This window comes from Phacochoerus africanus, chromosome 15, assembly GCF_016906955.1.
Source record: "Phacochoerus africanus isolate WHEZ1 chromosome 15, ROS_Pafr_v1, whole genome shotgun sequence".
NCBI classification, from domain to species: Eukaryota; Metazoa; Chordata; class Mammalia; order Artiodactyla; family Suidae; genus Phacochoerus; species Phacochoerus africanus.
In genome coordinates, this window is record NC_062558.1 from 99,520,438 (window position 1) to 99,664,311 (window position 143,874).

General features: G+C 38.1%; 1 protein-coding gene across 2 annotated transcripts; it reads left to right on the forward strand.

Annotated features, from left to right (window-relative positions):
- The first annotated feature begins 23,882 nt into the window (after positions 1-23,882).
- Positions 23,883-99,044, forward strand: A1CF (APOBEC1 complementation factor). Of its 2 annotated transcripts, XM_047761086.1 has the most exons (12): positions 23,883-23,974; positions 49,583-49,726; positions 66,653-66,787; positions 68,844-68,974; positions 74,546-74,784; positions 81,425-81,589; positions 84,979-85,076; positions 89,088-89,361; positions 91,345-91,550; positions 94,261-94,397; positions 95,365-95,516; positions 98,842-99,044. In XM_047761086.1, the coding sequence occupies exons 2-12, from the start codon at positions 49,628-49,630 to the stop codon at positions 98,991-98,993; spliced, it is 1,788 nt and encodes a 595-aa protein (XP_047617042.1). In that variant the 5' UTR covers positions 23,883-23,974; positions 49,583-49,627; the 3' UTR covers positions 98,994-99,044. The 2 variants fall into 2 exon arrangements, with proteins under 2 accessions (XP_047617042.1, XP_047617043.1); XM_047761087.1 differs by lacking the exon at positions 23,883-23,974 and having other exon boundaries at positions 49,624-49,726; positions 91,369-91,550.
- The last annotated feature ends 44,830 nt before the right edge of the window (positions 99,045-143,874 follow it).

The following is a 143,874-nucleotide window of genomic DNA, read 5'->3' on the forward strand; positions in this document are numbered from 1 at the left end:
CATTATTTTCAATAAGGGGTCCAATACCTTGCCAAAGAGGCAAATTCCATTTGCTAGTTGGTTCTTTTAAAAATGGCACCAGCTATGAAATAACTTTTAAATTTGTCTTCAGTGTTTGCCCATAATTTCAGAGGTGCTCAAGTTAAACCAGAATATGCAGGCATTAAATTGGATGGGATATATAATTTCTCATTTTAAGCAGTATGAAGTTTAGCAATGTTGAAATCAGTGCCAAAGGTATCATTTTTTAAAATATAATAAAAACTTACATTAGATGATCCCAGTACTCCATTTAAGCATCATCATACATTAATCCTAGCCTCTTTGTCACTAAATATTCACTTGATTCCAACTCAGCTGTCCCTCCTTGCCTTCTAAAGTCTCTTTTCCTCTTTTATTAAGCCCAGTAGTTTTCCAACTTTGATATGCATCATAATCACCCAGGGAGTTTATTAAAAACACAGTTGCCTAGTTGTATTCCTACAAGGTCTGACTCAATACTTTTTTTAGACCCTGCTATACAATCATGGTCCCAGCAATATTGCCTTGACATCACCTGGGAGCTTGTTAGAAATTCAGAATCTCAAGTCTCATCCTAGCCCTACTGAATTAGAATCTGAACTTTTACTAAGATCCCTTGGAGATTTGTAATGCACTTTAAAGTTAGAAAAGCAATGAGCTGTCTGCCTCTTCGTTCCAGTATTTTACATTTGTCTCCTTGACTCCACCCCCTCTTGTCTATTCAAAGACATTATTCCTTAAGTCACTTCCCTATTTTCTTATATTGTCACTGTGCCAGGTACTTGAAATTCAATAGTGAATGAGTCAAACAAATGCCTATCACCATGGAGTTTATCTTCAGGAGGAAAGATAATAAATAAAACCAAAAATTGAAATGAAATAGGTAATGACCAGGATAAGTTAAGAAAGAAATACAGTAGAAGGAGAATGAGGCGGGTATCATTATTATTCTTATTTTACAAAGACATTGATTTTGGAGGTTACACAATTAGTTGAGAGTCACACAACTAGTAAGTGGCTGAGCTGAATTTAACCTAAACCAGGCTACCATCTTAACTACTTGGCTAACATTGCTTCATTGAAATCCCAGGTGGGATTCATTCACACCCGTTTTTTTGGTCAACAAGGAAAACTTTGCTCTTACTTTCCCAGCATTTCTGCCCCTTCTGTTCCCAGTTCCAGGCTTTCTTGCCTCGACAAGTTTGAATCGCAAACTCTGATCCCGGTTCCACTTCCAATGTATTTACCCATTTTCTGCTTCTCCTACCACAGCAGGGAGAACAACCATCTAACCTTTTACCTCCAACCTAGAAGGTCTAACTGCCCCTCTGATGGACAATTGCCCATTGTGCCCATAATTTAAGAATTCCTTCATGTTATTTTTAAAAAAGAAAGGAAGGAAGGGAGAAAGAGGGAGGAAGGAAAGCAGAAAGAAAAACAGAGAGAAACAACCTTGCTTCTCTGTATCTACAAATCACCAACAGTGTCTCCATGAATCCTTTCCTAGAGGTAAAACAGATAATATATTAAAACATACCCCTAGGGTATATAGAAGCGATTCCTGCTCTTCTCTCAAATCCTGGAAATGAAAACTGTTCTCTCACCCAGGTTGTATGATTCTAGTCAACTTTAGGCAAACACCCTCCCAAAGACCAGCATTCAGTTTTCGTAACCCTAGGCTAAAATATCCTCAATCCACTTTTTTTTTTTTAATGGCTACCCCTGTGGCATATGGAAGTTCCTGGGCCAGGAATCAAATTGGAGTTGCAGCTGTGACCTACACCACAGCTGCAACAATGCTAGATCCTTAACCACTGAGTGAGGCCACATCCTCATAGAGACATCAGATCCTTAACCTACTGAGCCACAGTGGAAACTCCTATCCTCTTCCAACTTTGATTCTCTGAAATGTTGAAAACATTTGCGATGTAAGAAAAAATATTCAAGTACTAGAATATTCTGACAGGTAAGTCTGAAATACTGTACATGTTTGTTCCAAGAAAGTCTTTTACAACTTTGTACAAATACTTACCAGAAAATCTGATGCTTGTTCAATCAGGTAATGAGAAGAGATTTCGGTTTGAAAGTAGTATTAAACTTTTAAAATATGCCTTGCAAAAATGTATTTTTCTTGTTTGTTGTTTAAATCAAAGAGGAAGAGAAGCATTATTGTGGGCCCTATATGGCTGCCTCTCAACATTCTTTCCACCTTTCCCTTAGTGTACCAGCTCATGTGGTTTTCAAATTTGATTCTGATTAATCTTAATCATGAGAATGTAATTCCCCTTTGCCAGTAATTGGCTTAAAAAAACAGACTTAAACCACGCAAGGGATAGCTTTTCCCCACAGAGGTTAATTGAAGAATGAACCCATGCAAATCTTTCTTTTCCTCTAGATTTTGTTGTGTGAGGATATAAGGACTGAACCTAACTAACTATGAGGATCTGACACATTAAACCCCTCATAGTTAGCTGAAAAGTGGAGTCAGAAGTTCTATAACACACCTAAAGCCTCTGCTGCCTGACAGTTTTCAGCTGCCATATTTTATCAAATCTAATATGCCATGCACTGTAAGACATGCCATTATTACATACACCACTAAGGAAAAAACCCTGTTTCATTGACACAATACTTTCTTACAGTTATGGTTGTCTTTTTTTTTTTTTAATTTTGAAAAATATTTTAGACTTACTTGGGCATAGATTTGTATTATACCTCCTTTTATAATAATAAAAGATGCATGCAAAACAAATTTAAGGTCATCTCAAAACTTCTTCACACCCAGTCTGGATCTCCTTAAATCAAGGTTTTCCCACGTATATACTACCCTCCTCTATTCCATTACAGACACTGACAGTGGTCCAACTACTACCTTCAGGACTTCTTTCCAACTCAATAACACCCATTCTGTAAATATTGACATGAAATGACAACATTACACCCACTGACTAGTCAACGGTGACTATAAGACACACAGAGATTTAAAATAGGGAAAATGTGCATCATAGAATCGCTTAATACAGTATATGTGCCAGTAAATGTCCTTATTGCTTCAGTGGACTCTAAGCATTGACAAGAGATCATGCCCACTGGGAGGCCACCCAACCTCTCACTATCACTGACTAACTCCTTGAGAATCAGGTCCAAGCACTAACTGGAGGGATGGGACTGAAAACAGGGTCTGTTTGAAGGATTCTATAAGGCAGCAGTGATTTATTGCTTGAGTGGTAAGCCACTCATGCAACTTGACACAGTATTAGAAAGCAATCCTTAAATGGCATGGAAACCAGCTGGCAATAGGTATTACATTCACATTATAATTCATTATCTAGCACAACCAATCATACTGAGTGGAATTAAACATTATTTATCATAATACAAAGGGGGATTTACTACCATTGGTTTAGAGGATAACAATGTTCTAAGTAAGTGCAGTAGGTAACGGTCTGTGCTCGTGGTCGTCAAAAATAGTGTAGTATCAAAGAATGTGAGGGGTGGCAGCTGAACAGAGCCATAGAGCCATCTTTATAAGTTAGAATATAATTTAAAAGCAAATATATTCAAGTTAATAATATTTTTGCCAGGAAAATAGAATCCTATCTTGAAGTTAAACATCCTCCAAAATCTGTCAAGTGTAGTTAATAAGTTCTCAGCTTGAGTCTCCCTCTATTCTGTATCAGTTTTATCATAAAACAACAACTTGAAAAAAAAACATCCCGGGTATGTTTTAATCTCCAGAGAAGAAAACAATGATAATAAAAATAAAAGCAAGAGCTATCATGTTGTGAGTTCTTTGTATGTTACAGGCACTATATTAATGCATTTAATACCCAATGCCTGGAGTTCCCATCTTGGCGCAGCGGAAACTAATCCCACTAGAAACCATGAGAATGCGGGTTTGATCCCTGGCCTCGCTCGTGGGTTGAGGATCCAGCGTTGCCGTGACCTGTGGCTTAAGTCGCAGATGTGGCTTGGATCTGGCGTTGCTGTGGCTCTGAAGTAGGCCGGCAGCAACAGCTCCAATTAGACCCCTAGCCTTAGAACCTCCATATGCCATGAGTGCGGCCCTGAAAAGACAAAAGACAAAAAAAAATACCCAATTTAATCTTCACTTAGGAAGTGGGCACTTAGAATACCATCATTTTGCAGAGAAGAAAACAGGCTTGAAGTTTCAGGGAACTTGCCTGTGGTCTTTCACTTGGAAATGGCAGAGTCAAATCTGGTCTTTCCATGCCCTAAGTCTGTTTGCTTTCCACACACTGCCTATTGTTATTAATTTATAAGATGATAAAATAAAACCCAGGGTCCTTTCTGAGCCTTTCTATGAGGATCAGAAGAATAGTTTATTCAACTCTCACCAGAATATTGGAGTAACCTATATTGATTTAAATGTACAGCTTACTCAAATTTGGAATTCCTCCTGCAAACCACGATACATGACGAATGGTTGGGAGATGCATAATTGATGCACTGAGTGAAGCACTAGCAAAATTTAAATTTTTTTAAAACTTATACTCATTTTTTGTTTCCACTTACAAAAGTAGAAAATATATGGTTATATATAAATATAGATAAAGAATAAGAAACAAGGAGAGAAATAGTGATAGCAGAGAATACAGACATATATAACCATATAACTAGATTTTGGAAAATCTTTAACATATTTCACAAGAGCAATGTTCAAGGCTGCCCACATGCATGAAGTCAGGCAATCTTGGGTTCATATTCTTACTTACCAACTGTGTGACATTGATGAAGTTACTCAATTTTTCTGAGTTTATTTCCTCCATCCATAAATAGGGAATAATAAAGCCTCCTTTTAAGAATTATTTTGAAGTTTAAGAAGGATACGTGTGATGTGTCTCATACATTCATTTACTCATTAATTCATATATTTACCCATTCAGTATTCATTGAGCACTTAATACATTCCAGTCACACTTTAATTTTTTATGATTTTCTTTTATTATTATAGTTGATTTACAGTGTTCTGTCAATTTCTGCTGTACAAAGTGACCCAGTCATACATATAATTTTCTCACATTACCCTTCATCATGTTCAATCACAAGTGACTAGATACAGTTCCCTGTGCTATATAGCAGGATCTCATTGTTCATCTACTCCAAATGCAATAGTTTGCATCCACTAACCCCAAACTTCAAGTCCATCTCACTCCCTCCCCCTCCCCCTTGGCAACCACAAGTCTATTCTCCATGTCTATGAGTTTGTTTTGTTCTGCAAATAGGTTCATTTGTGCCATATATTAGACTCCAGATATAAGTGATATCATACGGTATTTGTCTTTCTCTTTCTGACATTCTTCACTCAGTATGAGACTCTCTAGTTCCATCCATGTTGCTGCAAATGGCATTATTTTGTTCTTTTTATGGCTGAGTAGTATTCCATTGTGTATATATACCAAATCTTCTTAATCCATTCATCTGCCAATGGACATTTAGGTTTTTTCCACGTCTTGGATATTGTGAATAGTGCTGCAATGAACATAGGGGTACATGTATATTTTTCAATGACATTTTGTCCAGATATATGCCCAGGAGTGGGATGGCTGGGTCATATGGTAGTTCTACATTTAGTTTTCTGAGATACCTCCATATGGTTGTACTAATTTACATTCCCACCAACAACGTAGGAGGGTTCCCTTTTCTCCACACCCTCTCCAGCATTTGCTATTTGTTGACTTGTTAATCATGGCCATTCTGACCAGTGTGAGGTGGTACCTCATTGTACTTTTGATTTGCATTTCTCTAATAATTAATGATGTCAAGCATTTTTTCATGTGCCTGTTGGCCATCTATACGTCTTCTTTGGAGAAATGTCTATTCAGTCTTCTGCCCATTTTTTAATTGGATTATTGGTTGTTGGTTTTTTTTTCCTTGCTGTTGAGTTATATAAGTTGTTTGTGTATTTTAGAGATTACGCCATTGTCAGTTACGTCATTTGAAACTATTTTCTCCCATTCTGTAGGTTGTCTTTTTTTTTTTTATGGTTTCCTTTGTTGTGCAAAAACTTGTAAGTTTTATTAGGTCCCATTAGTTTATTTTTGTTTTTATTTATGTTGCTTTGGGAGACTGACCTAAAAAAAAAAAATTGTACAATTAATGTCAGGGAATGTTTTGTCTATGTTCTCTTCTAGGAGTTTGATGGTATCTTGTCTTATGTTTAAGTCTTTAAGCCATTTTGAGTTTATTTTTGTGCATGGTGTGAGGGTGTGTTCTAGTTTCATTGATTTACATGCTGCTGTCCAGATTTTTCCCAGCACCTCTTGCTGAAGAGACTGTCTTTTTCCCATCTTATATTCTTGCCTCCTTTGTGGAAGATTAATTGACCATTAGGTGTCTGGGTTTATTTCTGGTTCCTCTATTCAGTTCCATTGATCCGTACGTCTGTTTTTGTACCAGTAGCAGACTGTCTTAATTACTGTAGTTTTGTAATATTATCTGAAGTCTGGGAGTTTTATGCCTCCTGCTTTTTTTTTTTCCCCCCCTCAGGATTGCTTTGGAAATTCTAGTTTTTTTATGGTGCCATGTAAATTTTTGGCTTGTTTGTTCTAGTTCTGTGAAAAATTTCATGGGTAATTTAATAGGGATTGCATTGAATCTGCAGATTGCTTTGGGTAATATGGCCATTTTAACAGTATTAATTCCAATCCAGGAGTATGGACTATCTTTCCATTTCTTTGAATCCTCTTTGATTTCTTTTATTAATGTTTTATTAATTCTCAGCATATAAGTCTTTCACTTCTTGGTCAGCTTTATTCCTAGGTATTTAATTTTGGGGGGTGAGATTTTCTCTTCTAAATAATGATACAGCAGTAAACAACCCAACTCAATAAGACACATGCCCTGCCTTTATAAAGTTTATAATTTTGTGAGGAAACCACATGAATACAATGAATCATTAAAAATATGTAGAAAGTTACAACTGTAAAAGGTGCACCTGGGCACAGCAGCTTACTGAAAAGAGCTCCCCATGGCCAGAGTTGGAACAATTTGAGCAAGACAAGAAAGCTGTACTAGATTATAACACAAAGTATAAAGTAAATATCCATCAAGTCCTCCTATACTGCTGGAGGGAATGTAGCCATAATGGTGTAGCCATTATGGAAAACAGTGTGGAGATTCCTTAAAAAGCTAAAAATAGACTTGCCATATGATCCAGAAATCCCATTCCTACGCATATATCTGGACAAAAGATACATGCATGCCTAAAATCATAACATTACTACTTACAATAGACAGGACATGGAAGCAACCTAAATGTCCATTGCAGATGAACAGATAAAGAAGATGTGTGTGTGTGTGTGTGTGTGTGTGTGTGTGTGTGTGTGTGTGTGTAATGGTATACTATTCAGCCATAAAAAAGAATGAAATAATGCTATTTGCAGCAATATGCATGGGCCTAGAAATTATCATACTAAGTGAGGTAAGTCAGAAAAAGAAAGACAAATATCATATGATATCATTTATGCATGTAATCTTTAAAAATGATAAGAATGAAATTATTTACAAAACAGAAACAGACTCACAGACACAGAAAACAAACCTATGTTTACCAAAGAGGAAAGGAATGGGGGAAAAGTCGGGAGTTTGGGATTAGCAGATACAAACTACTGTATATAAAATAGATAAATGGAGTTTCTGCTTGATGCAATGGGATCAGTGGCATCTTGGGAACACTGGATTCAAGTTTGATCTCTAGCTTGGCATAGTGGGTTAAGGATCCAGCCTTGCTGCAGCTGTGGCTTGACTGTGCCTCTGATCTGATCCCTGGCCTGGGAACTTCATATGCCACAGGATGGCCAAAAAAAAAAAAAAAAAGATAAACAACAAAGTCCTATTGTATTGCACAGGGAACTATATTCTAAGAATATACATATACATATATACACACATGTCCAAATCACTTTTCTCTATACCTGAAACAATTACAAATCAACTATACTTCAATAAAAAATAAATATCCATGATTCCATATAGATTTAAATAAATAAATAAAAAATAAATGAGTGGGGAAAAGAGCCAAATCTCCCATGCAGAAGAATTTCAAATAGATTATATAGGTGCTATACTACAAAGGAGGAGGATAATAGGGAAGGTGGCTCCGCATTCCTTCAGTGTGGGGGAGCATAGTGCATAGTGACTCCCTACCAAAGAGTACAGAATGGGAAGGGGGAAATAAACAATAACTTGGCATCAGAGAAACCTGACAAACACTACTTCAGCCAGGGGGTCAAGGTCAATATCAATAGTCATAAATCATGTTGATAGTATGTATCTTTGATATGATATGATTAAAATAGCACTTACCTCTGTGATCTTCCCTCAAATCTATAACTCCTGACTAATCACAACAAAAACATTAGATAAATCCCAATTAATGGACATCCTACAAATTATTTGATCATTAATCTTCAAGACTCTCAAGGTCATCAAAAATAAGGTAAGTCTGAGAAACAGTCACCACCAAGAAGAACTTCAGAGGACATGATGGTTAAACGCAAAGTAATATCTTAGATAAGACCTGTGAAAGGAGGGGGATATTAGGTAAAATTTAAGCAAATCTGAATGAGGAATGTATTTTAGTTAGGAATAACATATCAATATTGGTTTATTAATTGCAATACATGTACTGTACTAATGTACGATGTTAATAGGGACAACAGGTGCTGGGTATGGGAACTAAGCACTGTCTTCATCGTTTTTAAAAACTTCTAAAGCTTATTCTTAAAAACCTAGCTTGTACTATTCTAAACTTTAATAAACATGTTTCAAATTTTTTAAAAAAGTAAACAACGCTTTAAAAAGTGCTGCTAGGAGTTCCTGTCATGGCTCAGCAGGTTAAGAACCCCACTAGTATCCATGAGGATGTGGGTTCAATTCCTGGTCTTGCTTAGTGGGTTAAGTATCCGGCATTCTCGCCAGCTGTGGTGTGGTTTGCAGATACGTCTCAGATCTGGTATTGCTGTGGCTGTGGCATAGGCCTGCAGCTGCAGCTCCCATTCAACCCTAGCCTGGAAACTTCCATATGTCACAGGTAAGAACCTAAAAAGAAAAAAAGATGAAGAAAAAGAAAAAAATGTTCCTAAAGATAAACATATGGAACTAGTGGAGTAGGCAGTTACTAGATTTGACTTCCAACTTCTGGATTTATACAGGTGTACATAACAGTTTTCTTGAGGTAGTATTGAAAGAGTAGAGTTTGAACTCATTAAAGAGTAACTAATTTTTTATTCTGATAAACTTTGCTGGTTTAATTAAAAAAAAAAAAAAAAGGAACGTTGACTCCTAAGCAGAAATATGTTGGAATCACTGAATTGAGTTAGGCAACCCCAAGGCCATTGTCTGGCAGAGGGGATAAAATCCCTAAGACAGATGGCCAACCAGCACATGAAAAAATGCTCAACATCACTGATTATTAGAGAAATGCAAATCAAAACGACCATGAGATACCACCTCACACCAGTCAGAATGGCCATCATTAAGAAGTCCACAAATAACAAATGCTGGAGAGGGTATGGAGAAAAAAGAACCCTCCTGCGCTGTTGGTGGGAATGTAAGCTGGTACAACCACTGTGGAGAACAGTATGGCAGTACCTTAGAAATCTATACATAGATCTACCATATGACCCAGCAATCCCACTCCTGGGCATATATCCAGACAAAAGTTTCCTCTGAAAAGACACATGCCCCCACATATTCACTGCAGCACTATTCCCAATATCCAAGACATGGAAACAACTCAAATGTCCATCAACAGATGATTGGATTAGGAAGATGTGGTATGGAATACTACTCAGCCATCAAAAGAACAAAATAATGCCATTTGCAGCAACATGGATGGAACTAGAGATTCTCATACTGAGTGAAGTCAGAAAGAGAAAGACAAATACCGTATGAGATCACTTATATCTGGAATCTAATATATGGCACAAATGAAGCTTTCCACGGAAAAGAAAATCATGGACTTGGAGAAAAGACTTGTGGTTGTGAAAGGGGAGGGGGAGGGAGTGGGATGGATTGGAAGCTTGGGGTTAATAGATGCAGTCTATTGCCTTTGGATTGGATTAGCAATGAGATCCTGCTGTGCAGCACTGGAAACTATGTCTGGTCACTTATGATGGAGCATGATAATGTGAGAGAAAAGAATGTATACATGTATGTGAAACTGGGTCACCATGCTGTACAGTAGAAAACAGAGAACACTGTAAACCAGCTATAATGGAAAAGATAAACATCATAAAAAATTAAAAAATAATAAAATTTATGACATTAAAAAAAAAATCCCTAAGTGTGAGTGTTTCATCCAAGAATCCAAGATGCTACCATTATTCCATCAGTCCAAGAAGAGAACTAACATATATCAGGTGCCTGTACCTGAGCTCTTAAAACATGGAAATAATCTCAATTCTTCTTCACAGCACTTTTGAAGTAGGAAAACACCTATTTTATAGATGAGGAAACTAAAGCTCAGAGGGTATGTGGCCAGACCTGCGAAAGCTCAGACTCATTAAAATGAAATCTTTCTGGGTCCCTGTTTTAACCGCATGACCTGAAATAATTGCTTATTTCATATGAGCCTTGCCCTAATGAAATAAAATCATTTTAAAAAGGCTTGTCCTGGAGTTCCCATCGTGGCGCAGTGGTTAACGAATCCGACTAGGAACCATGAGGTTGTGGGTTCGATCCCTGCCCTTGCTCAGTGGGTCAAGGTTCTGGCGTTGCCGTGAGCTGTGGTGTAGGTTGCAGACGCGGCTTGGATCCTGCGTTGCTGTGGCTCTGGCATAGGCTGGCAGCCTCAGCTCCGATTCGACTCCTTAGCCTGGGAACCTCCATATGCCACAGTGCGGCCCTAGAAAAAGGCAAAAAGACAAAAAAAAAAGTAAAAAGGCTTGTCCTAGCCACAGTTACAAGAAATGTATAAAGTTCACAGAATGGTAAAAATGTCAATCTACTTCCACACTAAAAATTAAAAAAAAACAAAAAAAAACTCCTCTGGCATAAAATCGTTAGTCAGATGTTTGAACTCAAAGGACCTCAGCAAAGTAGGTCTTGCTGAATTAAATGTACCTTTAATTGGTGTTTTTGGTTGCATGTCCCTTTTGCAGCAAGAGGGATCCATAATAACCGGCCATGAACATGGAGCTCATTTTCCAACTGAGTGGACAGAATGGGGTGAGGTTGTAAAATTCGGTTGTTCTATTTTCAGTGGTGCTCCGTTGTGTGAAGTTAATGGGGTAGAAGTAATTTGTGTGGACAGGTCAAAGTATTTCCAGAAACAAAATCCAGAAATATTTGAATCGGCCAAAGCAAACACACCCTGGCATGCATTTTAAACCTTCCTCTCCAATTCTCTTACCCCAGAATTCAGGCATAAGAACCTGAACACCAAGCACACATTTTAATTCTTGTTTCGACACAAACTGAGTATACCGTGATCGCTTCCTCTTATATCTCTGTCAAATAACAGTAGAAAGGAACTTTTCCCTTCCTCCTTTGTTAGTAAATCATTCTGGAGAGTGAACACGTCATATCATTGGAATTCATGATTTAATAATCTATAACAAATATCCACTGAATTTTTAGAGTATACCAGACAATGGGTAAAGCACTTTGTATACACACACACACACACATTTTTTTTCTTTTCTTTTTAAGGCTGCACCTGTGGCTTATGGAAGTTTCCAGGCTAGGGGTCGAATCAGAGCTGCAGCTGCCAGCCTGCCTGACAGCCACAGCAACTAAGGATATGAGCCATGTCTTCAACCTACACCACAGCTCACAGCAATGCCGATCCTTAACCCCCTGAGCGAAGCTAGGGATGGAACCCACATCCTCATGGATACTAGTCAGGTTCTTAATGTGCAGAGCCACAATGGAAATTCCTATAATTATACTAATTAATTCTCAAAATACCTCATTTTAGAGGGAAGGAAATTAAGCATCAAGAATTTAAATAATTTTACTGAACTTTCACAAGTTGTGAGTGGGAGAGCTATAGCTTAAAATAAGCAGGAGATCAAGCTGGAGAGCCTGACTGCACCATCTCACCAGGCATCACCACTCAGCCGTGTCGTCCCATGAGTGGCAGTACCGACCTCCCAGCTCAAACCTAGACCCAAGTTCTCAAGTCGGAATTCAAGCTTGGGAGTTGCTTATCCTAGGACTTGATGTTCTCCTCTAACCTAAACCTTCTGCCAGTTTTTCCCAAGTCACTTTTTCCAGGACTCAATTTCCTCAATTATAAAAAGAGAGCATCAGACTAAAGACTTGTGAAATCTCCTATTTTCTCTTATTGATTCTTTCCTGTGGAGAGCTTCTGATTTGGTTTGTCCCATGAAAGTCTACTCTGAGCTTCTTTCTTAACCAGAACTCTAATCCCATCAGGGTACTCACCCCTCAGGAACTCATATTACAAAAGAATCACAAAGTTTTGTTCCTGGAGGGAAAGTCACTGCTTAAAGGGTGTGGATGGATGATAAGCCAGGTGGTAAAGGCAACACCCCTCTTCAAAGCCTTCTTTACAGCCCTTCCTATCACAGGAACAAAATTTAAAGTGAGCCCTCCTAGCCTTCTCTTTTCTTGACCCAACTTCATTCCAACATGTCAAACTCAGTTAAATTAAGCATCTCTTTACCAATCAATTTATTTAGCACCCTCTTTACAATAGTAGTGTACAGATTTCACTTTCAAAATATATTCACTTCCTAAATATATTCTTATTGTCAAAATTCAAATAATACTAAAGTGAGTACTTTCAGCTGCCCAAGATTTCTTTTTTATAGGAGTTCAGTCCTATTTATAAATGCTAACTCCTATCAAATACCTCTGAGGATGATAACTCTTAGACATTCTATGTTCTAAATTTGTTGCTTAAGTTTCACAGATTTGCCTTTCCTCAAATGCTTATTGACTTTGATTGTCTGTTCATTTCTTCATCATCCCTTTTTGATTATTACCAAATTTCTAATGTAGGTTTTAACTAGCCTGCCTCTGGCAAGTGTGTGCATGTGAGAGAGAGAGAGAGAGCAATAGAGAGAGAGAGAGAAATCTGAAGGACATGCTAGAAGGCTGGAAACCCAGGGCATAGTTGTATTTCAAACCCCAAAGCAGTCTGTTGACAGAATTCCACCTACCTTGGAGAAGGTCTTTTTCTCTAAAGCATCAACTGACTGAATTAGGGCCACCCGTAATCAGGGACGGTAATCTGCTTTACTCAAAGTCTACTGATTTAAATGTTAATCTCATCTAAATACCTTCACAGAAACATCTAAAATAGCATTTCACAAAATATCTGGGTACTAAAGCCTAGTCTTTTTGACACATAAAATTAACCACCACAAAAGCTCCAAATTGGACATAAATTTTCAGACAAGAAAACAGATTCAGAGACATGAAATTTTCTCCATAACTGTTATTATGTATATGATAACATATCCCTCTAGACAAAAACCCCATGAGAGCAGAGAGCACGCCTGCTAGCTCCAATCACCCCTGTATCAAGCATGATCCAAATACTCCATGGACATTGTTCCTTTAGGTGCAATCCTGTAAAGTAGGCATTCTGCAAAGCATCTCGTGATGGGAAAGACTAGTTGTTCACCGCACTTGTATCTGTATAGTAGAAGAAACGTATTGGGTTATTGTCCCTTATTTGGGACAGCCTTGAAAGAATGATTCCTCCAACTAGGAGCAAAGTGGGGCCATATGACCAAATTTTGGCCAATGAGATGTAAGCAGAAGTGTTGAGTATGATTTGGAGGAGAGTTCCCACAAAGAGAGGCATAAAACTTCCAAACCTCCGTCTGTATTCTGCCATCTTGATTTCAGAAGTGAAGACCAGCTTAATCAGGATCCAGGTGTATGAAGACGATGGTCACAGCAGAGCAGAGGGCAGGAAGGAGCCCAGGTCCTTGATAAAATCTTATATAGCCATCTTGGAAGCTTTCGCTGCCTCCTTTTGACTAATTGTAATTAAGAAATAAACTTCTATCTTGTTTAAATCACTCTATTTTGGGTTTCCTATTATAGGAATCCAAACCTAATTCAACTATATATACATTCCACTAAAAGACCTAGAAATGTGAATGGAATAGAATATATTTGTATAAAGGTGTAGATGATCTCACAAGAAGGAATAGAAATAGAAAGGGGGTAAAAACAATAAGAAATACAAAGATGGGCAGAAGCTGATTATTAGTAACCAAATGAGGTGAGTCTTTGTAACCAGGTGGGGACCTGGGATCTGAAAGAAGCATAGTATTGGCAATGGCATTAAGTCCCTATATAAAGCCAGAACTCTTGAATGTAACTGCACTATTCAAATGATGTCATGAGAGTGGATGGGAAAATACTTGCCCACTGGCAAATGAAAATGAAATGGAATTTGTCTTTTTGTTGTTGTTGTTGTTGTTGTTGCTATTTCTTTGGGCCGCTCCCGCGGCATATGGAGGTTTCCAGGCTAGGGGTCGAATTGGAGCTGTAGCCACCGGCCTACGCCAGAGCCACAGCAACGCGGGATCCAAGCCACGTCTGCAACCTACACCACATCTCACGGCAATGCCAGATCCTTAACTCACTGAGCAAGGGCAGAGACCGAACCCGTAACCTCATGGTTCCTAGTCAGATTCGTTAACCACTGCGCCACGACGGGAACTCCTGGAATTTGTCTTGATCTTAGATTTAAATGAGATACAATTTCTTATGATATTTATAACCACTGATATTTCCTTATGCAAGTTTTAAGGTACATACATGATGTGTATCTGTACATGTGTGCATGTGTGAGTGTATGTATATTGCACAGTATCATAAATACCAATCTAAACAATATAGAAAAGTGTCCCCCAGGGGAAGCAAATGCATAACTCAGTTGGCAAACTGTAGGGACATAACTCAGCTGGCAAACTCAAGCAGTCCAGGATTCCTACATATAAAAGCATATATGAAATATAACTTCTATATTAAATAACCTATATATTAAATATAACAATATAAAAATGCCAAAGCTACAAGGACATGAGACATCTTAAAAAGAGAGTTGGCAAAAACAACAAAAAGAAGATTTGGACATGAATCACATTATAATACTATAATTTCATACAGATTATAAACTAATATATTTATCATGATTCACAAAATAAAAGATGAAACTGAAAACAAAGAAAATTAAACAATAATGCACAGCTCTGTTAAAAAAAAAAAAAACAAATAGGAGAGTTCTCTGATGGCCTAGTGGGTTTAAGCTCCTGCATTTTCACCACTGTGGCTTGGGCCGCTGCTGTGGCGCAGGTTTGATCCCTGGCCCAGGAACTTCCATATGCTGTGGGTGTGTCAAAAAGAAAAAAGAAAAAAAAGAGAACCTGAAATAAATGTTCCAACTCTTATTGAATAAATAAACAAATAGAACTTCTAAGATATATATACATACATACGTATGTGTATGTGTGTTTCACAAAGTTTAAAAACTCTATGGGTTAAGATAAGCATCAGATTATACCGTGTTGAGAAGGAAATTAATGAACTGAAAAGTATATATGAAGAAATCACTGAAGTGCAACTAATCATAAAGAGAAAGGTTAGAGAGAAGGTGTTTGGAACAACATCTGAAGAAACGATGATCAAGAATGTTACAGAAATGATAAAAAGACTTCCATCCTTAGAATCGGGAAGCAGAAGGCTTCTCAAGGAGTCTAAATAAAAATACTGCTTTGTTAGTGGAAGAACCAGGACAAGAACACTGATATGGATGGATCATGGTGTGAAAGAGACCCAAAGATGAACTTACTGTGTTCCAAGCCTGGAACAAACACAAAACTCATTTAATCCTAACAACATATTCAGATTAGAGATTAGCAGTCCCATTTTACAGGTGAGAAAAAAATAGATGTTCGAAGACATTAGGGAACTCTCTAAGGCCACTCAGTGAATAAATGGCAAAAGCCTAAACTCTTTGCTCCACCTTGGCACTGTTTCCTAGCATAAGATCACTTTGCATGAAACATGTAACCTATTATCTCCTTTTCTGCAAAACAGAGGAAATTGCCCTCCTGCCTTGATTGCTTCCCAGAGCTGCTATAAGGATAAAAGTCATAAACATATGACATCTTAATTCCTAGAGCAATCTATGATACTCAAAGCACTGTTCACTTCACATTGTAAATTCACTGTGTTCACCAAACCATTCAGATGATCTCAGACCATCTGACAGGAAACACCAGTTTTCAGAGCAGTACATTTGAGACCACATAGAGTCACAGTTTTCTCTTTGCTGGGATAATAGAAGAAGTACACAAACTTCAAGGCTCCTTTTAAAATAATATAAAATTAATAGGTAAATACTTGCTAAGAACCTGGCCTTGGACTAAGCACTTTCCATGCCTTCTCTCCTTTGAGTCTCATTGGAACTCCAAGGTAGGTGTTAGTATCATCACTATTTCCAGATGTGAAAATAGAGGGGATGAGAAGTTAGAAGACTTGCCTGAGGGGAGATTGCTACTGAGTGGCTAGTAGATATTATAACCCAAGCAACTAGACTGGAAGCTCATGTTATTAAACACTATACTCCACCAAGTCCTAATCTGATATGGTTGTTGTGAAGACCCATTAGAAGTGCTTTGGAAACTACAAAGTGCATTTGAAATGCAAGTTTCCATTTTGTATAAACCACAATGAACACAAATTAGGAATCAGATCCATTAAGCTGTAGCTTCAGTTATGTTTGAAAAGTTAATGTTCTCTTCCTATAACAATCTCACCATTAAGTTCAGCTTTCTTTTACCATTGGAAATGTACAAAATACTAGCATTTTATTATTCTGTCTCTATTATTCTTAACCCCAAAGTTATTCGAGTATTTAGAAAAAAATCAGAAAAAAAGTCTCCCTTTTAGTTTGTTGATAAATATTTTTCTACTTGAATGTGGAAAACCTAGATCTGCTAAATTAGCAAGTTCTAGTTTTATTGGGGAAAAAAATTCAAGACACTACCCAAATTGCTATATATTTCTTTTCAGATGCTTTGAGAACTTGAAGAATTCAGCATATCAATTGGTTATAAGTAGGGGTACATTTGATGAAAGGGGGAAAAAGATTGTGATTACTCCATAATCATCTTGTTTGTGGTGTTTGTGTGCAAATACACATGTGTGTAACGCACTTCAATTTTGTTTTCCCCAGAACATCTCCTTCCTTTTGAAAAGATTTTTGTGGTCAAAATTTAGTAAAGTTAACTCAAAGAAACAGGTAGTGTCATGATTGTTAAAGGAGAGATTATACAATAATCTTCTCTCAAGAAGTTAAGAGTTTAGTAGAAATTTTTCTGCAGAAATTATTTTCTTTACAGCACATTAAGCAGATTAAAGACCCAAAGATCAGTATTTTCTAATATCAGTAAAGGAAAGCACAAGATTGACAACTGGATTTATCTTTTTCTTTTATTTTCAGTCTGTTTTTTTGCCTTTTCTAGGGCCGTTCCTGCGGCATATGGAGGTTCCCAGGCTAGAGGTCTAATGGGAGCTTTAGCCGCAGGCCTACACCAGAGCCACAGCAATGCGGGATCCGAGCCGCATCTGCGACCTACACCACAGCTCACGGCAATGCCGGATCCTTAACCCACTGAGCAAGGCCAGGGATCAAACCCGCAACCTCATGGTTCCTAGTCAGATTCGTTAACCACTAGCGCCACGACAGGAACTCCTGGATTTCTTTTTCTAAAATTGCTTTTTAACCAAAAAAAAAAAAAATTGATATTTGCTTTTGCTTTGAACTAAATAATATTGCTTCATAAAAAAGCAATATGACCTTTGAAAAGCATAACTCCAAGAACAATAATTTCCACACAAGAATGAACATGGTTTAAAAGACAGGGCCAGGATAGCAGCCCACTTGTTGCTATGATTTTTTGGTTTAGCCTGTGCTTTAGATAAATTCTCAAGTACTCATTCAATGTAACAATTACATGATATTGAAAAAAATACCATTCAAATGTGTCAGGAGAATCAAATGCAATTTCTTAAAGCACAAAGCAATGAGTGAGTGCGTGTGTATGTTGCATGGTGTTTGTATGTGTGTTTTAATCGATTCAACACTAGATGGCTCTAGTTACAAAACCAATACCTTGTCAAAAGTCTAAAATCCTGGGGTGTGACATTAAAGCACAGATGGATTCTAGCCCACAGAAGCGAATCTTGATGTCTTCCAAAGTCTTGCAGGCATTAAGAATAGCATCAGGCTTTTAGGTGTGAAATGTTATGAATCTCTAAAAGAGCAGGCTTAAAATCCTAGAAGACCTTATTTCACAAATTAAAACAACAAGTTGCAGTGACATCGCCTCAAGGGTGTAGATTTAAATTTGCTCTGAAATCATTCTACTCTGTACTCTTCCAGTACTCTACCATGTTCAAATCCTTTTCACATATTCTTTGACCCTCTCAATAATCAGGGAGGTAGATAAGGGAGGTAGATGTTTGCCCCATTAAAGGCAGGGACACAAACTTAGACTAGAGGCAGAAATTTGTTCAAGGTTAGGTAGCTTGTGAGGGATAGCATTAGCCCTGGATTTCTCAGGTATCAGCTCCAGGCTCAAAGCTTTTTCACCATAATAGATTAGCAAAGAGAATTAGGCTTTTGCCCTAGGGACTGTGGCCAAGACAGCCCTTATGTTATCTAGAATGCTCCCTCCAGGGAATTAAATATCCCTGGTTTACCCGCCCATCAAACTTCCCAAAAGAATTTTGAATTCCTAAGAAATTAAAAACATGAAGGAATCTTATTAAGGGAGGAGGAGGATATACCGGAGAAAGAAGCCTCTTCCACTCAGTAACCTTTGGCTTTGAACTCTAACTTTTTTAAAGTTTTGTTTTACCTAGGCCAGCAATGATCAATGACTTTTGCCCAAGCATGCCAGCTCTGCTAGGTGGCAAAGTCAGTCTGACATTAAAGGCAAATGAAACTAAAATCCACATGCTGAAGAGAAAACAATTGATGACGGCTGCCATTTAATGAGCAGTCACTATGGACCTGACTACTACAGCTCCTTGTGCAAACCTCTTTTTTCATACACTCTCTCTTGCTCCAAGGCCATCACACTAATCTTAACCACTGTCTAATCTCTTAACCACTAACTCTTACTTGAACACATACATGAAAAAAATAATTCTAGAATAAACACATTGATTTTCAAAAAGGATAAATATATATGTCGTACCTCAATTTTTTTTAAAAAAGGAGATGATGTCATCTCGTAACAATTGTTCTCAACTCTGCATCCAAAATACAACAAATCGATCACGTGACTCATCTACTTAGAACATGTTAGTGACCTCCCATAGCCTCAGGATAATGTTGGACATCTGCATCACTACCTGCAAGGCGCTCTAGGGGCCAGTTTCCCCCACTTTCCCACTTTAGCCCCTCACAATTGGCTTTCTACCAGTTACTTGTTTTTTCTTTTTTTTTTTCATTTTTAAAAATTTTATTGAATAGTTGATTTATAAGATTGTGCTAATTTCTGCTGTACAACAAAGGGATTCAGTTATATATATATACACATGTCCATTCTCTTTCAGATTCTTTTCCCACAAGATAAAACAGAATATTGGGTAGAGTTTTCTGTGCTATATAGCAGGTCCCCGTTGGCCAATCATTCCATATACAATTAGTGTGCAGATGCCAACCCCAAACCCCCACCCAGTCCATCTCTCCCACATCCTTGTCCCCTTTTTTCTACCAGTTATTTCAATGTGCCAAACTCATTCAAACTAAGGCCATCCTTGTGTGATATTTCCACTTATCAGAATGCCCACACTTCCACCCACACATCTTCAAGTCTTAGTTTAAATAGGTGGTATTCCAGGGAATTCCCATTGTGGCTCAGCAGAAATGAGCCCAACTAGTATCCATGAGGATGTGAGTTTGATCCCTTGCCTTGCTCAGTGGGTTAAGGATCTGGCATTGCGGTGAGCTGTGGTGTAGGTTGCAGATGCAGCTTGGATCTGGCATTGCTGTGGCTGTGGCATAAGCTGGCAGTTGCAGCTCCAATTCATCCCTGGCCTGGGAACTTCCATAATTGATGGGTGCAGCCCTAAAAAGCAAATAGATAAGTAAGTGGTGTTCCGGAAGATTTTCCTCACTCCTGTCCAGTCCCCATACTAGGTGAATTCCCTGTGTTGTTACTTTTCTGTTTGTTCCATTTTTTAAATGATTATCACAATAAGCTAAGTGGACATCTATCATCTCATATAGATAAAAAATTAAAGAAATAGAAAAAAATTTTCTCCTTTCATATGTAACATAGAGCAGTGCTAATTGTATGCATCATGTTGTAATTCCAGTCCCTGGTACTTATTTATAACTGGAAGTTTGTACCTTTTGACTGCCTCCATCCAATTTCCCCACCCCTGCCTCTGGTAATGACAAATCTAAACTCTTTTTCTCTGAGTTGTTTTTGAAGTAGAATTGTAGGTGTCTGTGTTTTATGCTCTGTTTAGCATCCTGTACTTCTTTATAAAACTTGTAACTAAGTTAATCATTGGGGGAGAATTTGCTTAATGCATATACCCTGTATCTGGTTTGTTAACTACAGAACACTTAAAGACTAACACAGTATCTTGCAAGCTTTTGAAACTGTGCTTCACAATAAAAAATAAAATTTACATCATAACCAGAACACAAACACACATAAATGTAACCGAAACAAAAGTTACATGAACACTACATACCCTTTCTAGAAGCAATTCACTTAATATTTTCTAATCTATTCTGGTTTTAATATGTTGGATACCACCCAATTTACAGATTTTATAGCCTAGTAATATATTCAGCTGTCTATGCTTAGCAAAGAGTAGGTTTCTCAGGTATTTGAAGAATAAATGACTGTGAGTTCCCATTGTGGCTCAGTGGGTTAAGAACCTGCCATAGTGTCCGTGAGGATGTGGTTTCAATTTCTGGTCTTACTCAGTGGCTTAAGGATCTGGCATTGCCACAAGCTGAGGCACAGGTCACAGATGCAGCTTAGATCCGGTGTAGCGTTGGCTGTGGTTTAGACTGCAGCTGCAGCTCTGATTCTACCTCTAGTCTGGGAAACTACCATATGTCACAAGTATGGCCATAAAAAGACAAAAATAAAAATAAGCAAACTTGTGTATTTGTTTATACTGTATAATAGTTTATTTGATTATTGCTTTGTTTTTCCCAGGATAATGAGGCCCCAGGTGTATTTTTACAAAGTAAAAGCAAGACCTGCCATTCTAGATACAATTATTTCCCTTGATTAGACTGATGATATCAAGGTCATGAATTTGATCTCATTCTGAATTGGTTTCTCTTTGGTTTCGGATGGTTCCTCTTTGTCCCAAGGCCACAAATTACCCACTAAGTAGCCTTAGGAAAGAGAGGCTGCTCCTCTATTTCTCTTTGTATTGCTGACCAACAGATCCCTATCGTCGCAACAATGTAGATTAGAAAATAAAAAGGAAAAAATTTCCAGTAATATCTCAATTGTACCACCAAATTCATTACTGCCTTTGGCTCTTAGGAGTCATATATAAATTGTTTTACCTGAATTGGCAGATTTCAGGGCTATTTTAACTTATTCCCAAGTATTTTGTGTTAACATAATTATAGTTCTACCCTGCTGAATGTCAAGACACGTCAAAGCGAAAAACAGGGAGTTTCCCATTATGGCTCAGTGGAAACGAATCTGACTAGCATCCATTAAGATGCAGGTTCAATCCCTAGCCTCGATCAGTGGGTTGAGGATCCGGCATTGCCGTGAGGTGTGGTGTAGGCCAGCAGCTACAGCTCCAATTTGACCCCTAGCCTGGGAACCTTCACATGCCTCAGCTGCAGCCCTGATAAAAAAAAAAAAAAAAAAAAAAAAAAGGCAAAAAAAGGGGGGGCGAATAATTTTTTTTATAATAACTAGTTAATATAATGCTTTCTTTAACCATCATGTTTTGCTGTTCCACTAGATACCTAAAAACCTGGACTTTCTTTTCTTTGTCTCTACTTCTCACCATCCAGGCACCTACCATACATAACAACCAATAAAATCCTCCCAGGACCTGACAGTCTTATAATATGCAACAGCTCTCTGCAGGACCAAGTGAACTCAAGCTAAGAATTCCCCACACACTTGTGAACTATGTTAGCACAGACTGAGTTTTCACTAAGAAAACCAAGAATACTGCCTGGAGAGGGGGAACCACTCAAGGCCATTGTAGGGGGATGCGTATTTCATACAGCTGTCCAGCTGGCAGGGGCACGGATGCTTCCCTTTAGGTCTCGCTCCAGAGGCAAAACTCCAGTGCAAAACAATTGTTCTGGGAGTGTCTTTGTGAAAACTGGTCAGGCACTGCTTTGGGAAGAGTTTAGGTAAATCAAGGCTTCCTTTTATTTGAGAACTGCAAACTGTGGGCAGAACTAGCATTCAGACAACATGTTTGATATTCCCAGATGTGCTCAACTGACTTATCTCCCTCTATGTCCATATTATGGAACAATTTTTTGTTTTTAAAAAAAAAAAAAGCACAGAAGAGTTCCCTGGTGGCTCAGTGGGCTAAGGATCCAGCATTGCAACCGCTGTGGAGCAGGTTTGATCTCTGGCCTAGGAACTTCTGCATACTGTGGGTGTGGCCAAAAAAAAAAAAAAAAAAAAGCACAGAATGAACAAGTACTTCTCTTAAGAGTTGGTTCCTACAAAATTAGATTCCTTTAATAGAATTGAAGCTATGTAAGTGTCCTCAAATTTCAGTGTGGGGGCCTGTAGTATATAAACCCTTACAATTTACAATTAGGAGGATTTTAAGTTTTTTATTTATTTATTTTTTTTTTTTTTTGTCTTTTTAGGGCCACACCCGTAGCAGATGGAGGTTCCCAGGCTAGGGGTCTAATCCGAGCTATAGCCACTGGCCTACACCACAGCCACAGCAATGCCAAATCCACGCCATGTCTATGACCTACACCACAGCTTACAGCAATGTCGGATCCTTAAACCACGGAGCGAGGTGAGGGATTGAACCTGCATCCTCCTGGATACCAGTCAGATTCACTTCTGCTGAATCACAATGGGAACTCACTTTTTTTTTTTTTTTTGAAGTGAGCTTTTTTGACCCTTAGATATTTCCTTTGTAGACTGGACAATTGTCTGACTATATCAGACAATTTAGAACATAAGTTCCTATCATGGATAATAACATTTCTCTATTCTTCAAGAAACACAGTTGCCACAGAAACTTCAAGTAATGAACAATAGCCTCAGCTCTCATACAACCTCAGTACATAGCTGATGATGATGTTTTCACAGTGATGACTCCCTCTTAAAATCTGAAAGAGCAGCTGGTAATTCAAAAAAAGGCTGCTTTCCCCAAGCTGATCTGACCCTATTTACTTGGTTATATAAATGCTTTGTGTGTTTTATTTTTGTATGCCAGCTTTTATCTACATACTTGACCTGAAACTCCACACTTTATTCCATGTAATACAGAGATAAAAGAAGTGTGAAAAAGGGAGAAAACACTCATAAATACCCTTAGGCTTAATATCATTTTGGCCTAGCAGAAAACAAGGGAGCATAAAGAAAAGCTTAGTTACTCAAGTAACAGTGGGTTCTACTTTTTAAATATATGCCATTTAAGACAGCATCAAAATGCTCTTCACATCAATGATTTTTAATGCGAAACAATATTGTAAACCAATGACAACAGTAGTTTTGTAGATTCTGCTTGGGCTTTAGTGACCCAACTGTCTGGTCAAAGGGCTGCATGGATGCAAGAGACAGGGTGAGTTAAAGTTTAACTCCCAGGAATTGTAAACCAAACCTAAAGCCGCTGAACCTTTGGAGTTTGATATGATGATTAGAGCATAACCAGAGTGACACGTTGAATTCGCCATAATCAAGGAAACCTTTTCCGGGTGGGGATCCCTGAAATCACTCAGGTATGGTCTGCGTGTTTCCTTTTTCTATTTCAACTCTGTGCAGTGTGGATCAGTGGGAATGCAAAGAAAAAAGCTTTTACCTTCTCCCACTCTAGAGCTGAACTCAGGGACTTTTCTAGTTTGTTTTTATACAAACAGAGAAACCTGAAAACAAAAGAAAATATTAGAATGATGATATAATCTGAAAACGAGAGGGCAGCCATATTTTGCTTTTTGATTTCATCAATTTCTGAGGCCAAAAAAAAAAAAATGTACATTTACCACTTCAGGTTCAAAAGCAAGGTTAATGTTTCTAAGAAATGTATTTAGCAATAGCCAGGCAGCAGGGAGAGTTGTGGTTGACTGCCGGACCTGGTCCTAGGATCCCAGGAAACGTTAAAAAAAAAAAAAAAACTGTAATTAACAAGAGACATAGCATTAACATCACTGACAGATTCTGAATTCTCTGTGTGGGTCATAATTTCTATCATACTTTAGAGTTTTTATATTTAATTATCCCCTTCCCTCTCCTCCTTTATCCTATACTACCACCAAAAACACAAAAAAAGAAAACAAAAAAATACCTTGGTGAATTCTTGCTAAGCTCCTCTGCCATTATTATACTAACAAAAGGAATGCCCTGGTTCACTCACTTATCATTCTAGCAAAAAACAAAACAAAAAAAGTCATGAAAAATGATTGGCTTTGAGTACATTAAATCTCAACCTGGCTAATTATTAGAACTTTTCCTATCAGGATGATTTGGGAGAATGTGGTGCAGTGGCTATATTTCACGAAATCACTTTGTTTACTCCAAAAAGATGATCAGAATATGATAGTATTTTATGTTAAAAAAAAAAAAAGAAATCTATTACGGCCCTTATCAGGAATATTCCCTGCCTCTCAGAAATCTCTTAAATACTGATTGAAATACTTTTGTTCTATGATTACCAAAGTTAAGTTCCAAGGGGAATGGGTTCCAAGTCCAAGAAGTTTCTTTCCTATAGGACTTTTCAAATCTTTATTTTGTATCTTTAAGACGATGATGAACAGCCTTATTTGTGCATTGTGCAGGATGGATGTTTTGCAAAATGTGCATTGGCAAATTTAACTCTAGTTATAATTTAGGAGCATCAAAGATGTGCTCATCTGGTCTGCAACATTCTTTAATAATATGTACTGAGATGCATGTAATAGGAGCATAGTTCTGGAGATAAAAGTGAAATCACTTGCCAAAGTGCTGAAGCTTTTCTCTGCTAAATACAGGTAATAAATGAATAACTTACAGGGTAATTTTTAAGGGTCATATTTTCTGGAAGAGTGTGGATATTGCCCATTTGAGACAATTCTCACATTTTACTGCTGTGTTTTATTACTGTTTACTGATTTATTATTTATCAAGTATAAGAGAAGGGGAAAGATCATTGTCAAGAAAAGAAATTAGTTGTTATGGGCAAATATAAAATTACATAATGGATATGAAAACAATGAGTATTTAGTTATTATTTGCAGCTGGACTAACACCAAGTTGGTCTGGTCATTTCAAATACAAAGTTTCCTACACTGTGGATGTGAATATATGTGGCTCAGAAAAAAAAGGGGTGGGGAGGACTCTGTTGTCAAGTAAGTTGAGGAAATGGTGTTTGGACAAGTTAAAAGCAAGTCTTACTATGTAAGTGTTTTGAGTAATAATAACAATAACAGACATTTCTTAAACATATTGCCACGTGTACTTCTAAGTATTTTTCATGCATGTATCTCGTGCTATTCTTAGAACAGCTCTATAAGACAGGTACTCTTATAACATTTTATAAAATGAGAAAAAAACTGAGGCATAAATAAGTTACCTAACAAGCTCATGGTTACCCAGTTAGGAAGTGGCAGAGCCAAGGTCTCAAACCAGGTGTTCTGACTCCAAAGCCCGGGCACAGAACCATGAGATCTGTCCTCACAATGACTGGATTTACTCTGCGTGTAAATATGTTCATTCATTGTGAATATCTGGTTGAACTGTCAATGTTTTATTTCCTAAGCTTAATTTACAACAGAACTCCTTTCCATAACCTCCACTGACATCTCTAAGAAATGATATTCCTCACAACACAGATTAAGGCAGAACAAATCATTTTTATAGCCCAGGTCCAGCATTCAGAACAACCAGAATTGATTGAAAACATCACTACTGAAATCATCATGATTGAAAACCTCTAAGGGCCCGTGGAGTCTTAGAGACTCTCCAAATTAATTATAGACAGAACACTGGACTTTTCTCCTGCAGAGCTGGATCAGAATGTTTGCTCCCAGATTCCCTAAGTTTGTGACCTTGGATTCAACTCCCCTGAATCTAAGATTCCTCAAAAGTAAAACAAGGGTAAAATTTGTCCTGCAGAATTTCATAAAGATTAAATGAGATTATAAAGCAAAATAGGGAAGCGCAGTCCCGGGCACACAGCAGGAATTCAGCAAATTCCTATTCCTTTTCCATTTCTCTATTCGTAAAAACCGCCAGAAAATTTCCTAAAACTTTCCAAACTTACCCATTAGCTCCTCTTTGTCAAAACAATGCTAATATCATTCAAATCAAAAACTGTACATAAATAATGAAGTTTGATTAGTCACAAATAGAAACCCTATTTCCATTTATTCCAAAAAAAGGAATTTATGGTTTTCCCTTATTCTAAAAAAAAGCATAATATACTTTTTATTTAGAGACTGTTGCTCAAGAAAGCTCTTCATTAAAAACCCCATGCTCTTTTCACTGAAAGCCAGAGGACACCCTGTCAACAGTGTGTGTTCATTTCATCACACAGCCAGTTGATATTAAAAATCTGTTTCAATAACTCTCTTTCAAAAATATTGTCATCCCTCAGAATGCTGGGTAGGACACTGGGTACTCTTGCACAATGGTTTTCATTACCTTATGTGTCTCTAAATGACTCAATAAGTTCAAACAAGATGGTATTGATCCATGGAGGATAAACACCATTTTATCTCATTCATGGAAACAGTAACCAGGTTCCTCTAAAGTGCAGTCCCAACAATCCAAACTCCCCCCAGGAAAGCATCTGGAAAAGGAGCAGCACTGCAGCAGTGACATTTTACATTAGAAATCTAAATCCCATCTGCTCCTTGGCCTGATAATACAAAATCCAGGCAGTAACTAACAAATATTTACTGCTGATTAGATCAGAAAAGCTGGTTTATCATTTTATTCCATCAAACGAAATCAAACTAGGTTATCAGCTTTAAAAACTATTTAAAATAACTTTGTGACAAATATTTTTTATCAGTCCAAACCAAAAAATGAAAATATTGCCCTTTATTAAAATGGTTATCTTGACTAAAATATACTGGTATCTTAAGCTCTCTAATTTGATTTTCTTTTAAAGATATATAACCTATGCTTGTTTTTTCCTTATTCAGATACATATGTGGAATTTTATATATGTAGAGATTAATGATTATATGGAAAATATTCTCCAGATTTGCTCATCCAATAGGACCTGTGGTCTACCAATATTAAGTAAGAGAAAGTCATAATAAAGATTAAAATAACTCTCTAGTTGGCAAGGTTATGTACAGTGTTCTGCCCCAGTCAGTAATGTGGCAAAAGAGAATTAGCACATGACAATTAGGCTAGGTAGAATGACGAAGTGGGCAAATTGGTTTGCAATGCTATTATATCCCACCTCCAATGACACAGTAATGTCTTTTCTTCCTCTAGTATTTTTAAAGAAAAAGACCATTGTTTTGGGATGCCCAATTGACTTAAAGAACACTAGAGTAAGAGAGCAGTAATTAATAACTGTGATACCATATTTTGATAGGCTATGCTAGTTTACAAAGCATTTTATATGTAAGAATTTAGATGTTTTAACACCAAAATTCTTCATCAACTTAGTAAGCATAGGTTCTTCAAGGTAATTGTAGTTATTTATCACTCCAATCATACAAAGCTGGTTAGTTGAAAGAGGCATTCACCTAGCTCTGTGTATGTAGCAATAGTGCAGACTAGGTAAGTCTCCTTCAACTTCTGTACTGGATAGTAACTGATGTGTTGATGAATTAGTTAAGAGGTTTGATGAAACTGTGAAGAGAGGGTATAAAGGTCCACAGGAAAGGTGAGAAGAGAACCTGTCCCATGCAGGTCCCAGAAGAAAACCATCCTAAAAAGATTTAAACACATGCAGGTGCTATAACAAACATAGTGAAGGAAGTGAAGACAGGAAGATTCTAGAACATCTCCAAAAAGATTGGCAGAGCACTGGCAGGGTATTCAGTATAAACGAAATTGATTTTCATTTCTATTAACTTATCTTTGGTATCCTTCTGCCCAGCTCTTCTATTAGGTATGTGTTTAGTTGCTCAGCTGGGGCTTCCTGTGTGGAGTGAATTGGCTGAGTAGCCTAAGACTTCATATTATTTGCAGTTGCAGTCAGAAAGCAGAATCTGATACTGTGGAAGGGCAGACTGTGTTGGTACCTAGAAATGCCCACCCTCAGGAACCCTCTTTCTAATCCTCTTTCCTGAAGAGCCCCAGCAGTGCTCACAATTCAGGCATTTACCACCAACCAGTTGACACCCAATGACAGTGCTAACAATGATATTAATAATAGCTCTTGCATCCCTGTATAGCTCCTGCCATATGCCAGGCACATAGATTAACTCATTCAACCCTCTGGAATCCTGTGGAATACCACTAGTGCAATACCACTTTTCCAATAGAGAGGTGAAGTCTCATTGACATGGAAAAATTTGCCCAAGATCATACAGCTGGTAAGTGGTAGAAATGAGAGTGAACTCCTGTAGTCTGGCAGATAGACACTGAAAATCAAGAGTAAATGCGACACTGAGAACCACTGAGTCTTGGAGTTAGAAGGAAACCTGGAGGCCCTTTATTTGACAAAGGCAAACTAAATCAGTTTCCCAAGGATAAAAGACACTTTTATTAGTGGAGGAACCCAAGTGTCAGACTCCGACCCTCTGGCAGGCCCTTTCTTTTATATCTCCTCCCACTGAACGGTATTTCTAATTCAGCCTGATTCTCTACACACATTCTGGGGGACAGATGAACAGGACCTCCATGGTTATAAGGAATATTCCTCTCACGCTGGGTCCCACTCTTCTTGCTACACTCAGACTCACAGACTGACACAGCCAGAGACTCAGTTAAAGGCAACTCATCTTGTGAATGAAGAGACTACCAGGCCCAGAACGCAGAGGAAATACAGCCACCTCTGAAAATACAAAGTAATTGTCCTGAATGACTTGGCTGCATTACACTTGGATTTTGTCAGTGTCTGAGGAGGACACAGCACCTCCCACCTGGAGGACACACCCTTCTCCCCAGGGAAGAGAAATTGGGTTGCTAGGTCCATGAATGCTAAGGGAATCCCATATTTAAACTGACCTAATTTGGAGCTTGCAATGGAGACCCAGATGTACCCAAATAGCTGCTCCACCAGCCTCGATAGAGTTCTTCATTTAGGATAAAAAGAATGTTTCCAGAAGTTCCTTTTTTAAAAATACAAATGAGTTGGAATACAGAATGGGTGTGATATGAAAATTTTGAGGTGTTAACATTTAGGAACAGTATAGCCTAAAATCACCTGGCAGGTTATCTGGCCTGGTAAAGCCTTGTGGAAATGAAACTTAGGATAAGTTTTGATGGTGAATAAGAAAAGATACAGAGGAGAGATGGCCTAGGGTGGAAGTGTCATGGCTGACCCGAGGACAATATAAAGTATTTGAATGGCTGGTAGCTGTCTGATCTTTGAGGAATTCACTTATTGAATATTTCTTGATTTTTTATTAATCATTTGAGCATCATATTTACTAGATAATTCCTCCAAGTCTCTCCCTTATTTAAAAAAGTTACTTGATACAGATGCATTTACTTAAATTGATATTAATTAGGGAATACCAGTATATGGTCCCACAGAATATTAAAGAGAAAATCTTATGTCTAGAAACTCTTATTTGCCTTTCAAAATAAGCCATAAACCAAATATTTCCTATAATAATAATAATTCAGTTTATTACTTCTGATAATAATGATTCAAGATTTCAAACGCTTCCCAAAATCCCAATGAAACAAAGCTGATTCATAGTACTGGCATGGCCAAGCGGAAACAGGTCACAATGTTAAGGCAGAAGGCTCTGGACCCATGATGCCTGCGCTCAAATCCAGGCTCTACCATTTACTAGCTGTGTGGCCTTCCGCAAATTAACTTCCCTGTACCTGTTTCTTCTGCCATAAAATCAAGGTTGTTTTGAGGATTAGATCAGAAATTACACATGAAGTTCTTAGAAAAAGTTAAGTGTGCATAAACCTTAGCTATTGCAGCTATAATCCTCTTCTCATTTCTGTGTTGATTACATGATACTTTACTAGAAGAAAACAGAAGAGAGAGCGGCTATGAGGTTAACATGCAGAAAGTGTATTTTAGCCTGTAAGTCAGTGGCTTAGAAATTAACTGTCCCCATGACTGGCCCTACAATGTAAGTTAGGAACAATTTCTCCCTGACTCTGGAAGTTTTTCCAAGGCAGAGACATTCTCTCTCACATACAGAGCCTCCTAATTAGGTCCCTACAGAGTGATTTAAAAGAACCTGGGTAATTAGCAAAGGAAGCAGACTAGAAATCTGGTCTGAAACCACCCCAGAGTACAAATATCTCAGGCTCTGTTACTTTCACAGTCACAACAAAGAAACCCATCCAAGTATTCAAAGTATTCAAACCCACTTATAAAAATGCAGATTGCTGAAGGAGAGTATGGTTATTAGCACAAGAAAAAAAGCAAGCCTGAGCTTATGTAAACTGCCCCCAAATTAGTGCCCTGCACAGGCATGGCAACAGACAACCCCCCCAAGATAAAATTACTTGCAGAGGAGAGATGGGCTTCAGGGGTGCCACAGAAGAAGGGAGTGTGGAAATGGCTAGATGAAAGGATATCAAGAAGATTATTATGTTAAGGGATTGATATATTGTATCTTTGTTTGCATTATTCTAGATGCCGTGTTGGATATACAAGGCATTGTATATTTCTCTGTAAAATCAAGGAACCCATGAAGGATTCTCCAGAGCTCACATAGCAATCCCAAATAATTAATCACTGCCTTCTTCAAGGTCTCTTATATTGCTGGAAATGGATATTATTTGTTAAATGAGGAGTTCCTGAAAGGCAAGAAAATGATCCTATTTATTTTTCAATTCCCCCACCCAACAGTGTTTTGCACTTACCAGGTACATGATACTGTTTACTGAATAAAATACCCAGCTAATTGGAGAGAGAAGGGGAAGAGGTAGAAAAAGGTAAAGAAAAACATCCAGAGGTGCTGTGTACCAAGCTCTGTGCTGTGCACTCATCCAATCACTTTAAATGATTGTAACACCCCTGTGAGATAGGTGCCATTATCCCCAATTTTGGTTTGTCTTCCTTTTATTTTAGGGGGTGGTTTTGGCCTCACCCATGGCATACAGAAGTTCCCAACCCAGGGATCAAACCTGAGCCAAAGCGGTGACAACACCAGATTCTTCACCCTCTGAGCCAACAGGGAACTCCATGTATTCTCCATTTTGAAATGAAGAAACCAGCACCTGATTAAATAACTTGACCCAAATTTAGAAAGTTCTTAAGGGATGGAATTTGATATTCAAACCTAAGTCGGTATGAATTCATGATCCTATGGGGTTTTGTTCATTATTGACTATGAAACCCTTAAACTTGTGAAGCAATAATAAACAACAGTGCAAAGTTTTGTGTATTCTAATATCATGTGGTAGAATTAGAAAATCAGGAAAAATAGGATAAAGTCTGGAGCAGTCACAGGGCCACACAGCATTCCCATTCTGTTCAGCAAATACACATGACACAAAAACTCAGCACCAGGCTAAATGTGAAGGGCTGGAAATAAGATGAGTGCATATCTTTGGGAAATTTATGGCCCAACCTCTCTTCATCCTACATTCATTGCTCAGTTATAGCTCTGCCCTTCTTTCTTTCCATTTGTCTCTAAACTAGTCTTTCTGCCTTTAAGCTATGCTCAGCAAAACTCATGGAGTCATCTCTCTTAAGTACACAGAGTCTGGTTAAAATTCTTCCATACTGATCCCACTGACATCATAATACAATGAGAACATCTATCATGCCAATATTGATTTAATTCTGGCCTACCTTATCAGCTTTATCTGCTGTCACTCTCCCTCCCTCCCTGAAGAGACCCCCTCCCAGTTTGCATTCAATATCCCAACCATATTCAACTTCTCAACCACCCATATTATTTTCACTTACACCTCTGTCCCCTAGAGTCCCTTTCTTCTCCTTTATTCTTCTAACTCCTAGCCATCCTTCAAACTGGCCTGAGTAGAGGAAAAGCATACAATGGAAATTAACATGGAGTACAACATTGGGGAAGTGTGATAGGTAATAATATAGAAAAGTTGACATTAATTGGCAAAGTTATGTGAGGCCATTGAAATTATTTTAATAGAAGAGTAAAATAAAGTGGATATTTAAGAAAATCAACCAGTGTTATGCAGATGGTATTAAGAGTTAGAAAAGACCAGAGGCTGAGTTACAAAAATGATCTAGGTATTAAATGATGGTTGCAAAGATGGTAATTAATGGCAGTGGGAATTCAAAAGAAAGTATCAGACCTCTGTAGCTGACTAAAAAAAAATATAAGGAGGCAAAGAATTTAATAAGGGCAGTTTATACTGATGCATGTGAGTTAGCATAAAATCAGAATTTACATAATCAGGGTTTTTTAAGGAAAATATAAGGCTGTCTTTTATCACAAGTATCGGATTGCCTTAGGGCCATTGTTAATACAGAGCTTTAGATAGCTGGATTTTTGTGAACTACACTCCAGGATTGAATGTATTCTATTAGTCAGTGACTAACGGCCTTAATGAGAACTGAGTTCTCAACCTAATGTTTCCAAATTGGTCTGAGGAAACTAGATGTAGCAACTAAGTTCAAAAGGACAATCTCAAGAGGACTAAAAAGAGACATAACACCAGACCTCACCAGCTCATCGGGTCTCTCTAATCCATCATACGAAAAACCTGTCCCAGGACTACAGAATAAACATCTACTCTTAGGCTGAAGGATACCTACATTTCATGCTGTGATTACCACTTTACTAGTTTGTAAGTCAACTTAGAAATTAAACATATAAGAAAAGGAATTGGCTTGTTTGATTACAAAGGCTGTGAAGTACCAAGATCTGTAGCTGGCAAGACGGAGACCCAAGAGAGCCAACATGTAGTTCTTGGCTGAAAGAATAGGCCAAGGAGCTAAACATTTTCTTTCTAGTTAATGATGAGGCCAACTAAGGTTTATGAGTAGAAGAATATTACAAGGGAAATTTTAGGGAGATTGATCTATCAGTGGTATGCAGAGCAGAGAAGTCATGCTTGGAGGTAGTAGAAGTGAAGCTCCTTTCTATGCATTGACTTAGCTCAGGTTAAGTCTAGTAACAGAGGAGGGGGTGGACGATGTAGGTAGAAGTAAGACAAGTAAGAAGTAAGGTCACATATGTACAGACAGCAGGAAAAAGTCAAGATCTAGACTTCATGAAGAGACTATACTAGAGGTGGTTCTGAATGAAGAAGCTATAAGGACTCCAGCAGTAGGGATACATAGATTTACGAAGGTGCTTCATTGTTAACTGGACTCAACTGCTTCCTACCTCTGCTCCTCCCTCTTCTAAAAGCCATCCTTAGTTTCTACTTCCTATCCTTTCTCTGCCTCACAGCTTTTACTTCCCCTCCATACACAGAGCCACAGTAATAGTTTTAGGCGTACGACAGTAATATGAAAACCTTATTGATTGGTCTTCATGGAAAGAGAGTTGAATACAAATCATTTATGCCAGAATCTAGAAAGAATATGTTTTGGGGTGATATTTCAAGGATAGTATTTCTAAATGCTGGCAATTAAAAGCATGTACTGATTAGAAGTGATAAAAATATAGACAGGACAATTATTAGAGAAAATTTGGATTATTCCCTTTTTCCTATAATATAGACTGCCTTTTTTTATAGGCTTTTTCTTTTTTTCAGTCATTTTTTTAACGTAACTAGCCCAACTACTGGCAAGTGGGATAAATTACTCTCCATGTTTCGTTTTGTTTGACATTTAACATGTACAATAGAGCTTAACGCAGCAGTTCTAAACTCAGCTGCATATGTTCACCTGAGGAGGCTTTAAAGCATACCATTACCTGGGTCTCTCTCCAGATTACTTGAATCAAAACCCCTGTGGGGGTGGGGAAGGTGATACCCAAGTACAGGTGATTATCATGGAGGCCAGGTAAGGAGTGTGTTCTTTCCCCACAATTCCTGCTAAAATTTCAGAACACTTGCAGTTAAATATCAAGGTCCTATTTTGGCAATACATGCATAGGTTAATGCTTCCTCTCCTGCTTTTCTGTGTGTAATTTATAGTTTCAAACTAAATTCCAGGGATTTAAAGGCTCTTTGTTGATATTTAAAGGGCATTTTAAACAAATAAATGGTGAAATGTTTTTTGAAATAGATAAAATGTACCTCTATAATATTCACTTAATGAGAATATGCTAAAAAAAATAGGTGTTTCTATTGGACCATAAATTATGCATTTTTAAACAGACTTTTTAAAATGAAAATAAAAATTTCATGGAGTTCCCGTCGTAGCTCAGCGGAAGCAAATCTGACTAGTATTCATGAGGACGCAGGTTCAATCCCCGGCCTCACTCAGTGAGTTAAGGATCCGACGTTGCCATGAGCTGTGGTGTAGGTCACAGAGGCGGCCCAGATCTGACATTGCTGTGGTTGTTGTCAGTGGCTACAGCTCCAATTCAACCCCTCGCCTGGGAACTTCCGTATGCCATGGGAGCAGCCCTAAAAATAGGAAAAAAAAAATATTTCTGACTATTTGAAATTACTTTTTTCCTCAAACAAAACAAGAAAGATTTCCAGACCTCAGCATCATTTTACAATAATGATGATCTGAATGTGCTCAACTTTCCTGAGAGTCTGAGAACCCTTTTCTTTTCAAAATAGATTGCATGTGATTCCTGATTTTGAATTATCCAAAAAAAGAAAAAAAAAATCAGGGAAGACATGCCTTCTCATCCCCTGGATGTTCATAATGCCCTGATTTAGTCCAGGCATGTTTATATATATGCACATATGTATATACACAAACATATACAAAAATTGCAATATAATCATTTGTGTATTATACATCTCCTTGTTCTTTTTCTGTGATAAATTCTAAGTCGGTAGCCTCAAGAGTATTTTTCCTCTGGTATAATTTTATTTTTCTCTAGAGATATTTTTCCTATGGTGCAATTTCCCCCAGTATCTTAGGTTTTGCTATTTTAAGTCATTCTATTTAGGACTAGGAATGACTCCAAGTACGATGCTATATGTATCTAAACATCAACAAACAGTAATCAAAGTATCAGCTGGTCCCATACATCTTTGCAAAAATAGCCATTTCTTTAAAGTGTGTCGTTAGTATTGCTTCTCCACAACTGTTAACAACTTGTCTTAAAAGGATGACATACTTTACAGATGGAATCAGTAACTTCTTCAGCCAGGGGTGTCACCAAAGGAGCAGGAGAGAGAATAACGTACAGAAGAAGGGAAGAGAGTAAGAGACAGAAGAAGGAAAAAGTAACTGCATGAACATTTGAAGGTGGAGATAGAGGGAGAAAGAGAGAAGACCCTGATCCCCAAATAGTTGTGTTTGGTACCTGTGAGAAGTTGAGGCTTTGGTTACCCACCATTGCCCTATTCTACCAGGTATCTCATAGCTGATGTCCTCCTCTCTGGCTATCTACAATTCAGAAGAGCTAAAGATCAGTAGGGAGGAGGAACTAATACTTTAATTTACATGGAATAATAGAAATTAACATGAAATTCAAGTCAGATCCTGTCAAAAGATATATCACTTGGTCACCTGTGAAGACTCTGAGGTATGGCCAAGTACATAACAGAGGGCTGGCAAAGACCATGTGTCCATTTTGGACTAGGTCCAAAGGGGGTCAGATCCTGAATGTATCCAGGTGAACCATCAGGCAATCCACCCACAGCACACTCAAGAGTTATTACAATAGCTTGTTTTCATTCAAGCAAAGTGACTAAATTAACCATCGTGCTTTTTTTAGCCATTTTTTAAAAATTGAGGTATTGTTACTTTACAATGTTGGGTTAGTTTCAGGTATACAGCAGAGTGACCTAGTTATACAGATATTGACTGTAGTTCCCTGTGCTATACAGTAGTCCTTAAATTAGCATATTGCTTTCAATGACCAAGAACATCTGTCCCTGTGGAAGAGAACATAGACTTACAGTACCAGCTCCATCAATTTCATCATGGTTTCACATGTTCCTCACACTTTAATGGAAGCTGTGTAGCTAATCTGATCTCTCTCCTCCCTCCCTGTCACCGCTTGTCTATTATTTTTAAGGTGAGAAGTCAAATTTAGTAATTAAGAGCACAGACTGGCCCCAGGCCACCTAGATTCAAATCATGGTTCTGCCACTTATCACTGGGGTAACCTTGGGCATGTTAACCTAACTTGGCTTATTACCTATATGATAGAAATGATAATACCTACCACACTGAGTTTTTATAAGGATTAAATGAATTATATTTTAAGTTTTTAGAACATAGCTGATACTAAGTGTTTAGTTAATGTTAGCTACGTTTATGATACTATTTGAAATCTATTCTAACTTTGCCAAATAGGTATCGATTTTGTTTTGTATTTTCGAATCATTAAAGATGACATATTTAAATAAGTTTATAAACTACTTTTTTTCTGTGAATTGACTGCTCATGTCCTTTGCTCTTTGTCCACTGATTTATGAGTCTCTTTACTATTGATTTTAAAGCACTCTTTGTATAATTCTCTGTATACTATTTATGTAGCAATCATTTTCTTTTGGTCTGCAGCTTCTTTTTAACTTTATTTTGCCATTACAGATGTTAAGTATATTTTATGTCGTCCTTTCCGTTAGTCTTTTCATTTATGGATTTTGATGTGCTTGGTTAGGAAGACTTTCTACATTATAAGATTACAAAAAATAATGTTCTCCCATATTTTTTCTAGCAGTTATACAATACTTTTAAAGATTTATTTCTTTAATCTGCCTAGAATATTATTATATGTTGTGAGATAGTATGGCAATTGTTTTTCTCAATTTTGATCTCCCTATTATTGCCCCATTGTCAATGCCAATATAAATGCAAATATTGGTCTAATCTTTTTTCCATTCCATTGATCTGTTTGTCTATTCTTATACCTATTTATTTTTATTGAAATATAATTGATCTACAACACTATGTTAATTCCAGGTACACAGCATAGTAATTAGATATTTCTATATATTACAAAATGATTATCATTGCCTGTTTCAATTTTAAGTTTTGATCAGGCTAGTTCCAAATTTTATATTTTCAATACATGTGATATTTACTGATATTTTTCCTGCCAGATGAACTTAAGAATCAAGTTTGTCAAATTTCAAAATAATTTAATTGGAGTTTTTAAATTGGTATTGCCTTAGCTTAATAATTTTGGGAGAACTGATCTTTATCAGTTTATTTATCCAGGCTTTTTATTTTTATTTGTCTTTTGTCCTTTTATTAGGGCCAAACCCATGGCACATGGAGCTTCTCAGGCTAGGGGTCCAATCGGAGCTGTTGCTGCCAGCCTATGCCACAGCCACAGCAACACCAGATCTGAGCTGTGTCTGCGACCTACACCACAGCTCAGAGATCCCCAACCCACTGAGCAAGGCCAGGGATAGAACCCGCAACCTCGTGGTTCCCAGTCAGATGTTTCCACTGTGCCACAGTGGGAACTCCCCTACCCAGGCTTTTATTTATTTTTTTTTAATATATTTTTTTATTTTCCCACTGTACAGCAAGGGGGTCAGGTTATCCTTACATGTATACATTACAATTACATTTTTTCCCCCACCCTTTCTTCTGCTGCAACATGAGTATCTAGACAAAGTTCTCAATGCTATTCAGCAGGATTTCCTTGTAAATCTATTCTAAGTTGTGTCTGATAAGCCCAAGCTCCCGATCCCTCCCACTCCCTCCCCCTCCCATCAGGCAGCCACAAGTCTCTTTTCCAAGTCCATGATTTTCTTTTCTGAGGAGATGTTCATTTGTGCTGGATATTAGATTCCAGTTATAAGTGATATCATATGGTATTTGTCTTTGTCTTTCTGGCTCGTTTCACTCAGTATGAGAGTCTCTAGTTCCATCCATGTTGCTGCAAATGGCATTATGTCATTCTTTTTTATGGCTGAGTAGTATTCCATTGGGTATATATACCACCTCTTCCGAATCCAATCCTCTGTCGATGGACATTTGGGTTGTTTCCATGTCCTGGCTATTGTGAATAGTGCTGCAATGAACATGCGGGTGCATGTGCCTCTTTTAAGTAGAGTTTTGTCCGGATATGTGCCCAAGAGTGGGATTGCGGGGTCATATGGAAGTTCTATGTATAGGTTTCTAAGGTATCTCCAAACTGTTCTCCATAGTGGCTGTACCAGCTTACATTCCCAACAACAGTGTAGGAGGGCTCCCTTTTCTCCACAGATCCTCCAGCACTTGTTATTTGTGGATTTATTAATGATGGTCATTCTGACTGGTGTGAGGTGATATCTCATGGTAGTTTTGATTTGCATTTCTCTTATAACCAGCGATGTTGAGCATTTTTTCATGTGTTTGTTGGCCATCTGTATATCTTCTTTGGAGAAATGTCTATTCAGGTCTTTTGCCCATTTTTCCATTGATTGGTTGGTTTTTTTGCTGTTGGGTTGTATAAGTTGTTTATATATTTTAGAGATTAAGCACTTGTCAGTTGCATCATTTGAAACTATTTTCTCCCATTCTGAAAGTTGTCTTTTTGTTTTCTTTTGGGTTTCCTTTGCTGTGCAAAAGCTTTTCAGTTTGATGAAGTCCCATGGGTTTATTTTTGCTCTAATTTCTATTGCTTTGGGAGACTGACCTGAGAAAATATTCATAATGTTGATGTCAGAGAGTGTTTTGCCTATGTTTTCTTCTAGGAGTTTGATGGTGTCCTGTCTTATATTTAAGTCTTTCAACCATTTGGAGTTTATTTTTGTGCATGGTGTGAGGGTGTGTTCTAGTTTCATTGATTTACATGCTGCTGTCCAGATTTTTCCCAGCACCTCTTGCTGAAGAGACTGTCTTTTTCCCATCTTATATTCTTGCCTCCCTTGTCAAAGATGAATTGACCATAGGTGTCAGGGTTTATTTCCGGATTCTCTGTTCTGTTCCATTGGTCTGTCTGTCTGTTTTGGTACCAGTACCACACTATTTTGATGACTGTGGCTTTCCCTACCCAGGCGTTTAGAACCTTCAGTAGAATTTTAACATTTTCCTCATACAGATTTTGTATATTTCACATTGTTTACTCTTATTTTATAAATCTTGATATTTTTCAGATTCTCCTTCATTTCATATTTTTTCTGTTTAACTAGGGACTATTTTTATAACTGTCCTTGTAGTAGTCTTTTACTAGTTCAATAGTGTATGGTTGATTTATTTATTTTCAATGAGAATGAATGATTACAAAATTTCACTATTTAGTATGATGTTTTCTGTGTGTTTCTAACGAAAATCTCATAGGTTTAAGGATTTTTATTCTATTTCTAACTTGCTAAAACTAATCTCTGTATTCTTATAATAAATGCATCATGTTTATTGTATATTAGACTTTTGATATTTTGCATATACAGTTCACACCTATGCTTGTGATATTGGTTCACAGTTTTCTGTTTTGTCACATATTTGTCTGGCTTTGTATCAGAGTTATGCTAAACTTGTCAAAATTTCATAAGTTGTCTGTTATTCTCTGCTTCAAAAGGTTTCTATAATAAAAAAAATTGAGTATATAAAACTCATTTAAGAAAACTTAAAGTTTATAAAACTCACCCAATAAAAACATCTGGACCCTGTGTTATTTGGGAGGAAAACAATGAATTTTTTCAACATAGTTTACAGTTATTATTTTATTCAAATTTTTAATTTACCCTTGAGGCAATTTTGAAAATTCAGAGTTTTCTAGGCAATTGGCTACTGAATCTAATTTGCCAATTTATTGATATAATTTTTTTCTTTAAAAGTCTTTTGATCTCTGGTTGATTCATTGTTTCCTTTGTTTTTAAAATAGTTTTCTCCTTTTTACCTCGTCAAGATTGACGGAGATTTACCCATCTCTTTGATTAGTTCTCACATGTGTTTATCAGGACTACAGAGTTTTCTGCTTTATTAATTTACTTTTTAAAATTATTTTTAAAACTCTTTCAAGATTTCTTTTAGCCTCTTTTGACTAATCAATTGACTATCACTTATTAGGAAATATTGAAAACAACAAGTTTCCTCAGGACAGAACCTTCACCACATCTCAGTTTTTGATGACTCGTTTACACTGACATTCATTTATTAACATAATTTAACTTATTTCTTAGATTAGAGTAAGAGCTGTATATGTATATTACGGAAAACTAAGTCAAATAAGCAAGAATGATAAAAATAATTTGCTAATGCATGACCCAGATACAACCAGTTATCCTTTTATAATCAGTCTTATGAATATAAAATCATAAGTCTTAATGAAATCATGCTATACATTGTTTTGTAACCTGTCTTTTCTTACTTAGTTATATTTCACAAATATATGCCTAAATATGTTCTATTAGAACATCAGGTTTATTCTCTGAACTGTACCACTGCTTAGTCATATATTTCTTTATCATTGTATATTTAGATTGTGTTTAATCTTCATTACAATATTAACATGCTTTGTGAGACACCACACACACACACACACACAGAGAAGACCTTACATTTTTCCTACTGAGAAAAGAAAACAAATGAAATAATTATATTACTAAAGCAGTATGAAATTCAAGATAATACATTAAAAACTGCACATCTTTTCACTTCAGACAGTTTCTAGAAAGGAGAATAACAATTCAGAGAACCACAGATGATGGCTAAAAATCAACCAAAGCAGCAGATAAGGAACAAACACTGTTTACCAAGTATCTTCTATTTGCCAAGCACTTTGTTAGATGCCTTCATATCCATTATCTGATTTATTTAATCATTTGTTAAAAAAAAAAGGAAAAAACATTTAGTATCATTGCTCCTAGTCTTATATAGGAAGCAGTGTCTTGGGATACTGAAAATCATGGTGGCACAACTAAAATTTAAATGCAAGATTGTCCTTCTCTAAAAATGTGAAACCTACTATAGAAGAACTTTGTCAATAATTACAAGTAAAATTAATATATCTACTACAAACAGCTTTTCTTTATTGTAAGCCTTGTCTAAGCCCAAACTGACAGTCCAGTTAAATGCATGACTCATTATTAATGTCTGAATAACATAAAAGAAATTCCGATTAATTTGATTTTTTTTTTTTTTTTGCTGATAAATATTGCTTTTTAAAAATAAGATGGCATGGAGTTCCCGTCATGGCTCAGTAGTTAACGAATCCAACTAGGAACCATGGGGTTGCGGATTCGATCCCTGGCCTTGCTTGGTGGGTTAAGGATCCTGCATTGCTGTGACCTGTGGTGTAGGTCACAGATGCAGCTCGGATCCTGCGTTGCTGTGGCTCTGGCGTAGGCTGGTGGCTACATCTCCAATTAGACCCCTAGCCTGGGAACCTCCATATGTGTCAGGAGCGGCCCTAGAAAAGTCAGAAAGACAAAAAAAGTTTAAAAAATTTAAAAAATAAAAAATAAAAATAAGATGCCACATATTATGACTTTGGGTGATGTTTTTACGGCTAAATTTTGGAATTTTATGTATGTATATTTTCTATTAATTTTGCTACAGCTCATGAAGCATGGTCAAATAAAGAGCTATCACATTAATTCACTTCCAAAATGAGCTTAGGATTGATTGTAAGCATTTTTCCAAAAAGGACATTAGAGCTAGTTTATATTTTTTTTATCAATACAAAGTAATTTTTACTTCGCCTCATTAGGTAAATATGTAAACTTTGGTCATAAATCCTTCACAAACCATTTCAATACAATTCAGAACTTCTGTGTAAAATTCTCAGGCGATATTAGAAGGCTGAAATTCATGATAAAACCACTTGCTCAACTTGCATGTTGCATAAGAGTTATGTTCAGCCTACATCATGCGACTTCAGTGCACAGTAAGACATTGGGGAAAGACTGGATTTGGTTTGGAGAGGTCCCAATGGCAAGTGAAGCTACAACCATCCATTTGAAATGCACGTGGGTACATTGCTAGTGTAGACCCCCATGTCTCCGCATTCACAAAGAACACGTCTCCTCTGCTTCCCAAGTCAGAAATAGCCTTACTTCCCATTCAGTATTCCTATCTGTCCACTTTGGAAAAAACAAAATAAAATTGAAATAATAATATTAATAACACTACTCCACTTCCTAACTCTAAATTGTCTAGAACAGCGCCTGCCATTGTGACCTGTGACAGATATTAAATATTTGTTGAGCTTTTTATTAAAGTTGAGGATAATTACTTCATTTAGTTTTCCAACAAGAAATCTAGCTTAGTTCTGTTTCTTTATCCTTCATCTCCTTCTGGTTCTTCTCTGCCGATCAATCACCATCAACCAGCTTTTGCTTTTCCAAGCTACTCTTTCTTCACTATTTAAGTGTGATTTTTCCACTGTGTACTTCTCTTACCTTTGTCTCATGTCTTGCCTAATTTACTATTTTGAGAGACTTTAAAAGCAAACAAATAAAAAAATTGTTTTGCCACTCTCTCTGTTTCCTAGCTGCCAACTCATGTTCCACTAGGGCATTAAGATCTTCCCACATTGCCATAACTTCAGGCACATCTAGATAATAAATATCACCTAAAATGCACTCAGAGTCTCAGATTTTTCCTTCCACAGCCTGGTTCTGTATTTGAGCCTTTGGCCGCACCCACAGCATATAGAAATTCCCAGGCCAGAGATCAAGTCTGAGCGGCAGCTTCAACCTATCTCACAGCTGAAGTAATCCACTGTGCCATAGTGGGAAATCTAAGCTCAATTTTTATATACAATTTTTATGTATAGTTTTCTTCTTTATAGATTAGGATTATAATTTAAGAGCAGCAGACGGTATCTTCCTGATAGCTCTACATTTGGAAAAGTCATCATCTACCCCCTACCTGCTTCTCTCTTCCCTCTTCCTCATCTTTGTTCCCTGCTACCTTCTCTGAGCCAGGACCCACTGGCACTGGCGCCATCAGGGTCAAGGGTCAGGAACAGCAACTCTGATCTTGCCCAATAGTGAACTCTGGAAATTTCTATTGATTAGTCTCAGCCAAGTCATGAGGTGAGCTGTTCGCTCCAATCCACCAGTGACTTTCAGGAAGACAGAAATCTTAAACCCCCAATTTTTTTTTTCCCCCATCAAAAAGGCACTTTTTTTCTTCATCGAATGGGCACTAACCTTGCAAATATAAAAACAGAAAGGCACTGAGAAAAAAAAAATTCCAAAGGTTAACTCTATTTTTCAATCACTTGGCATTTAAAATTTTACTCTTATGAAATTTTTCCTCTCCCAAATATGATGGCACATTCAAAAATGCAGAGAAATCACTCAAATCAATTTCTTATGTAAAGCAAATTCATTCTAGGACAGAACTTGGCAGGAAGTGAGTGGAACAAGAATAATGATAAGTGTTAGGAAATTTGATGCAGAATCATTTTACTTCCGATCCAGTCACTATAATTTGTAAAAAGCTGATCCAAGGTCTCCTGTTTGTTCCACAGGTATTTATTGAGCACTTAGCGTACTGTCAGAATAAGCCTTTTGGGCAAAGATGAGTACAGCATAGTCCCTACAATCAGGAAGTTCACAATTTAGTTAGGTAAGCAAATAATTATAGTGCTCCCTGCAAAAACCAAAGGATATACAAGCGTTCTTGAGAGCATTAAGGACGTGGCATCTAACATTACCCACAGGGAGTATCAAAAGAAGCATTACGGAGCAGACAGCATTTCCATCAAGTCAGGAAGTATTAACGGGGCCAACTGCTAATTGTGATGATGTGAGATGAGAGAAGGGAAAGGAAGGAAAGTGAAGGGAAGAGAAGAGAAGAAAAGAGAGGGAAAGGGCCTTTGAAGCAGAGATCCCAGATGTATAAGAAAACATGGGAATTCCTAGTGGTAGGTAGGGTATGTGAACGACACTAGAAGGGGAGTCTGGGAGCTAGTCCGGAAGAGATGATGTAGCATGCTAAGAACTTGGGATTTCATCCTCCCCATAAGAGGTTTTGCAATTCTACACCCTTGGAATTAGAGGTTAATTAAATGCTAATTAAATAATCAAATAACTAACACTTCCTGGGCAGTTATTAAATGTCAGGAGTCACTTTAAATATGAATACATTTAAAATAGTTAATCCTTAAAAACAACCCTATGACGTGGGAAATAATGTTTTCCTAAATTTTATGTTAGGAAACTGAGACTCAGTTTCCCCTGAATGGAGGCAGATGGACAAAAGAGGGGAACATTTCTACACAGCAGGTTTGGTGGCGAGTACACATTTGAACAAAGTACTTCTTTGCTAGGAAAAAAGGGGATGAGGAGACATTAAGGGAAGACTAATGAAAGGTGGCAGAGCTGGAAGAGACCTCTGGTTTTTCATATTATCGGCCCCTCCCTCAGCCCATTTTTAAAATGATAAAGAAAGGAGAAGAAGGGAAGGAAACTACACAGTGTCCAGCAGGACCCTTCTGACATCTTTTTGCTATTTCTCTTCTCCACTTCTCTTCTCCAGCATGAGTGATTAGTACCAGCAGGAAATCAGGTGGGAGGACCTTCCATATACTGGGCAGAACTAAACACTTCACGGTGTTTTATTATTTTATTCTCACATATAGCAATGTCACAGCTTGCCTGTTACCCCAATTCACAAATGAGCAAACAGAGAGAGGAGAGCCCATGATTCTTTAAATTCTCCATCCACCTTCCATTTCCTTGCCCCTTTCTTCTCTCAGCCTTCATTATCTTGATAATCGTGCTGTTTCACTAACCTCTGGAATTTGTTATGGCACAGTCTCTGAGAAGTTGCAGTCCTTGGTGGTTGCCTCTCTTTTTTTCATTTTATTTACCTATGCCTGACATTAGTCCAGCATTTACTATATTCCAGGAACGTTTCCAAAGCCCTCTCAACACATTTACCCATATAATATTACAACCCTAAGAGAAATCCTATTGCTTCCTCAGTGGAAGATACTGAGTTACCGAGAAGTTAAGGAACTTTTGCAGGGCACACAGTTGAACAAGGTCTAGTTTCAGGAGCTGCATCTCTGTTCAGGCTTCATCCTACTTGACTTAGCAGGACTTGGCACACCTGACCACTTACTTTTTTACATATAATGATTTTTATTTTTTTACATTATAGTTGGTTTACAGTGTTCTGTCACTTACTCGATCTCCAAATCCTTTTCCTACTTGGCTTCCAATCCACCTCACTCACTGGGTTTACCTCCTATCTTTCTGCTCACTTCATCTCATTCCCCTTTGCTGATTCCTCCTTGTCTCCTCAACTTCCAGAAGTTGGAGTACACCAGAGATTGGTTCTTGGACCTTTTTTTCTCACACTCAGTACCTAAGTGATATCCAATTTCACAGCTTAACCATCACCTCTCTGCAGGTAGCTGCCAAATCAACATCTGCTGGCTGTAAATATCCCATAAAATTCTGACTCATATCGAACTGTGCACTGGACCTCCTCATCTGATTAGCTAATGCAAATCTCAAAAATCAACTTGCTTCCAACCAAGCTCCTGCTCTTCTTCCAGGAACCTGCTATTCCTGGTCTCAGTTGTGGCAACTCTATTCCTCTATCTGCCCAGGTCAAAAAACTGGATGTCATTCTCGATTCATCTTTCTCTCACAATGCATCCAACTCATCTGTACAATATATTCCAAGACTTGATCATTCTGCCTCCACTATCACCACTCCAGTCCAAGCTACTATTACCCCTTACCTCTAGATGTCGCTGTGTCTTCTAACTGGTCTCACTGCTTCTCCCCTTGGCCCCTCCAACCGACTAGAGTTGAGGTACCACCTCCAATGCAAAATGTAAGAGACATCAAAAAAACTCAGGAATAAAGGCAAATGATATTTTAATGCCATATTTTTTAAATCAAAATTAATGCAAAGAATCCATGATGAACAGAAGGCAAAAAATAAATAAAAACAGGACTAGCACGTTTGCCTTACTTCCCTTGCCTCCCTTGAAGTCCCAGTCCTGCACCACCCACTTCAATGTGTTCTCAGTGGTTAGAGTGATCCTGTTAAACATAAGTAAATTCTTCACATCTCAGGGCAAAAGCCTAGGCCCTTACCACGTCCTACAAGACCCTTCATGACCTGGTCCGCCATTATCTCTCTGACCCCAGCTGCCACTTCTCTGCTCCATCCTCTCCACACAGTGTTTCATCAACAAGCTCCCACCTCAGGGCCTTCACACTTGCCAGACTGTCCTCCTGGAATGTTCTCCCCCAAAGACATTCCTCAGTTCACCCAGAGCCTTTCCAAAGTTCACTGTATCAGGACCATACTATCTAAAATTCCATCCGCCTCCCAACACATATACGTCATTCTTCCTCCATTCTTTACTTTTTTCTCCTCAGAAATTAATGTAAACACAGTGTGCATTTTGCTTATTTGTTTATTCTCTCTCAGACCCACTATAAAACTCCATGAGATTTTGAGGAGAAAGGGGTTCATCTTGCTCTCTGCTTTATCCCTAGTGTCTCAAGTAGTCTTGGATAATAGTAAATACTCAGTAAACAACTTTTGAGTAAGTGATAAATATTAATGAGCACTTTCCTTTAGCACCAATGGCCTTAATGCCTGCTATGTATAAGTTCTGAACTCTATTGTCTCAATGAATTACACTGGGAGCTACTCTTTCAAAATGCTGGGTCTCTATGCTCTCAAGCAGAAATGGACATAATACTGTAAATTAACTACACTCGAAAAATAAAAACATAAAGTAAAATAATTTGACCGTTAAAAAAACCTAAAATGCAGTAGTCTCAGATCTTAGGAATTTACAAGGTGTTAAATGTGCAAAACTTTTTTTTCAAATTCACCACATTTTTTTGATAAAAGTTTGACTTGCTTAAGAAAATATTTATCCTGGATTCAAGTTCACCCCCTTAGATTAGGTCAGTGTTGAAAGCGAGGGTTATTTTTGAGAAATCAACATTGAAGATCAAGTGTCTATTGTGGCAAAAATCTAAATTTTGTGTCTATGTCCTGATTCCAAGTGACTTGATACCATGTTGAGCTGTGGTACAGATTTTCTCAATAATGTCAAAGTGAACCTATATGTGATCAAAAGTCCTTTCTGATGTCAAAATATCTTTAATCATCTTTACTAATAATTAACCCAAACTAAAGGTAGGTTTTGCAAATAAAGCCTGTCATTTCACCATAAATTGCTATCTCCTGATGGAGAAGATGAAGTTCAGCAAAAAATAAATCTACAACTTGGTTGGAAGATAATAGACTTTGCCTTCAAACATCTGTAAGACACGCAAGACTAACCTCATCAAACCCCAGTCCGTCCGTGGGCCTATCTGCTCTTTGAGGTTAAGTCCAGCACTGAGGGAGCATTTGAGAGTATCCTGATGAAAAGACAATTTTAATAACATTTGGGAAAAGTGAAAGTGTTAGAATTAGTCTTAAAGGCTAATATTCTTCACAAATCTTCAAAATGTCTTTTGTGGTTTTATTCTTAAAGAGGATTTATATTATTTTTATAGACGTGTCTATGGCTGTATTTACCAGAGGTTTAGGATTATAAATTGACTACAAGTTTCATCTTGCCTCTATCTTGTCATATCCATAGAAAGAGGATTAATACTAGAAATGTGTCTGGAAAGCTATATGTCCAACCTGAATTGCTACCTATATATTAAACCACCACAATTAGAAAATACTTTTCAATTTGTCTTAGTCAAGATACAACATTAGGATGAAAACAAACAAAACAATGCCTCTTGCAAAGTAACAGACACAGAAATTGGTGTTACCTGAGTTAGCCAAATGTTCATAAAACACAGTGCCCTAAAACTAGGCAAAGAGTGAAGCGGGCATACAGACAGCACTAACTAAATACTTCTTGGGAGAATGAGTGAAACAGAATTGATCTGGGTCAGAAGCCAGAATTATGAGAAATGTCCAGGGCAAGAACGGCCATGCTTAAATATGCAGAACATGAAACTGTCCTATTCTAATAAGAGCTAGTGAATATTCTCACTGGAATCTCATTTTTTCCCTTTGGTATTCTAAATTATATTGAAGATATTACTTTCTAAATGATGCTTGTCTATTAGTTTGGGAAGCGTTTTATTTTATAACTTCAATAATAGGATACTTTGAAGCTGCATTGTACTGAAATGATTATCTCAGTTCCACTTTTGCCACCGTTTTTTACCCATTTGCTACATTGTTAATGGTCTATTTATTCTGAATCTTTGAATGAAAATAAAGCAGTATAGGAAATCCCATTGTATAGGACAGAAAAGTTTTTAAAGGGCCTATAGTGAAATACACTAAATTTGCATGATTCAAATCATTGTCAAAACAGGCTTCCTTTGTCTTGGCTGGCAGCATACATCAAGCAGAGTGAAAACCCAGCACGGAAACTTCACTGAGTCATTCCTACCCTAACCCAGCAGGTCATTGCCCTCCCCTCTGTACACAGGAGCCCCCATGGCCTTGCAACACCATGGCCTGGGACCTTCCCCATGGACATGTCCTTCCCCTGGAATCTGTTAATTTGAGCAACCATCATATTTGGAATAGGGGTTTGAATCATATTCCTAAGTAGAAAACACAGGTAATAAAATGCTGAAGTTACGTGTGTGTGTATGTGTATAAATTTGGAATTCCTTAGATTTTACAAAAGACTTCATGTCCTCTCCTGAGTGGTCTATGTGGTATATGACCCAGGTGCCAGTAGACCCTTCCAACACCACTCAAGAGGGTCCACTGTTCTTGTTTTATGAGAACCCATGTGTGACATTTTCATTTCAGAGTAGTTTGCATGATGACTTTAGTATAACTGATACCAGCACACTCTGATTTAGAAATTTACCTTTGGAGAATGAGCAGATAAATGTCTTGGGTAACACAGAGAATAGATAAATGAAGCAAAACCCTTTGGAATCTTTTCACAGTATCCTCACTGATTTGATTTAGTGACTATGCTGTTTTTCCACATCTACAAGAACCACTCTGTATATTCTTTTAATTGACAAGAATGAATTTGTTTTTGATCATTTAATGACAATCTAAAATAACTGGATTGAGAATTATGGACTTCATTCTAAGTGGGAAAAGGATATTATTCATTTTTGACTTTAAAATTTCAACTAAAACTGAAAAAAAATTAAGCTCTTTTTAATGAGGGCATATAACTGGGCTTGTTAGCGGGTGACTGTTAGTTACTCTAAACTTAATGACTCATTTATAGAGAATGTTTCCTAAAGATGTCCTTCATAAAAAGGACAAGTTTGGACTTGGCAATAGTAATTTACTTAATTTATCTTAAATTTGGTTTCAGTGAGCAACCCTAATTAACCTGATTTTTTGCTGATAATCACTCTCAATGGAATCAAATCACAAATCCGGGGATGGATTGAGCGGCACCCAGAAGGAAGCAGCCCTCCGCGCACTGGTCCAGCGCACAGGATATAGCTTGGTCCAGGTAGGAACTTCTTGTGACATCTGCTGAGACTCACCACTGCATTCACAGAGTGATGGGAACAACTAGTGGCCCAAAGGTGCAAAATGCGATGGGTCAGTTGTATACCTCTTGAGATGGATGTTCCTTTTCAGGAGGGGGGAAGAAAGCTGGATCCTTTCAGTTTTGTAGGTGACTTGCAGGTGATGTTCTTTCTCCTCTGGGTTATCAACTCAATCTTGCCTTGTCAGTCGGAAGCAGAAATAGCATTCACAGTCATGAAGACGTTCAGTTTTGAAAGGCCAGTGTTGTCTAAGAAAAGGCAGCTGGAATTTACTACCCAGGACTTTCAATGAAATAGAACCAAGATGGTGTTCCAAAATTCTGCAGAAAACAAACTATGCAGGAAGTTTCCAGAGATTTCTGAATGTATATGTAATATGACTTCTAGATAAGGAATCCACGGACTGACCATTTGGTGAGCCTAGCTAGCTATTCTAGGATGCTTGTTTGTTTTGGTTTTGGGTTTTTTTTTTGTTTTTTTTGTTTTTGCTTTTAGGGCTGCACCTGTGGCATATAGAGGTTCCCAGGCTTGGGGCCGAATTGGAGCTGCAGCTGCCAGCCTACGCCACAGCCACAGCAATTCCAGATCAAAGCCACATCTGCGACCTACATCACAGCTCACAGCAATGCTGGATCCTTAACCCACTGAGCAAGGCCAGGGATCAAACCTGAATCCTCATGGATACTAATCAGTTTCGTTTCCACTGAGCCACAATGGGAGCTCCCCAGGCTGTTTTTTCACAACACCTACCTAATCAGGTTAGGATATATAAAAATTTGTCTCCATGTTCAGGATTTTTGAAAAGGAAACAATGAAAAAATATCCTAAAACTGTTTACTCATAGTCATTGGTTTTTTTAAGAGTTATCTGTAATTTATTATTGTCTTTATGATAACCTCTTTGAGAGAGCTTATGATACATTGAAAAGCAAACTAGAATGACATATAAACTGATTATTTGAAGCAATAATGTTGCCTTCTTAATGTTGTTCTTTTTTACATAGTAAAACTAAGTATTTTAATTCTTAGCTATTGTCTCTCACCCACATACTTTCCAAACTTAACACAAATCTCTGTGCTAAAAGAATATGAAAGTCATATATGGATAACAAAATATACAACAGTGCCTTTTATGACGTGTTCCTTTGTCAGATCAGTTGAAAATTAAATGTATACTTTCCAGCAGTCTTAAAAGGCATAGCATGCTATGTTAGAGATAATATGATGCTCAAAGATATTTATAATTTTTCACCCTAATTAAGAATATTTATTTAAGCTTTTTAAGATTTCAGAAAGTATTGTTTCATGGAAGACTTCTAAACATTTCATTTAAGTCGAGGGAGATAATAATGTATTATCAATTTTTAATACTTAATAAAGTCTATTTTGGTATCGTTAATAAACTTTTAAATGCCTTGATCTGCAAATTTAACGTACTTCAAAATGAATGCCAGATTGTAAGTTTGTATGCACTCTTCTCTCATATAAAAGGGTATTTCATAATCCATAGAGAAAATTCTTTGAAGTTTGCACTCTATAAAAATATACACTTAGAGTAGTAATTTTTTCATATTTGCTCAGGTACAGTTAGTTGCAAAGGTTTTTCCTTTTGCAATCAGCAATTTCATAAATGTTATAACTCAAAAATATTTTAAATCAGTTTATCTTTTTAACTTTTTTGTATCTGAAACATTCATGAAAAGACAATAGTAGTGGAAAGCATTTAAATCCTTTTGAAAAGGCATTTGTCAATATTCATACACAAGGATATTCCCCCTCCAGAAACAAATCTCTAAAGATCTGAAATACAGGAGTTCCCATCGTGGCGCAGTGGTTAACGAATCCGACTAGGAGCCATCAGGTTGTGGGTTCGGTCCCTGCCCTTGCTCAGTGGGTTGACGATCCGGCGTTGCCGTGAGCTGTGGTATAGGTTGCAGACACGGCTCAGATTCTGCGTTGCTGTGGCTCTGGCATAGGCTGGTGGCTACAGCTCCGATTCAATCCCTAGCCTGGGAACCTCCATATGCCACGGGAGCGGCCCAAGAAATAGCAAAAAGACAAAAAAAAAAAAAAAAGATCTGAAATACAATGACAAAAACATATATAAATCTGTTTAGTGGGACACTATTTCTAATATCTCAATATCATAAACCTAAATATATAAAAGGAAATTATAAACTGAATATCTAAGTATGTTCAACAAGAAGAACTTTATGAGAAATAATCTTAAAATAATGTAAATTGCCTATTTAATTTTATTCCAGGCACTGGTTCTTTTTTTTTCCCCCAGACGAAAATCAGGGCAAGTCTCATGATTTTTCTGGTAACTTTCAGCTAATAAAAGATCCTCCACTAAATAATTAATATGTCTAGTCCAGTATAATAAAAACTTGACTTCAAAGTTAAAGCAATTTCCCTTCCCAAATATGTCAGGGCAGAGGGCAACTTTTATTTGTTTCTCCTCTGTAATTTCAGAAGTTCAGCTTCCTACCCCCATTTACTCACTAGAATTCCTGCCTCAGTTGAAGCAGAAGGGAGAGATAAAAGCAAAGAAGAGGGGACAGGAAACTTTTTACTTGGCTTATCTTGGTCCTGGGCTCTGGGCCTGGCAGGTGTAAAAGCTCCTGAGATCCTTGGAGGGTCATTAGACAAGTCCTTAATTCCACTGCCAGTGGTCCCTCACCTAGCTACAGTTTGTGCTGGCTAGAGGCCACTTTCCTAGGCTTCAATCTCTTTCTGCAGAGCTTTTTTTTTCTTTTTTTGTCTTTTATCCTCTTAGGGCTGCACTAGCAGCATACGGAGGTTACCAGGCTAGGTGTCTAATCAGAGCCGTTGCTGCTGGCCTACGTGAGAGCCACAGCAACACCAGATCCGAGCCGTGTCTGCAACCTACACCACATCTCAGGGCAATGCCGGATCCTTAACGCACTGAGCAAGGTCAGGGATCGAACCGGAAACCTCATGGCATAGGGAAGTTCCCAGGCTAGGGTTCAAAACAGAGATGTAGCTGCCGGTCACAGTCACGCAGGATCCAAGCCGAGTCTTTGACCTATACCACAGCTCATGACAATGCTGTATCCTTAACCCACTGAGCAAGTCCAGGGATTGAACCTGCATCCTCATGGATACTAGCTGGGTTCATTACCGGTGAGCCAGGATGGGAACTCCCTGCAGAGCTTTTTTCAACACTCCAAACATCCCTCTTGGAAGAAATGGAAGATCACCCCCAATTCCTACATGTGGCCAAATTCTCATCCCCTGGAAACACACATTCTGACCCAGTAAAATCTTCAAGTGCAGGTGACACAAAGCAAGCACCTCTCCTTCAAACGGACACCAAAGTATTAGGCCAACAATGGCTCACCTTTACATATTTTAGGAGGGAGTTATCCCACCAGCCTCCTGTGTTCCCAGCTGTAAGGAGAACATATCAAGCTCTCTGAGTGGTTTCCTTACTCCTCTCCCCTGCTCTAGGGGAGCTGAAAACACCTTAAAAATACCTCCCACTTAGGAGACACTACGATTCACAACACACCATCAGTGGACTTCAAATATCTCTGAATCAACTCCAAAAATCCCTCTAAAATTCTTTGATATATATATTTTTTTTAACTTAGGGATGGGGAAGGGTAGAAGGTGTTCAGTTAAGAATGTCAAACAGTTACATAATTTCCCGCTACCTCCTTGTCCTGTTTGGTGGTCCAGTGACAGTTTCACATCCAAACCAGAGGCCAAAAGAATTCCATTCCATCTTAAAATCCTGTTATAAATGAAATAGCATTCAGTCACTAAGTGATCATTTAGACAAATCTGCAGGACATAAAATTTTAACATATTAAAGCTAAGTGAAAAGTTTGCAAATAATAAATTTTAAAAAGAGACTCCAGGAGCAATGGGGATCATTTCATAAACCTAATAATTGAAGAAGATTTGCACTAGAAAAAAACAATAGGGCTATTTTACCTTTATAATTTAAAATGTTTTTAACTAAAATATATAGTCAATGTGCATATTAATTTGATCTTATATATTCAACTACATTCAGAAAACATTAATAATGAGGATTTAGGTCACAGGTTAAAAATAATTACAAAATAGTAAACATTTGTTGGACACATACCTTCTAACTGCTTTGTGTCTATTAATGCATTTAATTCTAATAACAACACTATGAAGTAGTTAATAGGATCATCTCCACTTTCCAGATAAGGAAAACAAGGCCCAATGAGGGTAGGTAGCTTGCCCAAGATTCATAGGCCATAATTCTACTGTGATTGGCCAAAACTTCTGGCAAAATTTATAGAACTAAGAACTGTTAGAATGTTATCTTTAAGAATGCAATTTTAGAGACTAACACGCCAGAGCATACTAAAAATTTTTTGTTGAGCTTAAACTTTGCAACATGATTCACCTTAAGTAATTCTTATCTGTTAAGAGAATAACTATTGAATCATAAATTTTCTGGTAACACAGAAACCTAAAATTCTGAAACCTAGCTATTAAGATCTAAATCCTCTAATCAAGACGGAAATATATACAGGACTTGGTTCAATCATTTTGAGTGAATTGGAAAATCCCTTCTGATTTTGGCTGAAAAGTACAAAGTCACCCAAGACTTCAAATCAGAGACCTATAGTTTAACCTAGTCTCTATCACACACAAGTATAATTTCTTTTTAATTCTTTTTAAAATTGATGTATAGTTAATTTGCATTGCTGTGTTAGTTTCAGGTGCACTGCAAATTGATTCAGTTGTATACATATTCTTATGTATACATATTTTTTTCAGATTCTGCTCCATTATAGGTTATTATAATATATTGAATATAGTTGTCTGTGCTATACAGTAGGTCCTTATTGTTTACCTATTTTAAATATAGTTGTAATTATATGTTAATCCCAAATTCAAGTCCCTTAACTGCTCCTGACCTTAGTTTCCCAGAAGGTTGGCTAGAACCTATTCTACTCTTACTCAAGATTTTGTGACTCGGTCTGCTCAACCTAGCTAGAAATCTAGGCTAACTGGAAGAGGAAACCAATGCGTATTGAGACACAGGTTCAAATTCTTTACAATTTAGGGAAAATCCTTCAGCCTTCTTAGTATTTCAGTTTTCCTATTCTGGATTAGAGAAAACATGAGTCTCATCATTAAAAAAAGAATATCAGGTTTATGTTTAAAAAAATATCTGCACAAAAATAAAGATAATTATATAATTCAGGGAACCTGCCCATAAATGATATTTGTAAAAGTTATGGCAAGTTATAGGGTTGAAGGATTTGCTTATGCTGTATCTTTGCTTTCTCTGATATTGAATGCTGAATACTTGCAAAACAAGAATTCAAAATAGAGGGTGACTAATTTGTGCTTTCTTATCACTAGCAGGACAAATACAGCTGTCAAAAATAGAATTTTGCAAGTTACTTAATAACATGGGCCAGCCTTTTATATCCAAACTGATGCAATAAAACATGCTTGTGAGAATTTGAAAGTATGCTTTGTGACATCCTTTTTAATAATAACTGGATATCTTTAGGTATTGACAGCCAAAATTTTTACCAAAGTTCTTTAAAGGACAAAAGAACCTTAATGCTATACTCTGCATATAGAAGGTCAATAAATGTTATTGATAAAAATTGTGTAATGTTGACAAGTTAAACTTTCAACTTAGTTGCATTATGCCACATAGATTTGGGAAGTGTGCCACAATGTTAGCTTGTAAACAGATTTTGTCTCCAGGCAATAGAATTGTGTGGGGGGCCTTGTTTTATCCCCCTACACTCTCACTCTTAACTGTACTTCCTAGATTTTCTACTACCATATATTTGAGAGTCAAAAGGAAAAAAAAAAAATCCCATTAGATGATCCTTTTCTCCACAATGCATTACTAATGTAGGGTATAACATCTGTGACACATGATGCTCCTTCCATATGGAATTTTCTCCTTAACACTAGGAAAATACATTTTCATAGATGAACATTTTTGGAAAACTTTCCACCAATGTTGAGTCAGTCTACATCATTTTTAATTCTACTACAACTAAAGCTAAATATATATTTAATAAAGATCACCCTCAAAACTTTTAAAAGTAGACTCAGGACACTTATATATTAAGTGATTTGAAATATGGTGTGTATTAACACTGTCTAATTTCCCTATGGATATAACTTATTTTCTAAAAGTCATTACAAGACAATGTGGTATGATAGTCCTATTGCTTGCTTATCCCAGTGGTTGTCCTCAACAAACAGCTTTCTTGTTTTTGTTTTTCTGTTTTGTTTCCTTAGTTCCTATTTTTAAGTTAGTGTTAGGCCTTGGGATTATAGAAATATATAGTGTAGCAGCTGGCCTAAAATGCATATATAGCTGCAATAAAATTAATTTATCAAGAATTTAAAAGGACAACTTAAGACTGCATTAAATGAGCAATATAGCTGTGTGTTACCTTTCTGTTTAGAGCCTTAAAACTGCCCACAGTCCCTAACCTAAGGAATGAAGACAAATATTTAGAAATAAGGATGTTCCTCATAGTGGAGCTTAAAAATATTTGGACATATCCTAAATGTCCAATAAAATATTACTGGTAATATAAAATATGTCACCTGTATATTTCCAAATTATATAGTCACTTAAAACTGATTTCAGAGCATGGAGAAATGTGCAAATTTTAATATTTAATTAAAAATCAGAATGCAAAACTATACATATCAGTTTACAAATCATAGTTTAAGAAATATTCGCACATGGAGTTCCCATCATGGCGCAGTGGAAGCGAATCTGACTAGGAACCATGAGGTTGCAGGTTTGATCCCTGGCCTCGCTCAGTGGGTTAAGGATCTGGCGTTGCTGTAAGCTGTGGTGTAGGTCACAGATGTGGCTCAGATCCGACATTGCTGTGGCTGTGTCGTAGGCCAGCAGCAACAGCTCTGATTAGACCCCTAGCCTGGGAACCTCCATATGCCACAAGGGCAGCCCCCAAAAGGACAAAAGATAAAAAAGAAAAAGAAATATTCACACAAAAATATCGGAAGGTAATAAAATATAATTTCTGAGGGTAGTTTGTTCTTTCTTGGGCTCATCTTATTTTCCAAACTTTATAAAGTTAATAATAGAGATTATTTTAAGTTTTTACTTATTTTTAGGGAAAAAAAATCTCATGAAATAGAAAAAAAATTTCTAAGAAGCATTCAATTAGGAATAGGAAAGTTGGAAAAATTTCACTAAGAAAACTTCATTATTGAAGCTGGATGACAGGTGTTTGGGTTCATTGGGCTAGTCTTTCTAATTCTTTATATATTTGTTTTGTTATGTTTAATATTGATATAATCCAACTCTTTCATTTTGCAGTTGGAAAACAAGCTCCAGAATTATACAATTCAGTAGAGATATAAGCCAGAGATCAGCAAAATGACCCATGACTCAAATGTGGCCACAGCCTGTTTTTGTTATGTTTGCAGGCTATGAGTGGCTCCCACAATTTTAAAGAATTTTCTTTTTTAATCCTAAATTATCAACTATCTGGCCTTTTACAGAAAAAGTTTGCTGACTTCCAACTCCTATCCTTCTGTTGCTCTGTTAGAAGTTAATTCATAGTTTCTAAAGAAAACTTCCTATAACATGGATGAGTGTTTAAGATTCCTTATAGGTAGGGGGAGCACCCCACCTTGTCTGACCCACTCAAGACTGAACCCTTATTCATTCACTTATGCATTCATTTATTGATCCCATAAAGAGAGACATAGCACTTGCCTTCATGAAAATTACTCATGGGAAGACAGAAAATAAATGAGAGATAAAATAATGACAGATCATAGTAACTGCTATGAACGTCATAAACCAGGTGGAGAGACAAAATGATGAGTGGTCTTCTAAGATGACATTGAAGATGAGACTTAGATGATGCGGGCAAGAAACATTGCAAAGAGCCAAGGACAAAACAGCATCCTTAGCAGAGAGCACCACTTGGATTGACCAAATTATTTATAAAATGTCTTCCCTTTCAGCAGGGAAGACATTTTTGGGTCTTAATTTCAAAAATCCAGTAAGAGTGAAACTGATAAATAAGAAATCACTGCGCTTCATCCTTATCTTCCTTTTTCTTAATCAGCCATCAGACTGGGAACCATTCCCTCAAACCAGGAACAAAATACAGACTTTAATTCCTGTTTCTAACTTTGCTTTCAAGGCATGTTCTCTGATGTGGAGTTTCACCTCAATCATATATTTTAATTCTAACTTATTCAATTCCTCAATAAATCAGTACAAGCCAAAGGATGGCACTAGATCAGCATAAATCTGATTAGGATACCATGTCTCTGCTCACTGTGCCTCAGATTAAGTTAACTCCCCTATTTCTCTGATTTAGTATAATGTGCTTTAGTAACTTTCCTTGGGTATTTTTCAAATTGCAATTTTTTTTCTGTAAATAATACAACAACAACAAAAAAATAAGTAACTTAGCATCCCCGAGTTTATAATGGACTTCAACTAGACTTGCTCAGCAAGAAGCAAATGGAAGAACACTGTGACATTGACATTTTTTCAAACCACCACACAGAAAATCCTAGGGACAGAAATATGAATTTGACTTCATAGTAAAATATAGCTCGTGAGTTCAACTTTTTCTTCTATTGCCTGTCTTTGCCACCTGCTCACGTCCCTGCTATCCAAGGACTTAAGTCATCCATCAAGTGCATGGACACCAATTCTTTAAATAGACAGCACTAAGCATGAAAACAGGATGGGACCAGTAGCTCATCACATGCATATGTTTCCCTAAGCTTCTCACTCCAGCCACCCACAGGCTAACTCCACTTTCATGCTCCTAAGAAGCCTCGCTTCTATTAGCCAGCAACACCATAGCCTGGTGCTAAAGATTCCAAATAAAGGAGCAGTTTTGTGAATAATTTTGTGGAAAGTGTGTGTACCTGGAATGTTATGGGAACGTTGGGATCCCAAGAAATAGAAATACATTCCAGGCACTGTTTCCCAACAACAATGAATTTCTCCTCAAATAGCCTCATAGAAAGTTGGTTATGTACAAGGTCTTCAATATAAGGTTCAAAATCTTTGCAAAATAAGAATTATATTGCTTTCCTCTAAACAAGAAGCACATGAGGTTTTCCATTTTATCAGCTGAAAACTTGAAAAAAATTTCATGACTCAAGTACCCAGAAGCACTGATGACAGTTTGGGACTTTAGACTTTGCAGGCAACCTTAGGATTTTTTAAGTTGTTATCTGTTGGTTTAAATACTAATCCACAACCAAAATTAAGTGGCTCTTCATCTTCAGAAACTAAAATCTTGTTATGATGTGCAAAGATAGCTTTCTAACAGACTAAGGGAAAAAAAGTGAGACCACAATGTCATCATGAATTTATGTGGGACTTTACCAGTTGTGAATTTTTTAAAGGGATCAGGGCAGAGAGTTGAAATTATGTTAAAGGATGTTAAATGTACATTGTTGGGACATTATATCTTTGACTTTCATAGTGAGAGAATTATTCCACTTTCAATACTCTTTTAAGCTTTCTGATGTACGAAGCTGTTGAGATACATCTCAAACACCTCTCCAGCCCCTGCTAATTCTTTTTAAACACACAGCAGTTTAGGGCTCAGAGCTTTTAGCAGACAACTATGTCTGGTTAGAATTTGATCAGAGTTTCCTTCTTTTGCAGTTTCTTTTATAATGACCTTCCTTTTGAGGTAAATGATACTCCACTTATGAGAAGGCTATTTTCTTTTTTGCATAAGCTTAAGAAAATGAATCCATGCAAAAAAAAGTCATGAAGTCATTAACAGACTAGGTATCAAGTGTATATGCAATTAGGGACACACTGATTTTAAAAATCCTTACATTTCCTTTGAGGATCCCATTGGCTAACTCAAAAAAAAATATATCCAATGAACATTTTTCCATATTTAAATATGGTGAACATCAGCCTCCTTTTCACAAGCATCCTGATACCCTTCCAAGACCTCTGCAATTACCTAGTCAACCCTATTCCCTTACAAATGAAGAACTTCAAGTCCGGAAAGATTTAGTGCCTTACTGAGTCCTATAATTACTATATAAAATTTCTCACATGCTAAAAAACAAGCACATTAGATGGAATTCTTCTTGGCATATGTTGAACTAGGAAAGGATAGAAGAGCAGTTAACCCAAACCAAATGTCTTTATCTGCATGTGAACAGCTTTATGTCATTTAACCAGATCTCCAACTACTATAATATTAGTCAATTCAAAAAGGCAAAGTGTATCTGTAATCAGAAATTGGATGGGCCTATTGAATAAATTACATGTTCCAAAAATATAGGAGTTCCCATCGTGGTGCAGTGGTTAACGAATCTGTCTAGGAACCATGAGGTCGCAGGTTCGATCCCTGGCCTTGCTCAGTGGGTTAAGGATCTGACATTGCCATGAGCTGCGGTGTAGGTTGCAGATGCGGCTCGGATCCTGCGTTGCTGTGGCTCTGGCGTAGGCCGGTGGCTACAGCTCCGCTTCATCCCCTAGCCTGGGAATCTCCACATGCCGCAGGAGCGGCCATAGAAAAAGGCAAAAAGGCAAAAAGGCCAAAAAAAAAAATATATATATATATATATAAGCTCAAAATGGAGAAAGGAGAAAGGACTCACCAAAGCTTTCATCTAGTTATTTTTTAGATGCAACTTACAGGTTCCTGTAGATTGCAGCAGTGTAACAAGACATGTGCCCAGAGCCAGAAGGGAGCATAAGCAGAGCAAACCCTGGTCTTAGATAATATATGCTTTGTAGTCCATCATTAGTGAACTCCATCACAAATGTGAACAGAAGGTCTTAGAAGTTAACTGGCATTTTACCTGTTGCCTCATGTAAAACATATATACATACTGTAAAAAAATATTTTGTGATTTCTAATTTTGTATAAAGATATTCTTGAATTTAATATCTACATGAATTGGACAAAAACTTATAAGAAGCTTTAAAAAATACAAGTTGTTTTTAAAGCTTGTTTGCTTTTAACTACTTGAGCCACTAAGATACTGAATCCTAAAGGGTAGTTGTCACACATAATCCTTACACATAAAGGAAAAATATCAGATGATACTATTAAATGCATCATTTGATAACAGATTATCTCTGCCTCCATAAGACAACTAATTACTTGAAATGAAATTTGGACTATTTTCCTAGACCATTAGACTTCAACAGTCAGTCTTCCAAGGTGATACAGGGACATGGATCACAATATGCTAATAGTTACTTTCATGGATGAACCATAACATATATTTGTTTAAGATCAAACATGGGAGCTCTGTGAAGATTGACACAAATAGACAAAATTTTCAAGAGCCGAAATCTATTTGCATATTTGATATTTTTGCCATAAACACATAATACAATGATATTTATTTGAATTCATTAAATAACTTGAATAGAAATACTCATTTTTAAAAGTAGACTTTTTATCTTGTATAAATAGAAAGGTTTTGTGTGATAATTATAGTTTTCTAATGTTCAATAAGTGCAAAACTATTAAAATAAAACACCAATATATAAACTACCCAATATCACCTCACATATACATTTTGAGAAACACTAGGCTGTATGAAGATAAAGCTAAATTTACCTTCATGTATTATGTTCACGACTCAGCTTTTCTTTGTCTTTAACCATAGGTCCGCATTTCTACAAATTTCAATACCTTACTCACTGTCTTTATATTATAATTGTTATTGTTCTATTTTTAGAAAAATATCTTTGACTTGCAAAGATTGTAAAAACTAGCTAATAAGGGGAATGCCAACTTCCACAGCACATAAGTTAAATAAGTTCTGCCTTCTAATAATTCTCAGCCTAAAACAGATTTTATTAACATGAAGTCACTGATCTTGATAACATGCATAGGTAAACGAACAATATGCAAAATAGATTATTACCTTTTATACAGAATTAACAAAATGAACTTTCACTATAGCACAGTCTCAAACAACAATAATGTCATAAGCAGACCAAAGGTAAAAGCACATCTATGAGGATTCTTTGGTACCTCTTATTTAAGGCCCCTTAGATTTCTCTTGAACCCTATCCCATATTGAGATATATAGATGGTATACAGGTAGAAGATAACAGAAATAATATCTAATAAAGAACTTTTTTCAATCTCACAAATCAACCACTGAAAACATATGGTATTAATTTATGAACTGCAATAGACACAGTCCAGAGAGCTGTTCTTGATGCATTGGCATCAACTGTGAGAAGAAACCACAAGGGTTTGGCTGTGGAACCATTGCTCTTGGTATAGCACTGGTAACTGGTATGCTTGTGAAGGCTAAGAAATGCCACCAAGCATGGGTAAACTGTGCAGCACCTGAGCAAATAGGAGTAGAAATAAATATAAACACAGTCAATTGGAAAATGGGTAGGAGAACATCTGAAAACAGTTTAGTAAGGAAATACACAATTTCTTCCTTCTTTGCAATAAAAACAAAGGATGAAAGGAAGCTACAAAGATGATTACAGATTTGGAATATAAAATTTCCAAAGAACCATTTAAAAGGAATTGAAATTACTACTCAGGAAAATAGACTGAATGAGGGGCTCATTAATTAAGGTCCTCCTAGTTTATGAATGGGCTCATTTATGTGAGACAATCAACCATCTGGTGTCCATGTTGGATGAAATTGAACAAAAAACTATGTGTGACACACAACATACAGAATGATGAGACTGGGAAGCCTGAGAAGCAAAGTCATCATGACTGTTGAAGAGTATGTATGCCCAATTCACCAGGTTGAGAATCAAAGGTTCTTTAGCCTGGAGTTTTCTGCAATAAATTAAACCAATGTAACTTTAAGAAAGTCACATAGTATCTCTGGACTCCATTTTCTCATCTGTAAAATGAGCATATTGGGCTAAAATAAAAAACAAGGAAAAATAATGTTGTCGCTACAAACGCAGACTCAGGATTCAAATTCTGTCTTTGTCACATACTGCTTGTATGTCTTCGGGCACATTCTGCACCTTAGGTGTCTCACCTACAAAATAAAAATTATAGTATCATCCTCACATGTTTGTTGAGAAGATTAGATGGATTAATACATGGAAAGCACTTGGCCCAGTAGCTGATTCTGGGTTGGCTGTTGTTTTAGCTGTTCTTTCTTGCTGATGTTACTGTTATGTGCAAACAATGGAAGTAAACTCTGACTGAGAAAAGCAGAAAGGGGGGAAAGGAGTTTAAGCAGAAAAGGAGTTTACTAAAAGGGTACTTACTAGTTTACAGAAAATTTTGGATTTGGAAAACTAGATTCAAGAATAAGCTTTTAGGAATGAAACCCCAAACCACACCACAAATCTGGTATGATGAGAAAATGTATCCTCCACCATGGAGGGCTCAACATTAAATTTACCACCTTGACAATCTCTGCACTAGGACCTAATTTTGCTTTATTAGAACCAATGACTGCCCCAGAGTTGCAAGGGGCAGTAGGAAAGCAAGCATGGCATTTTTAGCTCCTTTAGGAAAAAGGCAGTTTTGTCCAGATTTCCCAGATATATAAAAAAGATCAGATGCCACATGGCCAAAAGTAACTGTCTATGTGTCCTTCGTGCTAAGATGTATAACTTAGAGCCATTTATTAAAGATTGGATGGTTTTATCCAAGGTCAAGAAGATGGTATATAAAATTTATTAAAGACTCTTTAAGGCTTATAGTATCTGTGACAGAAGGGATTTCCAAATATTCTTAACAAATAAACTGAGTGACTGGATAGGTTCAGGATCCAGTATTTAAATTAAGGCCACTGGAGTTATAGTTAGAATTAAGTCTTTAATTTGTAATTTACGTACTTGAAAGTTTTCACCTCTTGATGTGTGGCTAGAGAGAATAAATGTTTTCCAAGTTCTGGATTGGAAAAATCACAGATCCCAGAATTTAATGAATATTTTCTCATGGTAAACAAAAATCTTTACTCTTTCTCTCTCAACTAGTAATACATCTGTGCTGCTGAGGGGAATACACCCCACAAGAAGGACATCGATCAGGAGAGGAAAGAGCAATTATAACTGGGCTTTATCTATTTTAAACTCCTCAACTATAAAAATAGTGCCTAAAATACCAGCAATCCAGCTCCCAATCATCCTTTATGAGTGATGAACAACTATTCTAGCCCCATAACTATTGCCCAGTGCATCTTAAATAGGCCTGGACCTCCAGCACTGCATTCCAAGCCCAGTGACTTTTTCACAGGACAAATCTCTCTTAGGGTCTAAACTTCATGGCGTCTCTGCGCCATTCAGACTCTTGGTCATCCCCCAAAATATTCTTGGTGAATTTATTCCAAGTGTTTATAGAAACAACAGAAAGAATTAATTATCTCTCCTACCTAATTATTTTGGCTCATGAATAGATGGCTCCTCCTATGCATAAAATATGCATGAAATAGTTTGGTGATGTTTTTAGTAATTAGAGAAAGAAAGTTGAGGGAAATCATTAAAGGTCAATCCTCTTCCTATTTATTTTCAAGCTATCGGACAAAGCTGGTCAAAACAGAAATTCTGGAATAGCCACTTTACTATTATGCAATAAAAAAAAGTTTGGTTTCCTCAGCCTGAAGAGTAAAAATATTGCAAATTTATCCTAAAGGTATTCCAATAATACTGAATAGTATATCTCCAGACATTTAATTTCTACAGAAATGGGATCAGCATCAACCAAGTGGTGACAGTCGGTCCAAAGAAGTGGACTGTAGTATCTCAATAGAAATATGCCTCTCTGTAAGCAATAGGTATGAGATTTGTATAATAAAATGACTGGAAATTGGAAAGGATTTAAATGCAGCAGAGAGTGAGCCTGATAATTTTTTCATAAATAAGTACTTAAAAATATGAATCTATTATGAGGGATTAGACTTCTATACAACACAACAGAATGGAGTAGGAATTAAGCTGATGGACTCTGAAACCAGATTGCCTGGCTTCCAATCATGACTTCTCCACTTCCTAACCACGTGGTCTTGGCAAATTATTTCATCAATGTGGGCTTCAAGTTCTTCTGTAAAATGAGGATAGTAATAGTCTTTAACCCATGATATTGTTTGAGAATTAGAACAGTGTCTGACATGGAGTGCTATGTAAGTATGTGTTAAGTAAATAAAATTTCATACTATATCTCTGAAAATATTAAATTCATCTTAAGGAAATTCTTGGTTGAGATATAGCTCACCGAGCAATTCTTCAGGTTATTTCCCTATAAGTAGAAAACACTTCATTTCTCAGATTTCTCAGTGAAAGTTTTTTGGCTGGATAATCCTGCAAGAATATATGTGAGGAAAAAAATATATAATAACACTTGAGGCAAATATTTGAGTATTTAGAAAAATGAAAAGCACTACTTGTTTGAAGGAAAAAGTAATCAAGCAAGGTAGAACACCCATATGACCTCTTTTAAATTTACATATGATTAGATCATGAGGAATTGGAAAAGTTATTGCACTTACATCATTTAAATACCATGATCCAAAAAGCCTTTGTGGTACTACTCATAAAATAATTGAGAAAGTCTCAAATTAGCATAAAGATTTAACAGTGAAACTAGAAGTTGCCTAACTTTGATCTTGTACAAACAAATATCATGCAAAACAATGTCTTAACCAATGTGTTTTAAAAATATATGTAGAAAAATATTTTGGAAAAAATATGTGGGAAAGGCAGATAACAGTAACTACTACTGCATATGCATAGAGTGATGCACTGGAAAATTTTTCTTTTTACTTTATACATTGTATCATTGTATGATGTAAAACTTTTTAGCAGTTATACTTGCACAGGTTAGTAATGAATACTGATATTTAGTCCCTTATGTTTTCCTTTCTCCAAAAAAATCACAATAAAGTGTATTAACAAAGAGTTTGGCTATGCCAAAGTAGAAAGTAATTATCCTTCTTGAGCAAATGAACTACTTCAGCTCGATCGTGGTGGATCAGGCCTATCTTTCACTTTGCGGCCCTTGAAGTTACTTTTAGGTCATTAACTTTCAGAAAAATAAAGACAGCAGTGCAAAGTACCAGTGCAGCTCCTCCCGTCAAAGGACTTTGAGTTTACCAAGGGTCTGTTACTACAAAGAAAAAAAATACAAGCTGATTCTATTTGGACTCGGAACAGCATTGTTCCCCACAGAGATCCAACATTAGTAAACACCTCTCACCATCTTGTCAGCTTTGAAGATGGATTGAAATCCTTCACTGGCTACCCCCCAAATTAGCCAGGTTGCTCCTTCAAATGTTAACCTCCAGATGTTTCTTTTTAGGGGCTCATATTGCCTTACTTGGCACCTGAAACAGTCTAAATCCAGGGAGGCAAGAAGAGCATTAATAATTACTGAATGTGTATCACATGCCAAACTTGTGCCATGCATATTGATGCATCACCTCCTATAATCAAAAGCTGATATTATCCCCCCTTTGTATAGGAAGACACTGAGGTTTTGAGAAATCAAGTCATTTGCCCAAAGCCCCACAGCTGGTGGGCCATGGAGCCAAGCCATCCAGCACCAGAACCCTCATAGACGTCAACATTAAATCAGAAGCCTAGATTCAAATTATAGTCCAATCCTTTGATGACCAGGCACTAGTGAGTTTGAATGGCAATCAGAAAATACTAACGACTCCTTACATTTGTCCAGCACTTTACAAGTTTTCACAGCTTTTCTGCAGCAAGTCACTGAAGCACACAGAGCATGGTATCAAAATCCACGTAAAAGAGACCTCAATTTTTATAGTCTGAGTAGTCAATTGTTCCTTGTCAATAAGTATCTTTGTTATGATTTCTGAAAATGATGAAGGAACTCAAACTAAAGATGCTATTGTTCTCTTCTCTCCTTCATGCCATCCACATGGGATTTGCAGGAAAACGGACAAAGAAAATATGGTGGTCCCCCACCTGGCTGGGATGCTGCACCCCCAGAAAGGGGCTGTGAGATTTTTATTGGAAAACTTCCCCGAGACCTTTTCGAAGATGAACTTATACCATTATGTGAAAAAGTGAGTCGAACCATAATTTTTTAATCTCTCTCAAGGAAAAATTCTACTCTTCACCTTGCTTTCCCTCTTGTTCTTCCTGGTCAATGATGGTTTCTCTTCCAATTGCCATTTCTCAATCATGGACAAAGGTAAAACCTTCCTAGCTGTTGGTGATTGTCCTCCTAATTATCACTGGCTTGAAGCAGATCTTTGTCCTGTTCCTGACAGCTGAAATTACCTTTGCTAATGACTAAAACACTGATTCCACTGGCCTGGCCATCTTACTACAAACTCTATGTGTCTTTCAAGATAGAATACTACTACAAAAACCTGTGTAAAATAAGGTATTGCTTCAACCTGAAATGTTAATATGATTTTATACTGTTTTCACCTTAAAAAGTGTGTCTATTTGTCATGGCTCAAATGTATGCCTATACATATTGATCCAGAATGAAATTTCCTTCTAGAAACTTGAATTTGTCCTCCCTAATGCATCAAGATTAATAACACAATTTCTCAAAGTCATTATATGATTGGGAAATAAACATCCTCAGTTTTAATTCCAAATGATATTTTGCTACTAAACCCAAAGTTACAAAATACAAAATTAACATTTTTGATGACTTACCAAGTAGTGTTTAGAACAATCACATTTCTAGAAAACTTAGTAAAAATGAAAGTCTAGGAGTTCCCTTCTGGTGCAGAGGAAACGAATCAGATTAGGAAACATGAGGTTGCGGGTTCGATCCCTAGCCTCGCTCAGGGGGTTAAGGATCTCTTGTTGCCGTGAGCTGTGGTGTAGATCGCAGATGCAGCTCAAATCCTGAATTGCTGTGGCTCTGGCATAGGCTGGTGACTACAGCTCCAATTGGACCCCTGGCCTGGGAACCTCTATATGCCGCAGGTGTGGCCCTAAAAAGACAAAAAGAAAAAGTCTGTTTCTTTCCCTTAATGCAAAAATCAGATGTGTGTGTGTGTGTAACTCAGCCTTAGATTCAGAACTGCTATTAGTTTTACACAACCAACCTCACTTGGCATGTGCACAAATTATGAAGACTTAATCCAATCTTATATACTGAACATGAAAATGAGCTCCAAGAAACACTTAAAATGCAGAGCTGAAACACGCTTGAACCCTTTCCTAATGAGCCCAGAGAAAATAGGTGTCCATCACGGAGTGCCTTGGGGTGGTGTGGGAAAAGGTGAGCTGGAGGGTAGCCACCACTGAGGTAACAGCACCTGCCTAACGATTAATAGCACCTGCCTCTTCTCCCTACATGTGTCCCTCATTTATGTGGGCCACTCTTATTACAGCAGCCAGCAATACTCAATCATTGTGTCTGGGTTATAGAGAATGGTTGGGGTAGCAAGAGGAAATACTATAAAACCAAAGCAGAGGAGTGATAGTGAGAGGCATAGACTGAATGCCCTCCTGCCATGGAGGTCCTGGCCCTGGATCAGTTATATTAAGACTAGTGTTCATCTTCAGTCTAAGGATGAAAAAAAAAAAAAACAGGGTTCCCCAGACTGTCCTCTGAAATATGCCTTCTGTGTTCACCTTTATGCCATGTCATGGTGGGTGTAAAAGAGAGCTAAGAAATCAGTTTCACAAGGTTCCAAAGGAGTGTTCCTGGTTTGGGTTTTAAACATCAGTGGTAGAGTATAACCAAGTAAAGATAAAACTACGGAGACTTCAGAGTCCAGTGCAGAGGGCAAGGACAAATCTATCAAGAAATTGTACTTCTGATGACAAGTGTGTTTTTTTGTCCCCAACGCATTGTATAAATCCCTAGATAATTGTGTGATGAAAGGTCACTTGCTCTATCAAAAATATATCCTGGCAAGTCAGGCTAAAGTGTCACTTGTACACGTTTTCTTTATTTATCTTGACTTTGCCCGTAAGTCAGATAAAAGATCTGAACCCAGCATGAAAATATGCAAACCATTCCACACGGGATGCAAATGACAAATGTGGTAGAGACAGACTTCAGAAAACATTGTATGTGCATGTGTATGTGTTCATTTGAAAGTACAGATGTGTAAATACGAATTCTCTCTTTTTTTAAATTACTTGTAGATTGGTAAAATTTATGAAATGAGAATGATGATGGATTTTAATGGCAACAATAGAGGATATGCGTTTGTAACTTTCTCAAATAAACAGGAAGCCAAGAATGCAATCAAGCAACTTAATAATTATGAAATTAGGTAAGATCCATCTCTTCTAGATTAAAGGTAAATCAAACAATGTATCTTTATCTGTTTTTCTATCTATTCTAAGTTTATTTAGTATAGTATATACTAAAGACAGTCAAAATCAAAAATAAAAGGTTAGTTCTTTTCCTTGGAAATCAACTTAACAAAATATTTAATCAGCATTATATAAGGTGACAGACTAAGTTCTGCGAAATGTTCAAACAAATGATTCATTCATTTATCCATTTCATAAATATGTGCTAGGCACTGTTCAAAATATTGCAAGTATCAAGGTATAGTAAGCAAATGGATGTATAAGAGTATCTAAAATTAAACCCAGGAAATAGGAGTTCCCATTGGTAGCTCAGCAGGAAAGAATATGACTACCATCTATGAGGATGCAGGTTCGATCCCTGGCCTCGCTCATTGGGCTAAGGATCCGGAATTGCAATGAGCTGTGATGTAGGTCGCAGATGCAGCTTGGATCTGGCTTTGCTGTGGCTGTGGGATAGGCCAGCAGCTAAGCTCTGATTCAACCCCTAGCCTGGGAACCTCCATATGCCATGGGTGTGTCCCTAAAGAGATGATAAAATAAAATAAATACTATAAAATAAAATGAAACCTGGAAATGAGATGAAGTTGTATATGGCGGTTGCTACTCTAACTTGGTATATTTAGGAAAATACCCTTCTGGAAAGTAAAATTTCATCTGAAACTTGGATGAAAATAATCCTCCATGAACATCAGACCTGGAGGAAGATTATTTCAGAGGAAGAAAGGAGAGCAAGTTCAAAGATCTCAAAATGAGAACAAGCATGTGTTAGAGGGACAGGAAAAAAAAAAATAGCCTATGTTTGGAACAGAGTAAAGAGAGGAAGGTTGAAGGCACTACAGTTTGCAGAGCCTTATACTCCATGACTAAGAATTTGGATTTTATTCTAATAAAAAGGGGAAATCATAGGAGGATTTTAGTTGGATTCATGCTTTTTAAAACATGACTCTGGCTATTGAGTGAACAGTGGACTGCAGCAGGATAAGGACTGAAAGAGGAAGCCAGTTTGAAGGCCACTCTGGTTTAGAACCAGACGGGATGACAGTGGCCACACAAAGGGCTTAGTGGTAAAGGTGGTTAAAAAGAGTCAGATTTGGGATATATTTTGGAGGTCAAATACACAAAACTGCATAAATATCGGATTTTGATTGTGAGTGAATTTACAATTCAGGGAAGAAAATTAGGATTTTGGTCTAAGGATCTGTGGATTTAACAGTGTCATTGAGATGGAAAAGGCTGGGAAAAAAGCAGGACACATAAGAGTTCTGTTTAGAGCAATCTGTATTTGAGATGCACATTAGACTCCCCAGGGGAGATGCTGAGGAAGTGACTGTATGATAAGAGTTTGGAGAATGGTCACAGTTAGAACAGACTTTTGGAGTTCAGCCAAATACAGGCAATATTTAAAACCATGAGATTAGCAGAGGGTTCCAGAACATAACTGACCCTATACAATCAATAACTGGTATTATAAACTGGCAACGGGACCAGCTTTATGAAGTTGTCTGAGTTCTAAAATCTTCACTTTGAGAAGGAACTGCCATAATTTTTTTCTTAAGGAAGCCCAGGGCTACCTGCAAGAAAGATTAGTGTGTTAGATGAAAAAGCAACAGTTTGGGGTCAGACAGGCTCCAGCTGAGTGCCAAAAAGTGACTTGACCTTTCAGAGCCACAATTTCCTCATCAATAAGGTAGGAATAATTGTATTTCATAGGTTTGTGGTGAGGATGTTATCAAGATTCTTAAATGTTCAGCCCATGTTTGGAGCATAGTAATAGGTCAATAAATTATAGAATTCTTACATATTAGCATATTTATTAATTCTAAGATGCAGTTTTTCAGGTATATTCCCTTTGTATAACAGAGATGCACCTTGAAATTAATGGAATCTTAAATTTGATTAATGCAAAGAGAGCAGCTTTCCTACATTTATTTTTCTCTCATTCCTATAGGCTCAAAATAAGTCATGCATGATCCTTGTAATCCTGTAAGTCAATCAATTTATTGGGTCATTTTTCTTAAACCTTTTAGCCATAGAAAAGATTCACTGGATTTGGCAACTACTAGTAGCCTAGCCATTCAGTCCCTAGGTTGGATTCTGAAACAGAGTCTTGGGGGAAAAAACAAACATAAAGGAGGCCTCCCTCTCACATATGGTGCTATGGATGCAAAAGAGCTCTGATATGTGGAGAATTTTTTGGTATGAGAATCAGATCTGAGGTCTACCTCCTTTGGACAAATCCTTTGACCTCTGTGAGCATCAGTTTTAATACTATTACCTGATCACACAGGTATTCCAAGCATCCATCATATGAAGTAATATATGCTAAATTGGGCTGTAAAAACTTTAAGATATATTATAATTATGTTTTTACAATTAGAAGATTCTCCATTCCTTGGTTTTTCATGGAATCTAGACATCTTAAGAGTAAGATGTCCCAGTAACAATCCCAAAATAGCTTTTATGTTGAGATGGTTATAGAATGGCTATGTAGGAAATCAACGCATTGTTACTCACTGGACCCTGTCAATACTTTTTGAAAATAGGGTATGAACAAGGAACACAATCCACTGAAAAAATAACTGTGCTCTGTGAATTTCAGTGTCTTCCTCTATAAAATAGAGATAAAAACATACCTTCCTCATAGGAGGAATTAAGAAAAATAAAGGAGATCCTGAATGTAAAGCTCAGTGCCTGACACATATCAGATGGTCTATAAATGTTTGCTACTGGTTATAGTGTTTGCTACTGGGAGGAGGGAGAGAAGGAAGAGGAGAAAGATGACAAAGCATTTGGGAAGAGAAAGTTGGTGGCCAAAATGCCAAAGTTCAGGTTAGATGCCAGAAGCAAGGTGCAGGCACAGAGTGACTTTAAATTTTATTATTATTATTATTGGCTTTTTAGGGCTGAACCAGCAACATATGGAAGATCCCAGGCTAGGGGTCAAATCAGAGCTACAGCTGCTGGCCTACACCACAGCCACTGCCACATGGGATCCGAGCCATGTCTGCCACCTACACCACAGCTCAAAGCAGCACCAGATCCTTAACCCACTGAGTGAGGCTAGGGATTGAACCCGTGTCCTCATGGATAATGATGGGGTTTGTTACCACTGAGACACGACAAGAAGTCCTAAATTTTAAGGCGTAGGATGAATGGAATGTGAAATAGAAGAGACACCCCAGAGACAACCTCACCTAATTCTACTCTGCCTTGGATCAGTCCTGCCAGAGAAAGAACCTTCCCGGTAGAGTAGAGAACAATCCTTGGTTTGCATTCAGCCACTATTTCTCAGAGGATAGATAAGATTCTTATCTGGAAAAAACCCACAATTGTCATATTATCCTCCTCATCATCAAATATTCACTGAGCATCATCTAAATGCTTGGCTTCTAGAGACATTAAAGTTGTGCCTTCAGCTTTTGAGAGAGAGATTTTCGTCTCCAAGCCATTCTGGGAACGGTGCCTGACAAACCACACACATTTAAATTACAGGATACGGAGGCTCCAGGCTCCCCCTACTGGTCATTGATAGCTGACCCGTCCTGTAACTATCAAAAATATAATTTCTAAATAAATATCTTGGAATAAAAGCTTAAAAAAAATACAACCCTGGAAGATCACTTTATCAATCCTTCCCTCCCCCCACACACAAAAAATAAATAAATAAAATTTAAAAAATAAAAACACACACACATATTCCCAGGTCAGTGTTCACCAAATGGGGAGGGACCTGTCCCAGATATAATATGTGGTCCTTGGGTCTCCATCAGAGCATAGAAGACACCAGGACAGTGGCTCAGCCCTGGTCAGAATAGCTGCCACATAACTGAGAGGCACTATTTCCAAAGAATCAGAACAATCACCCCATCACATGGCCAAGTGCTTATTACTCATGATAAATGAATAGTTTCTGTTAAGAGAACTTCACTCACTTTGCTTTGTAACAAAAGTCACATGGCCTAATCCGCAATGCACAAAAACAGCAAAGAAAAAAGTAATAAAAAAGTTCAAGCCATTCCTTCATTACCCTATTGCCCAAAGGTAATTGCTATGCTGATTTTTCATAGTCTTTCTAGATTTTCTATATGGTTTTAATCAAAATGGCCTTCTTACAGACTCATTTTATAGCCTTAAAAAAAAAAAAAAAAAAAACAGGAGCAAAGTGCGAACTGGTTTTCTTTTTCATCCAGGAAATATTCTCCTATGTAACTAAGCTTAATGGCTACAAAGCATTCTGTTATGAACACTCATCTTTTATTTACCAGTGAATCTCAGCCAGAAGCAGTATTGTCCTCCCAATGGGACATGGAGAAAGGTGAAGAAGAATTTTGGGATGACAGGGGGTGGCCACTGACACTTAGTGGGCAAGAACCAGGGATGACAAAATTACCATAGCATACAATGAGGAAATATTCAGTCCCAGAGTCAATGTCATCTCAGCTGAGATACATTAAACTAGTCCTATATGATGGAATATTTTGCTCATTTTCAACTACCTTACACAAAAATGCTGGTACTCATTTCTATTTCTAAAGACACCATCCAGAAGGCCATTATTTGGCAAAAGGTTATACACACTTGGGACTCATACATTTTGCCAAATGCCACCCAGAAAAGTTGAACCAATCTACACCCGGCCAATGAAGGTATCTATCGACTCACTAATAAGCAACACTGTACAGTGGAAGAAACAGGGATTGAACTGAGTCCAGAGACCAATTTTATCTCTTAAAAAATCTTAAGCAGGAGTTCCCCTTGTGGCTCAGTGGTAACAAGCCCGACTAGTATCCATGAGGACGCGGGTTCAATCCCTGGTCTCACTCAGTGGGTTAAAAGATCTGGCATTGCGGTAAGCTGTGGTGTAGGTCTTGGGCAAGGCTTGGATCTGCCGTTGCTATGGCTGTGGCTTAGACCAGAGGCTACAGTTCCAATTCACCCCCCTTGCCTGGGAACTTCCATATGTTGTAGGTGTGTCCCAAAAGAAAACAAACAAACAAAAAACAAAACTTCAGCAAGTCAGTTCCTTAGAGTCTCAAGTTCTTCAACTGTAAAATGGAAATGATACCTATTCTGCCAATCTCAAGCCTCCCTGTATCAGTCGAATAAGATAACACATGGAAATCTGTTCTGTATAAGGAACTATCCTGAATAGCGATCATGTCAGAATAGCTTCTCTATGTGGTTGGAAAAGAAAGGGAACACCAGAGTTGCAATCTCAGATACCTCCAGCGCAAAGTTACATGAGTAGATTGGGTCAGGTGGGAAAACCTGCATCTAGTCTAAAAACAGCAGATGCTGCTCAGATTCAAATACTTTTTTTTCTTTTAAAAAAGCAGAGCAGGTTGACAGAGCTGCGGCAGTTTCTCAAAAGAAGCTCCAACTCTCCAAAACCAGTTTCAACACTAAGATGAACAAACATTCCACATCTGCATTCTTTATCAGGTCCAGGGCCATATCTGTTCAATTACCATCTAAAACCTTAATCACACAAGGATTCTCACCCATCAAAATGCCTATTCTTTTGGCAGAAATGGGCGTCTCTTAGGGGTTTGTGCCAGCGTGGACAACTGCCGATTGTTTGTTGGAGGGATCCCGAAAACCAAAAAGAGAGAAGAAATCTTATCGGAAATGAAAAAGGTCACGGAAGGAGTTGTGGATGTCATCGTCTACCCCAGCGCAGCAGATAAAACCAAAAACCGGGGCTTTGCCTTTGTGGAGTACGAGAGTCATCGGGCAGCTGCCATGGCCCGGAGGAAGCTTCTACCAGGTTTGCGCCCCTTCCTCATAGAAGAGGCTTCTCCACTCTGTCCCACCTGCCTTAGGCTGCTGTGCTCCGTATCAAGGCCAGCAAAACTCGTTGCTCCTTTTTTTTTGCTCTTTATATATAGTTAGATTTTAAACTCTTCATCCTTCCTATTAATCTCAAGGTTGGCTCAGTTCCCTGAAGTTTTCACAGCATGGGTTCTGAAGATCACTCATTCTGAGCATCAAGTCCAATGTACATGCACAGGAGAAATACGGAACTCGAAGCTATAACAATTCTGTACTGAATCCTTAAACCGAAGAATCTTCTTAAAAGTAAATTTAGCAATCAACAGTTATCTTTATACATAGTTTTTCTTATCAGTCTTATTAGAAATAAAATGTTATCCATTACAATGTAGGAATAATAAATCCTGCAAGTGATCCATTATCCTTATTCACAATTAAATGATTTTTTTTTTTTGTCTTTTTAGGGCTGCACCCACAGCATATGGAATTTACCAGGTTAAGGGTCAAATTGGAGCTACACCAGATCTGAGCCGCCCATGTGACCTACATTGCAGCTCACAGCAACACTGGATCCTTAACCCATTGAGCGTGGTCAGGGATTGAACATGCATCCTCCTAGTTGGATTTATTAACGCTGAGCCACAATGGGAATTCCATAAATGATATTTTTATTACCTAGTTTCTAATAATTTCTGTCCAATTCTAGGAACTAGGATCATAGCTTTCTATAGGAAGTTGCCTTATTTAGATGCTGCAACCATAATAACAAAAACAAACACCCGCATTTAGAAGACTCCACGAAGACACTTCCCCAGTCAGGTCAACTGAGGAAAAATTGTTGAAAGTCCTCTGCTCCTTCAAATATTCACCAAAATGTGCACAAAGGTGGTGTTAAAGTGAATATTAAAATGATAAGGATTTCAATCATGATAGATTGAACCCATTTGAAATCAACTCTTCCCTTAAGCACCAGAATTAAAAACACAGGAAAGCAAAACAGCAATAAAAACACCTAGATTTATGCTGCCATTTTATACATTCTTCAAAATAAAACCAATAGGATTGGCCCCCTATAAATTTTCAAAATTGAACAATGGCTTCTGAGCTTGGTGAATATGTTTTAGTATTTTCATGAGGGCAGCTTACAGTGGAAAAAATTTGACATAGCCCCCCACATTGCTGAATCTATTAGAGAGGTGTCTATTTTTCATATCCAATAAATTTTCTGCCTGTATAATAGTATGGTTATAAAACACAGGAAATAGAAATTTTACAAAGATTTGGGAAGATGAAGGTAATATTTAAAATTTCAACAGTAAAAACTAGGTGTTCTAAGAGGTGGGTATTTTCCTTGTCGAAGCTTCCAATCGCCCTTTCTTCACCACCCAGCAGTCATGTCCTCTGACTTACAGGTGTGTAGAATCACTAAAACTCCTCACCTGCGTACCTAGCCACTCAGTGGCCTGAACTTAATAGTTCACAATCCTCTTCAACACCAACAATTCTGCTATCTCAGAGTCTCTCATATCCATCTTGCGCTCAGGCCACCGCTGTAGGCCAAACACAAGTATTCCCAATCTTATTTTTCCAGAGTCTCCCAGCCTCTGCTTTCTCTGTGATGCACCCCTCCCTCTGCCTACTCCATCCTGAACAGTTACCATCAGATTACTGTTCCCCAAATATCACACCATCCTTTCTACAAGTTCTTCCAAATAGTAGGAATTTAATCTCTCCTTGTTGATAGGCTTAATAAGGTCATTCACCCATTAATTCAAAAATACTCATCAGGAGTTCCCGTCATGGCTCATCGGAAATGAATCTGACTAGTATCCACGAGGATGTAGGTTCGATCACTGGCCTTGCTCAGTGGGTTAAAGATCCAGCATTGCCGTGAGCTGTGGTGTACATTTCAGGTGCGGCTAGGATCTGGCATGGCTGTGCCTGTGGCTGTGGTGTAGACCAGCAGCTGCAGCTCCAATTCGACCCCTGACCTGGGAACCTCCATATACCACAGATGCAGCCCTAAAAAAAAAGACAAAAAGAAGAAAAATATTTCGTTGACTTATGCATGTGAGATAAAGCATAAACCTCTGAGCCTGTCATTCAAATGCTTTCATTCAGGGCCCCAGTTCTTTTCAGCCATATTTTTACTTTCTATTCCCCACCCCCCTCCAAAAAAAAATCCTCTTTTCTATAAGGACAAACTCCTCCATGTCCTAGGCAATGACATGCTCATTTCTTTTTATTACAAGATACTGATTAGAGTTCCCTGTGCCATGTAGTTCCTCTCTGTTGGCTATTTTCCATATAGTCGTGTTTATCTGTTAATCTCAAATTCCCAATTGATCCCTCCTTCCCTGCCTCCTCTGGTAACAATATTTGTTTTCTATGTCTATGCATCTCTTTTGTAGATAAGTTTTGTAAATAAGTCTGTTTTATAAATAAGTTCATTTGTATGGTATTTTAGATTCCCCATATAAGTGATAGCCTATGGCTACTAGTCTTTCTCTGATTTACTTCACTAGTTCATTTGGTATGATAATCTCTAGGTCCATTCATGTTGCTCCAAAGAGCACTGCTTCATTTTTTTACGGCTGAGTAATATTCCATTGAATATATGTACCACATTGTCTTTATCAATTCCTCTGATGATGGACACTGAGGTTGCTTCCATCATTTTTGTATCCTCTATTCCTAAAGTCGTATCCCTACTAGAATGACATACTCCCTCCCCCTCTCTACTGACGCATGGCATTCAAAGCCCCAGGTCAGCCCCAACTTCATTGAGAAACTAGGTTCCACCATTTAAGCCCACATTCATCACTTACCTCTTTCAGTGCCTATAAAAACAGATATATATGATCATTTGGGAGATGGGGGAGGATGCTAGTGCAAGAGGGTCCAAAACAGGAGAAGGAGTTGCCAGGGGCCAGATAATCAATGTTCTTAAGGAACTGCAACTTCCCTCAGCTTCCCTTCTTTAAAAAAAAAAAAAAAATAGCACATTAACCCACAGAAAGAGCTTCTGTCTTTACTTGAGATGAGCTGACCAGGCCAGGCAGGGCTGAGTGGCTAGTCTGTAAGAATTCTCAAGCACTGTGTTACGCTTCCACCCAAGAATCTGAATTTCTCTTAGGGCTTCTCTGCCCACGATGCAGCAATGTATAGGGTGCCTCACTCTCCCCAGGCATTGCCCATCTTCACCACAATCTGAGGCAGCCCTCCTTGCCTGCGGCCCTTTAAGTTGGTCCCAGCTGAGTTTCAGTCAGCTGGATTTTTGTCAGACTGCCTTGTCAGCGGACTAACAAGATGAGGCACAAAGGCGAATGAACCAGCCAGAGCAAACTGTTTTCTTTCTACTCAAGTCTGAGAGTAAAATCCGTTACAGACCTAGACATCCTACGTATTACTCCCCCATAGATTAAACAATAACACAGGATTTCGGTAATGGGCAATTCTCTGGAGAGTCTAATTTGAAAGAGAAAGGAGATCTTTAAGAAACATGATAAGCAAGGACCACAAGAAGCTTTTGCTTCTTAATCGATCCAGACTTGGAGACAGAGAGAAAATTGTCGAAAGTGGTATACTGGCTCCCCCACCACCTACCTCATCTAACAGTGGCAGCTCCCTCTCGACACTGCATCTTTGCTGAGGTGAAAAATGGAACAAAGTCATTGCTCCCAGTTCAGAGATCACCAAAGCATTCTAAGGATGCTCGGGGAAAAAACCCCACCCATGATTTTCAATTTTAATCTCCATTAGAATCACTTGAAGGGCTTGTTAAAGCGCACCACCAGAGTTCCTGATTCAGTAGATCTGCTGTGGGGGTCTGACTAGTTGCATTTATAACAAATTCCCAGGATGCAACTGCTCCTGAGACCACGAGTTTGAGATTTGGTCATCTAAATCAAGGATTATCCGTGGTGGGCTATAAACCTGAGTCACCTGAGGAGGTTTTTAAATAACACCAGTACCCAAATCAACTTCTAATCAATTGAATCTTCCCTAGGGTGTATTATCAGGGCACTAATATTTTAATTTTCCCAGATAATTCTACTGTATAGCCGAACTTTGTGATCCACTGCTAAATATATCATTGACTAATGATACTAGCCATTTGCCTACGTGGGAGGTAGATAGGAACATCTGGGGAATCACCCAGTAGGGAAACACTTATTAGGCATCTATACATTACTTCTAAATGTCAAGGGAGAGTCAAAAAATAAGACCTAATTTGAGTGTGTGGCACCATTCACATCAGACTCAAAGAATACATATTTTGAGGAAATTATTCATACCAAAAAACAGGCAGAAACTTATCAAGAGGAAAGTTCATTATTGAATTATTTAAAAGTGATAAAGTTCCTTCCTTGCATCCTCTTCTTTTGTCTTCACAACAACCTAATACGTAAATATTTTTATTATCCCAATTTTATGGGGAGGAATGTGATGCTTAGAAAGGTGGTTTCCTAACCAGGATCATTGATCTGGTATTTAAACTCATCTGACTTCAAAGCTCATGTTCCCAGATCGCTCTCCAACACAGGGATATTGATGGAACGTGCTGTTTCCTGCGCCACTTTTCATTTCTATTCACTTTAGCCTTTTGCAGATCTTCAGGCCTGTGAATCACCTACTGTGGTCCCAGCCTGAGAAGACAAAACCAATGGGCGAGAACAGTGTTCTCAATTTTGGCTGAATTAACTGAGGTGCTTTTAAAAACCCTGAGACTTAGACAACTTATATCAGAATTGGGAAGCAGAGTCCAGGGGTCAGTGATGAGATTTAACAGCCAACTCCTAGGAGAAAAATCAAACGCTCTGATTTGTAGCATTTGCAGATACTAACACTGCCACTGTGGCTGATTTCAAGCTACCAAGGTGACATGCATTGTCTGACAAACTTCTGAAAACGTAACAGTCTAATCTTGCAGGTAGAAAGGAAGTGGGCTCAACACACTACTGACAGAACCTATATTTTTTAAAACTCTTCTAATGTGGAGTCAAGGTTGAGAAGTGCTGCTACAGAAACCAGAGTCACCTGGGAGCCTTAGGGATCTGGGGATTAGACCCTTGGCAAAGTCAATGGAAAGCTTAGAAAAGGAAGGAAATGGAAGGAAAGAGAAGGAAGATGTAAAAGAAAAGTGGGGGTGGGGGAGAGAGTAGTGGAGAAAATTATCCTCTGGGATAGAAGGGCAGAACAAGGTAGCTGGCCATCTGGCATAGCAGGAGCCAGCACCCCACCCCCCAAATTCACTAACTCATTAGGATACGTCTATTCTTTGTTTGTATTTTAGAATATCAACGCCACAGATGCTTTGGCTAACCACTTTTTAAGGACTAAAAAGATGCTTTTTGATTGAAACTAATTGCCTCTCATGTGTAATAATTAAACAGCTAAACCCTCACCAATACTGAGAATTTCTGATTTTCTTCTCTTCAACCTTTCTATTGCTTCCAGGATATAAGTTGTTCTGAAACAATAAAAAATAAACATGATTTCTGATCAAATTTAGAAACTGAATTGACCCTCACCCTCCTCTTATCACTTCAACATGGACCAGCAATGGGTAGGGGGTACCGGGGTTGAGTAACAAGAAAACCAAAGAGAGCAGTGGAGAGTGAAACAGAGCTGGGCAAGTGACTGTGAGAAGGAACAGAGTGTAAGACACTCAATAAATTTCAATTATAGGAATGCAAAAATATATGCAGTCATGGATAACAACTACCCTTTTTTTCTCTCTTTTTAGGGCCACACCTGCAGCATATCTAAGCTCCCAGGCCAGAGGTCTACCACAGCCACAGCAACGCCAGATCCGAGCCACATCTTCTATCTACACCACAGTTCATAGCCACACCGGATCCTTAACCCACTGAGGGAGGCCAGGGATCAAACCTACATCCTCAGGGATACTAGTCAGGTTCTTAACCCACTGCACCACAACAGGAACTCCAACAACTACCCCTTTAAGATAAGTTCAATTTCTCATCATAGACTCTTGAACTACACTTGGCCTTAATTTGGAAAAAAAATAATAACTTTTTTCCAGATTCCTGAGTTGTCCATGTTCTGACAAAGAGAGAACTAGGTGAGAATAGAATTGATCAGAGCTCTGACCAAGAGTAAGGGACAGAGAACAAACGAGGTGTACCTGAGCCCTAATCACTCTTCACATGCTACATTTTTTGGACAGCTCAGTGGTGGCACCTGGCTACACAGATTCCAATAGCAGCCGATATACTTTCTAATGACCTTTCTAATGCTTCCTGAAGTCAGACTTTATGAGCTCTAAATCCATTATTTTCCCCTCTCCCCTTTTTGCCATCTTCCATGAATACCTTCACCCTGTGAGAACTGTTCTAAGACCCAAATATGAGCACCACTGTCTCATTCCTGTTCCATTTCAAACCACATTCTAGTTCCCTTTATACCCAATCATTATAATACACCACTTGTCATATAGGACTCCCTTATTTGGAATGTCTCAAAATCAATAATCACCTCTTTAAATATTTGTCTTCTTGTTCAACCAAATCCTCAAGAGTCAATGCAACTGAAAAGACCATTAGTGTAAACTGACATGATATTGTCCTGATTTCTATATAATTAATCATACTTGTGATCCTTTTCAACAGGAAGAATTCAGTTATGGGGACATCCTATTGCAGTAGACTGGGCAGAACCAGAAGTGGAAGTTGATGAAGACACAATGTCTTCAGTGAAAATACTGTATGTAAGAAACCTCATGCTGTCTACCTCTGAAGAGATGATTGAGAAGGAATTCAACAATATTAAACCAGGTGGGACAACCCAGACAAGATTACTTTTTCAAAATGTACTTTAAAAACACTGATGCTTGGCATGACTTCCCATAACTTTAAATAGGATAGTTTTCATTTTTTATTCTCATAATTGCCTACAGACTACTAAAACTATATTCCTACCTTTGAATTAGAAAATAGGGACGTACAGCCCTATAACATTTATCAATACTCGAAGTTTACATGTTTCTGTGGGATTACTTAATGAATACCTATTACCTCCACTAAGCTATAAATTCCATGAGTTCTTTTTGTTTCTACTGTCTCCTCAGCCCCTGTCTCTGTGCCTGGGACAAAGTAGGTGCTCATATTTGCTGTGTTAATGAATGCATAGCCATAACTCTGTCTAATGCAGGTTTCTCAACCTCAGTACTCTTGATATTTTTGGCTAAATAATTCTTGGTTGTTGGGGTCTGTCTTCTGCATTCCAGGATGTTAAGCGGCATCTCAGGCTAACATGTAATAACCAAAAATGTCTCTAGACACTTCCATGTCTGGAAGGACAAATTGGCCCCAGCTGAGAACCACTGGTCTAATGGAATATGACTGTGATTTTAGGTACATATGTAAAGAGGTGACAGTTCTAGGAAACTAATATGGGTGAAGAGAAAGGAAAAGGAAGATGGAGGAGAATAATTAGTTGCTGCTCATCTTATCAGTACTTTTCACTATCAATTTTTTTAAGCCATAAGATTTACCCCATATCTTTTTTCTCACATAGGAACTGCAACACTGCAACAAGTAAAGCACTTTAAGAAACAATGTTCAAACAAGCATTTCCCAAAACCAGTTCTGCAGAACATTAATTCTATGAACTGTTAGCAAAGACTGGAAAGGTAGAGGTCCTCACTGTCCCACTTTTTTAAGTCTTAATTACCAAGACACACCATGAGGTTGTCACAATAATTACCCTATTTGACACTGGAGGAATAAAGAGACCATGTTGGAAGTTCAGTTAATTACATGTCCCACGGTTCATGGTCTCAAATGCCTGCATTTATTTTCTCAGCTTAGCCAGACACTTTTGCTCTGTAAAACCACTGTCACAAGAAGTCAAGGGTTGGATGCTGAGGGGAGAAAGAAGAGAATTACATTGTTTTTAAATTATCCTTGCACCAGAGCCCTGCCATCATTCCATAGGAAAACAGCTGTTACTATTGAACCATAGGGTAGAATAGAAATTCGAATTGCTTTTGTGACCTTGAATCTAAGAGAATAAATAGATAGCTTAACTTTGACAGGGAGAGGGGAAAAAGAGAGGACTTCTCTTCTGATCCTTCCTGGCATAGGGTCCTATCCTAAGTTGTCTCTGGAAACTAAGCTTAGGGGAAAACTTGGTCTCTCAAGTTATATCCAAGTGAATATAACTAAAGAGGATAATTTGAATGCTAAACTAACAAGTTAATGTTAAACAAGTTTCCATCGTACCTTGACTCCAAGCAAATGTTCTGTTTTTAAATTGAGTAAGCAATGACATTTTAGCAATAAAATATAAAATATAAAGCTCAGCCCTCTTAGAGCTCCCACTGTGTCTCAGTGGGTTAAGAAGCCAATTAGTATCCATGAGGATGCGGGTTTAATCCCTGGCCTTGCTCAGTAGGTTTAAAGGATCCAGAGTTTCCACGAGCTTTGGTGTGGGTTGCAGACATGGCTCAGATCTGGTGTTGCTGTGGCTATAGAATGTAGGCTGGCAGCTTCAGCTCTGATTCAAGTCTTAGCCTGGGAACTTCCATGTGCTGCAGGTGTAGCCATAGAAAAAATTAAACAAATAAATAAATGAATAAATAAAAAAACCGTCTTGGAAGAACTCTATTTTTACACATTACCATCAACATATACAGCAATCCTTCTACATAAAAATAGGTTACCATGAGGTTGCAGGTTCGGTCCCTGCCCTTGCTCAGTGGGTTAACGATCCGGCGTTGCCGTGAGCTGTGGTGTAGGTTGCAGACGTGGCTCGGATCCCGCGTTGCTGTGGCTCTGGCGTAGGCCGGTGGCTACAGCTCTGATTCAACCCCTAGCCTGGGAACCTCCATATGCCGTGGGAGCGGCCCAAGAAATAGCAACAACAACAAAAAAAGACAACCTTTAAAAAAAAAATAGGTTAGGTTCATTTGTCATTTTTTATTGCACAAATAAAACAAACACTGCAAATATTTATAAATACTAGAGAATATAAATTAAAATATGAAAGTCCACTTTCTTCTCCCCAACCTTTCTCCCCATTCCTGAAGTACCCCCTTCTAAGAGTCTGATCTTTATCCTTCCTATTCTGTGTATGTGTGTGTGTATTTATACTTTTGTGCACATGTATATCGGTTGGGATTTTAAAAATCATAAATGCTATGGTATTGTATTTATTATTTTCTAACTTTTTAAATTTAAAAAAAAAAAGGTCTTGAATCTTTCCATGTAAGTATATATAGGGCTGTTCATTCTCTTTAAATACTCCTTTGTGTTATTTAATATGAACATACCAGATTTAATCACTTCACAATAATTGATACTATGTTGTTGTTGTTTTTTCTATTTTAACTGACTGGTGTAATGTCTTTATGCACGATCCTTTTACATATGTGTGAATGCTTCCATAAAAGGCATTCCTCAAGGTAGAATTAGTGGATATCTACACCGTTTCCAAGCTTTAGGTATTATGAACAGTATGGTAAGGAACAATCTTGGTTCTCTGATGTTCTCTCGGAAACTTAGTTTAAAGCCTAATCAAAAGAATGAGGTAAGTAGGTGGGAGATCTGAGTTCTATCTAGGTCCTGGCTGTGTGAACTCATAAATCTTACTTTGTCAGAAACTTAGATTCTGAATGTTTAAGTCAAAAATAAATAAAAGTAAGTTAGAAATTAAGCTATATTATTGTTAAAGTCTCTCCTAACTCTAAAACTTTATTATATAAATCAAAAGAGACAAAGTATTTTTCTGGGAAAAAATCATAAAATTTTAAAAGATAGTTGCTTAAATATATATATATATATATCTATAATAATATCAATAATTGAGTTCAACTCAACAAATGTTTTACCATGTATAAGTTACTATCTTTAATATTATGTCATATACAAAATGAGATAACCCCTCTACCCTCAAAACTCTTATAATCTAGAAGTGAAAACACAAATCCATAACTAATTATAATAAGAATATTAGTGTAAAAAAAAATTATAAGCAAACTCTTCTGTTGAATTGTGCATTATTTTAAACCTGGACACAGGAGATATGTTCAATGAACTCTTTACTTAAATATTGAGTCTCAAAAAAAAAAAGATCAAATATTCTTCGAAGCTAAATGATGAAACAAATCATGTTCAGCACTAACTCAGGTTTGCTCATGGGGCTACTCTCACTCTACTCCCAGGTGCTGTGGAGAGGGTGAAGAAAATCCGAGACTATGCTTTCGTGCACTTCACTAACCGAGAAGATGCAGTGGAGGCGATGAAAGCTTTAAATGGGAAGGTAATGTAGGACAAAGGAAAAATGGGTACAGATTCCACCAAAGTTTGGTGTGGAAGTTTTACTCAAGGGAGCAGTCCTGCAAGTCCATCTCACTCAGGCTTTTCCCATCTCTGACTGCCTCCGTCCATCCAAGATGAACAAAAGAGGAGTGATGAAAGGTACGACAATGGAGATATGGTTCATATGTCCAATGCTATCTCTCATTTTGACTGATGTGGACAAGTCAGTTCCTTTTAGAAAGAAGGAATTGGAATGGATTATTCCAATGTGGTTTTCCTAATTCCAATTTTCTCTCATTATTTCAAAGATATTATCACCTTCGTAGTGCGTTATTTCAGAGGCTGATGATGAGAAAAGATGTCAAGGTTATCATTCTGTCCTCTGATCTTCCAACCCTGGAAGACATGGAATCTCTTCACCTTGCCATGAATAAAGTCTGAGGGGAAACTCGCTTCTACAGCCTTATTTCTGATTTATACGTAGGGACCAATGCAATATTTACTTATTAATCCAATAAATATTAAAAGGCTTTTGTAGACCACTTATCATGCTAGATAATGTTTGGGATACAAAAAGGATCAAACTGAGGATGTTTATCCAAGGGCTAAAAGTCAGCAGGAGGATTAAGACAAGTAGGCAAACACCATTGTAAAGTCCAGTCAGTTAAGTTTTGTTAAAAAAAAAAAAAAAGAAGTGGTGAGAATGTTCTAAGGAAAGAGGAGTGGGTCATTAGGAATCAGAAAATCTTCATGGATATAAGAAGACAATTTTTAAGAGAAGCTACGAAAACTGGGCAGAATTCCAAAAGAGAAAATATGGAAAAAACAGGCACGGAATTTGGCAAGCGCAAGATATGATTGTTGAACTGTGAAAGGAGATTGCTTTGGTACAAACCTAACACACATAGGGCTGTTTCACCCACCTGGTCCTTGCATCAGTCAGTCCTAATAGGAGCAGACGGCAAAAGGACTCACTACGAAGGTGTGCGTGTCAGGTAGGGAAATTAAAAGAAACAGTGCAGGAACCTGGGACTCACATACTCCTGTAGCCAAGGGGGCAGGGACTGGAGAAGCCACAGGAAATCTAAAGGAGGGAGGATTGTAAACAGCAGGTCTCTTTGAGAAAGTAGTGACCTTTGGCCAGTGGACACATCCAGGCCAAGGCAACCTGCAGAGGAGGAGCCAAGAGAAGAAACAGCCCTAACTCACTGTCATCTCTCCCCTCAACCTCCTGCCAGGCCTTCCCAGCGGCCAAATCCAAATCCAGCCCCGATCTGGAAGGCCCAGGAGCCCTGCAGGGGACTCCATGCAGAACTACCTCCTGGAGCAGGGAGGCTGGAACCAGTGGGGAGTGGATCTGGAGGGCAAATAGGGGTCTCCTAAGCACAGGTCCTAGCACAGGTCCTTTAGCCCTATGAGCTACTCCTGGCCTGCAGAAGTATTTGAGCCCTGGGGGGAAACCAAAGTGCTAACTCTGAAACACAAACAGAAAACTGCAAGGCAAAAATGAATGCATATTTAAATACATGTCTATGAAGCAAAACATCTCTTCTTCATGGATGATTACGTTTGGTATCATTAAAAATGTGATTACTTTGAAAAGAGTTTGAAGTTTAGTTTCTCAATTTGAAAACCTGCCTGAGGATACATGATGCTTGACAAGAAGGGACACTCATAAAGTGAATGCTAAATAATTACACTGGCAAAACTATAATGGAAAAGTATACCAACTGTTCCAAATTTTCACAGATGATATATTTATAACTAGATATTTTTATAGCAATGTACACATACATTATGTAGTTAAATATGTATCCAATATTATTATTAAATATATATACTAAATATTTACACTATACAATTAAATACATATACTAAATATTATAATTATATTTAACTATAATATGCCATGAGGAAATCAAAATAAGTTTGCCTAGGAACTATAAAGGTTTTTGAGCATATATACTCAAAAGAGAGGTAGATGTTTATGATAGATTATGAGATAGATATTTATATTTGATGTATTAGACAAGGTGAGGCTTTGAAGTTTTTTGTGCAGTGGAGTAATGATCACATTAACAATTTAGAGGAATTAACCTATTAAAAATTTAAGTTTCATAGAGTAGGTAGAGAGACATAATTGGAACTAGTTAAACTACTGTCGTCACCCAAATGAGAAGAAATAAGAGCTTGAATGAAGGTGGGGATGGAATGTAGGAGAAAGAGCTCTACACAGGACTATGAGGGGTGAATCCAAAGGACCTAGGAATTTATTGGAGATAGCAAAGAGATAGAAGGATAAGTCATTATCAATTTTCAATATAGGAGCCAAGGATAATGCTATTAGGGAAGTCAGGAAAAGAAGCCTATTTGGAGAGAAGGCTAATGAATGAGCTTTGCATGTGATTATTCATTTATTCTATAAATATTTGTAAATGTCTACAATGTGCAAGAAATTTTGCCGAACTTGGAGTGACAAAGATTAATAAGATACTGTCCTATATCTTGAAACGCCTAAAGCAAATAAGTAAAATACAGTACTGGGTTTAAAACACTGTGAGAGGGCCAGAGGAATGCAGGACAAAATCTGTTATAATAAGAAATCTGATTTTGCAGTAAAAAATCATCCCATTAAAAACATCTCTTGATAGGGAAGTGCCTATAAGCAGAGGCCTATTTGGTGATCTCATTTTCCTCAAGACAGGACCAAAGACAAAGAATTACATCCAAGGGCACCTCATTCCTTTAATACTCCAAGTCTGCTTCTTCTAATTACATTAACATCAATCTGAGATAGTTGGATTATCAGCTCAATTCTCTCTCTCTCAGTGTGTTCCGTCTAACATATTTGATACTGACTTCTGCTACTAAAAAGTAGGTAGATAAATGCAACTAGAATAAGAGGCTGATTAAAATGATCAGGGTGATCATAAAGCACAAACATGGGCCACTGAATCCAGGGACCACTGAATCACTCATGAACTCATAAACTGCTGTGAAAGGGAATTTTTGCAGAGACACTTCACACCATTTCTTTTCTTTATAAAAAAGAATATTCTTGTTTGAAAGAAGCCACAAATGCTTCCTCAATACATCCTGCCCCTTTGATCAGAAACACATCAATCTATCAAGTATTTGTTGAGAGCCATCTTTATCTTTGTCTGTTATGTATACAAGCAACACACAAAAGCAAGTGACATGTGTCCATCTACACACAAGCATTATCTTCAATATCTGAATCTGGCTGCAAAATGTCAAAAACTTATGTCAGTTCTTGAGCACAAGTTTTAAGTAGGGCCTGACTTGAGAAAATTCAGTACTCTCATCCCTGTTTGTTTGTTCCCAACTGTTTAGCAGGTCAAAAGGCTGATTCATAAGGAAGTACCAATGGGGACAATGTAGCACCCTCACGTCCTTTAGTAGGGCCCCCACTTTCAAGCCCCTCTTCTCTTCCAGTAAAAACTTACCTATCGTGTAGCTGCTCTGTGGAGAAGGATACTTAGCTGGATGGCAGCTGGAAAGGCCTGGCTTGGCTGCCCATGCCCAGGTATTAAAAATCGACAGGATCTCTTTGTTGGTTTTCTTTCATTTTCATTGCACTGTGCAAGGTACTGGAGATTATATTCCACCCATAATTAACCTGAAATTTCTCAGTTACAAAGTTATATAAATATGTAATTTAAAAAAGACCTATCACATAAAAATATTGCATAATTCTGTCTCAGTGACTGCATTCACTTAATAAATTTGCAATTAATAAGTCAATGGATAGTGGTTAATTTTTCACTGCCAAACCTGCTGACAGGTTGTATGCAATTTCCCACCACTCAGGGAAATTCAACTGGCACCCAAAACAAGAACCTATGAAAAGGTAAGATATATGTAAGTGAACAGTCAAAAAACATAGCAACAAATAGACTCACACTGCGAAGAAGACATGTTACTAGGGATCAGGCACAGTTGGTTGTCTTCATATCATCTCACATTGCCTTTTCCTTGCTCTTTACAACAGGTGCTAGATGGTTCCCCCATCGAGGTGACCTTAGCCAAACCAGTGGACAAGGACAGTTATGTTAGGTACACCCGAGGGACAGGTGGAAGAGGCACCATGTTGCAAGGAGAGTACACCTACTCTTTGGGCCATGTTTATGATCCCACCACAGCCTACCTTGGAGCTCCTGTCTTCTATGCCCCCCAAGCCTACACAGCAATCCCCAGCCTTCATTTCCCAACCACCAAAGGACATCTTGGCAACAGGGCCATCATCCGAGCCCCTTCTGTTAGAGGTAACACTAATCAGCTCTTGCCTTAGAAATGATTTGTGTTGTAATAGCTTTAGACAAACTGGATGGGTCCGGGGGGGGGAAAGAACTGGAAAATTGTTTATTGAAAATTGAATATTTTTATCAATAGTTTTCCTTCCATAGGAATGTTTTTCACATTACAACTGGTTATTGAAAAAAATTATCCAGAGCATAGCGTGAGTGAGTCTAAAGCACGCATTTGATCTTTGCATGGGCCTATAAAATTTGCACAAAGTAAAACTCAGGTCCATAGTTGTTAATTTCTCCCTTATCATTATCTTCCCATATTTCAGTCATATGTGACTCATTACAAGACTTCCAACTGAGAGCAGTAAAGTTCAGTGGAAAGTGATTACCTCATACAGCAAAAACATGTCAAGATACATGTGTATTCAATGGTGATACAGTGCCATCACATCCATATATAAATCACAAATTATCATAAGCATATGCTAACAGATATGTGAGATGCTCTCAGATGACCTCCCCCAAGAAATTCGTCCTATGCCTTCTAAAAAGCCACATTATTAATGAAATATACTTGTTCCTCCAGGATACAGGGAACTAAACAGTAAAGTCCAAATAGGAAAAAAAAAAAAAAGAATAAAAACCCCCAAACAAACAAACAAAAAAACCCTCAATCTTACTGCCAAACAATAAATCTTTCCTACTGAATCCTATAGGAATTCCACCTACTCAAGCAGTTTTCTGAGTTCAGTTAGTTCAAAAACTATAAAAGATAAGGAAGGCATTTTTTTTTTATTTTATTTTCAAGAAACTAGTTTGTCTCTGCCTAAGAGGATCCTTCAGAGTGGTTATGCGAGGATTTCCCCAATGCCAATTGAATCTCAGTTCTATCTTTCAAGTATGACACCAATCTTGGCAATTCAATAACATACTGTGTATTTAAATCTAGTCTTGGGTTTGGCTAGAAGCAAAGGGGCATGTCCAGATTACTGTGGAAACAATTGTCTTACTATGTTTTACTATTTTTCAGGAGAACTGAATTGACCATCCTAGGAGCCCTAGTCTTCAACAGCCTTAAAATTCCATACTCATAATACAATCATTCTACCCCAAAATTGTAATGGAAAAGAAATCTTCAGGATTTCCTTCAGGATAATCTGTCTATAGATTTGATGACGAATTATGTCATTAAAACATTGTGCATTCATAATCTAAAATAACATCACTAAATAACCCCTGCGTTAAGTTGCCAACCAGTTGTAATGTAGGAAAAATACAAACTTCACTCCAAGGGAAAAAAATACCTGTCTTATAACAAGAAAGGAATCAATGAATGATATTCATGGATGAAGGGTAATCAATTTAATTTTTTATCTCTTTGTGCCACCAATAAGAAATCAAGGTAGCAATGTGGCAAAACGAAAAATCAAAAGGAATCTATTAATGAAACTCAATGGAAATTTAAGCCTTGCATTGATAGAATATAAAAGGGAAAATGGTGAACTTAAAAACACGTTTTCTAAATGTTGGTTTTCCAACATACTGTTAGGAATGGAATACTAGGGAAGCTAGAGTTCATTTCTGCTTTACTGATAAATGACAAAAAGGCAAGACTTTTTTAAAATATGTGTGGTCATATTATGCTGGGATGTTTTAATAATACCTTCCCAACATTTATTAATCCGTAGAAACATATCAACAAATGGTTAATGAAAGAGAGAAAATTGCAAAATTTTTCTCTGTACCAAAGTTTTAAAGTTGCACATGTACTTACCCATAATTTGATAGTATTGCTTTCTCCATAGATAGTTGGGGGGAAAAAAAGACACTATGGTGAACTCTATCTTACGTTGAGTTTCATTACGTTAGAATCCTACAGTTTTCTACCCATCTTCAGGGCAATAATCAATGTGACTTGGGCTAACTTTTCCATTACAGTAAGATTCAGGGTGATTTTCTGGTGGTTTGATTCAGTTTAATGCCTTCTTACATTCCTAGAAATTTACATGAATGTACCTGTAGGGGCTGCGGGAGTGAGAGGACTGGGCGGCCGCGGCTACTTGGCTTACACAGGCCTGGGCCGTGGATACCAGGTCAAAGGAGACAAGAGAGAAGACAAACTCTATGATCTTTTACCTGGGATGGAGCTCACCCCAATGAATCCTGTCACTTTAAAACCCCAAGGAATTAAACTTGCCCCCCAGGTGGGTAATATTATTCCAGAGATAGCATGTTAAAGTTGGGCCAAAGATCATCGTTCACCTTTCATCCAAGGATTTGACTTGATCTCTACTTGGGCTGTTGTCTTATTTTGTTATATTAAATAAAGTAGCTAATCAATATAATGTACTGTGAGAAAACAGTGGGCATTGTGGGTGTTGAGTGCCACTGTTCCATTATAGACTCTTTATTTTATTATTATTAAGAAGTTTGACACTTTAATCTTCTGCTGAAATGCAAAGATCCTGAGTACTATTAGGAATTATTAACCAATACCTTAAATGAGAATAAAATGAAGCAGAGACCCAAATACAGAATAAATGCCAGTTGTAGGTGAGCCAGGTTGGTTGGCAAATGAAGAGCACTCATGACAGGGCTTGAATAGATCACTTAGAATGTCTTTTCTTAGAAACACTGAGGCTAAGAGAAAACACCATGCTACCAGAGGGGTATCATTACTCATATTAACAATGAGATGCCATCAGTCATAACAAATCAAGCCTTATATAATGATTATTTTGGAGCAATGGCATTACAGTAAATTTTTTTTGCTTTCATTTCACAGTTCTGAAGCTTCCATGTTTCTGAATAAGGCTATGATTTTTATTACTGGAAAATTAAGTTATAAAAGTTGTTCCAGTGTGAACTGAATTATGGAGTTGAAAATAAAACAGGATCTGTGTTAACCCTTAGGCTACGCCCTATGGATGTGCAGTACATACTGAACTCTGCAGAGACCTTTTAACTCAATAATCAATATCCAGTTGTTCAGAGTTATGGTTTGTATATCCTAAAGGAAACATCCCTGCTCCCACCCAAAAGACGCAAGCCCCAAATTTATGGAAGTAGCCTTCTGGTTACAATCAAGTAGAAAACTCGATTTTCTAAAAGCTCAGCTTGAGTGCGTTTTTTGGTTTCTTTGTTTTGGGTAGGATTAATGGCTTTCTTATATACATAAATTAGTTCATCTATGGTTTCTGCTAATCCTATCCTGGCAAATTTTTTTTAAAGGATGCCTATCAGAGTGGTAAACAGTAACCATTGTTCTGTTCAAAAACCATTGTAGGGACATCCATTATGTGCCAAGTACTGCACAAGGTGCTGGGATGGAAAAGGGAATATAACACAATCCTTGTCGCCAAAAATCATACGGCAATCCAATGAGAGGATCCTGACACATTAACAACTACAATAAAATCTAGTACATGCCATGATGGAGCTTTGCTCAGAAAACACATCTTTATCATCTTGTGTTAAAATCTAAAATTAGAAACCTAATTGAAGAATTAGGATGCCCAGAAATAGTTTAAGAAAATAAAAAGGAATCATTGTCATAAATTCTGTGTCAGCATTCTAAGGCTGCTATAGCATGAGTTATATTCTCTGCTTATATGAAACCCAGGCTAGAAATTGGGCACACTTTATAGTCACATGTGAGTAATATCTGTCAACTAATGAAAGATTTTTAATTTGTATGTCTCTGAATTTCTGCAACCATGGCTTAGAAATTAAAGACCAGGCTACCCTATTCAGTTTAAAAGGAGCCTCAACAACTCCAGGGGAAAAGTAGAAACTTCCAACAATAAGAGGAGAGGTACAAGTGCCTCCCTGTGGAGCCAGTAGTTGGAGATGGAATCCTTTACATGTGCTTGCACAATAGGCATAAATGAGCAGGCAGGACTTCTAACATAATTCACTATTTTCCAGGAACTTTAGAGAACACACTGTAGATGACAAGAAATGCTACAAAACTAAGAGTGTTAAAAAGCAAAAGTTAATAGAGAACACAGGCACAATCCATAAATTTAATGAACTGGAAAATGTCATGCTATTGCAGTTGGATGAGCATTAGAGCGAATGAGATAAGAAGCTCCATGGACTCATCCCGGGGCTTTGTTCTGCCCCCAAATTTATTTTTTTGTTTTGTTTTGTTTTGGGTTTTGTTTTTTTTTTTCTCAGACTTACATCCTATTTTGCACAGTTTACTAAGTCTGCTGCCTAGTGGGAGCATGAGGGCTTGTGGACCACCAAAAATGGCTTCGGGATAAAGAAAATATGTGCCTTTAGGCAAGATTCAGTTTGGAGTAATGACAAAAGAAAAAGATACATGCAGGAAGATTCTAAAAATCAGATCATTGTTAAAACAGCAGGAAATGGTGTTTTGCCAAAGACATTACAATTGTCAACACCCATCTATTAATGTTCATCAATAAATACCCATTAAACTATTTTAACTCCATTTGTATGAAAATGTGAGGTTAAAATCCTATGACAAATGACATAAGACTAAGTTCTTAGGTTATTTTCTCTAAACCATTATAAATAGAAAGATTCAGGGTAACAATGAATAAATCCAGCTACACAGTGCTGGAATATCATTTTTTTCAAATGGAATAAATATAGCAAAAAAGTCATAAAATTAAACTATTGGTTAAAAAGTTAGAGCTAATGGACTGAACGAAAAGCATATTAGAATAAATGGTGTGAAAATTATTTTTATGAATAAATAGAATAACATTTTTAAATGGAGTTCAAATTGAGTTCATCTTAAATTTTATGAGTCATTAAAGCATGTGGCATTTTATATCTCATATTAGCTTAAACTCTGAAGATTCAAGTTTAAAAACCTGAAAACTGGAGAAATAATGCAAATGTGACCTTTGAAAAGGAAATCACTTTTTTTTAATTTTGTAGATATTAGAAGAAATTTGTCAGAAAAATAACTGGGGACAACCTGTATATCAGCTGCACTCTGCCATTGGCCAAGATCAAAGACAACTCTTCTTATACAAAATAACTATTCCTGCTCTGGCCAGCCAGAATCCTACCATGTGCGTAACTTGTCCAAATTCCTAATCATTTAGATTTTAGAATAAGATTTTCTCATAAATTAAGTGTACTTTATCACTATCTAAATATGATAAATGTTCACGTCTACTACCTACTAATTTTTCATTAAATGTGAATATTGAGATGTGTATTTGGGATATATGTGACAGCTATGAGACTAGCATCTCAAAGCCCCTAGCCCCTAAGGAAGGAGTTCCATTGTGGCTCATCAGTAACCAACCTGACTAGTATCCATGAGGTTTCAGGTTCAATCCCTGGCATCACTCAGTGGGTTAAGGATCCAGCATTGCCTGAGCTGTGGTGGCTAAGATCTGGCATTATTGTGGTTGTGGTTTAGGCCAGCAGCTGCAGCTCCTATTCGACCCCTAGTCTGGGAACTTCTATATGCTGTGGGTGCAGCCCTAAAAAAAAAAAAAAATCAAAGCCCTTAATAATGTCATATAGACAATAAAAACTGTACTCTAGTCAGCCAAATGTTAAATGTAATAGAAATGAAAACTACAGCCCACCCTCTTATCTACATATTATTTTGGTTGAACCCTACAAAATTGCCTCTTTATACATAATAGCACCATGCCCTGCCATTTAAATTTTGACACAAAGCTATAACCTTTTTGTTAGTGGTTATTGCCTTCTGAATTTTATCTTGAGCCTGCATTTCTACATGTATAAGGAACCATCGTGTCTCATATGTACCTTAGAAAAGACTGGTAATGACTTAACAAGTATGTTCCAGGAATGTCATCAGCGACCATGTTCCAGGTCACTTCACAAACATTCCGACATGATATATACATTTAGAAGCTTTCAAAACAAAGAGAATGAGAAGTACCTACACAAAATTCCCATTATCTGATCACCTTAAAAAGCGAACAGCGCCTTTAGGTTTTCATCTGACTCCACAGCACAAGTTTAAAATGAACCCCCTTGCCTGACTCTGCTTTCCAGCCACCCTTTCACACCCCCGAAGCTAAGTGCCTACGTGGATGAAGCAAAGACCTATGCAGCCGAGTACACCCTTCAGACCCTGGGCGTCCCCACAGACGGGGCGGACTCCTCAACCGCAGCTGCTGCTGCAGCTTCTGCTGCCGCGTTTCCAGGTATGAAAAAATAGTGCCATAAAAGGCACCATGTACAGTGTGCTTGGTAAAACCCTCCTTGGGACAGTGGACTCACAGAGTTGTTCGTGAACTCCACCTTCAATAAATCTGATTTACACTGTTCTGTGTCGTGGCCAAAAAGAATTTGCCTGATGAGTGAGCCATTAAACATTAAAGCAGGAGGCAAGAGAATTGAGCTGGCAGCAGAGGTGGGGTCTAGTCTCTGCTCAGCTGTTAAGCAGCTGTATGATTGCTGAATGAATCAAGCTCTGGTTTGTTTTGGTGTTTATTTTTGGTAAGAAGGTTTAGAATTGCCTCTTCACAGCTGCTGTTTATTTGAATTCTTACTATGTGCTAGGCCCTCATCTAGCTCAGCAATGCCCATGACAGTGGCAAGAGAGCAGTTCTGCCATAATGCCCATTGTACAGATGAAGAAACCAAGTACTAGAAAGAGGTAATCATTTGGCCAAGGTCGATCAGCTTTTAAGCAATCCCTGAACTCCCTCCCAAACTCTAACCTTCAGTTCTAATCAAATTCTGCTTTTATTTTCTTTACTTTTTTAAAATTTTTATTCTATTTTCTTTCTGAAAGTTTTAAGTCAAAAACTGTGTGTGCACATGCACGCACATGCATGCGTGTGTGTGTGTGTGTGTGTGTGTGTGTGTGTGTGTGTGTGTGAGAGAGAGAGAGAGAGGGAGAGAAAGAGACAGAGAGAGATGGGGAGGAAGAGAGGCCCTTTCAGTAGGTGGATAATCAGGCTTATTTTATCTGTTCTATAATTTTGGTTGGAGGCATATGCTGATTACTTAAGACTAAAGCCTATCAGTAGATCAACATGCCTTCAGGATCACATTTAAAAGACTTTTCCCTATTTATTATAAACCCACAACAAATGCTAATAATTCAAGATGAATCTTCTAGAGATTAAAGAGGACCAGACAAGAAATGTATTTTGGAAACTTTCCCTCCGCAGTTAGCTTGAGTAACTCCATTCTTTTTTAGTAATACAAGTCTATGTCTTTCAAAGAAATCTGTCATTCTGACTTGTCATCATGTTGGCATACCTTCAATAAGCCCAAATCGGAGAGTTCTGACTAGACCTAAAATTAGGACATTGCTATCAGCTTATTAATTCATATATCGGTCATGTTTAGGCATGAGAACTGCTTTATTCCTCACATCCATAACACCTGGGCATGTTCTCATTTTCTCTTATTTCTTAAAACTTGGGAATATGTCTTCCATGTTGGCAAGTGAACTTGAAACTAGTCATGCTTCACACATGAATGTAAATGTGACCTCAATTCCAGCTTTGTCCTGTAGAATGTGGAAAAGATGTATGATGCCCCCCCTTCAAGATTACTAGGGCAACAGCTGCCCAGTGAAGGCCAAGGTCCTTCCTGGACTGTGCTGGGGCCATCATCTCAGTGCTTGCTTTCCATACAACTGGGTGTTGACACATCCTCTTTCTGGGGATTTGTGACAGGCTTCTCAGTTCTTAGAGAAAGTTGAGTGCCTGCCTAACAGAAAGCTGTACCCCAAAGACACCTAATTAATGTATTATAAAAATAAATGACCCACTGGCAGGAGAATTTTAAAGTTTGCTTTCACATTGGAAAGGATTTGCTTTTACCCAAAAATGTTTTATCTTATCCTCACTTTTATTTGCTCCTACAAGAAATAAAAAATTATTTAGCACATGAAGGCTGTCTTGGGAATGCCTAAGAATTTGAAAGCATCTTTTATAACTTTCTATGGAGTCAAACACAATAATAGGCTCCAAGGGAAAAATCTATTTGAAACAAAAATGCTCTTGAGCTTAAGATATTAGCCAAATTGAAAAAAAATTCAGAATCCCTAAAGATAAGATCTATGCTACATGCAAGCATGCACACACATGTATTTTACTTACTCATTTAACTTTAGAAATACTATTTCCAAAATTATGAAAGTAATTGTTAACACATTTCTCATATCCTTGGAAAACACACCAAACTTCACTGGCACATTAGTCAGCACTACTGCCCAAACTGCACGAGCCAAGGAGTAGATTCAATTTCTTAAAAACTAGTCCAGCCAGCTTCCCGCCACCATTTCCTGAGAAGCCACCAGAAACAAAATCAATGTGTCTGGGGCTGGGCAGACTTGCATAGCCTATCAACCAAATGGGCTTTTCAAGTCCCCATTGCTTAAGTATACATTCCCCATTTTCTTGTTATCTTTCACAATTTGGGGATCATCTTAGAAATAACCGGGTTTGGGTCTAAAACATTAACAGGAAAATATTGTTTTTCGATCATAGCTATTATACTCTTTTCTTCAAAAGTGAATATTAATCACTAGACATAACTAGACATAACACTAATGTGACTGCCCAGGGTGATTTCCTTATCACTCAAATCCCTTAGTTCTCTGACAGCGAGGACCAGCATCAAGGCCTCCAGATACACCTAAGACAGCTTGATGGTGGCGTGAGGTCATTTTTGCCCTATTTGGCTCAGTCAAAATATGTCCACAGGAATTCCCATTATGGCGCAGCAGAAATGAATCCAACTAGCACCCCTGAGGACATGGGTTAGATCCCTGGCCTTGCTCAGTGGGTCAGGGATCCGGCGTTGCTGTGAGCTGTGTAGATTGCAGATGCAGCTCAGATCACCCATTGTTATGGCTGTGGCATAGGCCGGCATCTGCAGCTCCAATTCAACCCCTAGCCTGGGAGCTTCCATCTGGTGCACCTGTGGCTCTAAAAAGAAAAAAAATAATAATAATCCACAATAGGCATTTGCTTTTATAGTGCTCTATAGAAACATGCTAAAACTACTTTAAATATTTCTCTCTACTGGTCTATCCAGTCTCTACAGTCCTCCTTGAGTAAAGGTAATAGCTTTTAACATTCTGTTTCTGTGGCAGTGGAGGTGCAGCAGGACCAGACCCACAGAGCCCATCCCCCAGGCCTTGCCGGCTCATCAATTACCTCCCTTCCTTTATAAGTTCTGAGACCCTCTGAAAAAATTCTAAATGTTTGGCTCCAGTCAACTCATCATCCTGTTAAATTTCGGTTTCCTGGAATTTAAACAATGTTTCCAGTTTTCTAAGAGTGAAATAATTCTGACATGAGTGGTTGACCCCACTTTAAGGAACACCATTTCCTAATCAATGAGTCCAGATATGATATCCCCTGGGGGCGCCTTTTTAAATGCACATATTAACTTTTGGTGTTAAGCAAGATGCTAAATTTTCATATTTCTCAAAGAAGATAATAAGCCAAAAAGAAACAAATCTGAATCCCTTTCATGAATTTTTTTTTCTGCTTCCTCCTCCAGGTTACGCTGTCCCTAATCCAACTGCATCTGTGTCCGCAGCCCAGCTGAAGCAAGCAGTGACCCTGGGACAAGACTTAGCAGCATATACGACATATGAGGTCTACCCCACTTTTGCAGTGACCACCCGAGGGGATGGATATGGAACCTTCTGAAGAAATCTTCCTTGTAATTTAAGAATAAAACACACAAAACTAAATCGAGAAGAAATTAACCTCCAACTCAGTCCCCTACTGATCACAAGTAATGCTCTTCCCAAAGTGATGCTTTGCCTGAGACTGTGCAGCATATACTAATTGTAGAATCATGACATAAGAATCTTATTCCTAATGAAATCAAATGGTAAGCCATTTGTCTAGCAGAAAGCTAAAGAGCAATTGCCCCCAAACGCTGTTCTTCCAAGGTTCCTGAGTGTCTTGGGAGTATGTTTACAAACCCTGACAGAGGGGAGAGGGATCTTTTAGCCAGCAAGCATTCAGGGGCTCAGCAGACCTGGGCAGCCAGTAGCAATCAAGGAAGCCAAGTCATTCCAGAAACTTAACCCCCGACTCACAGCTGCTTTTGTAATACTCAAAAATTACGAAAGGCAAAGGGATGGTAGAAGATGCTTCTCCAAACACATTTCCCTTTGCCCACTGCATGGGGCATGTTCACAGGCTGGAGCTCGTGAGGGACCGTCCAGGTTACAATGGAGTCAGCATCATTTCGGTCTGAGATTCTGACCAGTCAATTTGTCATAGGTCAGCATCTTCTCATTCCCTGCAGCCCACTCCCCCACCCCCCCGCCGAGGAACTGGAAATTGATGTGACATGTTACACCTATAGTTATAAGAAACCCAAGCCCGTTGTTTATTAAACTCATTAGCCCACACCTCTTTTCCCGTAGAACTCCTACCCTCCCCAAGCATCCCCGCAACATAATAATCATGCCAATTTGAAATGACTTTTTCTTATTTTAAACATTTTTCTTGTCCTTATTGATTTATTTTCACCTCAATCTCATTTTACTCATCTCTAAGATGGTAAGAAATTAAATCTACAGAACATGATTTATGATACTTTCTCCTATTCAGCAAACTGGCTGAAAAGTCATTTCAAACAAAGGGAGAAGTGAAGATTTATTCTCACTTAGTTGCTGTTTTTGCAGCACCCAGCCCACCGTCCAGCATTCAGAGACAATTATATTAACTTGGGTTCAGCCTGGGACTGTCTAACCCACTTATACTAAATCTGCCAGGAAATCCACTGCCTTCTCTTCCTTTTACTTTCAATAAGTATAAGATAGTTTTACCATATCAGAGTCCTTTGGTCGTGAAGTTATCACAGGAGAATCTCATGTCCACACTGATTATTTGAGGAGATTCTTCAGACACTCAGCAAGAGTGTCACTTGTCAAAATCCCCTACAGCTTTGGGTCTCTTCTCTAGAGGATCTGAGGTGAGGTTGCTGCAAAAACTGAGATGGGGAGGGGTGGAAGGCACCACTTTCTTTTCGTACTTATAAATGATGGCTTTTTGTTCAAAACAGAAATAATCAGTCTAAATCCCAAATATCTTTTACCACTCCAGTCTCATTAGTAGCTTAAGAAATATAGTACCAGATTTCCTTTTTAAAAAAACCCTTGGCTTTTGTAAAATTCTGCATATGGAAGGGAAATCATAAACACCGAAGCATTAAAAAAATTAGTTAACTCTTGAATGGAATTTTGATCTAAAAACAGGCCAAATTCCAATCAAAATCAGGTAAATTCCAACAACAGTTAAAGAGTCCTTGTAACCTTTAAGTTCTGTAACTCCAATCAGGATATCAAAGCCTCAAGGCTACGACTGAAACTCTGAAAGGCCTTGTGCTTTCTGTTTTGCTTTTCATATTTCCTAGGACAGTGTTTCTCAGACTTGATTGCACATTAGAAACACCCGGAGAGCTTTTCAAACCACCAATGCCAAGATGACACTTCATGACAATTATATCAGAATGTCTTGGGATCAGAGCCTGACATCAATTTTTTTTTTTAAAGATCCTTAGATGATTCAAATGTGCAACTAAGTTTGGGAACTGCTGTATTCTTTGTACTTATGTCCTATCTTAATATTTTTTTATTTCACTTTCATTAAATAGAAAAATGCAAGAAAAAATTCTCTAAGTTATAACAAATAGCCAGATCACATTTTTACATATATTCATTTCATGGAAAATATGAATGTGAATATAATTCCTATTAGCTTCAAATTAATTCTTGGACCAAACAAATTCTAAATGTGAAGTGGTAAAAAATTCCTCCTTAAGAAATTCTTAAGTCCTAAATTTACACTTCCCTGTAGACCTGCTTTCATACTCAAGGTGAGTCAGTACAGTAAGGGCAGGCAAATTTCTACTCTGTCCAAAGAAGCCTTCCAAATCCCAAGAACAAAAGTTTTAATGTTCTTTAAAATCTTTGAAAATAAACAGAAAAATTCACTCTGCATATCTAGTATATGCAAAACAGAAGGTATAATCCAGGGGAGATTTTAATTTAATCAAAATGAACAGTTAATACAGGAATGTTTTTATGAGAAAAAATATTATTCCAGATTAAATCATAATCACTTTTTTAAAAGGTCAAGAGCAAATACATAAATATGCAATAATACCAAAATATCAAGAAAATTACCACTGGAATATCATCATCTCATTATTTGCTTGAGGAAAAACACAGCTATTCATGGCACTTACTTCCTAAGGACTAATTTTATCCGAGTGAGAAGATATAGGTTTATTTCTATTTGAAATCTTACTTTATTCTAATAAAATCTAGAGAATCCCATTTAGAATATAAATCATAGAAAGTATCAATGTGTTTGCCATACCATATGTCTGCATTTCCTTTGCCAAAATTAAGTGATGTAGAGCAAATTCTACTATGATGAGTTTGAAACTTTAAAAAATTGGGATTTTTTTTTTAAAGCAAGTATAGAACCAAAGATTTTTTTTGCATGATGTTTCTATTTTTCAAGGAGTATAAAATTTCTTATAGAAGACGACTCCATCGTCTTCAGAAATTAGCACTTATTTAATACTTATCATGCCTTGTACAACAATATCAATTTTTCTATTTCTCACATTATTGCTTAATAGAACAAAATTAAAATGAGTCAACCCACCAAGTGATGCTAACAAAATACCCAAACCAATAATTTAGAAACCTCTATTAGATTAGAATTCGGTTTCTAAATTTGGGTAATTAAGAGCTTAGTGAGAATTAAAATCAGCTCTATGTTGCTTAGGAAGAAATGAAATAGCAGTGAAATTAGATATCAATTTTCTTGCCTATAAAAACGCTGCCTCTCCTTAAATTGCCGTTATCTCTCTCCCACTTCGTTAACATAGCTAGAAGACCATCTTTAACTGCCACAAAATATAACTTTCCTTGATGACCATCCACACCCATCTACCCCTGTCCAGACCTGGTATCATGCCAAACCACACTGTGTTGGGTGACAGCACCCAAAATGCTGCTAGAAAGCTACCTCATGTTAAGAAAACATTTACTTCAAAAAATACCTAACAAATGAGAACATATTTCCAAACCATGTGTCCTTAAATTCTTAATGGTGGATGGAAATTAAATTTTAGCTATGTATCGATCATAGCTAAGCAGAAAATTACTTCTAGTTTTTCTCAAAAGATTTTTTTTAAAAACTTCCCACCCCATAGATTAGCTTTCCAGAAATATTACCTCAACATGGTTTCTAATTTATGCTAATGTTTACTCTATTTTTAAATGACTATTCTGCAGTTCTTTCTTGGGCAAATGGGTCACAGTGTGAATCCATGGTAAAAGGGAAAGTTTCCTTTGCAGAATAAGGGTCAATGAAGAAAATTAGGATTTTCCCTAAGCTATCTTTGTATTCAAAGCTACAAAGTTTGATAAAATTAGTTATTGTGCAACACCAGCACAATCCTAGATTTCCCAAAAGTAACTTACAGGTAAAACTGAGCAAGGGGCCCCAATATTCACACGAAGCCACAATCGTGTATCCCCTACTTGCACTCTTATAGACTTTTCCAGGGAGTAAAAACATAGCTACAACTAAACGTAGAAACTTGGTACTTTTTATATTTTGTAGATACACTTTTTACATATAGTAGAGACATCAGTTAAAGACAAAATTCAGTTTCAAATATGACACCACAAGTGAATGTTGCTCTAAATATTTTTAAGAGAAAATATGAGTAGCACAATTTAGGAATATTAATATACTTATGGAAAGAGAAACGAGGCGACAAACATTCCTACCTGACATACAATAGCCATCTGCTGGGTTTTGCTAAATTGATGGTCAGAGCTGAGGTTGAAATTTCACTTTATTACTGACATCTCTAAAATGATCTCAGTTTAATAAGAATATATTCATAGAAAGTGTAAGGTATCCACCAGCCTATATATTTGAATTCCCCAACACTAGAACAAAGCAAAGCAAGTCCTGTTGCAATTATTGAAACTATTAGGAAAATAATTTTTTTTCTGACCCTCATATCCTTTATCTTTACTCAATAAAAAATAGATACAAGGGGCGTTCCCATCGTGGCGCAGTGGTTAACAAATCCGACTAGGAACCATGAGGTTGCGGGTTCGATCCCTGCCCTTGCTCAGTGGGTTAATGATCCAGCGTTGCCACGAGCTGTGGTGTAGGTTGCAGACACGGCTCGGATCCCACGTTGCTGTGGCTGGTGGCTGCAGCTCCGATTAGACCCCTAGCCTGGGAACCTCCATCTGCCATGGGAGCGGCCCTAGAAAAGGCAAAAAGACAAAAAAAAAATAGATACAAGGGAGTTCCCATCATGGCTCAGCGGTTAACGAAACAGACTAGCATCCATGAGGATGCGGGTTCGATCCCTAGCCTTGCTCAGTGGGTTAAGGATTCATCATTTCTGTGAGCTGTGGTGTCAGTCGCAGACGCGGCTCGGATCCCACATCTCTGTGACTGTGGTGTAGGCCGGTGGCTATAGCTCTGATTGGACCCCTAGCCTGGGAATCTCCATGTGCCACAGTGCAGCCCTAAGGAGACAAAAAGACCAAAAAAAAAAATAGATATGAAATATTCTATTGCCCCCCAAATGTCCAACATTTTATAAGCCAGCTTCTTACAATGTTAATACAGAATATAGAATGTGCAGGTTTCAGAAGGACAGCAATGCAAACCTTGAACACAGAGACTTATTCATAGGAGACAGCAGGCTCTATGCATCCCCACCTTATATGTTAGTTAATAGTGAAGAGAAATTCATAAATAATCTAGAAGTAAAAAATAATTAGGAAAACAGAAGACTTCATTCACTCCAAAGTGCCTGGAATATGATATAGAACACTTCTTCATCTACCTCTCCTTTGTGGCCTTTTTTTCCATTTTGAGGGAGAAATCAAGAAAAAGAATATGCAGCATTCTCTCTTCATATACGTTACTTTGTCTAAGGGGAGAGGAAATACCAAGAAACAGCAATTAAGAGAAAAAAATCAGCAGCCAAAAGTTGCTTCTTGGAGACTGGGGAGCCCCACCCTGCTCATGATTTAACATCATGGCTCTGAGGTGACAATACATCCTGGTTTGCAAAGACAGCACCAGCTTACATCTGTTGTCCCACTGTAAATATTAACAATCAACAATTAAAATGAACAGTTGTCCCCCTTACTCTCAAACGTGTCTCATTTTAGAAAACAGATTATGTATTGGCTTTATCTTGATGGCTCTTGTTTTTTTGACATTGTAGACTTGGCTTTATTCTCTCTAGCCACTCCTTTCTGACTGAGGTAGACACATGGTGAACACAGAGGAATGCATCTTCTCCTCCATGAGTTCCCTCCATCCATTCCCCCTCTAGCTGTCCATCTATAGCCCCTCTCTGGTCCTACATTTCCTCCCACTGCCCCTTGGCTCTGGGTCCTGAGTTCTGCCTTCATTTTAACAGAGCTCGTAGCCACTGGGCCAGATTATACTGAAGAAAAGATGAAAAATAGCTCATGGGGACATGTGCTGTCAAGATTCACAGAGCATTAGTAGGGTCTTAGAGCATTTGCTGATTTCTTTCTTCCTTGAACCAAGAGATCTACACTTCAAATCGGGAAAGACTTCCTACGTAAATCTTCACATTAAAAGGCACATTGTCTTTTCCCTTCCTGTATTTTACAAATTTGCTCAAACACCAGTTCCCTTGCATTTAACCATTATGGTTGCTCAACTATTCTTCAACCCAAATCCTTATAAAATCTCCTATGAAGGCTTTATTATTTTTAATGGAAAATAACATTGACAGATGGTGTCCTTTTTAATAGAAATTCCTTTTTCACTCTTCCTTTATTCACTTTACCAATATTGAAAATTAAACAAGTTTTACAGTCTCTCTTGCTATTAACCCAAGAAAGAATGTATGATCAGTCTGTGTTTACTCTACACCTACTCTTATGCCAGAAGCTGTGAATACATTTTTTTAACTTCTTTCCCCAATGGGGTACACAGTCGAGTGATCCATTCTGCATTTTTAAAAACTGAATATAATTGCACATATTTAAGTGCATCAGCTGGTAGGTTTGTCACTTAGTCAGAATCCCCAAAATAAATCATCTCTGTTCTAAACCTTGTTTCCACTATTACTGCCAAACACTAAGTAGTCACAGGAAGCCTTTTTAAAGATGAATTTAACTCTTGATGTATTATTATTGCTACTTAAGCAAAATGAGTTTTCAAATATTTTCCCCAGGAGAAATATAACAGATTAGTCAAATATTTAAAAAGAAGAAAAAAATTTTAGAGACTCAGAGGAGCTCTAGCACATGGAGCTGACAAATTCACATCCTGATTAATGATGTTAATGAACAGGAACCCATGCTTTTTGTTTACCTAAAAATATTTTGGGGAGTTCCCATCATAGCTCAGCAGAAACAAATCTACCTAGCATCTGTGAGGACTCAGATTCCATCCCTGGCCTTTCTCGGTTGTCTAAGCATCCAGCGTTGCCATGAACTGTGGTATAGTCACAGACACAGCTTGGATCCAGTGTTGCTATGGCTGTGGGGTAGGCCAGCAGCTGCACTCTGATTTGACCTCTAGCCTGGGAACCTCCATATGCCGTGGGCGCAGCCCTAAAAAGACAAAAAACCATATTTTGGTTATTAACTATTTCTATTTTCTAAGCATACTTGTGTTTATAACATTAAAAATCTGCTTAACAAGCCTTATCTATACCTATATTTTTGCAATAAATGATTTACAAAGAAGTATATATCCTTTTTTCAAAAGTAAATTTTATTTTTAAGCTTGGCATTTTTTATAATAATTCATAAGGTGTTTGGGGTCTCACTGGCTGCTGATAAGTCTATTTACATCAATGTCATCATCACTAGTTTAAATATGTAATGTAATTAATGGCATTTTTATCCCTATTTCTTCATGAGTTCTTTTTTATTTTTCCTGCTTTTCTGACTGCAGTATAGCCAGGTAGTGTTATCTCTAAATGAAAAGCATGCTGTCAGCAAAATGCATCTCTAGTTTCTAGGTGTTAAACAAGTTCTTGCTTCTTTTCCTTTTTGTTATTATTGACATTATTTATGTGACATTAGTTAGCTGAGGTACCAAAAGAAACAAAAACAGTATTAAAGAGTGTGCATGAAGCACTTATTTTTGTACTTTGAGTACGATGATGTATAAAACTCTGATCTATTTAAATATGCTGAGTAAAATTACAACACTCATTCATTGAGAAAATAATCATTGGTTTGGAAGATATAATGGGCACTGTAGAATCATAAATCACATGCAGTGAGAAATAATGCAATATTGTGATGACTAGTGTAATTCCAGGATGGGAAAATGATTTTAATTGAACTTTCAAGCACCATTATAAAGTTGTAAAAAGTATCAACATGTGTTGCTGACTCATTTTTTCTCTTTCCTAAAAACTAGTTTTACTCCAGTAAATATCTAAATATTAATGATCCATAATGATCATGTCCTTTAGGCGACTTCTTTGCATTAACATTTTTTATACAAGTTCCCTCTGATGTATCTTCTGAGAGTAAATGTAACTGTTATGATTGAATCCATTATTTTCCAATCAATAGAGAAAATAAGAGGAATACTCAGAAATAAAAAATAATGAGAAAACATGGCTCCAGAAAGGTAAGTGGGCTTTGAAGTCAACATTTATCCTGAGGGTATCTGCTGATCCCTTAATGGATGAGAGCAGAGGTCCCCAAACCATCCTTGGAGGACCAAATCCAGTTGCCTCTGTTTTGTTCATTCTTCCCTAAGCTACATGTATTTGTTGTATTTTTAAAGGACTGAGCTAAGTTTTGTTGTTGTTGTTGTTGTTTTTACATTTTAAAGAGTTGTTTTGGAATTCCCATTGTGGCTTAGTGGAAACTAATTCAACCAGGAACCATGAGGTTGCGGGTTCAACCCCTGGCCCTACTTAGTGCGTTAAGGATCCCGTCTTGCCATGAGCTGTGGTGTAGGTCGCAGATGCAGCTCAGATCTGATGTTGCTGTGGCTGTGGTGTAGGCTGGCAGCTGTGGCTCCGATTCAACTCTTAGCCTGGGAACCTCCATATACCACAGGAGTGGCCCTAAAAAGAAAAAAAAAAAGTTGTTTTGAAAAAAAAAAAAGGAAGAATTTGTGACAATGACCATAGATGGCCCACAAAGACTACAAATTTTACCATCCTACTCATTACAAAAAATTTGCCAACCCTGCACTAAGTGAATATCACACATTTTGACTTCTACAGGTAGCATCCCACTTCTACATACCAGCTTCTGAATTACTTAGAATCAGGTTTGGCTGCCAGGGATAATACCCAAAATAGCAGTGGTTTAAGACACCAATTTATTGTTCTTCACCCAAAAGTCCCAAAAGGCAGTACGTACCTGAATTTTGTGCTTCACAGTGTCATGAATAGAAAGTTTCATTTTGCTGCTTTACCTGCATGGTCTCAATCTCATGATCTTAAATGGTGGCACCTACATGCCAAATAGAAAGACAGAAGAAGGACAAAGAAGAAGAAGAGGAGAGGACACCTACTAGCTTTTCCTAAAGGAGACTTACTAGAAACTGCCACAATGCTATGGCTTCCATCCCACTGGCTAGAACGTAGGCCATGGCTACCTCTAGCTGCAAGAAAGGGAGGGAAATGCAGTCTTCATCTGGGCAACCATTAAAAATTATTTACTAAATTCATTATGAAAGAAGGGGAGAATGAATATTGAGAGAAAGCTAATGGAATCTGCCACAAATACCTCCATCACAGGAAAGATGTGAGAGTTAAATAAGTAAGGGACTTATTTAGGCATTCAGCACTAGGCTTGGCACATGCTGGAGGCTTAAGAATCTTGGTTCTCTCCCCTTCACCAAATAAAAAGAAACTTGTCAATTTACCTCAGAGTCCTTGAAGTACTGTCAGCCATTGAACATACAGCGGTGGTAGGGATGGTTCCACTGATCCCACCTCCTGGTATTCACACTGTAAATCGCCCCTTCACTGTGAATGCAGAGTGGACCAAGTGGCTCACTTCTAATAAATCGAATATGTGATAGCATGTCTAAGATAAAGTTATAAAAGATTACGATTTCCATCTTGCTGGTATCTTGCGAGTTCCTCTTGCTTGCTCCCTCTGATGAAGCCAGCAGGCAAGTTGTGGGCTGTGCTATGGAGAAGGCCATATGGCAAGGAACTGAAGGTGGCCTCCAGCCAAACAGCCTGTGAGGAACAATGCCGGGCCAAGAACCACAGGACCAGAAGCAGATTTCTTCTCAATAGAGCCTTGACAGTACCGCAGCCCAGGCTAACACGGTTAATGGCAGATTATGAGAGATTCTGAAGCAGATCCAGCTAAACTGAATCTGGACTCCTCTTCCACACCAGGTAATAAATATTACTTTAGGTTGCTAAAGTCTGGGATAATTTATTATGAAGCAATAGATAATTTATAAAACAGTGAAAAGTTACAAAGTTACAGTGAATGCAAATGTGCTTATTATCTGAGAGTCATTAAAGCTGTTATGCAAAATCAGAGAAACCAACTCAATTCTTGAGTTAATGAATAACTGTCACCGATATCCTTATGCAGGACGCATATGCCCAATACCAGGGAGGGTAAAACCTAAGGAAGGTGGAGATACTTGATAGAGGGTGCTCAAAAATGCTGGTTGAGTGGAAAGAAGAAAGGAAGGGAGGGATGGATGAAAGGAGAGAGTGAAGGATGGAGGAAACTAGAAAGGGAGAGAGAGGGAGGGATAGAGAAATAGAGGAAGGGAAAGGGAAAGAAAGGAAGATATTTTTTGGCCACATCCACAGCATGCAGAGGTTCCCCAGCCAGAGATGGAACCCGCACCACAGCAGTGACCTGAGCCACAGCAGTGACAATGCTGAATCCTTAACCAGCTAGGCGACCAAGAAACTCTGAGAAAGGACGATATCACCTTATTTCTACTCTCACTGTATCATCCCCCTTTCTCAGCAGGTCTCTCTGTCTACCACGGCTTCAATAAAGGTATCTGGCCAAACATCATCCAGAAATTCCATGCAAGGTTTTCTGGCTGTGGTTTTCCAAAAGCTTTATCAACTTAAAAATTTTACAGGATTTTTTTTGTGGAAGTTAGAAAGTAGGAGACAGTGATTCTTAGTATAGACAGAGTATCACAGAGAAGAAAGAGGAATGATGTGTGCCCTGATCTCCAAAGGAGAATGGAGTTGGGGAAACAGAGAATAACAAGATCTGGAAAATCAAGGACGAAAGGAATTTGGTTTCTGCATCCAAGCAACACCTGCCAGAAGGTAATGAGATTTTAGAGAGGAATGGCTGCAGAGCAAATTCAGGCAGGCTTGAATACATACCCATGCCCCAAACGAGAAACTAAGACTTCTCAAAGTAAATGAAAGGGGCTACAGCAACAGAAACAATGGACATCTCAGAAGTTATACCTGTGGCCCAGTGATGAGGACAGTGCCTCCATTCCTACTGTTGCATAGGATACCAAAGATTGTGGCAGAATCTCAGGAAGGGGAGGATGAACCTTGGCAAGCTATCCTACAAAATGGGAGCCCAGGCAAAAATCAAGCTGAGTTACAGAAAAATAAAATGATTTTTCTTTTTCTTTAGTGCTTTTGTTTGTTGAATGAGACCTTCTGCTCTAGCATTCAAGGTACCCTACAACACAGAACCAATCGTTCTTTCTAACCCCATGCTGCCTTGCAGAGTCACTCAGAACACAAGCTCTGGAGCCAGTCAGAACTAAGTCTGCTCTGCCACTTACTAACAGTTGGGAATTTGGAGAAATGGCTTAAACTACCTGATTCTGTTCCCTCATCCATTAGTGAGAAACTGTAATGTCCCCCTCCTACGGTTACTATGAGAATTGAGATTATGTACATAAGAGTACATGGTAAGAATCAATAAAGCTACCAAAGTTTAATCAAAAAGAAATAGATAACTGGAATAACCCAGTAGCTATTAAAAACTTGCACACAAAGAAACTCCACGTCCAGATGGCTTCCTGTAGAATGTTGCCAGACATTTGAGGAAGAAATAATACCAGTTCAACTTACATTATTTTAATTTGTAATAATTTATACAAACTACTCCATAAAATTGAAAAGAAGGTGACATTTCCCTGCTTATTCTTTGAGGCCATCCTTGCCCCAATACTAGCATCAGAGAAAGAACGTTTAAAAGAAAACCTTATAGTCATAACAATGCTCAGCCCACTAAGAATTAAAGAGAACTTCCTTAAATTGATGGAGGGTATCTTCAAAAGTTAAACACATACCTATTATATGATCCAGGCATTCTATTCCTGGGTACTGATCCAAGAGAAACAAAGTATATATGCATACGAAGATCTGTACATGAATGTTCATAGAAGATTTATTTGTAACAGTCAATAACCAGAAAAAGCCCAAACATTAATGAATGAATGGATTAAACACATTGTGGTACATTCATACAAGGAATGGTTGCACAGCAGGAAATAGGGTGAACAACTGATACATGCTACAACAAGGATGAATCGAAGAATAAGTACGGTAAGTGAAAGAGACAAAAGAGATTCATTTACATAAAATTCCACAATGTGCAAACTCTCATGCAGTGAGAAGAAGCAAGTCAGGGCTTGCCTGGGGGAGGAGCAGGAGAGATGGATTGCCCAACAGCAGCTCAGCTGGAAACTTCGGAGGGTGGTGGATCCAATGCAGTGATGACTTTGTGAGTATATATAGCAACATGTATCATATTGTACAATTTTTTATGTGTAGCTTATTATATGTAAATAAGACATCAATAAAAAAATTATTAATTACTAAAAGCAAGCAGGGTAATTAAAGAAATCAGAAAGATGAGGATTTTGATGATCTGTCTGGGTCCAAAAAAGCGTGTGACAGAAGGAAAAAAGTACTGGTACAGCTACATTGCTGTGTAAACATCAACAAGTACTCTGTCACCCTTTGGCCCCCATTTCTGGTTCTGTGATGTGCACATGGTCGGACTTGATGCTCTTCAACATTTCTTCCACTTCTAACAGGCTATGCTACTATTTTTCTTTTTTTATTGTTTTCTTAGGGCCTCACCTGCGTCATATGGAGGTTCTCAGGCTAGGGGTTGAATCAGAGCTTTAGCCGCTGGCCTATACCACAGCCACAGCAACACTGAATCCGAGCTGCATCTGTGACCTACACCACAGCTCATGGCAACATCAGATTCTTAACCCACTGAGAGAGGTCAGGGATCGAACCTGTGTCCTCATGGATGCTAGTCAGATTCGTTTCCTCTGAGCTGCAATGGGAATTCCTATGCGATTACTTTTGATCTCTAACATCCAGGTTTTTCAAAGTAGACTTGGCCAGTGAGCTTCCTTAAAAACCTTCAAGATCCTTACCAACTGAAAAGATAGGCATGCTCACCCTTTCAGTCCCAGGACGGGACCACACCAGCTCCAAACTGTGAAGGATCTCAGAACAAGTGCCCGAGGCAATAAAAAAAATATTCAAGGGAAACCTGATTTATTCTTATCTTGGTATCTCCTGCAGGCCTGCAATCCTGCTGATATCAACCCAGAAGTAATCTTCTGCTGTTTCAGTGAGAACACAACCAGGGAAATCTAAATTTGAGAGATAATTACCCGCTCTGATCTGGTTTTTCCAAAGGTGGTGAATAGCATGTGAGCAATATTAGCTGATATCCTCCATCTGGTAGTTACAAAAATTTAAACTCCCACGTGTGTGCATGTTTGTGTGTGTGTGTGTGTGTGTGTGTGGTTACATTATAACTTATTAGTACTCAGGGTGAGCTCTCTTGGCTTGCTTTTTCTGATAAGAGCTGGGATAAATCATGACCCTTGGCTTGTCTTCCCGATTTCCTGTTAGAGGTTGTGGACTTTATTGTTAGCCTAATGTGTCTCTGCTAAGTGCTTTGGGAAACATGTTCCAGTGTCCGACCACAGTCTCAATAACCACCACCCCCCAAGCAAATTCTCAAGATAAAACATTCATGAGTTAAAACACTGACTCTAGGGCTGTTGTGGAAGTCAAAATATTCAGAGGCTTGTGATTGAACAGAGTTTAGGAGAGAGTTGGAGCCAGATAAGGGTTCTTCGCATCTGTTTCTGTAAAGTAGAAATTTCCTAAAGGGGCATTATCTTGACGTGTCTCTAGCATACTTGGCTCAATGACAGGGACCAAGCAGGGAGTCAAGTGATCCAAATTCTAGACTCAGATTTGCTGCCAACTTCACCTGTGTCCTTGGTCAAACAGGTAAGGTGTCTGGGTGGTCAGTCGCCTCTATAAAAGAGACCAGGCACTCTCCACTCCATTGCCCTGAGTGCCAGGTGGGCATCCCGCTGAGTGAAGGGCCCAAGCAGGACTCTAGAGGGGCACACACTCCACCTTCTGCCTGAATGCATTCAAATTCCATTAAAATGAAACAAAAGAAAACGTGCCCCAAACAAACTTGGCTGTGGCCTGCAGTTTTCAGACTCTGGCTCTAACTCTGAGTCAAAGATCATCAACATCCACTTCGGCTCTAAAAGCCGAAGACTGTCCAAGCCAAAGTGCACTGGGCAAGGTGCATGTGGTAGCTTAGATCAAGTGTGACATCCAGTGGCCTATTGCGCTAATAACACTTGGAGACTTTCAAATAGCCTGGGGAATTGTGTGACCTCTTAGGCACTTGATTTTGCTGAAAAGACTGCAATTGAAGAAAGGGAAGAGGCACTAACAAGCATTCTTCCCTGGGTTCCAGGCACCAGAAAAGGAACTTTACCCATTTATCCTACCCACACTCCACGGTGAGACCAATATTATTATCCACCAAAATGGAAAAGAAACAGAAGGAGGTATAGACCTTAAACAACTTGCCCAAGTAACGTGCCAAGCTTGCAAGTGAGCAATTGTAAATACAGTCCAACTCCTGCATCCATAATGCATCTATCATTCTGGGACTTTAGAGAAAACATTTCCAAAACAATTTTTTTTCCACATTTTAGGGCTGGACCCACAGCATATGGAAGTTCCCAGGCTAGGGGTCTAATCAGATCCACAGCTGCTGGCCTACACCACCTTCATAGCAACACAGGATCCAAGCCATGTCTGCAACCTATGCCACAGCTTGAGGAGGCACCAGATCCTTAACCCACTGACTGAGGCCAGGACCGAACCCGCATCCTCATGGATACTAGCCATGTTTGCAGCCTGCTGAGCCACAATTGGGACTCCCTTCTCTCTTTTTTTAATGTGGAAATTAGAGGAAAGTTAAGTGATGCCAAAAAGCTAGCTAGCAACTAGGGAAAGGGCTAAGGCCAAAGCCTGTCTTAGAGAAGAGCACCAATTAATTTTTCCATTATTAATTACCCATAACAGAAACAACTTTTACCTCCATTAGAGCCTCTGAAATACAAACCATGGTAATAAAGACCCTTTGCTTTGCTTTGGAGAAAAGCCCCAACAATGACCATTGGAAGATTAGAAACGAGCTTTCTAACTGCTTATATGAGGAGCTGGCAGCAGAAAGGCAATAAAAGAACAACTAATGATAATTTTTAGGAGTTCCTATCGTGGCTCAGCGGTTAACAAACTGGATTAGGAGCCATGAGGATGTGGGTTCTCTCCTTGGCCTTGCTCAGTGGGTCACGGATCCTGTGTTGCTGTGAGCTAGGGTGTAGATCGCAGCCGCAGCTCAGATCTGGCATTGCTGTGGCTGCAGTGTAGGCCATCAGCTGTAGCTCCAACTGTACCCCTAACCTGGGAACCTCCATATGCCACAGGTGTGGCCCTAAAAAGCAAAATAATAATTTTTAAAAACTTGAACATGTAGTTGGTACCATTAATACAGGGTCAAAAAGTCTGACACACTTTAAGCTCCAAAGGTCTCACTCTATGTGATCTGGCATAATAATTAATGTCCATAATGATGATTCTGCATCATTAAGAGCAATTAAATTATTCTTAGAGTCCTATGTTTAATCAAGTAAGGAAATACGTAATCTAATTTAGAAAGATTTAACATCCAAAATTGAGTGAACCTTTTCTTTGCAGTTAAATAGCTTATCCCAAAGACTGGCTTTGGTTTGCCATGTTCTAAACTCTTGAGAGGAGTCTCTAGGAGTAGTCAGACGACATCTGTGTCTGGCCAGAAATTCTTCTACCAATAGTCTTTGGTTTAGGCTACAAATATGGGGGCTCTATTCCCAGATAAGAACTATTTTTATTGCCTCTTTCTTGTTTTGCCCTGATAAAATCTAGTCCCTTTCAGTTCAGCCTCAGAGCAGAGTCAACTCAAGAAGCAAAGTATAAGGAGTTTCACTCTTTGTATTTCCCAAGTGAAGGGCATTCAAATGTGAAGTCTACACTACTCTTAGCAAAAAGTATCACCTGTCCTATTTGCTCACACACTCCTCTTCTCTGGGATCTAACTCTTCAAAACCCCTAGGAAAACTTTCTCTGATTCTTTACCCACCACACTTTGTCCTCTGCCTGGAATTTCTCTCCCAACCCACCTCCCTTCTTGTCTTTTTTTTTTTTTTTTGGTCTTTTTTTGGGGGGAGGGGGCACCTGCAGCATATGGAAGTTTCCAGGTGAGAGGTCTAATTGGAGCTGCAGCTGCGGGCCTACACCACAGCCACAGCAATCAGGATCCAAGCCTTATCTGCGACTTACACCACAGCTCACAGCAACTCCAGATCATTAATGCATTGAGCGAGGCCAGGGATAGAACCCTCATCCTTATGGATACCAGTCGGGTTAGCTACCACTGAGCCAAGAACTCCCCCTTCTTGCCTTCTTTATCATTTTAGTCACTATCACTTGTCAAAAGTTACCATTTTATGGTTCAACTCAAATGCAATAAAATCTCCACTTCAAAGAACACCCTCTGCCTCTCCTTAAGAATGAATTCTACTGCATTACATCTGCGTCTTGGTTCATATTCATTCATTCTCTCACGTTGCTGTCTCTCAGTCACACCTAACATTTCAATTGTTCCTCCCCATGCTGTACCTCCCCATTAGACTCTGAGTTCCTTGAGAAAAGGGACTATATATCTTGCTCTGTTTTGCACGAAGTAATTAAATGAGAAACAATGATGACTTTTTTTGAATACCGATGAGTTGCCCTATTAAATTAAGCATTTCAGAGAAACTCAGAGAAATCTCCAGTAATTGTTTTACTTGCAACACTTTTCATTGAAAACCTCTGTAAAATGAGTTTTTCTGCTTTGCTGACTTATGGCATCTCTGAACTCCTAAAAAAAATAGTATCTTTTAAGAGTTCTGGGTCCTTATTCATTTAACAAATATTTATTGAGCATCTACTATGTGCCAGAGAGTTCTAAGTGCTAAAGATTCCATGGTCAACAAGAATTCTCTTTCTTTCTTTCTTTTGGTAATTACATAAGCTTAGAATGTATAAAATTGGGCTTGAACATTATAAACTAATGTTTATACCATATATAAGCTTTTCTATGAAATGAAGATGGAGGATGTGGTTAATGGAGCTTTCTGGGAAGCTAGATTCCAGTTAGCCAAGATTTTGCCATGTTCGTTATCAAATGGAATGGAACTAGCATTTCTGGAGCATCTCCTTTACCTAGATTATTTGCCAAATGGTTTTACTTAAATTATTTTATTTATGTATTACATCTGCTCTTTGATGTACTTGCAGAGGCATTTCCAATTTGTGAATAACTTCAACAAAGATCAGTTTAACTAAGAAACCTCTTCAAAGACACACCTAGTAGTTTCCACAGGTGATCTAGACCACGATTAGTGTAAAAGTGATTCTTTCCTGAAGACTGGAACCTTTCAAATTTAAAAGCACCAACAGGAACACCTTGGAAGTAAAATTTTTCTCTGCTAAATTAAACAAGGAGGCCATTGGACTGAGGTGCTCTAATGCTATAGTGGTCTACTTAAGCCAACCAAAATCTAAGGCTATAAATGCCTAGATTTGAAATAGAAACCTGCAGAACCAATTAAAAACACCCAACCAGGCTTTAAGCTGTAGATAATCAAATAATTTCCTTCCAGACTTTCTCTCTGTAAGCCTTTCTCCTGGCCCCTGGGGGGCAGAGAGCGCCTAACCATCTCCAGTGTGGTGCTGCACAATTCCAATTAATTTTTGCTCAAATAAATGCTAAAAATTTATAAAGATGCTGGGGAGTGAGTGGAATGGAGTGGGAATCGGGGTTCATAGGTGCAAACTGTTGCATTTGGAATGTCTAAGCAATGAGATCCTGCTGTTATAGCACTGGGAACTATATCTACTCACATGTGATGGAGCATGATGGAGGATAATATGAGAAAAAGAATGTGTGTATATATATATGTGTGTGTGACTGGGTCACTTTGCTGTACAGTAGAAAATTGACAGAACACTGTAAACCAACGATAGTAGAAAAAATGAAAATCACTTAAAAAATAAAAATAAAGCCAACTTTAAAAAGTCAAAAAGATTATAAAAATGCTTCAATTTATCTTTTAACACTTTGAGTCAAGAAAAACCTGATCATCTAGAAGAATGAAAATAATCTTGTGTGAATGCAGTAATTTTGTTCAGGGTCCTGTCCTCATTTATTTCTTTCTCCTAAGGAATATCTATCTAGAATTTCCTTTGAAATGGAAAGAAATGCCCCGCCCAGGCCCCTTTACCTTGTAATGTAATTAGAGAATTGCTCTGTACTGGGCCAGTTAGGAAAAGTAAAAAGCCTATATCTGGCACAGAACTCCGTGCTTTCCAGGGATTTTATTTTATTTTTGTATTTTTGGGCTGCCCCTGTAGCATATGGAAGTTCCCAGGCTAGGGGTCGAATTGGAGCTGCAGCTGCCAGCCTACACCACAGTCATAGCAATACCAGGTCTGAGCCGAATATGCCACCTACACCTCAGCTCAAGGCAACACCAGATCCTTAACCCACTGAGTCCAGGGATCAAACCTATACCTTTCTGGATAATTTGGTTTGTTATCCCAAAGCCATTACAGGAACTCACTGGGTTTTTTGTTTGTTTGTTTGTTTGTTTTGGCCACACCTGCAGCATGCAGAAGTTCCCAGGCCAGGGATTGAATCTAAGCTGCAGCTGCAACCTATGCCACAGTAACAATGGATCCTCAACCCACAGCGCCCGGATTGGGAATTGAACACCTTGCCTTCACAGTGACCCGAGTTGCTGTAGTTGGGTTCTTAACCCACTGCACCAGGGTGGGAACTCCTTTCCAGGGATTTTATTATTAATCTATGGTAGTATCATTTCCACAAGTGCTACTCCATGCCAGCTTTGGGTGTAAGATGTTTTGCATTCATTTCTTGTTCACTCTAACAAGGAATTCTTTACTCCACCTCTGCATAAATTATAGCAGGATGACTGGTTAATAATTTAGAGCTAAAATGGTGCTCAATATCACCAACAAACCTGAAAAGCACATACTATTTGTATTGCTATATTATGTTACATCTATTTACACATATGACCCTCACCTCTTATCAGAGACACTTTATGTATTCTTTGCAAGCCACAGCATCCACAGCACTGTTCCCTGGATACTATTTGCAAAGAGATTTTGGGAAAAAATATATTAAGAGGAATTTGCTATTGCTGTAAAGGCTTCTGAGATGCCTGAACTGCAGTCGGGCAGTCTCCTGACATTCTCTAAATGTGATCTTGGATTTGTCCCTGCCCCCTATTTTCCTTGAAGTTTCCTAAGAAACTTCTCACTACATCTCCTTGGCTTTGTTCATGGCTCTTCCTACCTCCTAACTGGGCTTTTCAGACTGCATTGTGAGTAATCCCCTTATCCATCTTCCCCTGGAGATTAGGGCTTCTGAGTGTTTCAATCATCATCTTACTATATATTTTATCCTCATTTGCTTCAGCAGCAACTAGGTGCTCAATAAACATTTGAGGAATGAAATAAAATACACATGAATTAATATGGATTTGTATAGTATCAGGAGGTAGAAACAATTTTAAATTTCAAACTCAGAAAGAACTACTTGAGGTGCTCGCGTACACAAATGAGACTTTCCTCTACCTTATAAAGACCATAGAAGGAAAGAACTAAAAAGTGACCCTGTGTAGCCACACAGTTCAAGTTTATGAGGATTTCAGAGAACTAACTCCTGAGCTGTATAGATTCTAAAATAGCGCTGCAAGAATTAGCAACACTACATGCTGTGCATCAGAGACTCTTAGTAAATACTTGTGAAATAACTAAATAGGAATAGAGTGGACACCATGCAATATTTCCAAAAGCAATATGTAGATTCAAGGAAAAGATGAGAACAGGTTCTAGATCCACCAATCCTGTTTTTTTTACCTACCATTTATTATTCTGTATGTGAATCTGTGTTCAATTCATTTACTAATTATTATTCCCTTTAAGTCTCATAGCTTGCCTGTGAGATAGTTGCTATAAACCTCATGAGTTAAGATGTGATAACTAGGGCTAAGAGAAATGAACTACCTTGATAATAATAACATAGCAAATAAGTGACACAGCCTAGTTTCAAGCCCTGGCACCTTGGATCCAGAGCTGATGTGGATCTACTGTGGTGGATGGAGGGGCACCACTCAGACCTTCTTTAAGAGGAGAGCAGGCATGGTTGACTCTACCATGTCATTCATAACGAGGCCACACTTCCCCTGGGCTGCTCCCAGACAATGAGATGTTAAAACCAGGCCATCATTGCCCAGCACAGCACTTCTCTATTAAGCAACCTTTGCTCAGAGATTCCCTACCAGCCTAACCCAGACTTTCTCAAGACTTCACTGAGGTCTTTGGATTTCCTGATGCAATCCTTCCTTCCCTCCCTCTCTTTTTTGGCACATGTCAGATCTGCACCACAGTCTGAAGACTGTCTAACCTGCTTCTGCTCCCTTCCCCTAGATCCTCAACAGGCAATTTCCCCAAGAAGTCTCTTACATATCTAATCTCACCTTGGTATCTATTTCTTGGATGACACACCTGATACCAGAAGTGGTCCAGGAAAACAGGTAATATTAAGAGGTGTTAAGACAGGCTCACTCACTACACAAATGGCAGTGTTGACTCCATCCTGAAGAGAAAGTAGGGCACAGAAAATCTCTGGAAGAGGTAGCAGCCCAGTTGCTGAAGATGTCACAGCTGCTGACCTGGGAAATGCCCTGTTGCAAGGGAATGCTCGTGACAGTGCAATGACTCAGGTAATTGAAAAATATTAGGGAACAATTCCTACAAAGACAAGAGGGTTTGTTGGTCACTCATTATCAAGTTGTACAAACTCTCCACAGAGGAACAATGTGAAACTAAAGGTGGTAGCTACTGGCTAAGTGAGGGAAGCAGGGGGCTTCTTTGGTAGTGTATTTCTTAGAGTGGAAAAAGCAAGCACAGCCAAGGAGCATGTGCAGACAGTAATAGAGCTGCGGAACTCCAGAGATATTCCAATAATAAAACAGCATTGGATCATCTTTACTGTCATCACTAAGTAAATCAGAAAAAGAAAGATAAATACCATGTGATACCACTTATATGTGGAATCTAAAATAGGGCACAGATGAACACATCTACAAAACAGAAACAGACCCACAGACACAGAGAACAGACTTTTGGATGCCAAGAGGGACAGTATGTGATAGACAGGGGGTTTGGGGTTGGTAGATGCAAATTATTACATTTAAAATGTATAAGCAATGAGGTCCTACTCTTTAGAATAGGGAACTATATCCAATCTCTTGGGATAGAACATGATGGAAGATAGTACAAGAAAAAGAATGTGTCTGTGTGTCTGTGTGTGTGTGACTGGATCACTATGCTGTGTAGCAGAAATTGGCACAATACTGTAAAACAACTATAAATTAATAAATATTTTTAAAAACTTTTTTTCAAAAAATCCCAGCATTCTTGGCTCTAGAACCTGTCCTCATCTTTCCCTCAAGTCTATGTATTAATCTTGGAAGCACTATAGGGTGTCCACTCTATCACTGTTTATTTCATTAATATTAAAATCTACTATGCACAGTGTATGACTTTGCTGACTCTTGTAGGGCTATCCTAGGATTTATACAGTTATTCATATTTAAATACCCAGCCAAAATATGAGTTAAGCTAAGACAAGGGAAAACATGGGACCCTAGAATATGGGATGGAGATATTATGTGGCTGGATTCCCTCAAGGATTTTTACTCTGCAGCCACCACCCCTCCTCCCAAAAGCTTGCAGAGTTCCCCTCCACAAGGAGAACTAGCATTTCTCCTGTGTGGTAAGACACTGCAGAAGCTTCTCCTTCACAAGGATACAGATATCTTCCAAGGTGAGGCTCCCACCTCACCTCCTGACAGCCAGGATAATAGATAGGGTTAAAGTCAGCTGAGGCCATGCTGGGCTTACTAAGAGAGAAAGGAATTATATCCCCAGAAGGAAGGCAAGAATTACCTAGAAGGTATAGCAGGAGCCAAAAGAGACCCCTGGGTTGGATGTCAGTGTGCCTGATCAAAGGGCCAGTGAAGCTGGATAAGAAAGAATTAACTGGCTCAAAGGCACTTTTGAGACATAGGGTTTAACACCCTGGGAAGGATCCCTAGAGAAGGGGCAAATCCACTCTGAAGATGGTGAATTGATTTCCTAATGTGCTATAACAAATTACTACAAACTTTAAGTGGCTTAAAACAACACAAATTTAGTAACTTACAGGTATGATCACAAGTCTAAAAAGGATCTCACTGACTACAATCAAGTTGTTGACAAGGCTGCATTCCTTCCAGAGACTAAGGGGAAATCTATTTTCTTATCTTCTCCAGCTTCCAGAGGCTGCCAGCATTCTTTGGCTCATGGTTCCTTCCTCCATCTTAAGTCAGCAGTAAAGCATCTTTAAACCTCTCTCTCTGATCATCCTGTCTCCATCTTTCACCAATAAGAACACTTGTGATTATATTGAGATACACCTAGGGAATCAAGATAAACTGGGTAAACTCCCCATCCTTTTTTTTCCCCTGATAATTGAAATGTAAGTTTTACTATATTTATAAATGTATTTGCCTGACTTTTTAACTCAATAAATTTTATTACATTTATAGTTGTACAATGATCATCACAACCCAATATTATAGCATTTCCATCCCAAATCCCTGGCCCATCCTCCCAACTCTCCACCCTGTCTCCTTTGGAAACATAAATTTTTCAAAGTCTGTGAGTAAGGATCTGTTCAGCAAAGAAGTTCGTTGTATCCTTTTTTTTAGATTCCACATATAAGTGATAGTATATGATGTTGGTGTCTCCTGTATGACTAACTTCACTTAGCCTGATAATTTCTAGGTCCATCCATGTTGCTGCAGATGCCATTATTTCGCTCCTTTTCATGGGTAAGTAATATTCCATTGTGTATATATACCACATCTTCTTTATCCATGCCTCTGTCAATGGACATTTAGGTTGCTTCCATGTCTTGGCTATTGCATAGAGTGCTGCAATGAATATTGGAGTACATGTATCTTTTTGAGTCATGGTTTTCTCTGGATAGCTGCCCAGGAGTGGGATTGCTGGATCAAATGGTAGTTCTATTTTTAGTTTTTTTGAGACATCTCCATACTGTTTTCCATAGTGGTCACACCAATTTACATTCCCACCAGCAGTTTAAGAGGGATCCCTTTTCTCTAAACCCTCTCTAGTATTTATTGTTTGTAGACTTTTTGATGATGGCCATTCCGGCTGGTATAAGGTGGTACTTCATAGTAGTTTTGATTTGCATTTCTCTAATAACTAGTGATGTTGAACATCTTTTCATGTGTTTTTTGGACATCTGTATGTCTTCTTTTGAGAATTTTCTGTTTAGATCTCCTGCCCATTTTTGATGGGGTGGTTTGGTTTCCGCAGGAGGTGTTTATAAATTTCGCAGATTAATCCCTTGTAAGTAGCTTCATTTGCAAATATTTTCTCCCATTCTGTGTCTTTTCATTTTGTTTTTGGTTTCCATCCTTAATTATAATTAAATTAAGGACCCTACTTCAATCAGTCTGCAATATTCCTTTCGCCATGTGAGATAACATATTCTTAGGTTTCAAGGATTAGGACATAGACATTTAGGAGGGAGGGTGCATTTTTTGCCTAACACTGATGGCTCAAATTTTTTTAATTGACATATAACATTGTGTTAGTTTCAGGTGTACAATGTAAATGACATAAGTGCATGTTGCAAAATATCTAGCACTTCACATCACAAATTTTTTTCTTGCAATGACAACTGTTAAGATCTAGCATCTTAGCACCTTTCAAGTTTACAATACAGTATTGTTAACTGTGGTCACCAGGCTGTACTTTACACACCCAGAACTTATTTATCATATAATCAGAAGTATCTTTTTACTGCCTTCATCCATTTCACTCATCCTCCATCTCCATCTCTGGCAGCCACCAATCTGGTCTCTGTAGTTATGAGTTCAGGGTTTTTTTTAGATTCCATATATATATATAGTTTTTTTAGATCATGAGTATTTTTCTTTCTCTGTCTGATTTATTTCACTTAACATAATGCCTTCAAGGTCCATCCATGTTTTTGCAAATGGCAAGATTTCCTTCTTTTTATGACCAAATAATATTACATGGTACATAGCCAGTGACTCTTGAGAGCCTGGAGAAAATAATGGCCCACGTGGATAGAAATAGAAATGCCTAAGTTTTCCTGGAAAATGATAGAGAAAATTAAAATGTTCAGATAGATGGCATGCTAGATGGCGAGACGGTGAGTCTGAAAGACTCCCCAGACGAGGCCTCAGAGTACACACCATAAGGAATGTACAGGTAAGAGGGGCTCTGACATGGCTAAGAAGCCCAGTAGTGGCTGATGATAGGAGAGGTAGTCACAGAGCTGCATTGTTAGCATATGTGAGGGTGATGGGCCCCAAAGCAATAGAGGCCAATAGACAGCATTTAAATGCCAGAAATCAGGAAGCTGCATTACTTTAATAACCACCAACATCAGAGGGGCAATCAAGGGTCTTGACCCACACCAAATTGTGGAAATGGTTAATAGAACATTCTATGTATTCTATATTCTATTCAAATATTCCATAGCACTCCTGTAAGCAAAATAGGCAGCCAAAGAGGATGGTGCTTAATAAGAACAAAAGGAAAAAACCAGAAGACCAGAGCAGCAGGCTGAGATCAGGTGTGCCAATGAGAAGACCCTCGCTAAGTTCCCAGACTCGAATGAATTTTCAAATCCAAGATTCATTGACTGAAGAAGTGGCCACGTCCCAAAAGGAATGGCTCTGCAACACTGTGGTAAGAATAGTGTAATGATCTACTTCCCAGATGAGACCTACAACTATTTACTCATGCATTTACTGTGTGCTGGAGAGAGGAGGACCCAGAGACTTTGAAGACTATTGAACACAGAATTTGAGTTGACATTGAGACCCAGAGACCCCCAAATTCATTGTTGACTCCTGTTAAAGTCAAACCTACCAAGTGTCAGGCAATAAATGGAGACCTATTGAAGTCTGGCTTATAAGCCCTCTACCAGGTCCACAGACTCACCCAGTGGTCACTGCCATTTAAATAAGCCAGTGGTGCTGGACAATAGGCTTTCTGGGGAAAGAAAGGGGGAAAAAGTATAATGCCTGGTAGGCCTTTGTGTTCTGGAGACCATGTATCACTCACTTAGAAATAATGTTAGTCAATATTCTAGGTATGAGAAGGTGCCAGCTTGAGCGGGACCTGGCGTAAGAAAGGGCTCTGAAACAGGTCCAGGCTGCAGCAGGAGCAGCTCTGTCCCTTGGGCCATATGAACCAGAAGACCCAGCAGTGCTGGAAGTGTCAGTAGTGGTAAAAGACGTAGTGTGCAGTGTATGGAAAGCCCTAAGGAGGCATCTGTTGTGTGTATCTGTTGGGATCTGGAGCTGGGCCACGTCGTTGGAAGTGAAGAAACAGCTCTGAGCTTGATATTCTGGATCTCATTTGGCTCAACTCAGCCTCAAGAGTGAGATACACTTACTTCCTTTTAACACATGAGGAAACTGAGAGTCTGAGAACCGCAGAGAAAGCGAGAGATATATCCAGGAACCAGGATTCAAAGAGCCCATCTTTGCCTGTTCTCTATGCTAAAGGCCTGCTCTCATCTAACTTCCCTCTACAAAGTACCCAAAATATTCTACCTAAAAATAGCTTCTGGACAAGTGACCTTCTCGAGCTCTCTGTTCTCAATAGCTGTACCTTATTGGAAAGCTACAAAATCTAGGAGCCCTTTGGGAAACTGACTTTGAAAATTGAATCTCAGTGAATTAGACTATAAATTCTGCTTTCACAGCCAAGAAACTCAGAGCCTGGTATAGACCTGGGAAGAGACTAAAGGTGAAACATCTTAGGCAACTTAAGAACTCCCTAGAGGCATCCATTCTCTCCAAGTATTCTCCAAAACTAGGACATCTTTGCAAGTAACTGGTTAAGTTGTAGAGGAGTGACACACAAAGACTATCTACTGCAGCAGGCCAGCAGTGCTTACCTCCAGGAGAAGAGAATCTCTTGCTTCTACAAGAGCAGACTTTAAAAGAGTCTCTACCCCAGGGAATGCTTTGAAAGCAGGGCCTGGTGACTCCCATCCCCTTCCCACGGAGAAGATTCTTTCCTCAGCCATTTGAAACCTGGAAGGCCCTGCTGAGAGGCCATGTGATACAACTGGGAACAGCATGTTCCTGGGAATCAGGCAGGCCTGTTCCATACCAATGTGCTTTGCAAAAGTTGCCTCAGTCTTCTCAACAACTTCCTCTCTAAGTCAGGGATAAAAATCAGATGACCATAATGATGCATAAATCAGTTAACACAGTGAAGCATCTAGCACTGTGTCTGGTGTATTAAAGACCAATACTTGAAATACTTTTAAAATAATAATCAAATAAGCTTTGTTTAAACTAAATTTAAGAAACATTGAATTAAACAAAGTTAAATAGATTTCTTGCCTTCAGAGCGTCTAAAACCCCTACTCTGCTCATATACATTGTGAGTCTCTGAGAGAGGGCTTGGGCATATAAATAGCAGTTCCCAAATTTACTGGATCAAGAAACTTTTTTGGGGATACCAGTATAAACAGTACCACAAATACCAACTTCAAGCAAAATCTGATAGGCCCTTAACAAACCATACTTGTGGCTACAAGGACATCAGAAGTGTACTTGGGATTTGGGATTTTAATCTTCAACTCTATCATGTAAAATACCAAATTTAAAAAAAAAGGAAACACATGATTCCACATGTATTGACAACATACTCATGAGTGTTGTTTATATGGAATTTAAAATGGTGTGAGAGTTTCTCAAAAGGGTTCACCTACCAAAATATTATAATGCAAGTACAGCTAAATTATGAGATTAAAATACATGGTCTTAAGAGCAGATGTCCTCTCATTGTCCTCTGCAATGCTTTTACAGTCTTTGTATTATTTCCTATCTGATTCAGTAGATGGCACTGCAGATTTAACACAGAGAAAATCCCAAAGAGTAAACGTAGCTTCATCCTGAAGTAAATAACCTGTTTTCTCCCGTGTCTAGTGTCCACTGTTATCTATCAGTCCGGAGGGGAACTTGAGCATTTTTCTGGAGGGGACAAGGGTTGAAATAGAGTAGGAATGGTTTTCTGCCCCTTCTCAAAACTCTACCAGTGTATCTTATCCCTGAAAAGGGGAATTTGTAGAGTTCTATAGATCAGGAGGAGCAAAGAGCATCATTTGGCCACTAATCCAGGTGTCAGACAGTGCTAATTAATGAGATCACTGATTCCCACTGGACGCGAACAGCATCTCTCAATCATTTTCAATACACTTCTCCAAGTAGCTACTAGGAATCAGTCAACAAAGGCACTGAAGATGAAATCTATTTATAATACCAGCCATAAAGTTTAGAGACTTTTCAAGATTGCATCCTGGATGAGAAGCAGAGATACTGAGAAATTTATCCAAAACTTACCACACGGTTTATGACAGAACCAGAAGAGGGATCCAGGCCTGTTGACCCTCACTGAAGAGTTTTTATTTTGCCATGTCTTCATCTTCCTCCCACTAAGAGTCAGGCTATTAAAGTACAAACCCTGAGGACCAAGTCCAGAGAGTTAATTGTTCGGAGGTCTGACTGGTCTCACATGGCCCCATTATCCATTTGGAGAGGGAAAAATGAAAAGTGGGCCGAAGTTGAACCCAAAATCTGTCTGTGGGGTCCTGGTGTTATTTGTGCCACCAGCCTGGCAGGCCAGCTTTATCTTGGTCCAGGAAAGACCTGCTCTTGTGGCCCAGAATGGCACTGCCCTCCAGTTGCACCACCTCCTTATGCTAGAGCTTTTAATTCCTTGGCTTTTAAGGCAATCAGGTATTAATTCTGAGTCAAATGATAGGTCCCTTCATTAATATTGCTTTTTCAGGAAATTTCTACATTTTCCAGCTTGTAATCGTGTTGCACTGAAAGTGCAGAGCTGAGTGTAAGCCTTTAAACTTTTCTTCTCAAAACCGCAGATGTCAGAATGAACATTTCCAGTTGTTTTGGGGGCATTTCTAGATGAAATCCACCCAGAATTTTAAATAGCATGCATCCAAAACTGGTGCTTGTCACCCTCTGTTTCATTCCTGATTTCCATTTAGCAACTGCAAATCTTAGAGGCATTGCTATTCTCCAGCCACCCAGATTTAAAATCTCAGTCATTTTCAATTCCCACCTCCCCTCACCCCATTCTCATCAGTCTTATTAATTCCTGCCCTGCATCTATTCTTTTAAAAACTGTCAATGCAATATTTCAAGCGTATAGAAAAAGTCAAAAGAATTACATAATGGGCACCCACCATTAAGCTCCATCAAATGTTTGTGTTTTGCCATTATTACTTAATGTTTTGGAAGAAATCAAAGTACCACGTATGGTTGACCTTGCAATCCATTCCTGATATCATTTCCTTCCCATTTACCCATTGTTTATTAACAAATATTTATCAAGCCTTATGCAGTGCCAGGCACTGGTCTAGGAATGGGAACACATCAAGAAATGGAAGAAAACCCCCTGTTTCATGAAGCTTACACACCCAGAAATATCAAACCATTCCAAATTTTTTCTCACATTTTTTCTCACCTAGCCCATTGTATGTGTCCAAAAATAGTATCCGCTTTTGTTTTGCAACTTTTCAAAATTTATCTAAATGACACGTTACTAACATGTAGCACATATCTGCAACTTACCATATTTGCCTCACCTTTGGATAATTACCTTGAGACAGGCAGCTCTAGTTCACACATGTGAACTATTCTATAGCATTTCATTGTATGGAAAACCATAGTTTACTGATCCAGTTTCCCTGTTGAAGGACATGTATTTTGCAATTTTTCATAATTCAAAACCATACTGTAAACACAACATTGCAAATCAATGTTACTTCAATTTTTAAAAAGGAAAAAAACTATACTGTAATGAAAACCCCTTCTCTCCAGTGTTAAATTCATGTGGCTTCTTTCCTACTCCCCACACTTGATACAAAGCTTTGTTCCTAGGAGCTCAGCCAATATGTACACTCCTGAATAACAGTCTTCTAGGGTTGGCCAGAAATTAGTGGACTATTCTAGCTTTTAGGGGATCTTCTGGACCCCCTACATATCTTCAGAAACTATATAAGGATAAAATTAAAATTAAAAGATAAGATTGTATTGGAAGAAGTATAACTAAGGTGAATCAGGGTGAGATATCACTTTTTATCTTTGGCAAAAGCTTTCTTGAGTCCATCACTCTTAATCTTGTTACTAATTTAATAATAATATCTGTAGCAGTGTTTCTCAACCCTAGCTGCCCATTAAAAGTACCTGGGAGATTTTAAAACCCGCTGACTCTGGACCTCTCATCGCAGCAATAAAGTGAAAATGTCTGGGGTAGGTCCAAGGCCATTAGTACATGTTTAAAGTGTTCCTTGGGTATTTCTAATGTCCAGACAAGGCTGAGAACCACTGAGCTCAAACTGTGGGCCACAGCTCACCCCTGGGCTGAGCTCTCTGCCAAATTTTGTGCAGAGTTATTTGGGCTCCAGCTAAAGATACATATTGTTCTCACACTGTAATTAATCACTGTTAGCAATTTGTTGTTATCTGGGTAGATCCATTTACAGCCCTAACTGTGCACTTACGTACTCTCAAAGCTGAGTCCTTCCAGCTTCTACTAATCCTATGACATTTCCTTGCTCTTGGCTGAATGCTGTTGATATCTCTTACCTGCAGAAGGTTAAATACCCATTACTGCTCTACAATACGCAAATCCTCACTCAACTCAGTGTTCTACCTGAGAGGTGTTAATATCATGGCATGCTTTCTGGCTCAGTAGTGAAACATAAATAGCACACATTTATCAATGTATACAGTGTTGGCTAGTCTCAGGTTCTGGAATGAATATATACTTTTTTCAATCCTGAAATTTGCTCTTTCTCTATAGCAGTGACTACCTTTTAATCTCTTCAGACGTATTACCAAAAATTTTAATATTCTAAATATACTGTGAACTTTAAAAGATTAGAAGCTACAATCCAAAGGGCTCATATTAGGTTGTGAGCAGAAAAAGTAAGTTCAATAAAGTCTACTTCATCTGACTTCAGCATCTGTCAGTGTTTTTTTCAAACGGAGGTCTTTCCAAGAACTCAATAATTACCCAAAATAATTTTATATTTTATATTTGATGCTAAGCAAAGTCTTACAGTAATTACATAATCAAGTATAGACTTCATTGAGTGTCGCTATGTGTTAGACACTCTGGTAAGTATTTAACTATATATTTTATCCATCCTCACAACAACCATGAGATAAAGCATTCTCTCATTAGAGATGAAGGAAAAGCATAGAAAGTTAAGAGCATATTAACTTGCCCCAAAATGCATAGCTGATGCTTGATGAGGTTGGGATCCAATCCCCAGCCAGGTAGTTCCCAGGTTCACCTTGTAATCACTAGTCTCTGCTACCCCTTGAAATATTAATAGAGTACTATTACTTTGTCCCCAATTACTGAGGAAAGAAGATGAACTTAAAAGTAATTGGTGCTTTTTGCCATGTGAAAATCAAGTGATGCCACAGCATTTTACACTTTGCAATAGAACAAACAGAAAGAGTGATGATTAGAAGTGAATTATCGCAGTTCACTATAGCAGAGACAGGCAGACTCAAAAGAGCCCATTCGAGAGAAGTCAGAATCATAATCACATTATAAGCAGCAATTTAATTTCAGCAAAACAGTGTCAGGCATCCCATTTAATAATTGCTGTTATTTGATTCTGACTGGTTTGTGGTTTTTCAGTATATTTAATATTTCTAAAGTGTTTTAAGTTTTTATAGCTATGTCAGATTGATAAGTAAAACAAGTTTATGCCTAATTTTGTTTCTGCATATTCAGCTAATATTTCCTTAAGAGATTTATTTAAAATAAAATTATGGCACACATAAGAAATTTTTTTCCTTTTAACTGCAGTTAATTGACTACTCAAGTTTGATAAAAATGATATAGACTCAGGAATGAAGATGCACCAGAGTTCCCATAGTTCACACGAGGTCCAGTCCTGGTCCTAGGATGCAGAGCCCAAAGTCCCAGTGTTCCCTTGACCAGCCTTGTTCTCTCTGCCTAGATGTACCTAAACAGATTATTAGGAGCAGCTGACTAAGCATCCAGGCTTACCAGGATCTTAATTTATTTATTCCATTTTCTCATCTACCCAGGTTTTTTTGTTGTTTTTTGGTTTTTGTCTTTTTAGGGCCACGCCTGTGGCAAATGGAGGTTCCCAGGCTAGGGGGCAATCAATTCAGAGCTGCAGCTGCTGATCTACACCACAGCTGATGGCAAAACCAGATCCTTAACCCACTGAGCGAGGCCAGGGATCGAACCTACAACCTCATGGTTACTAGTCAGATTCATTTCCGCTGTGCCACAATGGGAACTCCTCTCCTTCCCAGTTTATCCATAGAGCAAGTCCACAATTACAGGTGACTACACTTTGAAATGAACACCCCTGTATTTGGAAAGAACTTCATTTTACCAAGGCATGGGCAGAAGGTTGACCCCTCTCTTCTATGGCAGACTAAGTTATCACAATTTCTGGCTGGAGAAGGCACCAAAACATGCAACAAAAATTGTAGTTATTTCTTCTTCTGAAGCTTGCGTCCATCTCTGAGCACATGAAAGATGCATCCGTTAATTTATTCGTTTCAGAAAAGGTATTAATCGGGTCATGTTCTAGGGACTGAGACCACAACAGTAAACACAACAAACAACTCCATAGGTCAATTTCATAAGGTAAAAATTGCTTGGAAGGAAATAATACAGACTAGAGACAAAAGGGGAGGGAGCTACTTTAGACTGGGTGGTCAAGAAAAGTGCCTCTAAGAAGGGGAAATTTAGGAGTTCCCGTCGTGGCCCAGTGGTTAACGAATCCGACTAAGAACCATGAAGTTGCAGGTTTGATCCCTGGCCTTGCTCAGTGGGTTAAAGATCTGGCGTTGCCGTGAGCTGTGGTGTAGGTTGCAGACACGGCTCGGATCCCACGTTGCTGTGGCTGTGGTGTAGGCTGGCGGCTACAGCTCGGATTAGACCCCTAGCCTGGGAACCTCCATATGCCGCGGAGGCAGCCCTGGAAAAGGCAAAAAGACCAAAAAAAAAGGGGGGGGGGAATTTAATTACATGATAAGAAATAGAAGTACAAGTATCAAGTAATAGAAGGAGAAAATGCAAAAATACATTATTGAAAAACTAAAGGAAAATGTTCAAAGGTTATGAGAAATTGTTTTGCACAACTCTATCAAATAAATATAACAAGCTAGATAAAATTGGTAGTTTCCTAGGAAATCAGTAGAGATAGAAAGTCTAAATAAACAAACCTCCACAGAAGAAATGAAGAATGTCATAAAAGACCTTCCCGCAAATTAAAAAACAAAATAAAAATAAAGTCACCAAGCCCAGATATTTCTACAAGAGCATTATTTTTTTAAAGGTCTATAATGATTTTTATTTTTTCCATTGTAGCTGGTTTACAGTGTTCTGTCAATTTTCTACTGTACAGCAAGGTGACCCAGTCACATACACATGCATACCTTCTTTTTTCTCACATTATCGTGCTCCATCATAAGTGACTAGATATAGTTCCCAGTGCTATACAGGAGGATCTCATTAATATCAGATAATCCTTGAAATACTCAAAATGGTTCAAAATACCAAAAAAGAGAAAAAAAATCTTCAAATTTTCAAAAATTTTTTATAAAGTTAGTATGTAATTGATACTAAAACCAGAAAACATTGAAAACATACACACACAACAGAGGCTAATTTCATTTATAAATATTGTTGCAGAGATCTTAAATATTTGAGGACAGAATTCTACAATATATTAAAAAGTACATCATTATAAAATGAGTTTCATTTCAGGAATGCAAAGGTGCTGAAAATTAGAAGTTCTGTAAATATGGAACATCATATTAATAGAGTTAAGAAGAAAAATCATACTCTCACTCCACAGATGTAAAGAAGAAATCTGACTAAAAAATACTCAGTCATGTTAAGAATATGCAATAAAATAAGAATCAGTGGATATCTCGTAACATGATAAATATATGCCTCAGCAAAAAGCCAGCATAAGGCAACACTAGAACTAGACCAAAATGCTCTTTCTCCACTCTTCTTTAATACTGTATTGGAGAGTTCAGCTAATACAATTAAATTATATATGGCAATTAGAACCATTAAGAATCAGAAAGAGAGAGGCAGAACTATGTAAGTAGATGATATTATTATATTTAGTAAAGTCAAAATAATAAATGGAAAACTACTACAAACTATAAAAAAAATTAGTTAAGGAGAGGAATGTAAAATTTGTATACAGAAATCCATAGCTTTCTCATATGAGAACAATAACATATTGGAAAACACAATGAAAGGGAAAAATAACAACAAAAAAAGCTGGACATAAACTTAATAAGAAATGTGTAAAACTCTTGAGGAAAACTAGAAAACACTACTTGAAAGATACCAAAAGAGGAGTTCCTGTCGTGGTGCAGCAGAAACAAATCCAACTAGGAACCATGAGGTTGCAGGTTCGATCCCTGGCCTTGCTCAGTGGGTTAAGGATCTGGCATTGCCATGAGCTGTGGTGTAGGCCACAGATGAGGCTCAGATCTGGCATTGCTGTGGCTGTGGTGTAGGCCAGTGGCTACAGCTCCTATTGGACCCCTAGCCTGGGAACCTCTATATGCCGTGGATGTGACCCTAAAAAGACAAAAAGACTAAAAAAAAAGAAAGAAAGATACTAAAAGAGACTGGAAAAATAAAAACTGCTACCATGTTCTTGGATAGAAGGAATCAACATCATAAAAACGTGGATTCTCCCTGAGTTTTCCTGTAAAATTCATCAATATCAATAAAATACCTTCAACTTTCTTTGGAAGCCGAAACAAGTTGATGACAGAGCTCATATAGAAGAAAAAAAGAAGTCTGAACATCCAGGAGTATATTGAAAAGGAAGAACAATGATGTAGAATGCCAACTCGACTAACTAGTAACACGTATTATAAAAGTCTTTACGTTTAAATTGTTGTGGAGTATAGTAGCATAAAAAGAAGGATAAGTGAAACCGAATTTTTGGTGATTTTGTTAACACTTACAGAAGTACCTGCCATGGTGCAGTGGGTTAAAAACCCAACATAGTGTCTGCGAGTATGTGGGTTTGATCCCCGGCCTTACTCAGTGAGTTAAGAATCCAGCATTGCTATAGGCTGTGGTGTCGATTGCATATGCAACTCAGATCTGGTGTTGCTGTGGCTGTGGTGTAGGCCAGCAGATGCAGCTCCAATTTGACCCCTAGCCCAGGAACTTCCATATGCCGTAGCAGTGGCCATAAAGAGAAAATAAAATAAAATAAGTTTAACATTTACAGAGCACCTTGGGGGTGTATAATGGTGAGCTACCAACCTTCAACAACAGATCACAAGGGGAATTGAAATAGAGGCGTTTATTACTTTTAGATGTCCTGGAGATAGTTCAGGGCATGCCTCAAGGAGCCATACAAGGAGGACAGGGCAGGGTGTGCGAGAAAGAGCAGTTGAACCTAAAGCCCATGCTTTTATTTGGGTCTTTTGGTGGAGTGTTTTGGAGTCCCTGGGTGAAGGCCAGATTGTTTAATTAAAACCAGAGAGACAGTTTTGGTAGGCTTTGCAATCTTATCTAAGGGGCACAAAATGTGAGTGCCCTGGAGGGCAGGGGATACTGCTTATCATCAAAGCCATTGGGGGAGTGACATCAGGAATCTACCTTTACTTGTGACACTGTAGGCAAATAGCTAGAGTGTACACTGAAGGGGCTAATGTAGGATGAAGGGCCCTGCAGTCCACGTGGCCACACAAAAATGGTTGCTGATGCAGCAACACGAAGGAGAAGTTTAAACTCTTGACAATTATCTGAAAACACAAGTGAATTAAAAATTTAGCAGTTAATGAAGACAGAATCTCAAATCAGAGAAGAAAAGATGGACTTCTTATGTTGGTATTAGGACAATTGCAGAGTCATTTGAGAAGATGGAAAGTGTATGATCCCATACACCAAAGTAAATTCCAAATGGACTCGATTTCCCAATGTAAACAATAAAGCTATGTAGGCACTAGAGGATAATATGGGTAAACTCCTTTAAAATTTTAGAAGCAGAGAAATTCTCTTTACTTTCACTCAAAATCCTGGTACAATAAAATAAAAAGAAATACACAGATGATAAAAATTTTAATTAGCATGGAAAAAAATTACCATAAGCAAAGCCAAAAGGCAGGTGACAAATTAGGGAAAATTTTACTATTAAATTCCTAAGGAAGGGCCAATATTCCAAGCATAGATTCTCTAAAAATAAAGAAAAATATCTGATTTCAAACTATACAAAGCTATAGTAATCAAACACACTGATATAGGCATAAAAATAAACACATAGATCAATGGAACAGAAAATAGAGCCCAGAAATAAAACATGAATATATGGCCAATTAATTTACAACAAAGGAGCTAAGAATATATAAGTGGGAAAGGGCAGTATCTTCAATACATGGTGCTGGGAAAACTGGATATGTAAAAGGATAAAACTGGACCACTGTTTTATACCATACACAGAAAGTAAATTTAAAATGGATTAAAGACTTGGAACATAAGATTTGTAACTTTAGAACTCCTAGAAGAAAACATATGTGGTAAGCTCCTTGACATATAACTTGATAATGATCAAAAGCAAACAAAAGAAAACATAAACAAGTGGAAATACATTAAACTACAAAGCTTCTGCACAGCAAAGGAAACCACCAAGAAAATGAAAGGCAGCCTACAGCATGGGAGAAAATATTTGCAAATCGTATTATCTCATAAGGAGTTAAAACTCCCAAATATAAAGAACTCATACAACTCAACAGTAAAACAGCAAACAATCTGATTTTAAAAATAAGTAGAGGAGCTGAGATGTTTTTCCAGTGAAGACATGCAAATGACTAACATGTAGCTGAAAAAGGTGTTTGACATCACTATAAGGAAAATGCAAATCAAAACCACAATGAGATATTGTATCACACTATTGGAAAGGCTATTAACAAAAAGATTGGAAATAACAGGTATGGTCAGGGTGTAGCAAAAAGGGAACCCTGGTGTACTATTGATGGGAATGTAAATTTGTGGGGCCACTATGGAAAACAGTATGGAGTTTCCTCAAAAACCATTTTTGGGTATTAATCCAAAGAAAATGAAAACACTAGCTTGAGAAGACATATGATATGCATCCCCATGTTTATAGCAGCGTTATTTACAATAGCCAAGGTATGGAAACCACCTAAGTGATAAATGGATAAATAAAGTGTGACACACGCATATAATCATTATTATTCAGCCATAAAAAAATAATGAAAATTGTCATTTGGAACATGTGTGGACCTAGAGGGCATTATGCTAAATGAAATAAGTCAGACATAGAAATAACAAGTGCTGGAGGGGCTGTGGAGAAAAGGGAACCCTCCTACACTGTTGGTGGGAATGTAAACTGGTACAGCCACTATGGAGAACAGTTTGGAGATACCTTAGAAATCTATACATAGAATTTCCATATGACCCTGCAATCCCACTCTTGGGCATCTATCCGGACAAAACTCTACTTAAAAGAGGCACATGCACCCGCATGTTCATTGCAGCACTATTCACAATAGCCAGGATATGGAAACAACCCAAATGTCCATCGACAAAGGATTGGATTCGGGAGAGGTGGTATATATACACAATGGAATACTACTCAGCCATAAAAAAGAATGACATAATGCCATTTGCAGCAACATGGATGGAACTAGAGACTCTCCTACTGAGTGAAATGAGCCAGAAAGACAAAGACAAATACCATATGATATCACTTATAACTGGAATCTAATATCCAGCACAAATGAACATCTCCTCAGAAAAGAAAATCATGGACTTGGAGAAGAGACTTGTGGCTGCCTGATGGGAGGGGGAGGGAGTGGGAGGGATCGGGAGCTTGGGCTTATCAGACACAACTTAGAATAGATTTACAAGGAAATCCTGCTGAATAGCATTGAGAACTTTGTCTAGATACTCATGTTGCAACAGAAGAAAGGGTGGGGGAAAAAATGTAATTGTAATGTATACATGTAAGAATAACCTGATCCCCTTGCTGTACAGTGGGAAAATTTTAAAAATTATTAAAAAAAAAGAAAGACAAGTACAATATGATCTCACTTATACAAAGAATCTAAAATAAATAAATAGTTAAACCAAGTTCATAGATACAGAGAACAGATCAGTGACTGCCAGGAGAAGGTGAGGGATGGCCAAAATGAGTAAAAGGGATCCAAAGGCATAAACTTCCAGTTATAAAATAATTAGGTCAGGGGATGTACTGTACAGTATGGTGACTATAGTTAATTACACTGTATTGCATATTTGAGAGTTGCTAGGAGAACACATCTTAAAAGTTCTAATTGTAAGAAAAATAGTTTTGTAACTATGTGTGGTGACAGACGTTAGCTAGACTCATTGGGGTGATCATTTCACAATATTTCACAATACACACAAATATCAAATCAATACATTGGACACCTGAAACTAATATAATTTATATGTCATTTATACTTTAATAAAATAATTTAAATTTAAATTTTTTAATTAAATAAAATAAAACTAAGAAAAATAAAGACAGAACTAATGGAAAAATGGAAAAAATATATATGAAAAGCAAATGGGGGAAAATGTAATTGAAAGTGATCTCAGTCCTAGTAAGAGAAATCCAAAATAATAACTTTGAGATACCCCTATTTACCTGTTAGATTAGCAAGAATTCAAAAACCTGACAGTGCATACTGTTAGCATGGCTCAAAGAAGACAGATAGTCTCACTCAATATTGAGGAAAATGTGAAATGATACAAACCCTGTGGGGAGAAATTGACAATTTATAATTGCAACTGCATTTATCTTTTATCTAAGAATCCCAAAGACTCACTGGTAAAAATACACATGATTTGTAATAACAAAAAACTGGAAACAATCCACATGTCTAATGGCAGGGGACTGAGTAATGCATTATGGCATATGCACAAACAATGGTATTGGGTAGTTATAAAAATTAAAAAAATGATATAGTGAAATAGAATTATTTCTTGCTGTATTTTAAGTGAAAAAAGGAAGACACAAAGAAGAATGTATAATGTGCTACCTTAGGAACAAGAAAGGAACACTCCTGAACTTATGTTACAAAGCCAGCATTACTCTGATGCCAAAGCGAAAAGGACACTGCAAGAAAAGGAAACTGTAAGGCCAATAACCCTGACGAATATAGATGCAAAAATTCTCAACAAAATATTAGCAAACTGAAATCAAAAGCACATGCAAAGGATCATGCACCATGACCAAGTAGGGTTAATCTCTGGGATACAAGGATGCTTCAACATCTGCAAATGACAGGATCAAACTGGAGGGCATTATTCTAAGTGAAAAAAGCCTGACAGAGAAAGAAAAAAAACTGAATGGTATTGCTTTTTTGTGGAACCTGAAAAAAAAAAAAAACTGAACACATAGAAACAGAGAATAGAATAGTGATTATCAGTTATAGGATGAATGAAGACTGAGTAGCTAATATATAACATGGTGACATACGTCCTATAACTGAAAGCCCCCACGAGAAGGAAATACCGTATTTCCCGCATCATACTTCCATATTTGCCAGTAAATTTTTTGTTAAAAATGGGAGCTGAGATGTTATTTGGTTAATTCAAAGAAAATAAAATGCCCTCCCCAAATGGGAAGATTTCTCCTCAATAGAGTTTGGAAAGCATTCTCTTATTCATAAATACATTTCTTGAAATAGAAAATATTCACTTATTTAAATTTGAAGTGAATCACCCATAGGGAGGAAAAACTTACTATTTTTTTTCAATAACTTTCTACAACATGAATACAACAATATTCTGCCTTAATTTAAAACTGGCACAAATTCTTAAAGTATATCATGATTTCTTTCCAGCTTTGCCTCCATGGAAACAGAAATATAGACTCTACACCGACCTGTCCCTTATTTGCTGCAGAGCTTATCATACTTGCATAATAAATGTGAAAGGGAAAAAAAAAAAACTCAGTTCAATAGGAACTGAGAATAAACATGCATAATTATATTTGTCCTCATTCTGTCATCTTGCAAATATATGTAATAGATATTCATAGTCTTATCCACAACCCATAAAAGATCAATTCTCCAAATTATAGAATGTTTATTCTCCAAAAAAATTCAATCAGAGCTGCATCATAGCTGATTCACTTACTTATTATATGTAAATTAGTTTCAGAATTTACTATAGTCTTTGACATTGACAGATAACACTCATAGGCAACCAGTGATAGATGAGACCAGTTGCTAAAAAGTGACCATATTATCCAGGACAGTAAAGGATATAATTACTAGGTCCTCTAAATGGAGAGGCTCCCCAGAATCTCTTTTGAAGGTGCCTAAGGGATGGAAATTAATCCTTTGGCCACTGCACTTTTCCCCAGGACTGCCACAACTAAACATCACACACTGGGTTGTCTTAAATAAGAGTAATTTATTGCCCCACAGTTTGGGGGCTACCAGTCTAAGACTGAATAGTCACCAGGGTTGATTTATTCCAAGGGCTGTGAGGGATTATCTGTCCCATGCCTCATTCCTTGATTCTGGTGGTTTACTGGCAGTCTTTGGCATTTCTTGGCTTACAGACACAGCACTCTGGTCTCTGCCTTCATGCTCACATTGTAGTCTCCTGTGTATACCTCTGGACATGATATTCTTTTTAGAAGGGGACTAATCATTTTGAATTAGGGCCCTACTCTATTCCAGTTATGACCCCATCATAACTAATTATATCTTCAATGGCCCTATTTCCAAATTTAGAGGTCCTGGGGTTGAGGACTTTAGCATACTTTTTGGGGGAACACAATTCAACCCATTAACAGCCAGAGAGTCAAAAATGGAAAAAGGTCACCATACTGCTTTCCCCAGGTCAACTAGTAAAGATCTGCTTTCTGATTTTATAGAAGTATGTTGATATTGGTTCTAGCCACAGCAGAAGAAAGGGTCTAAATTATAATCAGTATAGCAGTTTGAATGCAGGCTTCAGGAGTTCCAAAACCTTGAAATTTAACAGAGGAGGTGGAAGATTATTTTCTCTTCAGTTAATCGTCTGAGAATAAGCAGTCAAGGGATGATTTGACCACAGGTACTATCATGTATACAGGCATCTTTTATATGCTTGCCATCTTTAACATGAAGATCCCATCTCTGGGCTCAAGGTGGCTGCTGCAGCTCTTGCCATCATGTTCATTACACAACTATTAGGAAGGGCATTGAGGCAAGGGAGGGTATGTTGTTCCTTTTGAGAGCACAATTAGAGATACAGAACATACCACTTCTCTTGTCGCCAGGGAACAGAACTTAGTTGGATGGCTATACCCAGCTGCCAGATGTAGTCATGGGCTATACCTAGGCTGAGAAATGCAGTCCTATCCCCATGACCAATTGAAGTTATCACTGTGGAAGAATGGGAGACCCCCATGACCAATTGAAGCTATCACTGTGGAAGAATGGGAGAGCGGATTTGGAACAGCCATTAACTGTCTCTGCCACATCCAATCCACCCAGTCACACTCCTTGACTTCTTGCACTGTGCCTTCTACCATTCATATGAAATACTCATTTTCAAGTTTCAAAGGTTTAATTCAATCCCCTTCCCTTTCAGCTTCTCTGCAACATTTGATAAAATTGACCTTCTTAGAGTTCTTTATTCCTATTCTCCTAATTCTCCTGTTTCTTCTTCTTAGTAAGAGTATTTTCTGGCCTCTTTTTCCTCCTCCTTCCAGTGAGCAGATGTTCCCCAGAGGCGTGTCATCCCAGTCTGTTTTCATCTTCCTATGTGCTCTCATTCTTGCAAAGTCTTCACCTCTCTTGATTTCTGCCATTGGTTTGAAATTGATGCTTCCCATATCTCTATATATTTTGCTCTACATTCTCTATAGTACTCCCACTCCATATTCCCCACAATGTGCTAGACTTTACTACCTGGATATCTTGTCAAATCTCAGACACCCAAAACCAGATTTACCCTCATATCTCTGAAATCCCCTTCATTTCACCCTGGCTCTGGTTTATACTGTTAGTATTCACCCAAACAATGTCACAGAGTTTTGGCTTTTTTATTTATTTATTTTGTGTAGGGCCATACCCAGGCATATGGAGGTTCCCAGGCTAGGGGTCAAATCGGAGCTGTAACTGCTGGCCCATGCCACAAGTTTTTTTTTTGGTTATTTTAGCTTTTTGCTTTTTAGGACAATACCCGTGGAATATGGAAGTGTCCAGGCTAGGGGTCAAACCAGAGCTGTAGCTGCTGGCCTACACCACAGCCACAGCAACGTGGCATCTGAGCTGCATCTGCAACCTACACCACAGCTCACAGCAATGCAGGGTCCTTAACCCACTGAGTGAGGCCAGAGATCAAACCTACACCCTCATGGATCCTAGAGTTCATTAACCACTAAGCCACAAAGGGAACTCCTTGGCTAACAAGTTTATAAAACAGCCCTTCTACCACCTCTTCTTTCTTGCTGTCAGAACTTGTCTCCCTTTCTAGGAGTTCCCATCATGGTGCAGTGGAAACAAATCCGACTAGGAACCATGAGGTTGCAGGTTCGATCCCTGGCCTTGCTCAGTGGGTTAAGGATCCGGCAAGGATCAGCTGTGATGTAGGTTGTAGACATGGCTTGGATCCTGCGTTGCTGTGGCTGTGGTGTAGGCTGGCAGCTGTAGCTCCAATTTGACCCCTAGCCTGAGAATCTCCATATGACGTGGGTGGGGCCCTAAAAAGATAAAAGACAAAAAAAAAAAAAAGAAAAGAAATTGTCTCCCTTTCTAGAGGCAAAAAATGCCAAATTCCCCTTTCTGAGCCTTCCTTGAAGCAATAGGTCTCAATTCTCAACAAGGAAATGCGAGAGAAATTCTTCTTGTATTTCTTCTAAATATTTTCCATCTTTCACAAGGCAATTCTCAGAAGGGCCCTCCTCTCCCTTTTTGCTGCTGTGCACAACTATTTGAAGACAAGCCTGAGAAGTGAAGTTAATATGTTAAGAAGAAGCCAGTGACATCATGACTGGCTACACCAAACCCGAATTTGTCTCAAGACTTATTGCTATATGAGATTGTAAATGTCTTTAGTGTTCAGACCCCTGTTGATTAGGAAGATTTTGTTACTTACACCTGAATGCATTCTAACTAATGTGTATGGGAAACATGCAAATTTCCCTCTCTGGGAGTTCCCATTGTAGCTCAGTGGGTTAAGAACCCTACTGGTATCCATGAAGATGCAGGTTTGATCCCTGGCCTTGCACAGTGGGTTAAGGATCTGGCATTGGCACAAGCCAATGCAGGTTGCAGATGCAGCTCAGATCTGGCATTGCTATGCTTGTGGTATAGGCTTGCAGCTACATCTCCAATTCAACTCCTAGCCCAGGAAATTCCGTATGCTACAGGTGCAGCCCTAAAAAGAAAAACATTTTTTCCCTCTTTGGCATCATATTACATATGAAATTCCAAAAGCCAGTATAAACTAGCATGTCAGACTGGGATACCCAGGAGCCAAAAACATTATTTGGAAGAATGACTAACATGAAAAAAATCATCTAGTGATGAAATCTTTTGGCTAAAGATGAAATCTATGAGCTAATAATGAAAAAGAACAGTATGCTTGCTTACATTGCAGAAGCATAAAAGAATAAAACAGAAAGGGATAGTCACAAGTCTATTCTTTGTTCAGAATTAGTTCATAAAGCAATTTCACAATTAACTACTAGCCTAGGAAACTCCCATTTGCCCTCATAGTTAAAAAAAAAAAAAAAGAAAGTCTGCCATATGTATTTTGCCAGCAGTAAATCTTTGGAGGGCAGGAAGAAACCAATGAAAGTGGTTCCCTTATATTTGGATGATTACTTACAAAGATCATTTTTAAGATTTTCCAAACTGATTTGCTTACAATCCACCACCATTTGTTCCATCTTTTAGAAAGAAAAAAGGGTTCATTTGTCTACACCTCTCATTAGAAAATGATTTCCCAGGTGTAACTACTAATTTATTAAACATTCTATTGAATACTGACAATTTTTATAACACTCATTGAAACATACAGATGGATAATCCAGTACTTTTTGAAGTCATAGCATTCTTAAAACCAGAGTAGACAAAGCTCAACAAATAAAACACAGACACTTTGACATGAAAAACAAAGTCTTCTCCAAAGGAGTTCTCCCACTAACCCAACGCCCTTTTTCACATTCTCCACCAATATCAGTTTTCCCCACTTGGTTTGGCTCCAGTGAGCCACTCCCAGAACAGCCACAAATACAGACTTAATCCATGTTTTATGTTAACAGATCAGATCAGCTTCTATGGTGTTCTTTTATGCTCAAGTGAATAACTACAGTATCTACGATATAGGGACCTGGTCTTACTTTTAATATACAAACTGTAGATATGGAACTTCATCAGTTGGAAGAGATGGCAGCTCCCAAGGAAACAGATTTCTGTGGGGTTTGTGGGATTTTCTGTGGGTTTTGTGGGGCAGCTCCCAAGAAAACAGGGGGTGTTTGCACCCTTGCAGAGGGTGGAGTGCGGAAGGGTCATCAGTGAGCAATACAATGGCTGCCTCGGCACACTGTAAATCAATTACACTTCAATAAATAAAAAAAAAAAGTACAGAATTTCAGGCCAGCTAAACTTCAGTGGGAGGCACGGAGGGTGGTGGAAAAGAATTCAAACTCTTGAGTCATAAGAAATACCTTTTAAAATATTACCATCAGTTTTCACATAATATATCTTTCTGGGGTCAACTACTTTCAGAAACACTTGCTCTTTTAGGCCTCTGCACTTTTATCCTAAATAGTGCGGTATCACCAGGAAAAAGAATCTCTACCCATTGAAGTCCCGATTAATTTTCTAGCAATTACCTTGCACAGAAACAGCCTCTAGAGTAGTATTTCATCAAAAACTGTTCCAGGTTCACTCTAATACAATATAGCATATTTCAGTCTTAACATAAGTGGATTTAAGTATTATTATTCATTTAATTATTATTTTCAAACTTAAGTTTTTTAAATAAAAGTTGATTTTTTTCCTAAAATGCTAAAGCCTTTTATACACATTCAAAAGCATGGCTCAGTTTTTGGAAATTTACTTTACAGCCTGGGAGCTCCTAGTTAACTTGGATAATTTTAAATGCAATTAGCACTTTCAGGCAATCAATGTCAGATTGTCATACCTCAATTCTTTGGGATATTAGACTGGGTCTTTCACAAAACCCACAAATAACTTTCAAAACACCTTTTTCCAAATCATCTAGAGTCTCTTTACCTCTAAATCAGAGTAACCAACATAGATGATATACAAGATGTGACTTGAAGATTACTAATTTTACAATGCCTCCTCAGAATTTATACACTGCATTGAATAATGTTCTCCTTTAAAATAGCCACCTTTTTGACACTTATACATTCATCCTAAATGTGATCTCACTAAGTGTCAGGGCCAGGCACTAATACTTTGCTGGGTCTGAGAGTAAGCCTTAATGAATATTCTATGACTGAACAGGTCTGTGAGTGAGTGAATGAATAAGTAATAACAGATTAATGAACTTAGAGCCTCTTCTCTGAAGACTCCCTTCCGAGCCAATACCACGGTCATTTTAGCATCTACACTAATAGCAAAACTTTGTGAGCTTGAAGTGAATTTGGTTAGTGAAAACAGTCAAAAGCCACTTAGAACAAGACTTGGGAACATGAGACACAATTCAGTGGGATAAGGGCACTTAGAGAAACACAGGCATAATCAAAACATTACAAGTCTGACTTTTGCATAATTGGGCTCTGAAGGCAATTCCAGAAATGCTTTGAGCAGCAACAAAACTCTGGATTAGGCATATCAACTCCAGGGTGAGTGCTTTGAAAGGCTATGCTCGTATAGAAAAACCGGCATGCTAATTTCC

What these genes read in the sequence shown, in the direction of transcription:
- A1CF (XM_047761086.1), top strand. Translation starts at nt 49,628, where the DNA reads ATGGAATCAAATCACAAATCCGGGGATGGATTGAGCGGCACCCAGAAG. An exon ending in CCGGAGGAAGCTTCTACCAG is followed by an intron (nt 74,785 to 81,424) that starts GTTTGCGCCCCT and finishes CCTTTTCAACAG; the next exon opens with GAAGAATTCAGTTATGGGGA. An exon ending in CCGAGCCCCTTCTGTTAGAG is followed by an intron (nt 89,362 to 91,344) that starts GTAACACTAATC and finishes TTACATTCCTAG; the next exon opens with AAATTTACATGAATGTACCT.